Genomic DNA, 111,404 nt, shown 5'->3' on the forward strand with positions numbered 1-111,404 from the left:
AATAGGGCACTGTGTATACTTCTCTCGTCCTCTTTAATGACTTGTTACGTGTACAATGCGCTTGATGACAGATTTGTTGGTATTTTTGCTGTCTTTTTTTTTCCTACCACTCCTGTAATGACCCTTCAAAGGGTTAACAGTATCAATAAACAAACAAACAAACAAACAAACAAACAAACAACGAGTTTTCTGTTCACTTTATTGTATGCACCGCTTATGTCCAGAAAGGTTAAAAACAGAGGTCTGTTTTCCGCCTTAGCTATTTCTATGCATTGGGTAAGCACGAACAGGCTATCATCTAAACGCCTACCCATTCTCAACCCATTCTGAAGTTCTCCGAGTATCCGATTACCTTCTACCCATGCCTGCATTTTTAATTTCACCGCCTGCATGGCCAGCCTGTACATAACAGACGTTATCGTAATCGGACGGTAGGATTTGATGTTCATCTTATCTCCTTTCCCTTTATAAATCAAATTCATTTTACTCTGTCTCCAGCTGTGCGGAATTTGCTGATTTGTTATGACTGTCTCCAATGCTTTTATCAGCGCTTCCTTGCTTCTTGGGCCAAGTTCATTAATCAGCTTAATTGGAATTTCGTCTATCCCTGCGGATGTGGTTTTAGGAATATTCGCTTCCGCCTTTTCCCAGTTAAGACTAGTCAGTTCTAAGCTGTTCTCTATTGTGCTGTCCTGTGTTGCCGCCTCACTTGGGAAGATTACCCCATTTTCGTTGCTAAAAGACGCAGCTATAAATGATGTAATGTAGTTCACAGCATCGTCTCCCTCTAAACATTTTCCCTCAGCATCTATAATCTGTTCCTGCGATCTGGGTCACTATGAGATCACGCCTCCTACCAAGAAACGTAGGCGCTTTATCTCACCACTGCCACGGCACTAGGGTGACCTACATTGACTGGCGAGTCGCTGGTTTGTTAGTCACAATCTGGGTCACTATGAGATCACGCCTCCTACCAAGAAACGTAGGCGCTTTATCTCACCACTACCACGGCACTAGGGTGACCTACTTTGACTGGCGAGTCGCTGGTTTGTTAGTCACAATCTGGGTCACTATTAGAGATGTGAAGGCCTGAAAAAAACACTGCAATTTTGGAAAAAAACCAGTTTTTTTCGTTTTTTTTCAGACCAGGAAAAATGGAAAGAAACATCGAAAATTTCATAATGCGATTTCAAGGTTTTATGATTGCTTGCTTTTAGTTTAGATTTTTGTTTCTGCTTTGAAAATCATTACAGCGTGCATCGTTGAATGATTGGAGAGCAGTCGTCATCGCCGGTGCCGGGTAGTGCTTTTAAAACGTTCGAGCCGCGAGTACGCGGGTTGGAGGCCGGGTCACATATAAGATCCAGGCTTGACTTAAAAAAACACTAATACTTGAACTCACGGCTGAAGTAGAACAAAATGCTGGAAATTCTACAGCGCTACACATATGGCATAAATAACATAGGCTGCTGTGCACGTAAGCGGTTTTAGCCAAATACAAGCCTAGCTTCTCGATTTCCAACGTAGCAGAGTACAGGACATCCGCAGGAATTTGGCCCAGGACAGGCGTCTTCAGCGAAGCACGTGGCCCCATCTACCTGATGGCAATGCATTTGCACTAACCAGCCGCTAACTCGTCTGGCTTGCCGACTGCTACAAATACCACCATCATACGCCAGCTGCGAACGAAACTGGTCACGTTTCGGAAACCTCCATACAAGGATTCGCAACAGGCTTTCAGGGGAACGCATTCGAAAACTTGTGTGTGTGCAGTCCAACATAGCTGTGGACACATCTTCAATCCATGCTGCTGCGCGTAGTGCCGCATCCAGCGGCATTGACTCTTGAGTCCGATATGGAGTGACTTATAGATCAGTTTTCATGTTCTCTTTCTCGGTGCAATAGAACAAAAAGTTCGTTCCACAAATATGATATTTATATCTCAATATTCGCCTCAAGTGCAAATCATTATTTATCTTCTCGGTGCAATAGAACAAGAAGTTCTTCTCACAATATGACATCTATAACTGCATATTCGACTGAACTTCGAAGCATTATTATTGATCATTGTGCTGTTGCAAATAAATCTGTTTTTGTCACGTTTTGCAAAATTTCCAATTTTTCATGAAAAAAACCCTGAAAAAAAACGATTTTTTTCATGCAGTTCAAAATTACTTGAAATTTTACATCTCTAGTCACTATGAGATCACGCCTCCTACCAAGAAACGTAGGCGCTTTATCTCACCACTGCCACGGCACAAGGGTGACCTACTTTGACTGGGGAGTCGCTGGTTTGTTAGTCACAATCTGGGTCACTATGAGCTCACGGCTCCTACCAAGAAACGTAGGCGCTTTATCTCACCACTGCCATGGCACAAGGGTGACCTACTTTGACTGGGAAGTCGCTGGTTTGTTAGTCACAATCTGGGTCACTATGAGATCACGGCTCCTACCAAGAAACATAGGCGCTTTATCTCACCACTGCCACGGCACAAGGGTGACCTACTTTGACTGCGGGGTCGCTGCTTTGTTAGTCACAATCTAGGTCACTATGAGATCACGGCTCCTACTAAGAAACGTAGGCGCTTTATCTGACCACCGCCATGGCACTAGGGTGACCTACTTTGACTGCGGGGTCGCTGCTTTGTTACTCACAATCTAGGTCACGATAAGATCGCGGCCTCCGCCGTATGAGTCACGTGATTTTGGGCGGGGACTGAGTTGCCGCTGATTGGCAGAATGAAGGGGGGCTTGGACGAAGAGAGCCAATGACAAACCATGCAGCAGCCTTGGCCAATGGGGTCATAGCACTCCCGCCCTGGTGGCAGAAGGCGTAGAACGCGTGCTTAAAAGTCGGGCATTTCGCTTGTGCGTGCTATTCGTGTAGCAGCACGTCCAGATTGTGTCACGGTGTTCTCAGCCCGTACGCTTCGATATTTGAAGATGGCACTCTGCCCCGAGACGGCTGACAGGAGCAGTCAAGGTATGCGTACGCTCCAGCGTCCTCGACCTCTCCGTCCGCGCTTCGGTTCAGTCGCTGTGCAATCACCCCTCGGGAATCGATTCGACGGATCCATGCTGCCGGACAGGCATCAAGCTGTGCCTGCGGAGTTCGGCGCCTTCGTCGATGAACCTGGTGCGTACCAAATTGACAACATCTGCAACCTGTTCAAGGAAAGGGGCGCCAGTTTGGAAAATGCCTTCAAACAGCAGGTGGAGAGGTTATTCGGCCTCCTGCGCAACGAGTGCCGCAACGGTGGGCTTAGCGACGCCGCACGAATGAAGATCCTCGAGGTTGTTGAACTGCGGGCCATGGGATGGAAGCTTAACGACGGCGCGGCTGAAGACTTCGGCCAGAATTCTGCAGGAGCGGAGAGTGGCCAGTCGAGGAGCTTCTCTGCCCGCCACCTGTCCAGGCCTCGACCGCTGAGAGCCATCCCTCCGGCAGTGCCACCAGCGCGGGCGCCGCTGCGGCAGCCAAGGCAGCCACCGAGGAGCCGCGGCAGCAGCCGTGATTAACGGAAGCCTCTACCGGTGCCCTATTAGAGTGGGGATTAATCTAACATCATGCTTCACGGCCAGACGCCACGAAGAGCTTGTGGATGGAGACCAGCTTGACTAACGCGGATAGAAGACAACCGGAAGCTGACAAGACTTCTCAAAAAGCTTGGATGAACTCAATCAAGTACCTCCTGCCCCATCGTGTCATGCGAGGCGCGAATTCTTAAAATTATATTGTAAATGGTTGGTTGGTTTATGGGGTTTAACGTCCCAAAGCGACTAAGGCTATGAGAGACGAAGTAGTGGAGGGCTCCGGAAATTTCGACCACCTGGGGTTCTTTAACGTGCACTGACATCACACAGTACACGGGCCTCTAGAATTTCTCCCCCAAAGAAATTCAACCGCCGCGGCCGGGATCGAACCCGCGACTTACGGGTCAGCAGCCGAGCACCATAACCACTGAGCCACCGCGGCGGCTTATATTGTAAATGATCGGTTCGCTTTTGAGGTCCAGTACGCGGCATGAACGTTAGGTGGTGGCCTGTACTCTACATAATGCAAGCGTATTATAAGGCAACCTCAAAAACCCTTTTCAGCGATCCTTTAAAAGAACTGTAGCATGCAGGCATGGTCACTAGCGTATGTGCTGGACGCAGTCAATTGACCGAAGCCAGGAGGGGCACGTCCCTATTGTGTTTCTTTACCCCTCATAAAGACGTCTATCGCATCAGTCACGTATCAGTCACGTCGTATCAGTATCAGTCACGTGATTGTGGTACTGCCACAGTACTAGGGCTAGGGTGACCTACTTTAACTGGTAGTTAAAGTAGGTCTGGTAGTTAACTGGTAGTCGCCGCCCTGTTAGTCACAATCTAGGTCACGAGAAGATCGCGGTTCCCACCCTATCAGTCACGTGATATGGGGCGGAGAATGAGTTGTCGCTGGTTGGCAGAGAGAAGGGGGACGAAGCTTGAACGAAGAGAGCCAATGACAACGCATGCAGCAGTCTTGGCCAATGGGGTCATAGCATTCCCGCCCTGGTGGCAGAAGGCATAGAACACTCGCTTGGAGGTCGCGTCTTTTGCTCCTTCGTACTGTTCGCGCATCAGTACGTGCGGCTCGTGCAGATTGTGTCACGGTGTTCCCGCCCGTACTCTACGATATTCGAAGATGGCGCCCAGCCCCAAGTCGGCTGCAAGGAGCTGTCAAGGTATGCGTATGCCCCAGCGTCCTCGACCTCTCCGTCCGCGCTTCGGTCCAGTCGCTGTGCCGCCACCCCTCGGGAATCGATTCGACGGAGCCATGCTGCCGGACAGGCATCAAGCTGTGCCTGCGGAGTTCGGCGCATTCATCAATGAACGTGGTGCGTACCAAATAGATAATATCTGCAACCTGTTCAAGGAAAGGGGCGCCAAGTTGGAAATTGCATTCGAACAGCAGGTGGACATGTTATTCGGCCTCCTGCGCAACGAGTGCCGCAACGATGGGCTTAGCGACGAAGTACGAATGAAGATCCTCGAGGTTCTCGAACTGCGGGCCATGGGATGGAAGCTTAACGACGGCGCGGCTGAAGACATCGGCCAGAATACTGCAGGAGCGGAGAGCGGCCAGTCGAGGAGCTTTTCTGCCCGCCAGCTGTCCAGGCCTCGACCGCTGAGAGCCATCCCTCCAGCAGTGCAACCGTCGCGGGCGCCGCTGCGGCAGCCAAGGGGGCCACAGAGGAGCCGCGGCATCAGTCGGGGTTAACGGAAGCCTCTACCGGTTCCCTGTTGGAGTGGGGATTACTCCAACATCATGCTTCACGGCCAGACGCCACGAAGAATTTGCGGGTGCAGACCAGCTTCTAGCAGACTAACGCGGATACAGGGCAACCGGAAGCTGACGAGAGTTCTCAAAAAGCCTGGATCAAGACAGTCAAGTACCTCCTTCTCTATCGTGTCATGCAGACAAATGGCAAGTGCTACACTCGTGATTTGCGTGATTCACCACTCGCCGCACAGGTGCCCACCGCTACACAGTGCGGTGGTAAAGGCTTATCACAGCATGTCTGACAGAAAAACTAAAACTGGCTCTGATGCTGAAGTTTCAAGATTCTGTACATTTTCCGGCTGTAATTGCAATATCAATACATGTTCTGTGTGTATACGATGCTGCCCTGTTTTTCTGCTATTGATGGATTTCATAATGCTACCAATAGCTACTCCGAGCTTGGGTTGTTTGCTGAAAAACAAAAGGGAGACCTCCCATATTTTGCTTTCCAGTGGGTGTGCGAGGTTGATGGGGATTAGTGGTGTTAACTCTACGCTGGGGGTTGTGAGGTACTCTTTAGTAGGGGGCTTCGCAACAGTTTCGAGTAGGGAGGTTCTTTAATGTGTGCTGAAAGCTCAGTACAGCAAATGTGTTTCCTTTATAAGGGCTCCCGATAAAGTTGCCGTATGCTTAGGATGTTAGAGGACGCCGCTTCACAAATATCCTCCAGCGAGAATTTTCTTAATGCGTTAGGTGGAGGCTGACATATCTCCCGTCAGAATTTGAATTTGTGTGTCTTCGCGCGTTTCTCTCGGCATTTTTTGAATGCTGAAATGTCGGCGCGTCCGAAGCACGCGGAAGGAGGGGAAAGTGTGCTGATCTTGCGGTCGCGGTAGCTGCGTGACGTCAGAGAGAGGCATCGCGGCGAACCAATGGCAGCCTTTCGCTGAGGACGTAACAAGCCCGGCATGACGCGTTGCGTGCGAGGCGTAGAAGCGCGAATTCTTAAAATTATATTGGAAGTGATCGGTTCGCTTTTTAGGTCCAGTACGGGGCATGAACGCTAGGTGGTGGCCTGTACTCTACATAATGCAAGCGTATTATAAGGCAAGCTCGAAAACCCTTATCAGGGACCCTTTAAAAGAACTATAGCATGCACGCATGGTCACAAGCGTATGTGCTGGACGCAGTCACTTGCCCGCAGCCAGGAAGGGTACATGCAGCTGTTGTGTTTGTTTTCCCCTCATAAAGACGTCTATCGCATTCGGATAGCGTCACTGCATAATCTTAAAAGCCACTCTTTTTGAAAACAGTTAGGCCACTTGTAGCGTGTCATTTTGGAGCGGTTATCACCAGGGGTGTGCGAATATACGAATCGAACATGTTTGATATTCGTATTCGAGAACTTGTGAATACTCGGAAATTTCCGAATAGTCGCCAGCGTTCGTATACCGCTCCGACTTTCATAAACTCGACCGAGGCAAAACCACATTATCTAGGCAAATTATCGGTCGATGGAGCTTTAAGTTCCACGAAAAAAATAAAAAGGTCTTTTCTCTTTCTTCGCGCTTGTTTATATCGCGTGAACATATATTGCATTCCGACGCCATTGGAACTAGTCCTCGTGTGAAATTCCGCTAGTGGGCTTTCCCACATCACAGGTGCGGCGAACAAAAATGCCGACGACCCGCCTCGAACAATCGCAAAGCAAAGACGTGGTTTTTTTCTTTCCTGTAACGTACATGGTAGAGAGAGGGTGTGGTAGATGGTCCTTTGCGATCACAAAATGAACAAGGGAGGGGAAAACCTCAGGTTGCTTGAGCCAACGTTTCGACAAGGGGGCTTGTCTTCGTCTGGGCAAAGCGTTCATCATTGGCAGGGATTAAATAGGGCCTTCGCTCCGAGGAGGAAGGCCCCAGGGGTGGGGAAGGAAAGTGGTGTGAGAGGGGATGTGTTCAGGAAGGGGAGGGAGGTGAATCTTGATTCGTTAAGCTGCAATAGTGGAAAAACTTATATCCACGGGGTGTGTAATGAACAAAGGCTTTGAAGGGGCTGCGACGGGGGGTTGGCGCTGGATGGACCTCAAAAACTCAGATAAGGATTAGTCAGCGTGGTACAGGGAAATGAGAACAAGGCAAACAAAATAGGCTGACCCTGGAAGGAGAAAGAAAAAGGGGGGGGGGGGGGGGGGGGGGATGGCTCGAGTTCAAAGAAAGCCAAAAGGTGGGGGCGGACGGGGTAACAGGAATGTCATGGTTTCCGAGAACTGGTAGTAGGGGATTAGGAAAAAAAAAAAAAAGGTGAGTCAAAGGGAGAGGGTGAGAACGTGTTATATATTTAACGCCTACACCCATGGTATTCGTCTTGTAGCCTTCATAACTGTCTCAGCGTGACCTCCGCCGTCTCATATTAGTGAACTGCGCATTGCGGGAAAGACTACTAGCGGACTTTCGCGTGAGGCTCCCGAAGGCGCGGGTCGAGCTGTCACAACAGGGCAAGCGGTACTGCAAAAATCACGCGTATTGCTTGGTACATTGTAACCTGTGCAGTTCTTAAATGCGCTTGACGTCGGGTGTGGCGACATACGGAGGGCCCTTGTCGCTAGGCCAAAAAAAAAAAATGCCCGAGAACACTTTGGAAATTCTAAATTGTGCTTGGCAATAGCTTTGTGGTCACCCACTGCCGCTTCCCCGAAACGCTTGGGGCGGAATCACTGGGCCGCTTCGGAGCCATGCATCTCACACGACTGCAACGAGAGGTCTGGCGAAGGAGCGGCGGTGCAGCTGCCACCGCCGACGCGCGCGCGCCGATTCCAGCGCTACTGTGTGATGTCACAGTTGCTATGCACAGCTGCGCCCCCCACCGGCGCGCCGGTTGCTAAGGAGGGGAGGAGGTTGCGCCGCTGCGCGGAGGAGAGGCCACAGTTGGCACGATTACAGCGCATGGATGGACACCGCGAGCATGAGCCATTAGAGGCATTCGCCAAAAGATAGATAGATAAAAGGCCAACGACCCACCTCGAACAATCGCAGCGCGAAAACACGTTTTTTTTTCTATCCTTATCTTTCCTGTAATATGTTGCTTCCTTCATAACTACCTCAGCGTGGCCTCCTGCGTCTCATTTTGGTGAACTACGCTTTGCGGGAAAGCCTACAAGCTGAATTTCGTGTGAGGCTCCCGAAGGGCCGAGTCGAGACGTCACAACAGGGCAAGCGGTACTGCAAAAATCCCGCGTATTTCTGGGTGCATCTGTAACCCGTGCACATCTTAAATACGCTTAACGGTGGCCGTGACGACATTCCGAGGTCTTTGTCGTTAGGCCAAAAGGTAGCCTGGTCGCATAGTTTCGGTTTCTGAGCTTCGTCGCTCATTCGCGCCAACTGCACCTGTCTGGCCACGCTTTCGCCGGTAATCCAGTCCGAGCTCTGCGTCGCTTTCGGATGCCGACAGGCGCGTCGCTGGGTATTTCTTTTTCCGTTTTAGAAGCAGTCTCGCCGTTCCAACGCCAATGTCCGTCACCCCCCCCCACCTCCCCCTCAATGAAATTCTTTCTTTTATGCACCGTTTTTTATCTCTCTTTGATCAATTTATCCCTCGATTATGTCCTGCGTTTCTTGCTCTCATTTTTCAGATAGCCTTGATTTCGTCATTTCTCCACCTTTCCTTTCATGCTTTCCCTGAATTCACCTCCAGGTTTTCTTTTTTTCCTCGGTATTTGGATCCGTCATGCTGCCTAATTCCTTTGTCGGTATATTTGAGGCCAATGCAGCCAGTCATGCAAACGGATCTTCGCAGCTGAACGCACAGTTTTTCAAGCCCATGCTCGCTATCTGTCCACACCCCGGGATTCCTTTCTGCTAAGCTGGCCTTCTTCTTTTCACAGTTTTGCATGTCAAGCGGATAACCAGATTCAGCAGCCATCATGCCTATACAAGATCACTTTTCCCAATTTAACCCACTTCCCCGTCATCGGGCCTTCCTGCACGGAGTGAAGACCGTATTTAAACCTCGCCTATTTTGAACGCTTTGCCTCAGCGAAGACAAGTCCTCTTGTCGAAACGTTTGCAGGCATCCTGAGGCTTTTCCCTCCTTGTTAACTTTGTGATTACTGAGAACCATCTTCTCAACCTCTCTGTACCCTGGTTAAGCAGTGGTTATTATTCCCCATTCTCTGCCACCGCCTGAAATGATCGCCCTAACAGGTCCAAGGGGATCGATCGGTCAAGGGGGAGGGTGTGGGGAAGAGCATTCAATTTTCTGAACATGGTGCGGGTATTTGATTTTTCCTACGCCTCTGTGCAACACCGTTGTTTTGACAGCCTAGTTACGTAATCGAATGTGTCGTTTTGCACGTGATTTCCAAGCAGAGTAGCCTGCGCTTAATTTTCCGCATAATTCGCGTGCTTTGCATGCTGACAGGGCTATGCAAGGGTCCTACTAAATTAGCACTGTTATGATTGACGGCCTTCGGAGCCACGTGGAGCGACTGCGCATGACGGGGTTTCTTTTCACACAGAAAACTCATATCGGTGCAAGCTCCTCCGCATGTGAATTAGGGGTGGAGGAAGAAACGTCCCCGGGACATATATCCCTGGAAAAAAGGTCCCTTGAGAAATCACCATCTAGGAAAAAATGTCCCCAAGTGAATAATAAAATTTCTTCCGGAACCAACTTCGCAGAAAATTGCCCTCTTTACTAGGCTCTTCTTTGGATTTGAGAATAGATGTAAGCGCGAAGTATTTTGTAGTACAACACTGCGCCATGGTCGTGCCGTACAGGTCATGCAGGTGACTTCGCAGAAGCGCCGAACGATCCAGAGACGCACTTGCTCTGGATCACTTCCGTTTCGCCGCCATCATGGTTCTTCACGGACGCCCCGTATCTGTGCGTTCTTTAGTCGCTTCCGTGCCGACATCTGTAATCGTTGTAGCTTGCAATGTTACAGCTTGCCAATAAGAAACGCAGTCCGAGCCTTGATATCCCGGTGAGAATGAGGATGTAACATAAAATAAGTGAAATGCCACGACAGTAAAAGGAAATGACTTGATGGGTGAAAACCAATGCAATTTAACTTGTATTTAGTTTGTGCATCAAGATGTCCTTCTCATCATGTGTTTTGTTGCGAACCTTCCAAACGTTGAACGATAAACCACTAAGACACTTGCGTTGCTCTCACCATGGCGTTGCATTTACGGGTCAGTGACTCGTTCCACCTTCAAACAACTTGTATCCGCCTCATGCGAGCCGTACCTGCATGCGAGTTGCATGCATGTACACATGCACGGCGACCGCATGCTCAAATATGGCGGCTTACGATGCGTTTGATGTCACACATTTGGGGACATTTTTTCTTACTTCAAATCGGGACGTGTTTTCCGGGGACGTTTTTTCTGGGGACATTTTTTTCCGGCTCCCATCAAATAGCTGCATTCGTTCAAGAAAATTGACCACTTCCGCCCTTCTGCACTGTTCGGGAGTTGCGTTCGCCTGAACGGATTAAGCCGGAAGGTGACTCAGCGACACCTACATTCCAGAGAATGTCCGAGATGTCACCTTCCAAGATTGCGGAGAGAAAGGACTTCCCCGCAACTGATAGCGGTGGCCGGTTACTGCCACCTATCTTTGTGGAGTGGCACCACCAGTTTCCTTCTCTCGAGGCAAGCAAAAAAAGAATGTTAAGATATCGCAATCTTTTTTTCCACTTAAAAAGCAGTATACATCTCGGCTAATGTGAAATCGAACAAAAAATTGACACCTTCGGTGCAGTTAACGTCGCTGCTGAACTGACCGTTTAACATTACATGAGCAACGCCATTACATGACGTCACCATCTCAGCTATCTACACGGCGCGGAAGCCTACATCCTGTAACTGTCTAGTCGGTGACGGAGAACACGATTTGAATTCATGGTCTGTCATGCCACATCTTCGTGTGCACCGGTACTACTCGCTGCTTTCTGATCAAATTCATTATTAAGCAGGCAGCCAAAACGTCTTGACGCAGCTGTCAAAGGCGTGTTGTTCTGCTGTCGATAAACACAGCCGTCAACTGCATATTGGCAATGAAAGATTTGAAGCATGAATCAATGATCACTTTAACCACAAAGCTCATTTCGGCGCTTTCGTCACTTTCTTAACGCAGGATGCCCCTTTTTTTTTCTTTTGAAATGAGCTCTATATCCAGCTGCGCGGTACCCCGTGTGGATCCGTAATGAGTGGGTTCAAAATGGCGGACGCGTTAGCAGACGACGCGGTTGTCCCCACCCTGCACTGCGGTTGGGTGGAATACGCGCATCGAGGCACCCTATTTAATGGCGAACTGAATTCGCGTGGCGAGTTAGTTTTAGAGTTCTGCCCATATTCTTCGACAAGTTTGGAGAGCGCAATGGTCGCAACTTTTAATTAGCTTTTCGCACGTGCACTAAAGCAGACAAGAGCACTTCATAGCCAGGTGCAAAAGCTCACTTGGTTCTGTCGATATACTATTGGGTACGAATTCTAGGATATTAAGTCCTCGTACTTGTTGTATGTGCAAAATGGCGCAGTTAAGAATATAGGCATCTAGGGGAGCATATTTTTTTCGGTCCCCCTTGCAGCGGTATAACGGCCTCGTTTTCTTGTCTGTTGTTTCCACGCGTCTTGAGCGTTCATATCGAATAATTATCAGCGCAGAAAGGGCGATGCATTAGAACGTGAACACTGGAATGACAGATTAGAACGCGAGAAAGACAGCACTCGACGGAAAGAAGCATATGTTTGTTTAGTTGGTACAAGTGATTCGATTATTCTCGGGCACTATACTCTGGGACAGTTTCCTGTGGCTATGCAGTGGTAGCTCCGAGTTCGCGCCGCCAGCTTAAATGTCTGTCTCTTTCCCTGGCGAGAGCATTATAAGAGCGCGCGTGTGGAAGCCTCGACCTCGTACCTTGCATTGCACAGTCACAGAAAGTTGTCCCCGAGTATAGTTTATCTTGGAATGCAACATTTGGGCATATATCTGCTTGGTCCGGACACAAATCAGAGAGGAAATTCCGATACCATAACTTAATTCTTCATGGTAGATTGCTTGCAGCAAAAGACGTATGCGTTTTTTCCCACCACTGCCACGGTACTAAGGTGACCTACTTTAACTGGGAGTCGGCTCTGTGTTAGTCACAATCTAGGTCACTATAAGATCCAGGCTCTCGCCGTATGAGTCACGTGATTTGGGGCGTATAATGAATTGCCGTTGGTTGGCAGGGGGAAGGGGGCTTGGACGAAGCTTGGACGAAGAGAGCCAATGACAACACAAGGAGCAGCCTTGACCAATGGGGTCATAGCATTCCCGCCCTGGTGGCAGAAGGCGTAGAACAGTCGCTTGGAGGTCGCGTCTTTTGCTCATTCGTGGTGTTCGCACATCAGTACGTGCGCCTCGTCCAGATTGTGTCACGGTGTTCCCGCTTGTACGCTACGATATTCGAAGATGGCACTCTGCCCCAAGTCGGCTGCAAGGAGCTGTCAAGGCATGCGTACGCTCCAGCGTCTGCGAAATCTGCGTCCACGCTTCGGTTCAGTCGCTGTGCCGCCACTCCTCGGGAATCGATTCGACGGAACCATGCTGCCAGACAGGCATCAAACTGTGCCTGCGGAGTTCGGCGTATTCATCGGTGAACGCGGTGCGTACCAAATCGATAACATCTGCAACCTGTTCAAGGAAAGGGGCGCCAGGTTGGAAAATGCCTTCAAACAGCAGGTGGATAGGTTATTCGGCCTCCTGCGCAACGAATTGCGCAGCGATGGGCTTAGCGCCGTCGTACGAATGAAGATCCTCGAGGTTCTCGAACTGCGGGCCATGGGATGGAAGCTTAACGGCGGCGGGGCAGAAGACTTCAGCCAGAATTCTGCAGGAGCGGACAGCGGCCACTCGAGGAACTTCTCTGCCCGCCAGCTGTCCAGGCCTCGACCGCTCAGAGCCATCCCTCCAGCAGTGCCACCATAGAGGGCGCCGCCGCGGCAGCCAAGAGAGCCACCGAGGAGCCACGGCTGCAGTCGTGATTATCGGAAGCCTCTACCGGTGCCCAACTGGAGTGCGGATGACTCCAACATCATGCTTCACCGCCAGACGCCACGAAGGGCTTGCGGGTGCAGACCAGCTTCTAGCCGACTAACGCGGGCACAAGACAACCGGAAGCTGACAAGAGTTCTGAAAGAGCCTTGATCAACTCAGTCAAGTACCTCCTTCTCTATCGTTTCATGCAGTCAAAGGGCAAGTGCTACACTCTTGATTTTCGTGGCAATATTTATCACTCGCCGCACAGGTGCCCACCGACTGGCCGCAACACAGTGCTGTGGTAAAGGCGCATCGCAGCATGTCTGACAGCAAGGCTAGAAACTGGCGCTGAGGCCGAAGTTTTAATATTATGTAAAGAACCGGCCAGTTACGATACCAATAAATGTTGTGCTGTGTTCATACGATGCTGACTTGTTTTTCTGCTATTGATGCATTGTATCATGCTGCCAATAGCTACTCCTATGGTTGTGATAAGCTACGCTGTGGGCTGTGAGGGACGCTGTGGTGGGGGGGCTTTGCAACAGTTTCAAGTACTGAGGTTCTTTAATGTGTGCTGAAATCTTAGTACAGTAAATGTTTTTGCCTTGAAGGGGTTCCCAATAAAGTTGCCGTATGCCTAGGATGTTAAAAACCCTTCAGCAAGAATGCGTTTTGTGGAAGCTATCTCCCGTCCAAATCTCCCTCGGTGGCCTGTACTCAATATAATGCAAACGTATTATCGGCAACCTCGAACGCCCTTTTCAGGGCCCCTTTAAGATATCTATAGCATGCACGCATGGTCGCAAGCCTTTGTGCTCGACGCAGTCACTTGCCCGTAGGGGTGACCCCATCCCTATTGTGTTTGTTTTACAGAATACGTCTATCTTATTCGGATATCGTCACTGCATATTCTTAAAAGCCACTCACTGTTTGCAAGCAGTTAGGCTACTTATTGCACTCAATTTTGGAGCGGTTATCACCACGGATGTGCGAATATTACAATACGAATCGAAGATGTCTGATATTTGTATTCGAGGATTTGGGAATACTCGGAAATTCCCGAATAGTTCGTTGGTATACCGCTCCGACTTTCATAATATCGACCGGGGTTAAACGACATTATCTAGGCAGATTATGCGTCGAATATCCGTTCCAGGAAAAGAACAAAAAGGCCTGTTCTCTTTCTTCGCCATCATTTATATCGCGAGGACATATATTGCATTCCGAGGCCATTAGGGTTGACCTCGTGCGAAATTACGCAAGTGGGCTTTCCCACATCACACGTGCAGGGAATAAAAAGGACGGCGACCTGCCTAGCACAATCGCAAGTCGAAAACGCGTTTTTTTTTTCTATCCTTATGTTTCCTGTAATATGTTATAAATTTAATGCCTACACCCATGGCATTCGTCTTTTAGAATTCATAACAATCTCAGTTGGACCTCCGCTGTCTCGTATTGGTGAACTACACTTTGCGGGAAAGCTTACAAGGAAAATTTCGCGTGAGGCTCCCGAAGGGGCGAGTCGAGCTGTCACAACAGGGCAAGCGGTACTGCAAAAATCCCGCGTGTTGCTTGGTGCATTGTGACCCGTGCACCTCTTAAATGCGCTTAACGGCGGGCGTGACGACATTCGGAGGGCCATTGTCGCTAGGCCTAAAAATGGCCTGGTCGCATAGTTTCAGATTCTGATCTTCGCCGCTCATCCGCGTCAGCTGCACCTGTCTGGCCATGCTGTTGCCCGTAATCCAATCCCAGCTCTGCGTCGCTGTCGGATGCCGACGGGCGCGTCGCTGCTCATTTTTTTTTTTTTTCCGTTTTGGAAGCAGTCTCGCTGTTCCACCCCCCCCCCCCCCCCCCACCACCACCACCACCACCCCCTCAATGAAATTCTTTTTCTGCACCGTTTTTTATCTCTCTTTGATCAATTTATCCTTCGACTATGTCCTGCATATCTCGCTGTTATTTCTCAGGGACCGTTGATTTCGTCATTTCTCCCCTCCCCCCTTTCCTTTTATGATTTTTCTGAACTCACTCTCAGGTTTTCTTTTCTTCCTTCATTTTTTTTTTCTCAGTATTTCGTTCCGTCATGCTACCTAATTCTTTTAACGGTGTATTTCAGGCGAATGCAGCCAGTCATGCAAGCCACCTGTCGCAGCTAAACGCACAGCTTTTCAAGCCCATGCTCGCTATCTGTCCACACCCCGGGATTCCTTCCTGCTGAGCTGGCCTTCTTCTTTTCACAGTTTTGCATGCCAAGCGGATAACCAGCTTCAGCAGCCATCATGTCTAGACAAGATCAGCCTTCCCAATACAACCCTCTTCTTTCCCGTCACTGATCCTTCCTGCTGGGAGTGAAGACCGTATTTTAACCTTGCAAAGGATGAACGCTTTCGCGAGACGAAGCCAAGTCCCCTTGTCGAAACGTTGGCAGGCATCCGGAGGCTTTTCCCTCCCTGTTAACTTTGTGATTATTGAGAACCATCTGCCCGACCTCTCTCTACCCTGGTTAAGCAGTGGTTATTCCCCATTCTCTGCCACCGCCTGATATATCGCGCTTACAGGCCCAAGGGGATCGGTCCAGGGGGAGGGTGGGAGGAAGAGCATTCAATTTTCTGAACGTAGTGCGGGTGTTTGATTTCTGCCACAGTTCTGTGTAACGCCGTTGTTTTGACCGCCTAGTTACGTAATCGAATGTGTCGTTTACACGGGCTTTGCAAGCAGGGTAGCCTGCGCGTAATTTGTCCGCATAATTGGTGCACTTTGCATGCTGACATTGCTATGCAGGGTAGTACGAAATTAGCACTGCTATGATTGACTGCCTTCGGAGCCACGTGGAGCGACTGCGCATGACGGTGTTTCTTCTCAGACAGTTAACTCATATCTCAGCAAGATGATGTCCATATAAAATAGGGGTGCAGGAATAAACGTCCCCGGAACATACATCCCTGGAAAAAATGTCCCCAAGTGAATAAAAAAATTTCTTCCGGAACCCACTTGGCAGATAATTGCCCTCTTTATTAGACTTCTTTGGATTTGAGAATAGATGTAAGCATGAAGTATTTTGTAGTACAAGACTGGCCCACGGTCATACAGTAGAGGTCATGCAAAGGAAAAGAACTTCTCCAGGTGACTTTGCAGAAGCGCCGAACAATCCAAAGACGCACTTGCTCTGGACCTCTTCCCTTTCGCCGCCATCATTGTTCTTCATGGATGCCCCGTATCTGTTCGTTCTTTACTCGCTTCCGTGCCGACATCTGTAATCGTTGTAGCTTGCAATGTTATAGCTTGTGAATAAGAAACGCAGTCCGAGCCTTGATATCCCGGTGAGAATGAGGATGTAACATAAAATCAGTGAAATGCCATGACAGTAAAAGGAAATGACTTGCTGGGTGAAAAAAAAAATGCAATTTAGCTTGTATTTAGTTTGTGCATCGAGATGTCCTTCTCATCATGTGTTTTGTTGCGAACATTCCAAACGTTGAGCGATAAACCACTGCCACACTTGCGTTGCTGTCACCATGCCGTTGCGTTTACGGGTCAGTGACTCGTTCCACCTTCAAACAACTTGTATCCGCCTCATGCGAGCCGTACATGCATGCGAGCTGCATGCATGTACACATGCAAGGCGGCCGCATGCTCAAAGATTGCGGCTTGCGATACGTTTGATGTCACCCATTTGGGGACATTTTTTCTTACTTCGCAAATCGGGACGTGTTTTCCGTGGACGTTTTATGTGGGGACTTTTTTTCCGGCTCCCATCAAATAGCTGCATTCGTTCAAGAAAATTGACCACTTCCGCCCTTCTGCACTGTTCGGGAGTTGCGTTCGCCTGAACGGATTAAGCCGGAAGGTGACTCAGCGACACCTACATTCCAGAGGATGTCAGAAATGCCACCTTCCAAGATTACGGCGAGAAAGGACTTCCCCTCAACTGATAGCGGTGGCCGGTTACAGCCACATATCTTTGTGGAGTGACACCACCAGTTTCCTTCTCTCGAGGCAAGCAAAGAAAGAATGTTAAGCAGTATACATTTCGGGTAATGTGAAATCGAACGAAAAATTGACACCTTCGCTGCAGTTTACGTCACCGCTGAACTGACCGTTTAACATTACATGAGCAACGCCATTACATGACGTCACCATCTCAGCTATCTCCACGGCGCGGAAGCCTACATCCTGTAACTGTCTAGTCGGTGACGGAGAACACGATTTGAATTCAGGGTCTGTCATGCCACATCTTCGTGTGCACCGATACTACTCGCTGCTTTCTGATCAAACTCATTATTAATCCGGCAGCCAAAACGTCCTGACGCAGCTGCCAAAGGCGTGTTGTTCTGCTGTCGATAAACACAGCCGTCAACTGCATATTGGCAATGAAAGATTACGAAGCATAAATCAATGATAACTTTAACCACAAAGCTCATTTCGGCGCTTTCGTCACTTTCTTAACGCAGGATGCCCCCTTTTTTTTTTCTTTTGAAATGAGCTCTATATCCAGCTGCGCGGTACCCCGTGTGGATCCGTAATGAGTGGGTTCAAAATGGCGGACGCCGTAGCAGACGACGCGGTTGTCCCTACCCTGCACTGCGGTTGGGTGGAATGCGCGCATCGAGGCACCCTATTTAATGGCGAACTGAATTCGCGTGGCAAGTTTGTTTTAGAGTTCTACCCATATTCTTCGACAAGTTTGGAGAGCGCGATGGTCGCAACTTATCAATTAGCTTTTCGCACGTGCACTAAAGCAGAAAAGAGCACTTCATAGCCATGTGCGCAAGCTCACTTGGTTCGGTCGATGTTCTTGTGGACGAAGTCTAGGATATTAAGTCTTCGTACTCTTTGCATGTGTAAAATGGCGAAGTTAAGAAGATAGGCATCTAGGGGAGCATTTCTTTTTCGGTCCCCCTTGTAGCGGTATAACGGCCTCGTTTTTTTGTCTGTTGTTTCCACGCGTCTTGAGCGTTAGAATCGAAATATTATCAGCGCAGAAAACGCGGTGCATTAGAACGTGAACACTGGAATGACAGATTAGAACGCGAGAAAGACAGCACTCGACGGAATGAAGCATATGTTTGTATAGTGGGTACAAGCGATTCGATTATTCTCGGGCACTATACTCTGGGGCAGCTTCCTGTGGCTATGCAGTGGAAGCTCAGAGTTCGCGCCACCAGCTTAAATGCCTGACTCTCTCCCTGGCGAGAGCATTATAAGAGCACGCGTGTGGAAGCCTCGCCCTCGTACCTTGCATTGCACAGTCACAGAAAGTTGTCCCCGAGTATAGTTTATCTTGGAATGCAACATTTGGGAAGACATCTGCTAGATCCGGAGACAAATCACAGAGAAAATTCTGATACCATAACTTAATCTTTCATGGTAGATTGCTTGCAGCTAGAGACGTATGCGTTTTTTCCCACCACTGCCACGGTACTGAGGTGACCTACTTTAACTGGGAGTCGGCTCTGTGTTAGTCACAATCTATTTCACTATAAGATCCAGGCTCTCACCGTATGAGTCACGTGATTTGGGGCATAGAATGTATTGCCGCTTGTTTGCAGGGGGAAGGGGGCCAAGAAGAAGCTTGGACGAAGAGAGCCAATGACAACGCATGCAGCAGCCTTGGCCAATGGGGTCATAGCATTCCCGCCCTGGTGGCAGAAGGCATAGAACAGTCGCTTGGAGGTCGCGTCTATTTCTTAGTGCTGTTCGCTCATCAGTGCGTGCGGCCCGTCCAGATTGTGTCATGGGGTTTTCTGCCCGTACGCTCCGATATTCGAAGATGGCACTCTGCCCCAAGTCGGCTGCAAGGAGCTGTCAAGGCATGCATACTCTCCAGCGTCCTCGACCTCACCGTCCACGCTTCGGTCCAGTCGCTGTGCCATCACCCCTCGGGAATCGATTCGACGGAACCATGCTGCCGGACAGGAATCAAGCTGTGCCTGCGGAGTTCGGCGCCTTCGTTCAGGAACCTGGTGCGTACCAAACCGATAACATCTGCAACCTGTTCAAGGAAAGGGGCGCCAGGTTGGAAAATGCCTTCAAACAGCAGCTGGATAGGTTATTCGGCATCCTGCGGGACGAATGCCGCATTGATGGGCTTAGCGACGAAGTACGAATGAAGATCCTCGAGGTTCTTGAACTGCGGGCCATGGGATGGAAGCTTAACGACGGCGCTAAAGGTGACTTCAGCCAGAATTTTGCAGGAGCGGAGAGCGGCCAGTCGAGGAACTTGTCTGCCCGACAACTGTCCAAGCCTCTACCGCTGAAAGCCACGCATCCCTCCAGCACTGCCACCATCGCGGGCGCCGCTGCGGCAGCCAAGAGAGCCACCGAGGAGCCACGGCTGCAGTCGTGATTAACGGAAGCCTCTACCGGTGCCCAACTGGAGTGCGGATGACTCCAACATCATGCTTCACCGCCAGACGCCACGAAGGGCTTGCGGGTGCAGACCAGCTTCTAGCCGACTAACGCGGATACAAGACAACCGGAAGCTGACAAGAGTTCTGAAAAAGCCTTGATCAACTCAGTCAAGCTCCTTATCCATCGTTTCATGCAGTCAAAGGGCAAGTGCTACACTCTTGATTTTCGTGGCAATATTTATCACTCGCCGCACAGGTGCCCACCGACTGGCCGCAACACAGTGCTGTGGTAAAGGCGCATCGCAGCATGTCTGACAGCAAGGCTAGAAACTGGCGCTGAGGCCGAAGTTTTAATATTATGTAAAGAACCGGCCAGTTACGATACCAATAAATGTTGTGCTGTGTTCATACGATGCTGACTTGTTTTTCTGCTATTTATGCATTGTATCATGCTGCCAATAGCTACTCCTATGGTTGTGATAAGCTACGCTGGGGGCTGTGAGGGACGCTGTGGTGGGTGGGGGGGGGGCTTTGCAACAGTTTCAAGTACTGAGGTTTTTTAATGTGTGCTGAAATCTTAGTACAGTAAATGTTTTTGCCTTGAAGGGGTTCCAAATAAAGTTGACGTATGCCTAGGATGTTAAAGCTCCTTCAGCAAGAATGCGTTTTGTCGAAGCTATCTCCCGTCTAAACCTCCCTCGGTGGCCTGTACTCAAAATAATGCAACCGTATTATCGGCAACTTCGAACGCCCTTTTCAGGGCCCCTTTAAGACATCTATAGCATGCACGCTTGGTCGCAAGCCTATGTGCTCGACGCAGTCACTTGCCCCTAGGGGTGACCCCATGCCTATTGTGTTTGTTTTCCCGAATAAATACGTCTATCTTATTCGGATAGCGTCACTGCATAATCTTAAAAGCCACTCACTTTTTGCAAGCAGTTAGGCTACTTATTGAGCGTAATTTTATAGCGGTTACCACCACATGTGTGCGAATATTAGAATATCAATCGAAGATGTTTGATATTTGTATTCGAGGATTTGGGAATATTCGGAAATTCCCGAATATAGTCCGTTGGTATACCGCTGCAACTTTCATTCGACCGCGGTTAAACGACATTATCTAGGCAGATTATCCGTTCCAAGAAAACAATAAAGAGGCCTGTTCTCTTTCTTCACCCTCATTTATATCGCGAGGACATATATTGCATTCCCAGGCCGTTAGGGTTGACCTCGTGCGAAATTCCCCAAGTTGGCTTTCCCACATCACACGTGCTGGGAACAAAAAGGCCGGCGACCTGCGTAGCACACTCGCAACTAGAAAACGCGTTTTTTTTTTCTATCCTTATCTTTGCTGTATCTTGGAAAAAACAGCGCTAAACGAAAGGACAACGAAAAAGAGTACAACAGGACCGGCGCTGACTATCAACTGAATGCTTTATTAGGAACAACACGCAATATATACTCCAATGACAACCAAGAACGCATGGCAACACCAAAAGCTACAAAGATACATCAATCACCTGGATCCAGATACTTCAGTTCACAGTCATGAACTGTTACAGAGGGGATGCTCACGCACGAGTCACTGTTTTTTTGAATATGAAAGGCTTCACTGATTTCCCGTGTTAGTTTATCTTTGTGTTTGTACAGAATCTTAGTTTCGTTAAATATGGGGGTACATGATTTTTCAGAAGAATCAGGTTGGTTATTCTGGGTACAGTTCCTGTAATGCAAGGCCAAGTTTGACGACGGAGCCCTCCTTAATGAAGTGTTGTGGTCTCTTAAGCGGGTGTTCAAGCACCTTCCTGTTTGGCCTATATAGGTTGTCATTGGAGTATATATTGCGTGTTGTTCCTAATAAAGCCTTCAGTTGATAGCGCCGGTCCTGTTGTACTCTTTTTCGTTGTCCTTTCGTTTAGCGCTGTTTTTTCCATGAAACATGTACCAACTAGCTCAACTCTCCGTTTTATTTATCTTTGCTGTAATATGTTATAAATTTAATGCCCACACCCATGACATTCGTCTTTTAGGTTGGTCAAATGTTTAGGGGAATCCCCCAAGGTGGAGTAGATTTGTAATAAGGGAGTAATTACTCATTGGCATCCACCCGAGCGCAGCCATACGGCTACAAAGGAAAGCTATACAGCTTTCTCAGAAACTTCGTAGTTAACGAAAAATTCGTCCTGGTCCGGGGTTCGAACCCGAGACCACCGCTTCACCGGAGCAGTCGCTCTACCAATTCAGCTAACCGGGACGGCAAGCTTATGGTAGGGCGAGAGCGAATTGATCAATAACTCGAAGTGGGAACAGTGTTGGTCAAATGTTTAGGGGAATCCCCCAAGGTGGAGTAGATTTGCAATAAGGGAGTAATTACTCATTCGTCTTTTAGCATTCATAACTATCTCAGTGGGACCTTCGGGGCCGCTGTCTCAAATTTTTGAACTACGCTTTGCGGGAAAGCTTACAAGCGGAATTTCGCGTGAACCTCCCGAAGGGGCGAGTCGAGCTGTTACAACAGGGCAAGCGGTACTGCAAAAATGCCGCGTATTGCTTGGTGCATTGTAACCCGTGCACTTTTTAAATGCGCTTAACGGCGAGCGTGACGACACTCGGAGGCCCTAGTCGCTAGACCAAAAAATAGCATGGTCGCATAGTTTCGGTTTCTGAGCTTCGCCGCTCGTCCGCGTCAGCTGCACCTGTCTGGCCACGCTTTTGCCCGTAATCCAATCCCAGCTCTGTGTTGCTTTCGGATGCCGACTGGCGCGTCGCTGGTCATTTTTTTTCTTTTTTTCAGTTTTAGAAGCAGTCTCCCCGTTCCAACGCCAATGTCCGTCCCCCGCACCACCCTCTCAATGAAATTATTTATTTTCTGCACCGTTTTTATCTCTCTTTGATCAATTTATCCTTCGACTATGTCCTGCATATCTCGCTGTTATTTCTCAGGGACCGTTGATTTCGTCATTTCTCTCCCCCCCCCCCCCCGTTTCCTTTCATGCTTTCTCTGAACTCACTCTCAGGTTTTCTTTACTTCCTTCATTTTTTTTTTCTCGGTATTTGGTTCCGTCATGCGGCCTAATTCCTTTATCGGTGTATTCCAGGCCAATGCAGCCAGTCATGCAAGGCACCTGTGGCAGCTGAACGCGCAGCTTTTCAAGCCCAAGCTTGCTATCTCTCCGCGCTCCACACCCCAAGATTCCTTTGTGCAGAGCTGGACTTTTTCTTTTCACACTTTCGCATGTCAGGCGGATAACCGGCTTTAGAAGCCATGATGCCTAGACACGATCGCCCTTCCCAATTGAACCCTCTTATTCGTCACGGGGCTTTCCTGCTCGGAGTGAAGACCGTATTTAAACCTCGCCAATTATGAACGCTTTGGCTAGACGAAGACAGGTCCTCTTGTCGTAACGTTGGCAGACATCCGGAGGCTTTTTCCTTCCCTGTTAACTTTGTGATTATCAAAAACCATCTGCCCCGGCCACCTCTTTCTACCAGGGTTAAGCAGTGGTTATTCCCCATCCTCTGCCACCGCCTGAGATATCGCGCTAACAGGTCCAGGGGATCGGTCCAGGGGGAGGGTGTGAGGAAGAGCATTCAATTTTCGGAAGGTAGTGTGGGTATTTGATCTCTCAAACGGTTCTGTGTAACGCCGTTGTTTTGGCAGCTTAGTTATACGTAATCGAATGTATCGTTTTACACGGGCTTTGCAATCAGGGTAGCCTGCGTGTAATTCGTCCGCATAATTCGTGCACTTTGCATGCTGACATTGCTATGCAGGGTAGTACTAAATTAACACTGTTATGATCGACTGCCTTCGGAGCCACGTGGATATCGACTGCGCATGACGGTGTTTCTTTTCAGACAGATAACTCATCGCAGCAAGATGCTGCGCATATCAAACAGGGGTGTAGGAAGAAACGTCCCCGGAACATACATCCCTGGAAAAAAGGTCTCCTGAGAAAAAAATGTCCCCAAGTGAATAAAAAAATTTCTTCCGGAACCCACTTGACAGAAAATTGCCCTCTTTATTATTCTCTTCTTTGGATTTGAGAACAGATGTCAGCATGAAGTATTGTGTAGTACAAGGCCGCGCTGTGTTCATGCAGTACAGATCATGTGAGAAAAAGCGCGTACGTCTTTAGGCGCAATTTGCAACCAATCAATCACGAAGAATTAAGATATAATATTCCGATCAACCTTGAGAAATTGAGCAATGGTATCTGAGTTTTCTCTCTAATTTGTCTCCCGAACAGGCGGGTTTTTGTACGAGGGCGAGGCTTCCACACCCGCGCTCGTAGAATGCCCTCACCAGAGAAACGGATAGACATCGCGAACTCGCAGCTTCCACTGCAGAGCCACAGGAAGCTATACCCGAGTTTAGTGCCTGAAATACTCGCCTAAAGGCCTATATTTTTAATTTCGCCATTTTACACACGGAACAAGTATGAAGACTCAATATCTTAGAATTCGTCCGCAAGGGTATCCACAGAACCAACTGAGCTTGCGCACGTGGTCATGATGTGCTCTATTCTGCATTAGTGCACGTGCGAAAAGCTAATTATTATGTTGCGACCATTACACTCTCCAAAGTTGTTAAAGAATAGGGGTTGAACTCTAAAACAAACTTGCCACGCGATTACAGTTCGCCATTAAATAGGGTGCCTCGATGCCCACGTTTCATACCACCGCTGTGCAGGGTAAAGACAACCACGTCGTCTGCTACGGCGTCCGCCATTTTGTACGCACTCATTACGGATCCAAGGGGGCAGTGCGCAGCTGGTATAGAGTTCATTGCAAAAGAAAAAAAGCGCATCGTGCGTTAAGAATGCGAAGAAAGCACTGAAATGAGCATGGTGGTTAAATTGGTCATAGACTGGCGCTCCGTAAACTTATATTGCTAATGTGCAGTTCACGACTGTATTTCACGATTTCACGGAAAACACTACCTTGACAGCTGCGTCAAGACGCTTTGGCTGCCGGCTGAATAACGAATAACGAGCGCCTTGTATTGATGCACAAGATGTGGCATGACAAACAATGAATTCAAATCATGTTCTCTGTCACCTACTAGACAGTTACAAGCTATAGGCTGCCGCGCCGAGTAGAAAGCTGAGATGGTGACGTCATGTAATGGCTCTGCCATGTCTTAATGGCGCTCTGCCAATGGCAAATGGTGAATTCAGCGCTGATGTGAACTGCAGGGAAGGTTGCACTTTTTCGTTTGATTCCACATTACCCGAGATGTACGCTGCTTCTTAAATGGGAAATAGGATTGAAGTAGCTAAACATTTTTTTTTTTGCTTGCCTGGTGAGAAGGTCTTGGTTCCAGGAAACTGGTGGTGCCACTCCACAAAGATAGGTGGCAGTAAGTGGCCACCGCTATCAGTTGCGGGGAAGTCCTTTCTCGCCGCAATCTTGGAAGGTGACCTCTCTGACTTTCACTGGAATGTAGGTGTCCCTGAGTCACCTTCCGGCTTAATCCGTTCCAGCAGACGGAACTCCCGAACAGTGCAGAAGGGAGGAAGTGGCCAATTTTCTTGAATGAATATTTGACAGGAGCCGCAAAAAATGTCCCGAGAAAAAAACGTCCCCGGAAAAAATGTCTCCAAATCGGTGACATCAAACGTATCGTAAACCGCCATGATTTCAGCATCCGGCCGGCTCGCATGTGTATATGCATGCAACTCGCATGAGGCGGATACAGGTTGTTTGAAAGTGGAACGAGTCACTGACCCGTAAACGCCACGTCATGGTCAGAGAAACGCAAGTGTGGCAGTAGTTTATCGGTCAACGTTTGGAAGGTTTGCGACAAAACACATGATGAGAAGGACATCTTGGTACACAAACTAAATACAGGCGAAATTGCATTGGTTTTCACCCAGGAACTCATTTCCTTTTACTGCCGTCGCGTTTCACTGATATTGTGTTACATCATCATTCTCACTGTCGTATCAAGGCTGGGTCTGCGTGTCTTATTGGCAAGCTGGAACATTGCATGACAAATACGGGGCGTCCATGAAGAACAATGATGACGGCGAAAGGGAAGTGGCCCAGAGCAACTGCGTCTCTGGATCGTTCGGCGCTTCTCCGAATTCACCGGCAGAAGTGCTTTTCCTTTGCATGACCATGGCGCAGTCTTGTACTACATAGAACTTCATGCTTACATCTATTCTCAAATCCAAAGTTCAGTCTAATAAAGAAGGCAATTTTCTGTCAAGTGGGTTCCGGAAGAAACTTTTTTATTCACTTGGGGATATTTTTCCCAGACGGTGCTTCCTCAAGGGACCTTTTTTGCAGGGACATATGTTCCGGGGACGTTTCTTCCTACACCCCTATTTGATATGCGCAGCATCTTGCAGCGATATGAGTTTTCTGTCTGAAAAGAAACCCCGTCATGGGCAGTCGCTCTACGTGGCTCCGAATGCAGCCAATCGTAACAGCGGTAATTTTGTACCACGTTGCATAGCCCTGTCAGCATGCAAAGCGCGCGAATTATGCGGACAAATTACGCGCAGGATACCCTGCTTGCAAAGCCCGTGTAAAGCGACACATTCGATTACATAACTAGGCGGTCAAAACAACGGCGTTGCACTGAACCGTGGGAGAAATCAAATACCTGCACTACGTTCAGAAAATTGAATGCTCTTCCTCACACCCTTCCCCTTGACCGATCGATCCCCTTGGACCTGTTAGCGCGATCATTTCAGGCGGTGGCAGAGAACGGAGAAGAGGTCGGGCAGATGGCTCTCAATAATCACAAAGTTAACAGGGAAAGAAAAAGCCTCAGGATGCCTGCCAACGTTTCGACAAGAGGACTTGTCTTCGTCTAGCCAAAGCGTTCATAATTGGCGGGGTTTAAATAAATAGGCAGTAGTTTAGCTCCGGTTAAACGTGGACGATTGCGAAAGCAAGGAGATAGAGCGCCGGCGACCCCGGCACGCTAGCTATGCGCCGCTACTGCGCATGCCCAACTGGCGAGCGTGGCGGCGGCACCTCTGAGTCATCCGCGCGGCGGTGGCGCGCCAGCTGTGCCCCGTGTGACGTCACTGCTCCTCGCGCAGGCGCAGTATGGCCTTTCCTCGGCTCCGTGAAATGGCTCGGCGACTCGCGTAGTGTTGTTTTCGCAACAATGCGGTCTTCACTCTGAGCAGGAAGGCGCGGTGACGGGGAAGAGGGTGGATTGGGAAGGGGGTCTTGTCTAGGCATGATGGCTGCTAAAGCTGGTTATCCGCTCCACATGCAAAAGTGTGAAAAGAAAAAGGCCAGCTCAGCACAAAGGAATCCCGGGGCGGGACAGGTCAGGTGGCTAGGTTGACCTGAAATACACAGATAAAGGAATTAGGCAGGATGGCGGAACGAAATACCGAAAAAAATGGAGTATTAGAAAACATGGGCGAGTTCAGAGAAAGCATGAAAGAAAAGGGGGAAGGAGGAAGAATGGGGAAGGGTTCCTGAGAAATTATAGCAAGAGATGCATGACATAATCTAAGGATAAATTGAACAAAGAGAGAGATTAAAGAAAGGGTACAGAAAAGAAAGAATTTCATTGACAGGGTGGTGGGGTCACGGATCGGGTGAAAGAAATGACAAAAAGGAGTTATGAAGTACTGGGAAAATTCTCTGACCATGTTCGAGACCTGTTTAAAGAATTACGGCAGCGCTTCTATATACCTCTTCCTCGGGATATGTTGATCCCTGCTGGTTGTAAGGTTTTAATTTTGTGGATCGGGAATGCATCTCTGCATTTCTGACCCTTGCAGATTTGAAGCATGACTGAAGAATGAACAGTTGATGTTCGTGGAAGTTGCGACTGCGCTGATTAAAATGCTCGGATGCTGCCTTCTGTACATTCCTTGCTGTGTCAGCTCGGTGACCACTTAGTCTGACGCTCACCGATCCTCCCGTTTCTCCGATACATTGCTTCTAACAAGAGGAGCTTTGGAGCATGTAGATATCATTAGATAACGCGCAGTCAAAGGTATCCTTTATGTCGAAGCTGAAGCCGCTTGCAATTCTTCTAACCGTAGTGTCGATTTGTAAATGCTTGCATGTCTTGCATCTAGATCGAGAGCATGAGCTCACTGTCGGAGTTGGTTTCCTGTTAAGTCTAGCGTGTACTACGATGTCTTTGAGGTTCGCGCTGCATCTGCAAGTTACCTTGCGTCGGGAAATATTTCCTTGAGACGATCGTTTCCAGTAGGGCGTATTTCCGCAAGATATTGGTTATATTCGAAGGACATTCAAGTATTTCGTTACAAGGGCAGCAGGCCGCTCACTGTCAGCTTTTCTTTGTTTTTTAAGCACGTCGGCTCATTTTAGTTGGAAAGCATTATTAATAAAGTTGTGTGGAAGGTTCCTTAAAGTTATGGCGTTTGTTTGTGACTGGAGCTTCTTCAAATATAGTCGTCGTCTTAGGTACATTTTCTGCCGAGGAATGCGTGTTCTACAAATCATCATATCATCCTGACTACGCCCACCGCAGGGCAAAGGCCTCTCCCATGTCTCTCCAAATAACTCTGTCCTTTGCCAGCTGCGGCTACCGTGTAAAGGCAATCTTATTAATCTCATCCACCCACCTAACTTTCTGCCCCCCCCCCCCCCCTGCTACGCTTGCTTTCTCTTGAAATCCACTCATACAAATATGACTTTCTTATGGAATGTCCTGGATGATTATTAGTGAAAGCTAAGTATTGTGTTCGGTCTCTAGCTTTCCTGTAGAGTGTGTTTTTAAGCAGGCCATTTTTTAAACGGACGGTTGTGTCGAGAAAATTGACGTATTTTAGAATAGTGGAAGGTATTTACCTTCCACTAATGCAAGAGTGGATTATATTAAGTTGCGAGACAAATGCTTTTAGTGCCTCAGATCCGTGTTCGCATATCATAAAAATGTCAACTACATAACACAAGTATATGATCGACTTTTCTATAAATTCATTTCGAAGTTTAGACTATAGCCCCATACTTGTTTCAAATACTTCGAGGTAATAAGAAAAATCGAACTCTAAATAGTTGAGCATGAGTACCAATTGAAGCTGTGAGATATACTTCAGTTTCATGCGGGAGTGAACTTGAGTTAGAGTACACCAGATTAACCATGGAAATCGGTCGACGCCATCATCTGGAGGGCCTCCTTTGAGAGGGCTCAGATCTGCATGCAGGCGCCCAGTGAAGTTAGCGCTTATCCCTCTTATCTCGCGCCATCAGCTTTCCAGCTGCAGGGACACCCGTCGTATCAGTCCGGCTTGAGTCCTGCGCCTGATCAATCCAGAGGGAGTGATGCACCCCGCCGTATCAGTCACGTGATTGTGGTAGTGCCACAGTACTAGGGCTAGGGTGACCTACTTTAACTGGCAGTCGCCGCCCTAGTTAGTCACAATATAGGTCACGAGAAGATCGCGGCTCCCACCCTACGAGTCACGTGATATGGGGCGGAGAATGAGTTGTCGCTGGTTGGCAGAGAGAAGGGGGGCTGGACGAAGCTTGGACGAAGAGAGCCAATGACAACGCATGCAGCAGTCTTGGCCAATGGGGTCATAGCACTCCCGCCCTGGTGGGAGAAGGCATAGAACACTCGCTAAAAGGTCGAGTCTTTTGCTCCTTCGTGCTGTTCGCGCATCAGTACGTGCGGCTCGTCCAGATTGTGTCACGGTGTTCCCGCCCGTACGCTCCGATATTCGAAGATGGCACTCTGCCCCAGGTCGGCTGCAAGGAGCTGTCAAGGCATGCGTAACCTCCAGCGTCCTCGACCTCTCCGTCGACGCTTCGGTTCAGTCGCTGTGCCATCACCCCTCGGGAATCGATTCGACGGAACCATGCTGCCGGACAGGAATCAAGCTGTGCCTGCGGAGTTCGGCGCCTTCGTCGATGAACCTGGTGCGTACCAAATAGATAATCTCTGCAACCTGTTCAAGGAAAGGGGCGCCAAGTTGGAAATTGCATTTAAACAGCAGGGGGACAGGTTATTCGTCCTCCTACGAAACGAATTGCGCAGCGATGGGCTTAGCGACGCCGTACGAAGGAAGATCCTCGATGTTGTCGAACTGCGGGCGATGGGTTGGAAGCTTACCGACGGCACGGCAGAAGACTTCGGCCAGAATCCTGGAGCAGCGGAGAACGGCCAGTCGAGGGACTTCTCTTCCCGCCACCTGTCCAGGCCTCGACCGCTGAGAGCCATTCCACCAGCAGTGCCACCATCGCGGGCGCAGCTGCGGCAGCCAAGAGAGCCACCGAGGAGCCGCGGCAGCAGCCGTGATTAACGGAAGCCTGTAGCAGTGCCCAACTGGAGCGGGGATTACTCCAACATCATGCTTCACGGCCCGACGCTACGAAGAGCTTGTGGATACAAGACAACTGGAAGCTGACAAGAGTTCTCAAAAAGCCTGCATCAAGGCAGTAAAGTACCTCTTGTTCCTGATCCATCGTTCATGCAATCAAAGGGCAAGTGCTAGAAACACTCGTGATTTTCGCGAGCAGACTCATGACTCGCCGCACAGGCGCCGGACTTCCCGCAACACCGTATGGAGGTAAAGGCTCATCACAGCATGACCGACAGCAAAGCTGAAACTGGCTCTGAGGCTGATGTTTAAAGTTTATGTACATTTTCCGGCTGCTGTAATTTCCATAGCAATACATGTTCTGTGTGCATAAGATGCTGCCCTGTTTTTCTGCTATTGACGCATTTTATAATGGTACCATTTTATAATGGTACCAATAGCTGCTCCTAGCTTGGGTTGTGTGCTGCAAAAAAAGAAAAAGGACCACCCATATTTTGCTTTCCAGTGGGTGTGCGTTAATGGTGTTAACACTACGCTGGGGTTTGTGAGGGACCCTGTTATCGTGTGCTGAAGTCTCAACTCGAGATCCAACTCGCCCAACTAACTGTACACCTTACTACTGAAAATATTTTCCCTTAAATAGACACCAAATTTTACTTCTGTGTTTTCTGCTTTCAAACGACGCACTAAACTTTGGTATACACAGAGCACCCCAACTATTCGCCAGTGACAGCTAAATAATTTATCACTGAGCTTCTTGTCGCAATTTTCGTTCCATCAATGAAACGGTGGTTGTGACGTATATATCTTCTGGTCACATCAGGCACAAGACAACGGCGCTACACCTGCCGATACCTCGTTTGTTGAAATTCTAGCTGTTCAAGCAGGCTGGTTGAAATGCTGTAGTGAGTTATAACTATCTATAGGCGTTTATACTGACGTTTTCTTGTGCCTCAATGACCGACATGTCGCAGCCATCGTTCGATTGATGAGACGGAAACAGCATGAGAAGTTCAATTATGTATTATTTAGTAGTTGTTGAAAACCATGCGGTGATCCATGTATTATAATGTCTAACACGTCATTTGAAGAAAGGAAACAAGCAATAAAATTAGGTGTCTATAATCCTTTAACATTAAGTCTACAAACTGAATAAAATATGTCTGCCGCAGCTGGCACTGAACCTGCCTGTGAGGAATTCGTTCTCAGCAGCGAAACACCGTAGCCACATGATCACCACGGCAGGTGAATGAAAAATATTTACTGATTACTTTTTACTAGCTGCAAAACAGCACTGCCAGCTGTGGAGTCAATCCAACTGATTAGTTTCCATTTGACCTCTGGCTAGTTCGGCGTAATGACTTGCTATGGCATTTCGCTGCTAAGCGTAAAAGGTCGTTTGATCAAGTCCCGGTTGCGGCCGTTGCATTTCGATGCCGGTGAAATGCAAAAGTGGCTGTGTGTTGTGCAATGTATGTGCTTGTTAAAAGAACTTCAGGCAGCTGAAATTAATCTAGGAGTCAAATAAGTTATTTCAGTACTGCGTTTTTCACTTCTTGAATAGATGAAAAGCAAGTAAAAGTTCGGTGCTAGGCGGGCATGGAAACTTTCATAGCGTTTCTTCGAGGTTTGGCTCGATAAGAATCATATTTTCACGCTTGAACCCACTATAGACACCTTTGTCGTGCGACAGAACCCACGACACGAGGCTGTCACACGGCACAACGCGCAACAAGAACGCTTGCCGCATGACACAGAGTTGTGTCTCATGACAGAAATACGACAGCAAATTCTGTCGTGCGTTTTGATTCAGAATCCATGTTTTGTACCCAAAAATTGCCAAGCCAAGTAATAAACTTCGCCTCCCCGGCATTCCTGCATCTCTCCGGGATGGATAAAGTCTACTGCGGCCAGCTTTGCATTTAGTTAAGGCCTTGAGTTTGTTAATGCCACTTTACGATAACGGTTGCAATGTAGTAGAAAATTTCACCTGAATAGAAAATTGCTAATCAGCGCTGTTCTTGCTTGACAAGTCAAGTATCCGTAACCTCGCCTGTCTGCACACAAAGCCGAGAGTATATCCGTCAGAAGTGCTGGTATAGTGCCTGCAGTGCTGGTAAAAATGCCGCCCTTCGCATTGAAATTGCCTCATCTGACTGAAAGTTAGGAATTGACCACTCACTGGTTGTTGCATGTGTTTCTGCGCGTTGATTGGGGACGAGAGTATGGCAGTAAGGCTAATATGCCATTAAATATATGCGCGAAACCGCGCGAATGTCATTAAAACTTAAGGCAGTAAGCACCTAATGGCTTTAAATTTACACGTGTAGAAACTATTTATGGCCCGCTGTTCCAAGTGTGGCTGACTCGATCGTCCGGGAACCATCGGATCAGTGGGGGCTTCTGATGGGCACCAGTACCACTGTGTGCCAGTACGCGACTCCAACAGTCGGGAAAAGATGGGTACAGCCAACGTTTTCCTGATAGTTCGGAGCTACCTCCGACTTCCCTTTTTAGATTACACAATTATTGCACCAAGGAAGTACAGCAGTAAAATAAGGGACCGTTGGCGACCCGGCGGCGTTCCAGACATAACCCTCCCCACCCCTTCCTCTTAGGAAGAATTGTCAAGCACGGAGCTGACCGACCAGCGCCGGACAAGGAACGACTCAGCAAATTTCAGCACAATATATATAACGACAATGAAATACATGGCAAAGTGTAACAGAAAAATTGCTGAAGGTTTAACGTTAAACCTAGTTTTGCAAAGCGAAAGCGGGCGCGATATCCGCGGAGTGGCCAGATGTCGCTTGCTGACAACGTTGCAAGGTCATCAGCGTAACGTTCCGAGATGGCCCAGCTTAGCTCGGATCCATGGCGAAGCGCGCACTGCCTAGGCGAGCGGTGGGCTCATCTTTAAGCTGTGGTCAAGCGCACTACAAGTCATGCGGTCTGACAGCGTCGGGAGAGCGCCACTGGTGGGGCTTGTGCAACCCAGACTGCCCTTCCCTAGCAACCTCTTGAGACCTAACTCACAGTTGCATGTTGTGATGAGGCTACCAGGTCACGTGACCCAGGTAGCCCACCTGGTTGCTTCTGTGGGGATTTTTTCCATGATCGGTTGCGAGGCTTCAAACGGTTGCCGACGCCGGACAATTTTTTCCGACATGGGATATAACGCTCGGGCATAAAGAGAATAAAGAAGATGGGCACTGGCTGCGGAAACTGCCACATGTTCATCAGACACCTGGCAAGCTTTGGACTGCCTCAAGCAATTTTCCAATGGTGAAAATAATAAGAACACTCAAAAGTAAGAACACTCAAAAACACTGGTACCATTCTTCCATTGCCCTAGGCAAGACTGCTTGAATTGCCTAAATTTGGCTCTGTATGGCACTCTAACACTCACAAATTTAGATTTGTTAGTAGGAGGCTGCCAGAACTACCATACATGGAATTACTGAACGTTGCCACAGAAGCAAATATAGTACACTTTATTTAAAAACATACATGGTTGATTTTAAAGGTATATGTACACACATAAACACTGCAAGTTACAAACAAGCAGAAGGTAACAAATGCCATTCACATGCAACACAGTAAAATGATGAAAGGGTCCCATCCTAATTTGAACCCTCATCAGTACAATATTGCTAGTAAAAAGGCACAAAATGCACGCTTGCATTCTGCGCACAATTTTGATCAATCTTAGTACATTACATACCTACGCACTATGGCCTTCTGCATGGCATCACGTAAGAGCAAACCAGCATAGATGCGAAAAAACCTTAAATAAAATGCACAAAAAATGGCCACCCGTTTCATTGTGTTACATTGCTAGTGTTGAAAAACATGTTAGGTAATATAACATTTACATTATTCTTCATTCACCACATGCAACTATATGCACACATATAGGTATATTACGTATACATTCTAATAGCGTAGCTGACACATACTGTACACGTGGCATTTTGCACAGTGAGAGCGCATCGATTGTTGGTGCAAATAATGCCAACAGCTGTAGGTTAATGGGACTAACCGACAGTGTTATGGCAAGCTGTATGTTCCCTCATGTCGTTTCTGAACCACCATGCAACTGTCCTAAAAAAAAAACATGGTATACATGCATTGTCCGAGGCAAAAGGATATGAACCGTTCTGCACACAATCTAGGGTCTCAATTGAGGCTTGATATAATCCCTGGCGCAGTGGCTCATAAACTTTCGACACGGACTGCACATAAATTTGAACACACACAACACCTTCATGTGCAGGTGATAAACGTAGCATCTGCAGGGCAGAGACGCTACTGGCAGGCTCAAATCTTCCAAGAAGTAGGAAGAGAAAAAAAAAAAGAACAATCACAACCACGCAACGCACTAATTGGAATAACTGTCACTTCGTGCTCAATATCTAGTGCAGTTAAAAACCCCTGTCAATACCCAAACTTCAGTTATTGGGAAAGGAAAGAAATGGTCCCTGTGTTATGCCTTAACGAAAGTAAGACGTTAAAAACAGTCAAGGATGAGACAGTCTGATTATGAGATTCAATAACATGAACAAAAACATGCAGCGAAAAAAAAAAGATATCCCCGTGCAGCGCCCTGCATGCAGATTATATTTGGTATTGCTTTGAGTGAAACACACTCATGTGGTTACTATTTAGCACTGAGATTACTGAGCCCATAATTCACAGTTCCCGACCTCCCCCCACGATTTTGCTGAATGGAAACAAAATGAACTGTTAATGAAAATTGAAGGAATATTTAAAAAGTCACTAGCTGCAAAGGTCTATTTTTAGATAAGAAGCAATCGTCAATATGCCAGATGAAAGCGAGAGGAAATAGTACACCGACATTCTTTTCTGCCATGTCAGCGAAGAATTTCTTTTTTGAAAACTGAAACAGACTTTGATACCTACACAGTCACTCTGTCTTCATCCACCTAGCATTTAAGCGTGGCGAGAATGTGATAACTCACTTAGAGAGCATTGTAGCATGTTCATTCAGTGGCAAAAAAAAAAAAGGGAGAATCTTTGAATGTGCAAAGGCCTAAAATACATGGATAGAATAAAAACTTTGCTCCGAAGCCAACCAGCAGTTCACAGAATTTTGACTGCTAGCAGATGTGACAAAAATTCTGTAGGGGAGAGAGGGAAATGCTGAAAGGGCAAACTATGCAGTCATGAAAGGGAGCGGTTTTGTTTTAAAGAAAGTTTGGGGGGTGGCCTAAAGCATCAAGCGAGACAAGCACTGAGTGAATAGACCCCTAAACAGCCCTCAAAAACAAATGTGAACAAGATATCTCTCCACTGATCAAGTGTGCCGAGGGGGCCTTTTCTATCCTTGTTGTGGAAACACTATGCACTATGTGTGCAGGGCATGGTTTGATCAGATATGCACAGACCACCCTGTACTCAAACCCTGCACTAAAACAAACTACCTTATGGGGGAAAAGGAACTTGGTTAGCTTGGTTATCATTTTACTGCATCACATTGCATTTTGTTAAGACAGCACAAGCCTGAACAAGGACCATGAGGAAAGACACACCCAGTAATGTTTTATTCGAGGAACTTTTGCCCTCTCTTCAGGAAATTTTAGCCCCAAAATTGGGCTAACCAGGATTCTTCCAGGGTTTAAGAAAAACGTTGAAAACCAAAATTTTCTTGCATTATCTTTACCACAAATATCTATCTGTATTTTCCCATACTGGTGCAGAGGAAAACAGGCCATAAATAGGGATCGTCATGTCTAGTTGGGGGATTTTTTTTATTGCGGCATGGATCATCCCTGACTGACATTTGACGAGGGTGGGAGAAGATGACACACACCCACACTTAAGAAACAGGTCTTGTTCAGACGAGAAGCAGGGTAATAGCCATATTAACTAGAAAAATAGAGTGCGATGATAAGGAAAAAGAAGCAGCAGAATCCAACATAGAAAAAGAAGCGACAATGTGATAAAGGACAAAGGGGAAAAAAAAAAGGAAAGGAAACACATTCCATCTGAGAATTCCAGAAAAAAGAAAAGACAATCCGAAAACAGAAACAGACCACATAAAATAAGAGTAAAGGAGGAAGGTTAAATGAAAATGGCAACAAAAGCAGGTAACCAGAATCTTTAAAAACGGAGAAAATTCCAGTCCGAGCAGCTGCAAGACCCTACGAGAGGGGCGCATCTGTGTCAGAATACACCCCATGCATTCTCAAGCTTCCTCTGGAAATGTTGATACATGCTCTTCTCTTTACTTTCACTTTCTGCTCTGCAGATGTCATTGTTGTGGTCCCTCTTGTTACCCCCCCCCCCCCCCCCCCATTATCTTTTTGTGCTTCTTTTTCCTACTTTTCCCGCTTTTGGTCCTGGTGCTTTTTTTTCCCCCCTAGCACATTACCCACTCAGCCTAACCACATTACATTTGGTCCTCACTACCTCCACGCCGGTCCTTGGAATGCAGGGCCTATGCCAGTGATGAAGCCAGCTCAAGCCCTGAGGAAAAGTTCTCATGTCGAAATGTTTCTCTGGCCTGAAGCTTATCATGTGACCCTTGTTTAAGCCTGTGCTGTCCACAGTTCCATCTACCGTGATGTTTCCTTGTTTGGGCTGTCCCAATTCTGTCTGGTGTGAAGCAGCATCGACAAAATCACAGCTCCGATGAGCTTTTCAAATGTGCAACAAATGTGTAGGTGTTCCGACTCAAAACATGACAGCCATAAAAAAACTGCATCACGAATTTTGACAAACGCAAGAGACGACAAAGGCGCCACTACAACCTGAATAGGATGCATCTATAAAGCAGAATCCTAGCCCCGCATTCAAAGCAACACCCCGGAAGTGGCAGTGACAAGCAGGCACAGCATCTGACTAGGCAGCCCCAATTACTTGAGAAGCACTTCCTCAACTTCGCATGTACAAGACTTCGCTCTTGTCTTTCTGCACATGGCAAAAGGTAAAAGTAGGATTCTTTAATTGCCTAACCACCCATATTGCCACTATAAGAGCAGAACAAAAATGCTTTAGCAGAACATTCTTGCAGGCCAATTGGTTCATTTCAAGGAAAGTTAAGAGCTGGGCCTATGGTGTTGCGTTCATTTCCTTGCCCCTTGTCCTTGTCATATATTATATTAAGAATATTAAGAAGACTTCAGTCCTGTCTCTAACTAGGAAACGCGACACAGTTACCGTATTTTCCGGTGTACAAGACGCATCCTTGTATAAGACGCACCCGCCATATATGCAGGCTGTCATTGAAAAAATTGGTATATAAGACACACCCGTGTATAAGACGCACACCAATTTACCCAGTTAGGCTAATGAGGCTTAATTAAGCATGCTTATGCGACCATCGCAAAATGCACCGTACGTGTGAGAAGTTCTTAAGCAACGCTAAGTGATCGAAGAAGGCAACACTCACGCCATATCCGCCCACGTTTTAGCACAAAAAAAAAAAAAGCGAAAGAACTGTCTTTATGTCCACAACAATTTATTTTTATATAAAACCTTCAAAGTCTTCTCTTTCGGATGCGCCATCGAAAAGGCAACGCGGCTGAAGCATTCTCTTTGCACTACGTACTTGCAAAGGGTGACTAAAAAAAAAACGTCAGCTTCTCTTGGTTTGTCTTGTCAATGGCGAGAAGCGCGACTGTCGCCATCTTCTGGCATTTCACATTACCTTTGCTTGGGCTCTCCGAAACGGCCGCGTGTTTAAGATCCCGGAAGTGGTCGACCCCGCCGTTTCATGATAAAGTTCACCTAAAAAAGTTGCGCACGGCGGTCCCCGTATTGAAGTATTAACCATGTTACAACCGCGTTATTGGTAGTAATATTTTTTCGGTGAAAAAAGCTTGAACATGAACCTGAGTAATTTCCGAACTCGCAAAAAAAAAAAAACGGAAAATTCGCATATAAGACGCACCCTTGTATAGGACGCACCAGCAAGATTTTTGAAAAAAACCCGCGTCTTATACACCAGAAAATACGGTACGTTTGATTACACACTTTTGGAAGGTCAAATTTCTCGTGTGGCCCATGTACGAGACCTTGGTGGTGTTGTTGATTCAATGCTTGATTTTAGACTGCATGTACATTCAATTGTGTTACGCGCATTGAGGCATATTGGTCTTATCTCTAGACTAACAAAAAAATTTCGACGGCACGAATGTCTACGCACTCTATACTGTGCCCTTGTGAGACCACGTCTTGAGTTTGCGTCAGTAGCCTGGAATAGCGTATCTGTCGCCTATTGCACGAAAATTGAAAACGTCCAGCGTAAGTTCATACGCATTTATTATGATCGATATATTGGTCACCGTCGTTTCTACGACTATGATTCTCTCTTGGCAGACCTCAATATGTGTACCCTTGGCCACAGGCGATGCATATGTGACATGCAGTTTCTGCAAAAAGTCGTGCGCAGTTTCATTAACTGTGGGACCTTACTGATGTCGCTGATTTTGTGCGCCGCATCCAAAAGCCGCAAAATGTTTCAACACATTTTATCCCGATTTGCACGCCATCTGTCCAATGACCCGTTTACAAATCCTGTATAACAAAACGTTTATTGACATGGACATATTTGCCTAATCATTGTTTTCATGCCTGGTTTTAAATGTTTTTAAGTGGTCATATTGATGTATCTGACCTAGTGTGAGCTCGTTTAGGCCACTTGGCTGTTGAGGCACACTCAAATAAACATATCTATCTATCTATATTCATATTTGCGCAGTCTTCACCTTCCTCAGAACAAAAATTACTTCACAAACTGCCAGTTGCAGCCGAAAGTGAACTTTCAAGTGAATAAAATGCTGTTTTAACTTTCTTTGAGGTTAATTACCAGCAGTAAAACCAAAAGATATACAATAACAGTGTATACAGCAAAAAAAGAATCTTTCTGAGCAGTGTTACGACAGCTGCACCTTGAGCGATATTGCAATGTAGAACCCTTCAATTAAGATTAACCGGTACTCAAAACAGTACAAAGTGTACAGAATGACTACTCATGGTTAGGAAATGCGCATCATCTTTTCAATTTGAGGAGCTGCCAAGAAAGGCGGATGCACTTTGTCCGTGAAAGCCTAAATCCATCCTATATCCTATAAAACAAAGGACCCTGAACGACAACCACCACCTCTTAAAATAAAGCTGTTCACACTGAGAGCATGTAGACAAAGTACAACTACTTCAGTGTTGTTAATACTGCAAAAATGGCATAGCGCTGTGCGAGATCTGCCACGCACCGCTTTGTATTATCCAAGACTTCGGGAGTTTCTAAAGTCATTAAACAGCGGCAGGAGCAGGTCATGAATGATACCGCTGACAAGCAAATCTGTAGAACTCACCAAACGCCTAAGAATTAAAGCTGACAACATTCTTGCCACGTGCACAGCCACGGAAACAAGCCGTGCACACATACGATGAGAAACAACACAAGCCAATGATGAAATATAAAATTATACCCGTGCCACACGCTCACAAGAAATGGTAGTAAATACTTAAGGCCTTAAGTTTGCTAATGCCATTATTTTCGGAGTTGGTGCTACACGTCCACATTTAATGCCATTATCGAAAGTGACGATGACGATAACGCTTGCAAGGTAGTCAAAAGTTTCATCTGAATATAAACATTGCTGATGAGCACAATATATGGGGAATGTTGTTGAAATGTAATATAAAAACGATTTTCCAGAAAATACGGCTGTTCCTGCTTTACAAGTCGAAAAAGTAGCCCTAAACTCGCATGTCAGCACCCAAGTCGAGAGTAACTGTCAATAAGGCTGGTTAAAATGGCGCTCTTCGCATCGAAAATGCGGTATAGATGCCTCATCTGACTGAAAGTTAAGAATTAACCATTTACTACTGGTTAAGACGTTGTTACTAACAAAGCTGTGTGCTCTTCTGCGTGTGGAATGGGAACGAGAGTACGCATTGCACGGGCGAATGAGTTGAGGTGAACTCAGTAGGTCGCGAATGGCAGTAAGGCTAATGCCATTAAATTTATGCGTGTGGCACCGCACGAATGCCATTAAAACTTAAGGCAGTAAGCACTTAATGGCATTAAATGTGTCCGTGTGGCACGGGTATTAATGTGGAAAGCTTTGCTGAATGCTTAGAACTACCAATGCAGGCTTATTTTCAACTGCCTCCACAGCACAGGCATTGCTACCAGATGCAGAAAGCACTCCAGTGTCCGTTCAATCTCAAACCTGTTCGCAGCATCAGCTGTTTTTATGAAAAAATGGCCCCCCAAGTCACATAGCGCAGTACTCTTCCAATTTAAAAAGAAGTAACAAAAGCACGACATATTCAAAGCCAAAAATTTGTGTTGGACTACACTGCCTTACCTGTACAGAATACCAAGCCACACGTGCTGGTGGAACGGCATAGTCTGCCAACTAGTCGTTTTTGTACTTGTGTTGTTCAATGCTTCCAAAATTACACTGTCTGCGTGCAACACGCATCAGCAGCTCAGCACTACAAATGGTTAAACTCACACGTGGTGCAACTATCAACCTGACTCGAAATTACGCAAAGGACACATTTCTTCGCACTGGTTACGCCTATTTTTAAGGGACCTTCTCACAAGCAGCGGCTATACACACACGTGTACTGGCCTTGTAAACTTCTGCGTAGTAGAACATGCAAGACGTCTAGTGCCTGAAGGGCAACTCCGGAGGTTTTTCAACTGTAGGTTCCTCCCTTGTTCCTGATCACCTCCACCAAGTTTTGGCAACCCCAACGCCGCACTTCGTTCTTGCGCAAATTGATCCTAAAGTATATTTATGTAGCCTCGATTCGGGCGATTTCAACGGGCAGCACTGCATCTGCGATGTCCCACATTTCGATGCCCACTCCTCGCATGCTGAACAAGTTTTGAAGCCTGTACTAGGTAGTCTCAAGCATTTTATAAATGGAGTCATCAATTTCAGTTGTTATTTCAGTCATTCAGCACACGTGTAAAAGTTCTTGCCAATGACATCACTGCTGAGTCAAGCAAAGTATTGTCCCTGATCACCAACCGAGTTTCGGATTGCAGTTTTAAAATAACTCCATTTGGTACAGGGAATGTGACCCGATCAATGTCACATTCCCACACATTCAAGGCTCACCCATGTCCATACTGCTGGCAACACATCGCAGGCACCAGACACAGTCCATCCGGCACAGTTGGCAGTACTGCCAGGATTTTGTATGTGCGGTGGCAGCCACAGCTCTTCTGCACGGTCTCGATGATGCTGGCACCTGGAAACATGGCAACTGCACCACACTCCAGGGATGTCGCCACTGCTTCTTCCAGAGCCAACGAACGGGGTGTAGTAGGGATCAGGAGGAAATCCTTCTTAAAGCAATAGACAGAATGGGGCATTGTCCCTGGTCATGGTTTGCTGTGGACCGATGAGGGGCCCACACCTGGGGCCCAGATTCAAGTGTTTCTGATGTGCTTCCACGGCTCATCCACAAACGCAGACTGCCCTCGCCAAGAGGTACAACCACTTCATCGCCACCTCCCAACGGCAGCTTACGTAAAGGTGAATAAGTTTTCGCAGACCCGTTTTGGTGCATGTCAAAACACCGAGGTCTGCTTGTAATGCACGAGACACAAACGACTTTGGAACTGCCAATGCTGCTTGCGGTGGCCTGTATTTCCGGGGGTGTGCTGTGCTTGGTAGTAGCTGCCGGTTCAATGCAGAGGCGTCTGGTACTGCCTCTCTCGTGGACAGTGATTGCAGTGATTGGTGTTCAGTCCCCGAACTACCAATGCAAGGAAAGAGATTTGTGAAATCCAACAGCCCACACACAAACTCTATTAATTGAGCCGTAGTGGCATGAGGCAACTTGGCTGTGAAGATGAATCGAGTGAGAAACGGCAGCGGGGGAATCAGCAGGCATAAGTTCAGGTGCCTGCATGTCTCTAATCCACACTGTCCACGTAACAAAGCACCCTGTCTAACAAGGCTGGGAACTTCTGAAAAATGACTATGGCTTTCACGCGCGTCCTGCAAACCACCTTGCACTGTTGAGGACGTCGAGACACACCCAGTGCCCTCCACGAAAACGCCCAGCCCTCTCTTCCCGATGCAGCGGCCAGAGCCCGAAAGAAGTTGGCCCCCTTTTCCTCATTCACACGCAGGTGCTGTACGCTTGTCCGCCGTGGGTGTATGTGGCTCTCTGGCCCTGAGGCTCGAGGCTCACGTCCTCAGCTGACGGCGTCACCTGGAGGCTCACCGAAGGCGTACTGCTGCTGGCCCCACTGCTCCCAACGGGCTCCGCGTTGCTGCTCCCGCTGCACACGGCCTGCACAATCAAGGGAGAGCACTGTCAATGAATTCTCTACTCGATTAGCACAATGCTGGGCTCAAAGGAAAAAAATTCACACAACGGTTACCTCTGTGCAATGCGAGACTCAGTGAAAACTGTTAGCGGATGTGGGGACGCCTTCGTTCCTTGCGTTCGCTTTCCCTCAGCGCACTAGTTTCCTGTAGTTAGCTCCTCCGCAACGCACCCTTCTCAGTTTGGTTACTCTAGCTAACAGGGGAGGGCGCTCGCATCGCAGCGACAGCAGCGCCACGGATGGCGTGTTTTGCCGCTCGCGCGCGAGGGAAGGCTCGCTCTCTTCTCCCTGGGCCCGGGAAGCGTGTTGGACGTTCACGCGCAAAGCTCCGCTCTTCGCCGCGGGCGTCCTCGTGTGGAAACGTGTTCCCCTCAGCTCGTCCCGTCCGGCCTCGGAGATATTCCCTTTGCCCTAGCATGGGCAAACGTTCGCTCGTAGCCGTGCCGGTGAGTCGGACATCCTCGATTCCTGAGTGTATTTTGTTGCTAGCTGGCGTTATTGTTGTTATAGCAATAAATGCCTTGTTTGTGTCAGCCAGTGTGTCGTTCCTTTGTTCCCGCAGAGCACGGCCCGCCGTGGTCGGCGTGCGCTCGGTAGCGCTCGCGACCACGGGGTGGGGTCTGCGCGGTTTTGAACTGAGTCAGCCGTGCTTAAGCGGGGAGAACGGATTTATCTCCCCTATTTAAACCCCACACGGTGAGTATAGTATAAGTACTGCTGTTTATTCACTGTCATTTGTATTCTCCTCTGGCAGGGTATGCGTGATGTCACTATGGTCATACTTAAAACAGCACAAACAAGACACGGACAGGGGAACAGATGTGCACACAAGCGCTGACTTTCAGCCCGTAGTTGTAAGTCAGTGCACGTGTGTGTGTCTCATTATGCAAACATGTCTTGTCTGCAATGTTCTGAAAACAGCCACCAACTTGCTCAAACTTTTACACTTGAGAAAGCGCAATCACTTGTAACGTCACTATGCTCGGACCACTGAGCGTGGCTTGTTGCAAAGGTGTCACGCATGAAATCACTGCACACCGAACAGCTGACATGGTGCAGTGCTACACCAACACCGAAAAACCAGCAAACGTGCCTTCAATAGCTCTCGCTGCAATATTTGTTATGGACAAACTTAATGACTCTATAAACAGTGACGGTCAGGTACATATTTTTAGAATGCTCTCAATTCTGTATCATACAGCCTCTCATTACAACAAGTAAGTGCCCCTTCAGACGCCACATGAGTTGCTTTTTTTGGCCAGCAACGGCTACGAGTTGGGGGTCAATTAGGGGTCGACTTCTATCTGAAATCAACCTATACACAGCAATAAACAATAGTCCTGAAATAAAGTTGGTAAAAGGAAAGGTGGAGGTTTGAGGCATGTTGGGGAAACCCAAAAAAGGAATTCTGGGGTTCCGCGAAACCCAGCCTGAGAAACCCTGTGCTAGAATGAAAATGAATGGAGCGCAGCTATTTTCTTCTGTCCAAGAATTCCAAGTAGAGTTTTCAGTGTGCTAATTTTATTCAATGTTCGAGTTCTTATAGAGCTATTTAGCACTTTCCATCTGTGCTGAAATTTAATTACTTGGTTACCTGCAGTTGGAAATTTGAAATCGCAACATGTACTTAAAAAAATGCGTTAAAGTTATGGGAAGGAAGCTCGTGCATTAAGGTCAGACCGCCCCACGATGCTAAGAACGGGCCAGCTATGGTTAAAATAACTAGAGAGGGCACCTAAGCTCCGCCCTAAGGGTATGACGCGATAGCGTAATGGGTTAACTCCCATATATATGCAAAACTGGTCATTCTCTACATAACATTCAAATGTCCATGGGAATCCTCACGCCGCTCTTGGTGAAGTGGTGCAGAGGTTAAGCGATGTGCCACTCTGCTGCAATAGCAGGCGCTGCAGCCGGTAGGGCTTGTGCGCCCCAGGTTGCTCTTCCCGAGCAACCATTCGCGACCAATCATTAGCTGCCACCTGCCGCGGTCGGCAGTTTGCTCGCAATACGGAGGGTAGGTTGATGATGATGATGATGATGTCACAAGGTCATGTGACCTAGGTGGCCCACTTGCCCCCTAGGTTGCTTCTCCGGGGATGTTTCGTCGGTTGAGCGAGTTGAGCTGAAATGCTCTAAGCTACATGTGGGGTTAGCAGTGCGGTTTCTGCCCGCAATTGCTCCACCATAGCGACACCTACAATATCTAAACCACATAATCCAGCATCGAAGTCACAAGCGCAAATAATAGCCACTCCTGCTGTCACCATGCGGAGACCAGGTCCGTGTCCAGTAAGTTAATTAAAAGACTAGCGCATAAAACTAGGACAAAGACAGAGAAGGAGACAGGACGAGCGCTAAACGAGCGCTAAAGACACACCAACTAGCCCAGTTTTCCGCCTTGAGTCCAGTAAGTACTTCAAAAGAATACGTGAAGCCTCCTTTCTACAGAATTGGCGGGAAAATAATGTCCTGAAGGACAATGACGCCGGCTCTTCTGCGACACGAGCTAAGGCTATCTCGTTAAAATGCGTGAATTGGGTTCTCCATCTGGCGACATGCCCCTGACCTTGAGGACTTGCTGGCAGGCATCCGAGTCCAAGGGTATGGGATCCTCGTTCTCACGGTTGAAGATGATCAGCGCAATCTTCGCCGGGTGGGGTACGGCTGGGGGAAGGCTGGGCCTCTCGCTGTCACTCTCCTTCCGCCTCTTCCATGGCGGCCTGTTCCAAGAGGGAGGAGGACACAGTGGCTCAGATTTATGGCAAACTTAAAAGGACAACAATGGCGACAGTCAGTTCAGAACATCCTTAGCAAAAACACGCAGTGCAAAGAGCCGGTACACTGATGCAGAAAGTGACGCATATCTTCAGCAATGCATGCTCGATAAAGCGTGCCCTTCTCTGAAATCAGTGATCCAGAGAAATCCTAATGCAGAAAAAATTCAGGGGGCACTTTGGCTCTCTAAAGTGCTGCAAGGTGAAAGCCTTTCCTGGCGCACTGTTTGGCACTGACTATGAGACTGTTTGTGCCATACTAGTTCTTTATTTGACATCACACTTTGACTACGCATTACATCTATACACTTTGACTGCCGACTTTGACTGCTTCTTTAGCACGACTCTCTCTCTCTGCTTCGATGAGTTCAATTGCATCCATGGCTCTGTTCGCAGTAATCAGGTATGTAATGTGGTGAACCACGGACGCCTTACGCCCCCTGTCAGAGCGGACGACAACTATTTTATTAGTTGTCGTCTGCTCCAAAAGGGGGTGTCAGGCATCCGTGGGTGACCTCATCGAATCCGCGCACTCTGTCGTCATTACCATTTCGACCAACCGAAAAGCGTGACACCTCTGCTGACAACCTTCTGTCGACAGCGATGAGGCATTAAAGGCTTTCGCCTTAAAATTTTACACCCTTCATAAAAGCTAACCATAACCCCCCACCCCCCATCTCCTGTGTGCCAGCAGTCACCTTTTCGTTCTGGATGCTGTTGTGCGGGCAGTGGTTGACGACTGGGGATTGAAAGCAGACAGGTCCAAGTAAGGGGTGTGGATGTGGATTTTTCCTGCACGAAAAACAACAATTTTTCAGTAAGACTGCAAAACAGTGTGACGCAGAGTTGCAACAGTGAGTCAAAAAGACAGCTGGGATCTAGAAAAAAACACCCTAGAACACCCTTTGATGACCTCTCTGCGCGGAAAGCCATTCAGATAGTAGTGAAATACCGGTGACGAGGTGAGCTCGTTGTTAGCCAAAAAGTAACGATTACTCATGACAAGACGACCTGTTCAGAGCAAAAACACAGTGTTGCCCGGACTGACCTTTGGGAAGGTGAATGACTCTAGAGACGTCCAGGTCGACGGCCGAGTGCATCTGGGCAAGCTCCTTGTACCTGCTCAGATCGACATCCACCGCCTGTTTGGGTGGAAGAAGAACAGGCAGCCACTTTGAGGTGTGTATGGTGGGCATCAGAGGACAATGTGTACCCCAAAGCCCCAAATATGAGCCTATTCTGGGCCTTGAGGTGTAAAAGAGATGCCCACGGACAACATGGGGCTGCAAGCCCAACAATAGGCAAAAAGACTATTGCATACCAAAGGCACGAAAACAAAATCATGCCGCAAGGTGCAACACACAGGTTACGCTGTGCTAGAAGTTGCGCGAGCTGGCTCTAGGGCTCTCTCTCTCTCGTCCGCTTTTTTTCTTGTATTTCAAGCAACAAACAGAGGAAAAGTGTGTGGTATGAAAATGGTCGCTACAAACCAACCACAGCGTCGAACGGCACTTCATTTCCTGACCCTCGAGCACGTAGCAGCTGCACCAGATGCACTGGTTCTCGAACTCTGCCAATTCACTGGTTTCATGCAAGGCCTGATATCATTACCACACATGCACTTTTGCTGCACGCTTACAGTCGACTCTAAGAGACAGGTGGAAGTCAAGCGGCATAACTAGTGCGAGATGCTGTAACTATTGGGCGCCATTCGGAAACTCTGCCACCGTTAGCAGCGAGTTCGGAAAATCAGAGAAGTCCGCAATTTCCCAAATATTCTGAAAGGTTGAATACTTGGAACAACAAAAGTACGGTGCGAATTGAATCACACAGCGAGCATGCACTGCTCGCAAACTGTTTGAAATTTTGGATTTTTTGCTCACCTCTCCGAGAACCTAAAAATCTGTGTTGGGCACATGGCCTTTAGCGCTGCTTGACACAATTTCGGCCAATTAAAGGGACACTGAGGAGAAATTGAAGTTGGCTTGTATCGACAGAATACCAGCTCCTGATTACAAAAATGCCACTCATACTGACAACAAAGCTCTTGTAACGTAGAAAAGAGCAAGAACCAAAATACAGGTATCGCCGCCACAGGCCAAACTCGCAAGTACAAGCGTGACAACGTCATAGGACAAAACAGTGTTGCTAGAACCAATGCTTCTAGTAACACTGGGACACGAGAAATCACGAATCACTGAGGCGCAGCAAATGCATGCGCAAATCTCCTTGACGACGCCAGATGGCGCCACGTACCCGACAGCTACGCGCGCTCCTGCAGCGCCGGGACCAATCAGTGCCGGCTCACAGCGGTATGCGGGCTCCCGGTATTCCGCTAACGGTAAACAAGGTACACGGTATGCTAAAGGTGTCTATTTGCGAGAACTTCGTTGACGACTTCGAGAACGGCATCCATCGTAACGCTGGCAAAACGCCGGTGCAAACGTCAACGAAGCGATGGTAGCAACGGCCGCAATAGCCGATAGATGCCTTCAACGTGCAGCCGGTGGTAGCTTTCTTTTTGGCTGCTGCTAGGCCGCACTGCTGGCCGCCAGAAATCACGGCGTCTGCGTTACGTGATGTGCACGTCATGTTTCACGTCACTTAGTCCTGTGTCATCATAGGAGAATCCCAAGTTTGAATCAGAGTGGCGGGAAAAACTTTTTCAACTTCGAATCCAAATTTCTTAGTAATAAATGCATCTTTCGCTGCCGGCCAAGTGGCAACAAAGCCATGACATGCCGAACTATCGGATTTTGCTTCAAAAAAAATATTAACACAGCTCTCCTCACCGTCCCTTTAAATGCTTCTGGTGCAGAAAATAGCGTGTGTATCAAAATGGCGCAGTGTCCGACGCCTAAACTACAAGAATATGCCAGGTAAAAAATGCAGTGAGCTGTTGGAATATTCTTGCACAAGGGCTGGCTGCTTAACACAAGCACAGCTGGCCTTTGCACACTGCGGAAGCAGGTCAGGCAAGGTATCGTGCAATGATAAAATACTCTGACAACAGCAGCACATATCAGCATTTTCCAGCCATCTGTCTTCCATAACCTCACAATGCAACCTTGGGAAAGTTGGCGGCATCAGTAGGCGTGCCAGTGAACCCACCTGGAGTGGAAAGGCCACATCATCCTCCAGCAGGGGCACGAGAAACTCGGGCGAGAATATCTCGGAGTAAAGCTGGGCAGCCAAGCCTGCAGGGAGAGAATGGGACAGCAGCACTAGAACCACAACACTACCACCAGCAGTGCCTAGCCCTTGGCCACAGCACTTCAATGGAAGATGGTAGTTTCAAAGGCATATTGCAGAGAAGGAAGCGGTACTAGCATCTCCAACTGCGAGTATGATATTTCATAGAGATAATCAGCAACAACATCTTCAGCCTAAGTATATCACCTGCAGGAATAAAGGTCTTTCCCATATCTCTCCGATCAGCCCAGGCCACCTTGTACAAACTTCATAACCTCCCACTTAACTCACAGCCCCCTACCCCTGCTATGCATGCCTTTTCTACGTATGCACGCAGTTACCCTGAGGAACCATTGCTTATCCTCCCTTTGCATTGAATGCCCTACCCATATTTGGTGTCCATAGGTCTTTAAACGAACTTCTGAGAAGAAGATGAACAGCTTTTTACGGTTCCTTCAAGTTAGTCTTAAACGGAGTATATTGTATTTACTACAAGAATTGTCATAACCTCAGTTGCCAGATGCCTGCTGAAAGATAAATTCATGCAAAAGCTAACCCTAAACAGCCTAATATTTATGTGGTCATGTTGGAGCAGTTTTGAATCATGCTCTTGCTTTACTCTATTGTCTGTGCATTTGTGAACTGTTTAATCTTCCTTGGCACTCAGAAATCATCAAAATTAGCTTCAATTAATCATGCTGTAGTCCTCACGTGTCGACCATTGCAACAAGGTTGCTCTTCCTAATTGCCGCACTAACACCTTTTATTATTCATTCTTGCCAAACACATCTAAAGACTGGAACCACCTTCCCGCTGAGATCGCATCCATATCAGACCGCACTCTTTTCAGGCAAGCATTGCTGAATCATTTTTGTGATGTCACCTAAGAGTTTATTAATGCCTTTTTTTCCTTTCTGCCTTTTTTTTTGTTATTGTTATTCATGTCTTGTGTTGCTTTTCGATTTACTTTTCTAGTGCAATTATGTTCGTTTTCTCGCTTTTTTAGCCTTTCACGCTGTATGATTTATTTTGTATTTTGTACTATATATACCTGCCGCTTTCATGTTCTGTTGTTGCTTTTTGTAACCCACTCCCCTCTACAATGCTTCAGCGATTGAGGGTATGCAAAATAAATAAATAAATAAATATACTTCTGAATACATCTTCCAGCTTTTAACATTTATGCTACGAAGTGATGATTAGTGACGAAATCCCGGAAGCTGATGCCTTTTCTCTCTATTGTGTTTTCAGTGACTGCCCCCTCACCGAGCCAGTCTTTCTCCTCGAGTGTCCGCTCATGCCAGTAGGCCGAGGGCAGCCGTGGGAGCAGCTGTTGGGCCAGGCCGGCCCCTGCAGCCAGGGCCGACTGCAGGCCACCGGCCGTCATGCGGGTGCGCTGCCGAGCACCCACCCCGAGGCCCAGCTGCAGTTCGCGCCGGCGTTTGTCCACCTCGGCCTTGAGCGCTGACACCATGTTGCTCAGCTCAGCCTCCAGGTCTCGATACGGACCCCGGTCCCGGGCCAGGGTGGCCGCAAACGGACCAAAGCACTGCTCCACAAAGCGGCTGTGAGGGGAAGTGTTCGCTCAGCAATGAACTTCCAGATTTCTTAATTTTATTGCGAAAGCAATACTAGTTGCACTTTCAGCCCGTCGCGTAGCGAGGCCAGTAGCTACCATATTAGCATATTGGATCGGATTGGATTGGAATGAAATGAATTGGATTGTATAACCGACGCATCACCACAAGTCTAACCACAAGCACCACCACCAGCTACACTACCAGCTGAACCATGGCGTAGCAACGGATATTGCTTTCGCAATTACCGGGCTTAACCAAGCTAAGCCACAGCCATTTTTTGCTTACTGCAGCTTTGCATAAGGCCATGGCACTATCATCATCAGCAGCGTGACCACACCCACTGCAGGGCAAATGCCTCTCCCATGTCTCTCCCATTAACCCTGTCCTTTGTCAGCTGGGGCCACCGTATCCCCGCAAACTTCTTAATCTCATCCGCCCACCTAACTTTCTGCCGCCCCCTGCTATGTCTGCCTTCTGTTAGAATCCACTCCGTTGCCCTTAAGGACCAGCGGTAATCTTGCCTCCTCATTACATGCCTTACTCAAGCCCATTTCTTCCTCTTGATTTCGACTAGGATGTTATTAATACGTATTTGTTCCGTCACCCCCTCTGCCCGCTTCCGGTCTCTTAACGTTACACCTATCATTTTTCTTTCCATGGCAAAAGGAGATAAAAAAATGCTAACAATCAACAGCATATACAATACTATGAAAGCACAAAAAAACGTGCAGTAAAAACACGTCAGCTAATTACTCATTAGCATTCATCTATGCGCAGCCACACAGCTGCAGAGGAAACCTATACAGCTTTCTCAGGAGCTTTGCAGAGGAAGAAAAATTTATCTCTGTATCGGGTCCCCAGACCAGGCGAATTTTTCAAGTGCAAAGCTGCTGTGACAGCTGTACATCTTTCTTTTGTAGCCCTGGCTGCATTCAGGTGAATGTTAACGAGTAAACACTCCGTAAGTGGAATCTACTTCACGTTGAGGGCTTTCCTTAGATACATTGGACTAAAAACAGGAGTTTATCACAAGGGACTGCCCCGAAGGCGCCAAATGACATGACTTAAAAAACACTACACCTTAACTAAAGGTGACCACAATAGAGAAACCCAGGAGACACATGAGTGCTAACCTTCAACAATTTATCATAAACCATGGTGCAAAACACGTCGCGGCCATCTAGTGCAATATTTCTCTGAATGTTTCAGTACAACACTAGCTATGGCAATGAAATTCGCATGCAGCATCTGCATGATGTATGGCCACGACAAGCTTATATATTCCGCTACATGGTTCACAATAAATTGTTGAAAGGTAGTGCTTGCGCGTCTCGTGCCTCTCTCTGCTGTCTTCATCTTGAGTTGTGCTCTATTTTTGAAATCGTTTCACCCAAACTGCCAGATAAATGAGCTGAGAAGCACTGCCCCAGACATAAGAGGGATATCTCTTGAGGAAAGAATGGGCCGCATGTTAATTCCACTTCCGCCAGCTACGCCATCTTTCATGTCTGCCCCACCATGTATAGTGACTGTTCAGCTGTTATGCAATAAAAGCCCCCCCCCCCGCCCTTTTTTGTATATGAACAAGAGGTGAGCAGGTGTTGCCTGATGCAACAGAACTATTATGCGAGAGGATATAAGGCCCCTAGTTTTCCGCGATTCTGTGAATTGCGGATTAAGCATTTTTCATGGAATTGTACATTTGCAAGCCATTCTCACTTTTTCCCTGAACCACTGACCTCTTTCAGTGCCTTCTTTTTTTCAAGAACGCATATCACATTCTCTCTGCATTCATGGTTACCTTCTTCTCTGCATTTGATTGCCGCGTGCTTTGCTCCAATATCAATAAAAAGCTGGCTTCTCATACAGGCTTGCAAGCCTAGTGGGAAAGGTGACTTTAGCTACGTTGAAAAGCTCGAAGAAAACAAAAAAAGTTCACACTACATGCGTACCACAAAACTGAACATGACGCAAGATGCATTCTGAGGCATTCTCCAATGTCTCCCATGGAATACTGCACATTCCTTATTCTCAGCTCATGGAATGTTAGGGTTAGGGGCCTTACGTATAAAGGCTGGACAAGCGAAACAAGGCTCACTCGTAGGCCTTCAGTGGCTCCAAGATCTGCTGTTCGGTCTGCTGCCCATAGATCAGGAGCTGCTCCGATTCCACCTTTGCCAAGAATGCCGCCAAGGCTTGCTCTGGGTTGACCTGCACGCACAGAGTTCGCAAAGCTGACAACAATTCCAGAAGGTCACCAATATCCTTCAAAAAGGAAGCACCAAACAGTTGCACTTTGAGGGCAGCAGCCAGCAACTTCTGTTCTGAAGCCCAAACATATCTGAAGGCCTCCTCATCGCTTTCAGAACTGAAGTAGAGGTGGGCGGTGTTCAGCGCATCCCAACCAGAGCAGTGGAGAATCACACCGCAGTCACGAAGGGCGTGCGACCACCTAGAGCCATGGTCTCAAAGCTGGGGAAATTGAACTATGTATAAGCGACCTTCCCGCAACTGCCACTTTTCGACCAAAACCTCTGGGGCTTGCAAATTCACACCTGTGAGTCATGGAGGTTGCGTCAGTTTAGGATGAACAGTGAAAGCCAGAAGAGATGGTCGCGCGCGCTTCATTTTTCAGCCTTCAGAATCCTAGTTGCAAACCACTCAGACAATGAGCGTGCTTTTTGGCACGCTCACAAATGGCATTTTTGGCAGCTCCACAAATGGTTTCAGTATTCTCTCGAAATGTTTTGGTGCAGTAATTACCGCGGACAGACGTTTCTCAATCACTTCACTGCAGCCCACTGTGTGCTTGGGGTGACCACTGCAACCAACAGCACGAAACATCAGTGAAACCTGCCCAATTTATTTGTTGCGCACAAAGCAGGATTGCGTGCACGACCGCAGTTTTGAAGCGCCGGTGACACTGCAAAACGCCCGATTCACTGGATCTCGGCACCGGTCGCATCATTCATCGTTCAACAACGAAAGCTAAACAAGCCTTCTAGATTAGCGGCAACAAGCAACAGTCAGGTACAAATCTTGGAGGCCATAACGCAGCTAGCTGCCACCGCCGTGCCACTTTCTAAGTTATCTAAAAAACACTGCACAAAACGTTTCCCTTTCCTTGTTCTAAGTTTGTCTACCTCCTTTTACTTTTGTCTCCTCTCCTTTTCCAAGTGCATGCCAGCCTGTTCCCTTCCTTATCTCGTGCCGGCCTTTCTTCCCGAGTCTACATCACAAGCAAGCCAGCAAGGAAACAAGATGCCTAGCCAGAGTGTGCGTGTGCAGAGGGGGGATAATACCTGGAAGAGGTGGTCCTGTGAGAGGCCTGGTCCGGCCACCCTGGTCACCATCCAGCTGTCACCCAGAGGCACCCGGGCACGGCGTTTCACCACACCGTGGAACAGCAGCGCATCCCAGCAACGGACTCCTACCCACCGGAGCAGTGCCACTGCACAAGGAAGAAAAGGAAAACTTTGTTTCAAGCTCACTCCCTTGAAAAGCAAGACAACTGCTGGGCTGCCTCAGGTTGTCGTGCATTTGGTTGGCCGAGATGGTGCCAAACAGGTTTTCGAGGCTTTCCCAACGTCACTGTCCAAGCCTCTACCCACCCACCAAAGCACAAAGCACAAAGACTCCACCCACTTCTACCCTCCAACCACTTCCAGAAGCCTCAACCCATCACAAAGTGAGATTGGTGGGACGCACTGAGAAGGCACACAGTGTTAGCAGTACAACGACTATTGTCAAGGTCACGGAAGTCCAGCGTGTAACAACCTTGAGTGAAGCCAATGCGATCAGCAATCCTGGCAGGAGGAAAAGGAACTAGCATTCTTGACATGATGAAAAACTCCCGGTTGATGGACGTGCTTTGGCGTGTAGCGCATGTCAGCACAATGCACTCCACGCTTGTGGGACAAAGCCAACTTGTGGGGCAATGCAAGGGAATAACAACGCCAAGACATTACACATGAGGCACAACTGGTGAGAGAGCTGCTTCATGTGCATTATTCACAACAGCGCTGGAAACATGGACAAAAGGGGAGAATAGACAAAACAAGTGCTGAGTCGTGCTTGTCATAGCCCTCGGAGATGCTGTTTTTCCGGATCATCACAAGTCCTTAAAAAAAAAAAAAAAAAAACAGCGCTTGTTTTGCCTATTCTCCCCTGTTGTCTGTGTTTCCAGCGCTGTTGTGAATAATGAATATGCATCAACTCGCCAAACTTTTTTTCACTGCTTCATGTGCCCTGTCCTTGTTAACCCTTTGTTTTTTTTTTTTGTTTTTTCGCAGTTTTGAGACTTCTGGAGCAAAAATGACCAGCCAAGTAGTCTACCAAAAAGCTCTGCTTAAACTTATTTCTCACATTTTTCTTCTTTTTAACGACCCCTCGCGTCTTGGCGCTGCAAATCTTGTTGCACCTTCAGCCATGCTTCACACATCAGCTGCTGACAAACAAGCAGTGGGCAGCAACTGTGAGCTGCGAACGAGTTCCATATCCTCGCCCGTCAACGAAAGCACCAAGGGAAGAGCAACTGACCCAGGAAGATGCAGCTGGCTGCTATGGGGCACAGGACCAGGGCCACCAGGGCAGCGACGACCGGCTGCAGCAGCCCCAGGACCAGCCCCTGCCACAGGATCGCTTCGCCCAGCACACAGATGCGGTTGCGCTCGGGAGCTGCGCACAGCAGTAATAGAGACCAAACAATGAATGTAAGAACGGGGTGGAGGAGTGCATTCAAAAGGTACTCTCACATCATGAATGCCACGCTACCCATATCCCGTGAGAAGAAAGCATACAACGGCTGTACAATACAAGAACTCACCTATGGGGCAGAACTGTAGCAATTGGTTATGGTACTCGGCTGCTGACCCGAAAGATGCGGGTTCAATCCCGGCTGCGGCAATACAATTTCAATGGAGGCGAAATTCTAGAGGCCCGTGTACTGTGCGGTGTCAGTGCACGTTAAAGAACCCCAGGTGGTCGAAATTTCCGGAGCCCTCCACTACGGCGTCCCTCATAGCCAGAGTCGCTTTGGGACGTTAAACCCCAATAAACGAAGCAATCAATTGTAATGAAAGGTTTGAACTTAAGGCAAGCTATGAAAGGAAAAGTGATAGGAGTAACATTAGGAGAAAGGGTGAGAGAGCACAGTGGGTTGGGAAACAAACAAGAGCTGATGAAAACCCAGTCGAAAACAAGAACAAAAATGAGCATGGGGCAGGGCATAGAGGAGAAAACCGATGTTTTCTCCAGGATAATGGAGTGAGTTCCGAGCAAAGGCAAGCATACAGCAGGGGATGGCAGAGGCTAGGAAGTCTGCAGGATAGGGTCAACCGGAGGGATACGGCAGAGCCCTTTGTCCTGTAGCAGATGACGGTATGGAGAAAGGCAACACAACGAAAAGCAGAGTTCATCCCATGTTACAGCAACCTCAGGCATTTCACTGCTCCATAGACAGGCAATCTGGAGTTGCTCTGCTGGCAAGCTGACACCCAACACTACCATCAACAGCCATATTCCCCCACCAAAGCTTGCATCCTGCGTACACGAACAAGTAGACAAGAACAGAAATAGACTGCCCCTACGCACAAAAAGAGGGTCCAACAATTCACCCTCACCACTAGAGCTGCAAATCCACACTTTTTCGGAAGACATTCCAACTCAGGCCAACGCCAATCCAAAGCCACTCTCCAAAAGGGCCGCGTGCAAAGACACACGCCACAAGAGTGGCAGCTCTTATGTGCACAACTATATTTTACAAACACACACTGCACACTCGCTTTTCTTTCACAGCTACACGACAAAAGGCATATCCGAAGGAGCAGTGACAACACACCTGGCGAGTCGAAGTCGTAGGCCAGCACCATGACCAGATGAAAGACAAGCATCACACATGGCATCCTGCACAGGCAGAAAAGGGAAGACCACTCACTTACCAATGGCCTGTGCGTAATATGCCTGCTGCATCTGCGGCGTTAAATATCAGCCCACTAGTCCTAAGGGGCAATGTCTCGCCTATACTTAATCTATAAATTACACTACAACGTTCCTGATCAGCATGAGCGACCCCTAGTTCCACCTGAGTATATGTAGAGTTATTCGTTTTCGGGTTTTATATTTTTTCAAATACGGGGGGTAAAAATCGGGCGTTATTTTTCGGCTTGATAATAGGGGAGAAATCGGGTTTTTCGTAGAAAATCTCCGAAATTCAGGTTTTATCGGGTTAAATTTGCAAACTAATAACTTATTCGATTTGCTGTAACCGGTGTGTAACAATTAGGGCTATATTTTGGGCTGCTTCCAAGAAAGTATTGCAAAATTTTGCGTTTCTTTCGTAATTAATTATTACTCGCAGTGAGAGGCAACGGTCAGTTTTGAGAAAAGAAACATTTTATTCACGACGGCTGGTCATCGATGTTCTACACGTCCTTATTAACATACATAATCATCTGCATGCGCAACATCTCGGTTTCCATCCGAGACCTGTCTGGTCTCTGCAGGTACACCTTAGCTGAGAGAATGTTCGCTCAACGTCACAGCTGCCATTAGCTAGGCACAACAATGACAACGCTACATTTGCTAGCCTTGGGTAACGCACAGTTGCGTCGTTCCAATAGTCCACCACTTCACCACCTTCATTTGTGGGGCTAGCTTGCAGCAAGTACTGGTTAAACTCTCGCGAAGCGAGCCTACATCGTCCATCACGGAAATAAAGAGGGGTTGGTAGTCATCAAACGACTGACTCAGCAGCCGCTTCTGGAACGGATCGAGTGCGGCTCCCAGTTTCCACAATGTCAACTGGTTGTCTTCTTTGTCTGAGACTGGAGGCACAGCAATTCCGTGGGCACAGTAGTTTCAGAAATCGGGAAAAATCGGGTTTTACCCGATATTTTAGGAACACGTTCGGGGTGCAAAAATCGGGTAAAATCGGGTTTTACCCGAAAACGAACAACCCTAAGTATATGCCATCCTGTTTATTCAACTCTACAAGCATCCAACGCCGAAAGTGTTTCTGACGCTCTCATAAATTTCCTGCCCATTGTGAGAACGACAAGAGGATGCAGTCTGTCCAGAACAACAAGTAAAGTGTTTCCAAGCTTGAAGCTGAAGCAATATGTACACATAAATGAGATCTAATTATAGTAAGATACAACTCAAGAATGAAGCGGCAATGTCCTTCAAAGGAGCCCCTCAATCCAATGGGTCGACCGATTCTCCTTTTTGACTGGTCCCCTCGAACCTGCTAAATCGCAGGGGGTGGCACATGAAGGGGGAATAACGACTGCTTAATCGGATTAACCCCAGCGTCATGAAAATTGGTTGACGCCGTTGGCTGGAGCTGGCTTCCTTTGAGGGGCATCTGCACTTTGTTTTTGAGTTGTATCTGAATAAAGTAAGTGAACACATGAACTGGTCATCCCCTTGAGCACCTCAGGTTTCCATTGGTCAGCCCTTGAGATTTCACTGCCTCGAGCCCCGGCAATGAAGCCCTTAACACATCCATACTTAACAACTTGTCCCTGTGCTCCCACCCTCAAATTTCCCTTTGGCCGCCTACCCAAAAAGAATGCCGAGAAAGTCAACTGATAGCAAAGTGGGGAGACCCACCACAGTGGAGCCAGGAGAGCAGCCACCAGTGATGTTGAGCAGACCACGAGCGACACGATGGGAAAGAGCAGCACCAACAGCACGGTGCCCACCAGGCCCTTGACGAGATAGTTCCAGATGCGGTTCAGGTGCCGGCTCAGACCCTTGCCCACAAAGCCTGGCAGCAGAGCAGGGGGACAGGAAGCAGTTATAGTACCAACACTCTGTCAGCTCACGGAGACACCCAGCATTATCTCAAGTTGGTCCGTATCGATAGATTACAAATACGCTTATTCCACTGAAAACAGAGCTTTCATAAGTTTGAAAGGGTAATAAAAAAAAAACTCACTACACCTATTGCCGCCGCTGGCTGCTTTCGGAAGAAAACTGCACAGCGTCAAGGCGGTTTTTTTGCGTGCACATCCTCGACGCAATGATACACCATCATCCACTTCAAAACTGTGATGGTAGAGCCCTGTTCAGTCTTGACGTTACGAGTTTGAGTCGAGTGATAATGCAATTTTGCTAAGCAACAAATGCGCACACCTAAAAATTGTGATGGTAGAGCCCTGTTCAGTCTTGACATTTAGTTTGAGTTGAGTGATAGGAAAATCTTTAAATGCAATTTTGCTGAGCAACGAATGCGCATTTTTCTGCCGGACAAACACCAGCATAGCCAGAAAGAGCCGGAAAATCGATTTTTCCTAAGAAGTTGGATGGAGCTGATCCAGCTTTAATTCGAACCAATTTTGACGCATAGCTAGAAGGGCAAGGGTGCAGTCCGTTGCATGAACTGGTCAGCATTCAGATAGAGGCAGATCTATAGCAACAGGACAAGAAAAGGTGGTTGCTGCTGCTGGCAAACCTCCTCACCGGAGTCCGGCTGAGCCTCAAAGTCCGTTCTCGATTTGGAGATGTGCCTCCACAGCCGATTCAGCCGGGAGCAGAGGGTTTGCGTGGACGACGACTTACGGGGCTGCAGCCTCCCCTGCAGGGCGACACCAGGACAACACCAGTGGAGTCAATAAAAATACGCTGGATAGGACACGCCATCTCTTATGGAAGTTACCCGAGGGCTGTGCCTTCTGTGAGCAACTGATGGCCAAGCACCTCTCTACAGCGATGCACAAATGTTTTACGGCAAAAACCATTAATGGGAGCCCACCGTGGATCACAACGAAACTGAAGCACACTGTAGTTCCAGTTCTTTTGGCTTGGCTTGGCTAGCACCAAAGCGGATTAGCACCAAGCCAAGGCAAGCCAAACCAAGAGCACAGCCAAGAGAGAGAGAGAGAGAGAAGGAAAGAAGAAGTATCACAGAAAGTAGAAAAGAAGAGGAGGACGAAGAAAGAAATGAGAGATGAAAATCAGGAGAAAATTTAGGGACACCATCACAGAGAGAGAAATGGAAAGAGGAGGAAAAAATTTACTGGCCAGACAAGGCTACAGCTTAGTGACAACGCGAGACGGTTCTAGCCAAATGCTTCAACTAAGCTGCAGCTTAGTCTAGCTAATTCGCAACAGGCACAGTCAGCAAATGTTCACATAGCGGAGGCAGGATATGCGACAGTCACCACACAAACCACAGATGGTACGTGATGAGCGCGCAGTTTTGGGCACATTGGAAGAATGAAAGAACCATGCACTGGCTCCCGGAAGAATGAAAAAAAGGAAGAAGTTTCATTCTCTGGATGTGCAGCTCAGAAAACAGAACAATGCTACCGGGAATTTTTCGGCTTAGCGACAGGGGCCCATCGACCGACAAGTAACATCTGCCATTGCATGCATGTCACAGGAGTGCATGAAAATATGCACCATGCAATTGAGGCCTCTAAAAAGATGACTGTTCGCTATGCTGGTCACACCTTGACATGACCTCCATTCAGCAGCCTGTACGAAATAACCAGTGCATGAACCACAGTGTCTGAATCAGCGGACGCTTCCAATGCCGTAGACTGCCATGGGCATTGGCTGTGGCCCTGCCAGCAGTGAAAATTATCTGGATTTCTAAATTAACAGGGGTCTAATTAATAAGGTTGGTATTGAAAGTGTAGGTGATGAACGGTAGGACGCTGTCCCAGTTTTTATGATTTGAATCAACATACACTGACAGCATGATGGCGATCATTCAGTTCATGCATTCAGTTGTACTGGTTGTTTGGGGATGGGAAGACGACGAATTGCCAACGTGTGCAACTCAGGAACAGAGAAGCTGCTCCACGACGTTGGGAGTGAACTGGCGACCACAGTCGCTAATGATAACTCGCGGAGGTCCATGGCAGAGAAGTGTGGATCCGAGCAAGATACGACAGATGGTAAGCAGTACTGTGGCCATCCACTGACAAACACTAATGAAAGGCCAGTTTGATTGGTGGCTCAAGTGGTTACATTTTCATGCTTCCCTTTATTAGCCGGGGGTCTGGAGATTACATGCCATATAACCGACGTAACAAACCCCACCCTTTGACAGGCCACAGTGGGAGAGGAAATTTTGAACACGATTTCTCAGCAATGCAGTCACCCAGTCACACACAAAAAAAAGTGCTGGTACAGTGCATAAAGGGTAAGCTGTCGTAAGGACCTGCACTTGTTGCGCCAACACCCTCCCTCTGTCGCCGCCTTCTCAGGTAGCACCCTAATTATAGGCCCCAGCGATGCTCCGTACAAGTCAGGCCCGAGTCTGGCACCATTCTCATCAATAAATGGAATAGCTTGAGCCCCCTCGCATTCGTCACGCAAGCCATTGTCGCACAAGCTATCGTCTGCATCAATATAGGCTGCAGTTGCATGAGATTCTGCCACTAACAGCTGAGAAGGTGCACAGTTGTCCTGCATGATGTCTGCCCTTTCTTTAAACGAACCGAGTCTTGCAGAGGGCACCAGGTGGCATGGGCGTCCGGAAGGGGGGGCAAGGGGGGGCGGTTGCCCCCCCTTGGAATTACGGATATTATTTATGCACTAGTAGAAAACAACTACATAGCTGCCGCCTCCCCCATAACCGGCCATCGGGTGCACCCCCCTGGAAAAAGTTCTTCGGACGCCCTTGCCAGGTGGCACTGCTGAAGTGAATGGCGAAGTGCGGCGCCATAAGAACCAGTTCTTGTAGAGCACGCAAACTGAACGTACCTATAGTTTAGTGGGAATTTTTGTTTCTGTTCACACTACTACCTCCCTTCGGTGTCCCTTTTAGGCTATACACTTGAGCAGAGTGAAGTTCCTTTCTGCCTTAGCCACCAGCCAGCACAGATATATAGTCTTCGGGAAGGTGCTTGCCATACAGGCACGTGAGACTCACATCTTCCTGGTTGACCTCAAAGTCTGGCATGAACGGTCGGGGAAGGACCAGGCTACGCAAGCTCAGTGGACTGCACCACGGGATCAGAATCTGCAAAATGGCACAATATGTATATATTAGACACATGCGAATAGTGTGTTTCTTGGTTCGAAGAGAATTTGAAGCGAATAGTAATTTCCTTCGAATAATTTTGAGGCGAATATTTTGAATACTTCTGGCCCACAAAAAGGTTTAATGGTGCAACAAGCCCCATTCAACCCTTTTCAAGGCTGCAAAACCTTGCCCTCCCCTCCCAGCTTCCCCTGTGCCTTAATTCTCTCATCCTCTCCCTTCTGGATTGAGGGCGGAATTCGTCAACACCACAATTTCCCCTCTCAGCTCCACCATCACCCGTGGCCGGCCGAACGTGCATATCAGGAGGCGTCGCAGATACAGCTCTCTGAAAAGTCTGCCCACTACTCTCATCATCATCAGCCTGATTACTCCCACTGCAGGGCAAAGGCCTCTCCCATGTCTCTCCAATTAACCCTGTCCTTCGCCAGTTGCGGCCCCTGTATCCCCGCAAACTTCGTAATCTCATCTGCCCACCTAACTTTCTGCCGCCCCCTGCTACGTTTGCCTTCTCTTGGAATCCACTCTGTACAGCTGTATATCATGCCATTAAAATCATAAAGCCAAGCTAGTTGGTGGCTTTTAACACAATGAAAGAGAGAGACAATGGACAAAGGAAGACTTAACACCGTGAAAGCTGTTCTTTCCTTTTTTATGCAGACACTAGCACAGACACCAGTGTTTGTGGTGTCTACTCTTTTTTTGCCAATAGTCACTTTGTGGTGGTACCATTTTTCATAGTACGCAAAGCCCCGACCCACAGTACTTAAGTTCTGAAACAATGTGTGATGCACACAAAACCAGTGCCGAGCCTAGTTCAGTCCTCACGGCTGGACTTTCTTCGGAGGGGCGAAGTGGCCAATAAGAAGAGGTGTAGGAGAAGGCTGCCAGGGGGCCTTCATCCGCACTCTTACCCCGAGCAGGAACATGGCGTTGCAGGTGTGCGCCCAGGTGCGGTGGCAGAAGTTCCCCCATCGCCACAGGGGCAGGCGGGTGGAGGTCAGCCGCGTGCTCTGCTTCTCGGCCACATACGTGGGGCGCTCACTCAGCAGCAGGGTGTCACCCCCACCCCCGGGGAGGCCCCCCTCCGAAGAGGGACCCCCTACCCGCCGAACCTGCACACATTCACAGGTATGTCTCCCGCACCACTCTATGCAGGGGCCAAGCTCGGAGGCAAACCAACACAAATGTTCATCATGTTCCTGTCCATCGCTCTGCCAATGCAAAAATGGTTTGCAATGCACCAGTGCGGGCATTTGTTTTCTTTACGGTGACCGCTATTTAATAGGGGTGTGCGAATATCAAATTTTTCGAATACGAATCGAATACGAATACTTAGTTCCGAATATCGAATCGAATATCGAATAATCAAGGAAAGACGCACTTAACCACTGCAAAACATTTATTTGAGCATCCAAGAACATCACAGTTCAACTATCAATAAGTAAATGAACACAAAAGGTGTGTGTGGCTGTACAGAAAGTATCGAAGTCTAGAACATTATTCTTAGAAGAGTGGAATTTTCACAGAAAATGGCTAGTACACAGCACTGATTGAATCTAGCATGCCATCAGTGCAAAAGCGCTTTGCTGGGATGAACATTAAAGGTTCTTGTGAAGGAAAAAGAGCTGCTCCACATGGTCAGGCAGTAGTAGTTCCCTTCTAGCTGAAACGACTTCTCCAGCCACAGATAATTCCCTCTCACTTGGCACTGAAGTGGCAGGTATTGCGAGGTACTTCGTGCACAGCTTTGACTCTACCAGCTTCGCAGGTATAGCCACAAAGAAGCTCACAAGCACAGTCAGCTACGGTATGGCCCAACATTGCGCATGGCTCTGGACGCCGCCATGTTGTTATGTCTATGTCGATTGGACTTGAGCACCGAAATGAACGCCGGTGCTCGCAATAAACTATTCGGCTAAATACAAATACTCGCATGAGATCGAATAATCGAAACAACACGAATACTTAAATTTCGAATCGAATACGAATAGCAAAAATCTAATATTCGAATTATATTCGAAAATTTCGAATATTCGCACACCCCTCCTATTTAACCCTTTCACTGCCAGGTTTTTTTACTCACATCTGCACACACCCTGCCGGGTTTTTTTTGCATGTTAGTTTCATGGAAATTTTTTGCTAGTAACGCACTAAAATGCTCTGCAGGACATGTAGACATGTTTATTCAGGATAATCTTATAGATATTAGTTGTAATGAATCAAATCTTCCAGCACCAATCTGGCCTGTCGGATTTCCTCCTCTTACGCGGATTTTTCGGTGGCAGGGGGACTTCATCGCTGTCATCACTCGACAAGGCACTTAGGTGGGCGCCTTCCTCGTTCTCATTATCATTGAACTCAGAATTCACAAGCAATTTTGAATTTCTTCGTCTGTCAAAGCGCGGACGAGTGTGGCACAGAGCCTCATGGCTGCTGTGCATAGACCAAAACGAAGTCACTCCCATGTGGAAACATGCGCGCCATCTGTTGTTTAAAATTTACCCTACAAGATCTATGAATTTTTTGAGTCTTCCATAGATGGCGCTACATGTTTGCATAGTTTTTTTTTACACGAGTATTATCGGGAGCGGCAGGGGGTGAGTTAAAAAGCCAAAACGAGTTAACTCGGGATAGGCAGGGGGTGTGCATATGTGGTAGCCCGAGTTATCTCGGGAGTGGCAGATTAAGGGTTAAGGACATGCTTCCCCGCTCTAAGGCGTTGGCTGCCCATGAATATGTGCTGCCCTCTATGTCCGCTAGTTCGAACTAGCACTTGCACTGTTCGTGCTTCTGTGCATAGAGGGCACTACTCTGTGGTGCGGTGTAGCATCACTGGAAGCTTTCTTCCAAGCTTTTACTCTAGTGAAGCAGTCACAAGAAATGCTTTCAGCGGCTCTAGCCTTGATGGGCCAGCACTGCATGTGCGGGAAACAGCACGTTCAGCACTGCAAATTGCTGTTGCTGAGTCTCGTGTTACACAGGCATAGTAAACATAAGTCAGTTCTTAAGATGGGGGACGAGCGCTTGTTCTGTTTATTTCTGTCCTGTGTCCTGTTCTTCACACAGTTTTACGTTTCGTTATATCAGTAAGTTTTTAGAGCGCAGCTCTTAGGCGTTTATTATGACTTGAGTGTTTGCATCGGCGTAACCAAAAGAGCGAATGAGGAGCACAGCGGCGAATGAAAGCACAGTGGCAGCGGTGAAAGTGCGAGGAGCAAAGCGAAGGAGGAGGGTACGGAGAAAGCTTGAGCAGGGTATGACAAGACGGGAGGAGGAGGGTATGGCAAAAGGGTGAGGAGGTCAGCACGGCCAGAGCAGAGGTGGTGGGTACAGCCGAAGTGTGAGGAGGACAACAGAGGAAAAAAGGTATGCAGCGAGTAAGCGGGGGCGCTAGGAGGAAAGTGGAGAAGGGTATGGCGAAAGTGATAGAACCAGTTGTGTTCCATCTGCAAAATGCTCCAGCTTATTTTGAACACATGCTTTTTAGTTATCCCCCTGCAACAACGCCCTTGCACCCTTGTAGAACTTGTATAAATAAGAAATAGGAGAAGGAAACATTTTCCTCACCAGACATAGCTGTAAAAACAAAGACATACATTGCACATGAATTTTATTCTACTTGGAATGAGCAAACTCTTTTGACAGCTACACAGCCTGGAACTACCCCAAGCCAGCGCAAGGACAGTACTGCTCTGTCTTGCTCAAATTCCGCTGGATGTCTTCATCATCTACTACATCATCTACTTCATCATCTACTACTCATCATCTACTACTTCATCATCATCTACTACTTCATCATCTCCGGGTAGAAATGGCTGCATAGTACCTTCTTTGTCAAAAGTAACCAGGCTGCATGATTTGCTTCTAGCTCATACAGTGGAGCCTTTACAGCTTCCCTGAATCTGAAATGGTTGTTAAAGGTAAGGACTGGGGTCTTCTTGCCTTCCAACACCTTTCGATCTTTAGCAAAGCCACAAGGGCTCCACAATACAAGCTAGAAGCAAACCATGCAGCCTGGTTACTTTTGACAAAGACGGTACTATGCAGCCATTTCTACCCGGAGATGGTGTAGTAGCAGTGGTAGGAGTGGCAAGAAGCCCACCTGCCACCGGGAGGGCCTCCACACGTGTGTCTGCCAGGTGAAGGTGCGGGTGGGGGCCCTGAGGCGGGCCAGCTCGGCGGCCAGGGCGGGCGCCTGCTCCCTCAGGAAGGACAGGTCCCGGGCCACGAAGTAGGCCGCCTGGCAGAGTCCCCGCTCCCGGCACAGGGCCAGGGCCGTCTCGTGGGCCTCCAGGCAGTGCTCCCGCTCCAGCTGGCCCTGCACGCCCCGCAGGTGGCTGCGCAGCCACGGACCAATCAGGGAGAGCACAGGGGACTCCTCCTGCAGCCGGTCACGCTCCTGCAGGGGGGGGGGGGGGGGGGAGAGGGTGGTCCAAAAGAGAAGGACGCAAGAGGCACTTCAATGCATGCCCTGGGGCTAAGCGAGTGGCAAGTTCGCAGCACATGGTGCAAATTTTGCCTCGGCCATGTGTATGCTCCACAGAGGCAGTCCTGCTGAGAACTTCTCATCTTACCAATGCTTGCACTGACCTCAACGCTTTGGAGGTGATGCAACGCACAGCTCCAACACATGTGGCTCCTGCCCCCAAACACTTACTCTATTCTACAGCCCTTCCATCCTGTTCTTCCTTCCTCAGGCCATCATGCACTTAAAATCCTTTTGTGTTTCTTCTCACAGCTACTGCAAGGTACACTAGCACACTCCTGTAGCAATGCTCACAACTAGAACTGTTGTAGCAGGTCCCTTTGCTGCCACGCACTCCTAACAGCACTATAAATGCTTGTATGCATAGTTCATACGACGGGAAACTGTTCAGACACTCATATACCATACAATCTCATGTAAACGCTGTACCCATGTATGGGCCGCATCCCAATCTGGACTAGACAGCTGAGAAAAAAAAACGCGTTATACGTTTTTCGTTCATTTGTCTATGGGCTTCACCTTTAATTCACACCCGAATTTAAAACAAAACAGTGCAGCCCTTACGTGAATTTATACAGCAAAATGCCCTACCAGTGGGGCAGGCTGGCATGACACATCAAGGCAACCGGTGTTACCAAGAGCAACTTCTGACATGTGCACATATATAAAACACACAGCACCATACAAGTAGTACGCTCTGTACGGCTGCACATACCTGACCTCCGCAACAAAGTTTTTCACATGGGTCTCATCTTTTCACTGTGCTTCGTTAATTTGAAATCCCCCAGCTAATTCAAATATTTCTCGCAGTCTGAACGGCTTCAATCCACAAGTCTTCCATCCTGTCAGAATGGGCCCTCAGCAGCCCGAGAAGGCTTCAACGTGGCCGTGCTTCTACCCTTACCTGTGCTACATAGTGCTCCGTCCGGTCCCGAACGACGTCCAGGGCCCTCTGGATCAGCACTGCAGCCTGAGCCTGTTCAGACAGCAGCCGGCCTAAGCTCGGTGCCAGGTTCTCGAGTCCGGGGTCACGACCCACCGCGTCAGAGACACGCCTCAAATACTCGTCCTGCACGGCCACTTTGGCTTGCTGCAGTACACAGAGAGAAGTGTAAACAGACCCTCGGCAGGTGCTCCGGGGCAGATGGGAAGAAGAAAAGACTTAAATTCCGAGGGGATGCCAGAAAGAAATGCACCAGGTTAAGAATGGCCACTTCTCAGTTATAAGACACTTGCACCCAAACTTCAGCACTACCTGCGGTGCGCACCATCTCCTTTCATCCTTGAGAAAGGCATATATAACCAGGAAACGCATACAAGCTACCTCTGTATTGGCTTGCCACATGTGCTGGACCTTTCAATCTGTGAAAGTCAGCAGCGCATGCCATCTTCGACAGCTGTTAGTTCCTCACAATAGTCAATCTCACTGAAAAACATACCAGACCATGTTATTCGCTCAATTTTTGAACTCTACTCCCCATGTTGGACATGTCTACCATGAACACAGTGAAAGCTTGTTTTAAGTTCCTCAGAAACGTGCACCACCGCGAATAGAATATGGACACTCGATCCTGCTTCATTTATTCCCTGCAATACCCATGTCTAGTGGGTGCAAAGGTGCAAATTCCATGCGAGTGCATTGAGCATGGGCAATAAATGTGACACCACAAGTCAATATATCTACAGGTTGTCCCCGACAGCAACTGCTGCAAAATGGAAAGGCGGACAGCAGCACTACCATCTCAGCATGTAAAGTTAGGCAGATGTGCAGCTCATACCATTTTGTACTGGCTTCTACTATTAGGTGCTAGAAATGGCATAGTTGAATGCGAAAAGCTTTTGCTAGGCTCTAACAACACAGAACAAGCTCACCTTTTCTATGTCACTGTCCGTCAGTTTCTTTGCTGAGGAAGAGAAAAAGTGGGGGACACTCCATTAGGTCAATGGGATTTCACGTGACCACAGAAGAGCATGCTGGTCTCGGACATACACTGTTGCTGCACACCCAGACGTAAAGGCCAAGCACTGCTTGGCACACTCACACAAATACAAGTTTGTGTTTCTAACCTGCCAAAGTGTGCTTACAGGAAAAAGCTGCTTGCAACACTGGTCACCACACAGATCAGATCAAAAAGAAAGCTTCCCGACAGGGTCATCCCAACGGGGTGCCGGACAATAAAGCTCATGTTATCTGTGGCAAAATATGCATCCAGCCCAGACCATGGGCAGCCTAAGCCCACAAAAGCCACTCCTCACACCTTTTCTTATTCAGTCAGGAGGCCACAGCACACACATGCATGCACAAACAATGAATGCCCGTAATGCCAAAGAGTGCTTCTGACAAAAAGGCGACCGGACCAAAACTACATTCCCTCTACTACTACTACATCATCATCATCATCATCAGCTGACTACGCCCACTGCAGGGCAAAGGCCTCTCCCATGTCTCTTCAATTAACACCTACTACACCCTGTCTATACTACTGCCACCACCCCAGCTGTTGCTGGGGTGGTGGCAAATGACAGTGCCAGTCCGAGCGTATAGTAACACTGTGTGCAGAATGTCTGCTCTCGTGAAGCATAAAGGAGGGAAAGAGCGTTGATGTAGTCAGGTGCAGTAAGTAAAGGTGTGGAGGGTAGCGGTGTGAGGGTGCCACATGCGCAAATACAGTCGAAGCTCCTTTACAACGGTTTACAACGAAACCGGTTTACAACAAAATAATGAATATAACGAAGGGATGACTATTCCCCTTGGAAGCTTGGTCAGCACGGGCTATAATGAAGCTATGGCTATAACGAACAAATCACCGGGCCCCTTCAAATTCGTTATAATGAGATTCAACTGCAGAGTCAGCAACAATGACATTTTTCTGAGGAATGTCACAGATACTGCTGTCACTGTAAATCAGCAACTACACCTGTAGAATGATAAGCGTGTTCAAGCACTGACATGGCCCAGCAGGGAGAAAAGCCCCCACCTCTGAGCTTGGCAACCAGGGCTTCCCGGAAGGCAGGGAACCAGCCACGCAGTTCCCGCTCCAGGATGTGTGCCAGGAAAGGCATGGCACTGCGCAGCAGCTCTGGAACAAAACGGACCAATGAGAACGCACTTGGAACAGCTCGGCTGGAATGGGCAACCCACCGGTGTTGTAGAGGCGCAGGTCAATCAGCTGGCCCTTGGGCGTCCGGTACACATACGGCACCGTCGGTAGCCTCTCTTCCCCCTGGCAGTCAAAAAACAGCAATGAGGCACCACTGAATGCCCGCAGCGGTGGCTCAGTGGCTAAGGCGCTCGTCTACCGAGCCGGAGTACCCGGGTTCGAACCGGACCGCGGCAGCCGCGTTTCAATGGAGGCGAAACGCAAAAAAATTCAGGGGGCACTTTGGCTCTCTAAAATGCTGCAAGACGAAAGCGTTTCCTGGCGCACTGTTTGTTTTTATTTACTTTTTATTTTTCGCATTTTGTCATTTTTTATTTTTATTTTTGTTCCTTTTCTTATTTTTATTGTTTTTTATTTTTATTTTCATATCTTATTTTTATTTTTTTTTATTTTCGTATTTTTATTTTTATTTTTCCTTTCCTTGACTTTATTCCTTTTATTTTATTTATGAAACCCATGCATTCACTAGATGCACCTTAATTCATGCTCGAACCTTGAGCCTTCGTGGCGGAGTGGTAGTGTCTCCGCTTCAAATGCCAAAGGCCCTGGTTTGATTCCCACCCTTAGTGCAGTTTCTTTTTAAGCTGTCAGCCGAGAGGCGGACAAATCTGCCGACACAGACAGTATGAGGCATTAAAGGGTTTTTCCTTAAAAAGAGTCCGTGTTCTGTGCGATGTCCCACTGCACATTAAACATCCCCAGGTGGTCGAAAGTATACTGGAGACCTCCACTTCCTTCCTTTCTTCTTTTACTCCCACCTTTATCCCTTCCCTTACAGCATGGTTCTGGTGTCCACCAAGATAAGTGCGACAGCTTCCGTGTCATTTCCCTTCCTCAAAACCAATTTTCATTTTTTTACCAGTGAATACACTCCTTGAATTGTGTGTGAGCTTGCATAGACAGACCCACTGAACTTCATAACAATGAAATGTGCAACGACAGCAAAATTTTTAGTTACTGTGAAAATTTTGCCGCAGTAAAGAAAGGCTTTTGGATTTCACACTGATACAGTAAAAACTTGTTGTTTGAAACAAAAAAAAAATGCAGGAGAAAATGTATTATCCGGAAAAAAGTATGATCCAAGCCAATTAATTCTGAAAAACATAACTGTTGAATAGGGTACAAAACCATAATGAGAGCCATGAGAAAAGAGCCATGAGCCATGAGAATAATGACAGCCATGATGATAAGAAATCCTTCTAGCATTGTGCGTGAACCTTGAGTGAAATAAATATGTGTCAGGGCACTTTAGTCTTCAATCAGGCCAGGGTGCCATGAAAACATGAAGACTGCTACTAGGGAGACCTTCACAATCACGATTTACTACTTTCAAGAGGATCAAATGCTCCAACTGTTACGAGTGTCCATGGAGGCCACATATATATATAAATATCACTGTCTCATGAATAGATTTGGTTTGGTTTATGGGGTCCAACGTCCCAAAGCGACTCAGGCTATGAGGGACGCCGTAGTGGAGGGCTCCGGAAATTTCGACCACCTGGGGTTCTTTAACGTGCACTGACATCGTACAGCACACGGGCCTCTAGAATTTCTCCTCCAAAGAAATTCAACCGCCGCGGCCGGGATCGAACCCGCGTCTTTCGGGTCAGCAGCCGAGCACCATAACCACTGAGCCACCGCTGCGGCTGTCTCAAGAGTACCATTCTCGAAGGATTTTGTAACTATGCATGTCAGCTGCGGACTCTTTTTTTCCCAACAACCTGCCAACGAAGTCCAAAACTGTGAAATCTCTCTGCACAATGAGAAAAACTGAACAAAAAGCACAGACTTTTGAGAGGCTCCAACTCCCTGCCTCAGCTCTGAATGCTGCGACAGAAAGCCTTGGTTCAATCAGCACAAGCGCGCTTTTTTCTTCTTTTAGTGCGGTACCGCTACTGGCCGCATTTTCTAATTTCGGGCACACGTACGTATGTATGTCCCTGAACCCTGCTCTGTGTTAAGACTGCCTACCAGGTTGTACACACCTGGGAGACCTTGAAGATAAATGCCTTCATGGCAAAGGAAGCCTTTAGGGTAAAAACCTTATGGTAAATGTCTTCCGGGTAAAGGCCTTTAGGGCACAGGCCTTCATGACATAGGCTTTTAGGTCAAATGCCTTTAGCACATACGGACCCTAAGGCCTATCATAAAAGCCTTTAGATCAAATGCCTTTAGCACGTAAAGGCCCCGAGTGCCGACTGTAGCTAGAACTACTGCATGACATTCCGTGCTTAGCCATGCTAAACAGTCTGCTAAGTTTATTTTCTTTGGTGGTCATAGCAGCTCGATGAGGAGTGCCGGTAGCAGTACGTGGAAATGGGATCTGTTCAGCTCTGCCCACACTTTGCAAACACTCATCAGGCAGTTGTGGCCACCCCAGCAGCACAGCTGATTGGCCCAATATTGGAAATGTATTGGCAAACACTGGTCCTAGAAAGGAATAGAGTAAAGCCAGCCACTCCAATATTGGAAATGTATTGGCAAACACTGGTCCTAGAAAGGAATAGAGTAAAGCCAGCCACTCCCAATATTGGAAATGTATTGGCAAACACTGGTCCTAGAAAGGAATAGAGTAAAGCCAGCCACTCCCAATATTGGAAATGTATTGGCAAACACCGGTCCTAGAAAGGAATAGAGTAAAGCCAGCCACTCCCAATATTGGAAATGTATTGGCAAACACTGGTCCTAGAAAGGAATAGAGTAAAGCCAGCCACTCCAATATTGGAAATGTATGGCAAACACTGGTCCTAGAAAGGAATAGAGTAAAGCCAGCCACTCCAATATTGGAAATGTATTGGCAAACACTGGTCCTAGAAAGGAATAGAGTAAAGCCAGCCACTCCAATATTGGAAATGTATTGGCAAACACTGGTCCTAGAAAGGAATAGAGTAAAGCCAGCCACTCCAATATTGGAAGTGTATTAGCAAAGACAAGTCCTACAAAGAAACAGAGTGAAACCAGCCATTTCGAATCTTGGGCCAATTACCTGAGCTGCTTGGGCATAAGGACAGTGTCGGCAAAACCCCGCCTGCACCCCTGCCAAGAAAAAGGCTGGCCGCTCACCAGGTGGCACTTCTCGAATGTCTGCTTCTTGATCTGGTAGCGCACAAAGAGGCAGAGGTGCTCCAGCTGGTTCTCTGTGTCTGCCTGCAAGCGGAGGGGGAGAAGGAGTCAGCACACAGAGGGCCTCCTCCTGCTCACAGATAATTGATCAACCTAATGTCAATACACAGACAGAATAGCGACCTAGGCAGTATACCCAATCGATATGATTCATTTTTTTGTGGATTTTGCATCCACTTTGAGAGCCCCTCATGCCGCTGTTCCGCCTCACGAGTCCCTTAACCCTCCCGCATCAAAAGTTATGGCTCGGAAGAACAAAACCTACTGAACATCCCTTGCACATATTCTCTGTGCGCACGTCCTCCAAAATCAGAAGCACTCTGTGGCCACCAAGTAAGCCCTGGGCATGAACACATGCAATCTGTCCACAGGAGGCAGAGGGTCCCCTGGCGAAAATCTTTACAGCCCGCCGAGACAAAGAAAAGCCAAACTCTTCTAACTGTTTTATGGAGCGCACAAGCTGGCCAAAGAAAATGCACTCATCATCGTAGGAGATTTCAACGCCATGGACAGGAGTTGGGGATACCAGAAACAAGACATCAAGGGAAGGACATTAGTGGAAGTAGCGGAATACTTTGGCTGCAGTCTAATCACAGATCCTGCGACCCCCACGAGAATCGGGAATAGCGTGAGCACGGACACATGCCCGGACCTCACCTTCGTAAGGAACAGCAGGGAGTCACAGTGGGAAAACGTGATGGAAAATCTAGGCAGCGATCACTTTATCCTCCGGACACGAATAGCATCCGACACCATAAGACGCCAGATTGGACAGGCGAAAATCACTGACTGGAACGCGTTTCGCGGGGCTTGCAACAAATCTGAAGGAGGTATCCAATCACTGGAGGAATGGAGCGGCATGCTGAGAGAAACGCGACAACGATGCACAAAAAGTCTAAGGAGAACGACAGCAACGCCTGAAGTAGACGCCCACCTCAGACTATGGGAAGCGAGACGCAGTCTCACCAAAAGATGGCGGAAGCAAAAACACAACAGGAAACTAAAACTAAAGATAGCAGAAATTACGGCAAAGGCGGAAGAATACGCGATGCAACTCGCGAAACAAAATTGGGAACAACTCAGCGACTCACTTAGGAGAACTCTAGGCACGGCCAGAACCTGGAATCTCTTAAGAGCACTAATCGATCCGACCAAAATAAAATCAGAGAACAATAAAGCCATCCAGCGGTTCATCCACTCCTTCGAGGGATCAGACATCGCCCTACTGGAGAAGGCACGAGAAAAATGTTTCGGCGATCACAACCCCCTGCGATACCAAGGAACGTATCGAGGAGCCGAAAACGAGAAACTCGACCGCCCCATAACTGTGGAAGAGGTTTACGCGGCAATAAGAAACACCACCAGAAACACAGCAGCCGGAGCGGACAGAATCGACAACGCCTTAATCCGCAACCTGAGCGACGACCTCATACAAGAGCTCGTCACCTTTCTTAACAAACATTGGGAGGCGGAGACGGTTCCCGAAGATTGGAAACACGCCGAAGTAATAATGATACCTAAACCTGGTAAAAAGCTACAAATTGAAAACCTCAGGCCTATATCACTCACGTCGTGCCTTGGCAAGCTTTACGAACGGGTTGTAACTTTCAGACTGCAAAATTACATGGAAGACAACGACTGTGTACCACATACCATGTTCGGCTTCAGAGCGAAGCTCTCGACGCAGGACGTTCTCCTCCAAATACAAGAAGATGTCCTGCGAAACGTACCTCGGACGGGAGAAAATGTCATAATGGCCCTGGACATCAAGGGGGCATTCCATAACGTCAGCCACGAAGCGATCCTTACGGGCCTAGACAACCTGGATTGCGGACGCAGAATCCACGGCTTCGCCAAAGCCTTCCTGTCCGATAGAACTGCCACCATCGGCATAGGAGACCTTCGATCGGAAAAAATTCGCACTCCAAACAAAGGAACACCCCAAGGGTCAGTTATCTCACCCCTACTCTTCAACATAGCTATGATAGGCCTAGCTCGAAAACTACAGAACATCGAAGGCATCAGGCATGCAATGTATGCTGACGATATAACAGTCTGGACAAACACGGGCTGTCTCGGAGAGAAGGAAGAAAGGCTACAGCAAGCGGCCTCTTGTGTAGAGCAATACCTCGCAGAAAGAGGACTCGCATGCTCGACCGAGAAATCGGAACTGCTGAGAGTCTGGAGAGGCAAGCAAAACCGGACCGTCCCAACCAACGAGGACCTAAAACTCAACGTCTACCTAGATGGGACGCCCATACCCGAAAAGACAACAATAAGAATTTTGGGCATGTGGGTTCAATCCAACCAGTGCAGTACTCACACTTTTACCCTACTGAAAGCAACAACGCTACAAGTCGCACGCATGATCACCCGCATCACCAACAGGCGACATGGCATGCGTGAAGAAGACACACTAAAACTAGTCAGAAGCCTAGTAGTTAGTCGAATCACGTACAGCCTACCCTACCAGTGCCTCAACAAAAATGAAATACAACAAGCGGATGCCCTGCTACGCAAAGCATATAAGACAGCGCTCCGACTACCACGCAACACGTCTACAGAAAAACTCATGGCCCTGGGATTACACAACACCTTTGAGGAGCTACGAGAGGCGCAGCTTGAGTCGCAAAAACTCAGGCTGTTGCAAACAACGACAGGAAGAGCGCTCCTGCAGAGGCTCGGATACCGCGAGCAGATGCGAGAAATGTCGAGGACGGCAACGATCCCCGACGAGCTTCGCAAGACCCTCAAGGTAGCGCCAATACCAAAAAACATGGATCCCAACCTGCATCGAGGCAGAAGAGAAGCAAGGGCCGAATTCATCGAGAAAACATACGCTCCTCAAGCCACGACCGTGTATACAGACGCGTCTTGGAGAGGAGGAGATACCAAAATCGCTGTAGCGGCGGTGGTCGATTCGTCTTTACGCGAAATGACCAGCGCGTCTCTCCGAGGCTGCACAGCTGCAGAGTCCGAGGAAGTAGCCGTTGCTCTAGCGGTGGCAGAGGGCTATAGAACCGGGCGGTCACTAACAATACTTACGGGCTCTCAAACAGCCTGCCGAAATTACATGAATGGCAGGATAGGTCGTCACGCACTCCGTATACTCCTCGCAGCGAGTGACAGAATTAAAAACCGGGAAGAACAAAACGACAAGATCCTACACAAAATTGTGTGGGTACCGGGGCACACGGGGGTTGCAGGGAACCGAGAGGCCAACAGGATAGCTCGAGGATACATTACTTTCCGAGCTTCCGACGAGACCGCGGAACTCGCGCCAGCACCCAGGGAATACTCGGCCATACTACAAAACTATAGAGGCAGCAGAATGCGATATCCCCCACCGCACAAATCTCTCAGCAGAGAGGAAGCTGTCACTTGGAGACAATTACAAACAGGCTCTTTCCAAACCTACATATACTAAACAAAATGCACCCTACGATATACACGAACAAATGTCCCTGGTGCGACGAAAAACCTACACTATACCACATCACATGGGCCTGCCAAAACATAGACGTGGTCCCCAAAATACAAAACCCGAGTGCGGAGCAGTGGGAGACTCTGCTGTCCAGCGACCGCTGCGAAGACCAACAAGGTCTGGTACAGCGAGCTCAACGGGCGGCAGTGGCCAGCGGAGCCCTGGACTGAGGGCAACCGACCACTGATTAGAGGCGGACGACTTCGACAGAGAAGGCTCCTGGGGGTAGAACCAAGACGTCTCTGAAGAAGCCCCCAAACCGCAGGAAAAACCATTACTGTAAATAAAGTTTTCCCTTCCCTTCCCAGCCCAAATGGTTTATGGAACAATTTCCAGTTGGTTCCATCTGGAACCAGCTGGGTACCTGTTGCTTCCAACTGGAACCAGCTGCAAATTGTTCCATAAACCAGTTGAGCTGGGAAAGATTTTCAAGAAGCCAAGGTACTAGTACCCTGTTTCTTTAGCTGTCCGGGAGATCAGTGCAAATGGAAAATCACTTCTACCATGCTTCTCTCTCTTATTCTCAAGTGTTGGTCTAGCAACACAGGCAACGGAAAGACCAAGACAGATGCACGATTCTTTCTTCTCGCCTCAACCAACAGTACCAGTTATGCAGTGCAGTGCCCCACAAGGAGCATACACAGAGAAGCCACGAAGCAGAATAGTGGGTTGACAAGCGCGCAGTTGGATCATGCGAGGTGAGATGACGTGACTGACCTCAATGGTGAGCTCAGCGACAAGATGCTTGACCCGCTCCTCCTGCAGCCTGGACGTCAGCAGGCTGGCCGACACCGAGGGCAGTCCCACCAGGGCATCTGCACACATGCCACTGCTGTGACTACTCCGACACATCCTCCTTCAGTAGCGAAATCCATGTCACTTGGACAGGTAAACCGAGTAGGTAAACTGAGTAGGTAAATCGGTTAGGTAAACAGAGTAGGTAAATCGGTTAGGTAAACCGAGTAGGTAAACCGGTTAGGTAAATTGAGTAGGTAAATCAGTTAGGTAAACCGAGTAAGTAAATCGGTTAGGTAAACCGAGTAGGTAAACCGAGTAGGTAAACCGGTTAGGTAAACCGAGTAGGTAAACCGAGTAGGTAAACCGGTTAGGTAAACAGAGTAGGTAAACCGGTTAGGTGAACCGAGTAGATAAACTGGTTAGGTAAACCGGTTAGGCAAACCGGTTAGGTAAGCTGAGTAGGTAAACCGGTTAGGTAAACTGAGTAGGTAAACCGGTTCGGTAAACCGAGTAGGTAAACTGGTTAGGTAAACCGGTTAGGCAAACTTAACCAGATTAGGACCAGATTTACACTTAACCATTACCAAATGGGCTGAATGAGCGCCAAACACTCACCCAGCAGCAAGAAGCAGGCGCGTGACAGGGCAGCCCAGGCGGCCCTCAGGCTGAGGAAGTGTGAGTCAAGGCGGTTGCGGGCAGTGACCACCAGCAGCCGCAGGGCCAGGGCCACGTCCCGCAGCAGAGTGTGGTGGGCGCCCACCCGCCCACTCTGCACCACCCGGCTCAGCCGCCAGCGGTGGGTGCGCCCCGGGAAGGCCCGGCTCCCCACCTCAAACTCCCTGGACACAACCACCACAGGTGACGGGTCAACACCAGCCACGGCGAATAAAGCCACCAAAATGTGGAACAAACAATGCTACCCGGGTTAAACCATTGAGGAAAACCCCTCAAGGTGGATTCCCCCAAGGCACTCCGGGATTTGGGGGATTCGCCAAAACACTGGACTAGAGTTGTTGACCAATTCAACCTGATCTCTGCCATCTGCTAGCCATCCTGGTTAGTTCAAGTAGCAGAGCTACTACCCCAGACATCTGGTGGTCCCAGTATTATACCCGGACCAGAAAAAATGTTTCTTCAGCAGCAAAGTTTCCGTGAAAGCTATACAGTTTTCCTTTGTAGCCGTACGGCTGCAGCTGGGTGGATGCCAATAAGCAGTTGCTCACTTGGGTGGATGCCGATGAGTCATTGCTCCCTTATTTCAATTCTATCTCAGATTCTACCTTAGCCACATAAAAAAATAATGAAACCTTTGCCTAGTTTAGCTCTGAAATTCACAACAGCTTGTAAGCCACAGCTTTTCCTGTGAAAGATGCTTTGCCACATGCCATGTGTGTCAGCAAGTTTCAATGCCATTTCTGTGCTAATATCTAAACTACTCCTTTAAAATTGACTTTGTTCACCAAAACTCTGTGATAACACTGTCCATTTAACAAGGATGGTTTGCTGATTCATCTTTGATAACGTTGAGGAACCGTAGCTTAATTTCCCAAGCGTAGAACAAAAAGGAAATGATCAGCATAAGCCGTTTAGCCCCCCCCCCCCACAGTAACTGACAGAATGCTTCCAGTATCATCAGAAAGGGCATAACGAAACAGGTATTTAAGGACGGATCTTCTTCAAACCTAATAAAGTGAATTACAAGAATGCTAACAATGCTGTACAAACCAGGAACGGGCGCCTAAGAGCTGTGCTCTCAAACTTACCCGACGTCCCCACAGTTTGTTTATGAAAATGGCTGAAGGTGGCGACACATGTATTTTATTTTTTCACTTTTTGCAGCTTATGAAAGTTCTGTTTTCAGTGAAAGCAGCCATTAGAACGAGGTAACCTGTCAATACAGATTTGAAAGTTTGGCAAAAAGGACCGGCACCAAAAACACTTAACACAGGACTTGTGCCAACCAGTGTTCTTTGTTAAGTGTTTCATGTTCCCAGCCCCTGTGTCAAAGTTTTAAACCTGGAACACGTAGCAAGCAGCCCAAATCAAAGTAGAATCGATACAGGACAACTGTAATTTGTACCGCAGGTCCCTTTAAGCTGAACTTGTGACAGCTTCAGCCAATTTTAAGGCGAAAGCCTTTAATGCCTCACTGTTGTCGACAGAAGGTTGTCGACAGAGGTGTCACGCTTTTCGGTTGGTCGAAATGATTATGACGTCAGAGTGTGCGGATTCGCAGTAATGAGGTCACCCACGGATGCCTGACGCCCCCTTTTGGAGCAGACGACAACTAATAATATAGTTGTCGTCCTCTCCGACAGGGGGAGTAAGGCGTCCGTGAGTGACCACATTACATACCTCATTACTGCGAACAGAGCCATGGATACAACCGAACTCATCGAAGCAGAGAGGGAGTCGTGCTCAAGAAGCAGTCAAAGTCGGCAGTCAAAGTGTGTAGTTGTAATGTGTAGTCAGAGTGTGTAGTCAAATACAGCACTAGTACAGCACAAACAGTCTCGCAGTCAATGCCAAACAGTGCGCCAGGAAAGGCTTTCACCTTACAGCACTTTAGAGAGCCAAAGTGCATCCTGAATTTTTTTTTCACATGGTGATACTGAAGGGAGTCCAATGAAGTGGTCTCTCCTCACCCATGTTCCCGGATGGAGCGCAGCTGGGCCTGGTCTAGCCGGGGTGGCCGGCCCTTGGCATCCCGGGCTACCGCATCCACCTCCTCAAAGTTGGGAGCCGTGAACACATCCCGAAGGCTGGTTGTGTGTGTCTGAGGGGGCAGGAAGGTACATAAATGACACACATGGACAGAACGACTGCATATGACACACACACATACAACAGCACAACTTGACAAGATATGCAAATATCGCCACAGAAGAAAATTGGTTCACACATATAGGTTTGGTTTACAGGAGTTTAACGTCCCAAAGCGATTCAGGCAATGAGGGACACTGCAGTGGAGGGCTCCGGAAATTTCTACCACCCGGGGTTCTTCAACGTGCGCTGACATCGCACAGTACACGGGGTTTCTAGCATTTCGCCTCCATCGAAATTCGACCGCCGCAGCCGGGATCCATAACCACTGAGCCACCGCGGCGGCCTGGCTCATACATATAGACCAATACAACCCTGTCATGTAAGTTAGATGCGGTGACACTGCTGGCACTGCTTAGGGGTCACAACTGGGGGTATGGCCCATAGGGACAATGCAAGCAAAGGTGTTGAAGGTAGTCTTCTGCTTTCACAGTCAGGTCGCCCTACAATCGATAACATCCTAGTAACATCGTGAGACAGAGCACGTAAGTCTAAGTATGAAGCATCATTGCAAGGCCATTGTAGTTTGAAAACACCAAAACAACTGCACGCCGGAGTTACCGCAGGGTGGGGGTGCGCAAGAGCTGCCCATAAAAACACAAATGAACAAAACTTTCCAAAATAACTTTCCCTTTTCACGTTGCAACTCTAAAGTCAACAATTCGTTAACAGCTAGCTAGTAATTTTAAGAACAGCATGAAAGAGTGTGTGATGTCATTTCGAAGCTATCTTGATAAAAAAAAAAACCTCACGATAATTGTGTGCTGTGATGCTGGAGGTGCTCAGTTAGCTGGGCGTTTCTCAGAAGTGGGCCAGTCACTTGTGCAGGCTGACATGCTGCCACATATGCTACATTTGCTCACATACAGTTGTTCAAACTACTAGACAGCCCAGACAGCTCTACACGGAAGGCAGTTTCTCAAGCGGCATGATAAGCGAACCGCGCATGATAGCAGACAACGGCACCACCAATACTATTGGCACCCTTCAACATCTGGGAGCACCCCTTAACCCTTTCACTGCCAGGTTTTATTACTCACATCTGCACACACCCTGCCGGGTTTTTTTGCATGTTAGTTTCCTGGAAATTTTTTGCTAGTAACGCACTAAAATGCTCTGCAGGACATGTAGACATGTTTATTCAGGATAATCTTATAGATATTAGTTGTAATGAATCAAATCTTCCAGCACCAATCTGGCCTGTCGGATTTCCTCCTCTTACGCGGATTTTTCGGTGGCAGGGGGACTTCATCGCTGTCATCACTCGACAAGGCACTTGGGTGGGCGCCTTCCTCGTCCTCATTATCATTGAACTCCGAATTCACAAGCAATTTTGAATTTCTTCGTCCGTCAAAGCGCGGACAAGTGTGGCACAGAGCCTCATGGCTGCTGTGCGTAGACCAAAACGAAGTCACTCGCATGTGGAAACATGCGCGCCATCTGTTGTTTAAAATTTACCCTACAAGATCTATGAATTTCGAGTCTCTCCATAGATGGCGCTACATGTTTGCATAGTTTTTTTTACATGAGTATTATCGGGAGCGGCAGGGGGTGAGTTAAAAAGCCAAAACGAGTTAACTCGGGATAGGCAGGGGGTGTGCATATGTGGTAGCCCGAGTTACCTCGGGAGTGGCAGATTAAGGGTTAAGGGGGAACACTGGTCTTGAAAAAAAAATTTTTATTAATGAAGTCACAATTACGAAATCTTCAGGGCATATGTATTTTTGTGTGCTGATTCTAAATATGTCATTTAATTTCATGTAAAACAATTCCTTGAGCACTTATGCAATCTTTATGCTAGTATTTTGCGGAGAGTTTTGAAGAAAATTTGCTGCGGGAAACTCGCTGAAATGTATGCCATTGGGTTCTCTTGACACCAAGGAATACAATAAGGGTGAAATTGTCTTCCTGCCTATCATAGAACTTAAGTTATAGAGTTTTGAAGTTGTCGCTTGAGAAATGGGAAGGAAAGTGTGTATTCCTGTTTCTGAAGTGGCAGCTTCAGTACCCTATTACTCAAGTTCTATGAGAGCCAGGATGATAATTTTACCCTTATTGTATTCCTTGGTGTCAAGAGAACCCAATGGCATACATTTCAGCGAGTTTCCTGCAGCAAATTTTCTTCAGAACTCTCCGCAAAATACTTGCATAAAAAGTGCATAAGTGCTCAAGGAATTGTTTTACATGAAATTAAATGACATACCTAGAATCAGCGCACAAAAATACATGTGCCCTGAAAATTTCATAACTATGACTAAATTAATAAAATTTTCTTTTCAAGACCAGCACGATTCCGGTCTATCAGGAGCTCGAAATGTTTCAAACTGAAATGGCCAAAGACTACAGCGACTGCAGCCAGGACTGAAGCCACAACACTCCGCAGAGCTCCAGCAACATGAAGATGCGAAGTGGAACATGAGGACCAAAAGCCACACCAAACACCGAGTCCCAGCACACAGCACATACACACCTTGCGGCCATCTGCGTCAGTGCCTAGCAGGGCAGGTGGAAGCTCAAAGACAGGGGCCGGCAGGCGTAGGGGGAACTTCTTCCAACGGAAAAGCACCCTTTCCGCGGTCTGCACAAAAGAGAGATCCCAGCAGTGGCTGCTTGTGAGTGCCTCTCATCACAAACAGGACAATGCAGTTTTGGCCACAGAGCCTTCAATGCTCTTGGCAGATAATGTGTGAGTGCTGGCTACAAGTAGAGCCACACAACAGGCACAGTTGCCACGAATACACCATAAATGATAAATTCTGTGAACGCCCTACAAGTGCACATGCATGAATTAGCATCCCTTTCCGCCGGGAAGGGCAATCGCTACCACAAGTACCTCAGAATGCGTCAGTGATGAAATAGTCGCACCACCTTTAAATAAATCGCAGACACCTTTCAAATGCTTTAATATAAATCGTAGGCACATGAGGATCATATTAGCAATACATATATCTGCTTTCGTTTACGATCATTGATGCAATGGCAGGTGCAGCTTCAGCCAAGGTGACATAACAGGAACGACAGGTCATCGTTTGCCATGCAGCCATTATCTCCACATTTAGCGCTACAGCCAATCGGCACGGACCAAAGTGGACATGTCGCCAATTCCTGGGGTGGTATTCTGCCGGTGCTGCCTTTTGCGACATGTCACATATGGGCGGGGCCTAAAAAAGTGCTTACAGATGCTCGAAGAAACGGAAAAAGCCGCCGGCACTTTCGTCTGCGGTGCATTCATTCACTCCGAGAAGCGACAATTTACCACTGCTGATTCACTAGCAGCAGTAGTTTCGTATCTTTTATAGCAAGAATATTTGCCATCACATGACGTCTAATGTTCAAAAAAACATTTGCAAATTTAATATAAACTCGCTTTACTTCATTTAAGTCTATAAAACACCGCGAAAAAGCTCCAAATCTATTTTTCTTTCGTTCCGGACGGTTGTGCTAGGTTTCGGCTGTGTTTCGGGCAGTTGCAGACGGTAGCAGTGCAGCTGGAGGTCCCATTAGGCTTGTGCGCTCCAGAATCGAGAGCGTATCTAAAAAACTAGGCTGAATTGGAGCTTAAACTTTATCGTCGAAGCAAGGTAAATCATAGCGAAAAGTAACAACACCAGTAGTTGCCGGTAAACATGCCGACCGGAATCGCAAGGACTGCTGAATTGGCTGAAGCGGGCGGCTCTCGCTTGAAAGGACGTCGCCATGTTTTCACGCTAAGGGCGCAAAAGCCGCAACTGCCGATTGCGTTCGTAAGCTAACGGTAGCCCGTCGCCCGCCCGAATCGCTTCAGCGCATTCCGTTGTTCGACTAAGTGTAGTAAATTGGGGCGACGTCACGATGACGTAGCAGGAAGGCGGGTCCATGTCGTCACGCCGCCGTCACCGCGGCTCGAGCCAATCAGTGAAGAGCGAATGCGACATGTCGCAAAAGGCGACACCGGGAGAATACCACCCCAGACTACAGCCCCCGTTCTTGACTGGGCCAAGAATATTTGCCTGGGCACAGGGCACTCAATGAACACTACGGCTACATGCAGGAACTTTGCACGCGGTGAGTGAATGACACTGAACAGGGACAAAGATAGCAGAACCAACAAAGGCCAGCACACATCCCACTAAGCCACGTAGTAGTACAGGCAGTGGAAACACCGCGTCAACATTTCACTAATGACTACTCCACAGTATATTCATTGGTCAATTGATTACTCCACCGCATTATACTACATGAGTGGGAAGCATTTTCTGTCTTCCTTTAAGGGGGGACACTGGTATAGAAAAAAAAAATTTTATTAATGAAGTCGCAGTTACAAAATCTTCAGGGAATATGTATTTTTGTGTGCCGATTCTAAATATGTCATTTAATTTCATGTAAAACAATTCCCTGAGCACTTATGCACTTTTTATGCTAGTATATTGCGGAGAGTTTTGGAGAAAATTTGCTGCGGGAAACTGGCTGAAATGCATGCCATTGGGTTCTCTTGACACCAAGGAATACAATAAGGGTGAAATTGTCTTCCTGCCTATCATAGAACTTAAGTTATAGAGTTTTGAAGTTGTCGCTTCAGAAATGAGAAGGAAAGTGTGTATTCCTGTTTCTGAAGTGGCAGCTTCAGTACCCTATTACTCAAGTTCTATGAGAGCCAGGATGATAATTTTACCCTTATTGTATTCCTTGGTGTCAAGAGAACCCAATGGCATACATTTCAGCAAGTTTCCTACAGCAAATTTTCTTCAAAACTCGCTGCAAAATACTTTCATAAAAAGTGCATAAGTGCGCAAGGAATTGTTTTACATGAAATTAAATATCTAGAATCTAGAATCTCTACATATCTAGAATCAGCGCACGAAAATACATGTGCCCTGAAAATTTCATAACTATGACTAAATTAATAAAATTTTCTTTTCAAGACCAGTGTCCCCCCTTAACTCGACAAACAAACACACAAACACAGGATGAACTTCAATGCAGAGTGAAGCGTGTCCATACTGCTTCTACCTGTCACTTCAAAATGGGCCAACTTCTCTACAGTGGAAGAAGCAAGGCAGGATACCTCCTTTATTGCCTGGACGGTGCTGGCCAGCTCGGCCGGTAGCTCACCGGGATCCACATGAAACTGCAAGCACTCCCTCTGCACAAAGGGGGGGGGCATAATCCACTATCAGAACCCCAACATCATCTTAAAGGGACACTGAGGAGAGCTCTATTAATATTTTTTTTTATAGCAAAATCCGATAGTTCGGCATTTCATGGCTTTGTTGCCACTTGGCCGGCAGCGAAAGATGCATTTATTTCTAAGAAATTTGGATTCGAAGTTCAAAAAGTTTTTCCCGCCGCTCTGATTCAAACTTGGGATTCTCCTATGATGACACAGGACTAAGTGACGTGAAACATGACGTGCACATGACGTAACGCAGACTCCGTGATTTCTGGAGGCCAGCAGTGCGGCCATGAGTGCAGCCCAGCAGTAGCCAAAAAGAAAGCTACCGCCGGCCGCACGTTGAAGGCATCTATCGGCTATTGCGGCCGTCGCTTCATTTACGTTTGCACCGGCGTTTTGCCTGCGTTACAATGGATCCCGTTCTCGAAGTCGTCAACGAAGTTCTCGCAAATAGACACCTTTAGCATACCGTGCACCTTGTTTACCGTTAGCGGAATACCGGGAGCCCGCATACCGCTGTGACCCGGCGCTGATTGGTCCCGGCGCTGCAGGAGCGCGCGTAGCTGTCGGGTACGTGGCGCCATCTGGCGTCGTCAAGGAGATTTGCGCATGCATTTGCTGCGCCTCAGTGATTCGTGATTTCTCGTGTCCTAGTGTTGCTAGAACCAATAGTTCTAGCAACACTGTTTTGTCCTATGACGTCATGAAGCTTGTACTTGCGAGTTTGGCCTGTGGCGGCGATACCTGTATTTTGGTTCTTGCTCTTTTCTACGTTACAAGAGCTTTGTTGTCAGTATGAATGGCATTTTTGTAATCAGGAGCTGGTATTCTGTCGATGCAAGTCAACTTCAATTTCTCCTCAGTGTCCCTTTAAAGTCACTGAGGAAGAAAAGACAAATCAACAAGCTAAGGCTTTCACTAACCTCTAGAAGAAAACTATCCGATCTTTCTCCTGTTCGCAAACTTTTTTACCACGACAGCACTGAGTCATCCTCAGCAAATCAGCATAGCGCACTGTAACGTAGACCTATACTCGCATTCATTTCTACCTAAAGCATGAAAAGATTAGAATAACTCATCATTACCATCAGTGCCCATAACAAATCCCATCCTGTTCAAAAATACGACGCGAAACATGATTCAGTGATCCCCCAGGTCAGCTTCATCACAGTACTATACATGTGTTATCTTTTGTTTGCCTTCAGTCTTTTTTTTTGTGTTGTGTTGGCATCAACGTTACGTGCTACAACTATTAACTACTTTTAGCCCTCCGCTCTGTACTGTACAGAGTACCCCGACGGTATCAGAAGAAAATAAGTAAATATTACTCGCGGCCATCTAGAATGCAGACAAACTCACGACCAAACAAACTCACGAGTTCATGCAAATTAAAAAAACAGGTCACACCTGTCCAGTTTTAAAAGCGATGCACTAGTGAACTGTGACTCCCAAGAACCGCAAAGACGGGGCAGCAAATGCTCTCACTGACTACCACATAAAAAAAAAAAAGAGACACAGCTTTACTCACTTCGGGTTCCACGAGGTCCATAGCTGTGTCTCAGAGCAGACTGGAACACAGTGCATGGCAACCTGGATAGCAATGAGAAGGGAGTTGTTGAACTGTGCAGTGAACATAAAAAACTTTTTTTTTTCACAGCAGTTCAACACAAAGAAGCCACACAGATGCTAGCAGAGAAATAAGGCAGGGAGACCAGCAACAACTCTTTCCCTGGTGTGAAAAGCGTCGCACCATGAACTGAAACTCCCCAGAATTTCAAAGGCTTAGGCAGTGAATTCTCCTCCCCACACATGAGTAGCAACTAATTTCTCTTAAGCAGCGTTTATATGAACACAACAGAGCGTGCTTGAGTTGAGTTGGTGAGTCGGAAACCGTTACTGGGTTCATGTAAACATCGGTGAGTCAGGTCAGGAAGTCGATTCGACTAAACTCCACAACTCGAGTTGGGTTGACCTTGCTCAACTCGATTCCCTGACTCAGCCCGCTGCTGTTGGGTTCATGTAAACAAGACTATAGCTATTTAAGGTGTTGAGGACAGTCTGTGGCTAAATATTCGTCACACACTTCTGTTTCATTACTCTCTGACAGTTGGTCTCTGACAATGGTCCTTCAACAAGCGTTCAGCATTATGCAAGGCCAAACAGTACAGCGTTTTTGCTCATTATGTGATGGACAATAAAACGTTTAAGATTACTTGTGAACGCATACTAGAAACACATTTGCAAAGAATATTGGGAAGTTGTGCACAATGCACACATTAGCTACAGTGTCTCAAATGCTGAAAACTTAGCACAGACAGCAGTAGGCAGAACCCGTTCAGTCCACATTTTCTAACGCTTGATACCAGTTTAGCGACATTTGAGTCGGTAAGTGCCCTTTCAAAGGAGGCTCGATGTGCCTGGGAGACAAGCTGTGATGTCAGAACTCACATGCTACTCCATTCATGTGGGCAGCATGCGTTTTAACAACCACTCCAGAAACCACAGTAAGAAAGCAATAACGTTCAGAAATACTTTATGGGTTAGCTTGATATGTCCGAAATACGCTTCTTAGCAAGAAATGTCTATGTGAATGTTTCAGCAATGCTGGAAAGTCAACTCTCCTGACTGCAAAGTGACCATTTCATTTTAGACACACAAGTGCCAATTTTTTCCCAATGTCTGTAGGTTTGCCGTCAAGGCTTTGCCGAGTTCAAAACACTCGGTTTCCACTCTAAATTAATTTCTTTTTTCATCTCCAGGTAGTTTTGCACACCTAATGGCCCAAATACTTTTAGTGAATGACATCTAATAGCGGATGGTGGGCTCACGGCCGGCGCCTCCAAGAACTGCAACAAATGCTAGGCTCAGTTTTGAGTTGACGGTCTGCATACCACAAGCAGAGGCAAACTGCAGAGCAGAGTTCGGAAGTCGTTTGGCGCTTGCCCACACAAACAAACTCTCCTCTTCCCGACTTTCTAACGAGCTTCGGATCTCGATTCGCCTCTCGGAGCGTGTTTACACGTAGGGAAAGAATGTCTGGCCACGGGCCCACAAAAGCACGGCAGGAGATATATGCGTCGTCTTGAAAGCTCCTCGCCGTAACAGGGTTTTCGGAAGAGCTGGCTACACGGTTGGAATAGACAAGTAGAGCGTATTATGAGAACAGTGCTTCGAACTCGAGTACATCTACTTCGCCAGCGGACTTTAGCACAGAACGCGTAGACGATGGTTGACAGAGGCGCCTTGACGGCTCGGTGAACATAATTTCTCCTGTAAAGTGCAGTTGTGAGACGCCCTTGCAACACGCAAAACGAAGGCGCCCGATCGGCAGCAATGTGAAAACGCGGCGACCGGCCCAACCCACCCGAAACATGTTCTCGTTTTGATGATTTTTTTACTTGGCTCCTTTGCCCGTTGACAAACCAACCTCGTCCGCGTTTCGCCCGCACGCGTTGCAAAAAAACGGGACTTACCGCGGTTCCTGTCAGGAAGCACCGCAAGCATCATTTTCGGGGAGCGTCAGCAGACCGCGGCGACGCACTCCACAGCATGCGGGCTCATTTCGTCGCCGCGAAACCTCGGGAAGCTCAAAACATTCCCAGCGCGAAGTGGCCGAGGAAAAGCGAACCTGCAGGTGCTGAACACAGTTGCTGGGCAGCTACGCGCGACTTCCGTCAACTCCTCATCACTCGGCCACCGTTTAGCTCGTGCGCATGCTCTTGCGCACTCCTGTGCGAAGGTTTATGCCTGCTCCTGGCTTGTCAGTGCCTATTTGCGTGCGCTGTCCTTTCCATCTGACTATTTGTTAATATTGATGATGATGATAATAAATTAAAGAAGGCAGCGCCATACCGCGGCCTTGCCGAGCGATTTTTAGCAGACGACGCATGACTGAAACCAAACCATCCAAAACAATACCTAACTATACCAAAACGAAGCGGCAGACGCCTCTCAAAAGAGGTCCTCCAACAACTAGCGTTATCTTGAAAAATTTAGCGCGACACACAAGGACAGAAAGAGTAGACGACACGAGCGCTCGTGTCGTCTACTCTTTCTGTCCTTGTGTGTCGCGCTAAATTTTTCAAGATGTATGTTAACCAACTCGCCCAATCTGCAGTATTGTTAAACTAGCGTTAATAAAGTCGTCAACCGTCTTGCGCCTGCTAGCGCGCACCTGTCACGGCCGCTATTACGTATATGCTAGCTGTTTGACAGTCACTTTAGTTTGACAGCAAGGCCTATTTTGAAAGCGATTGCCGCTTCGTTTCGGAGTTGTATCACATAAAAGTTGATTAACGGAGGATTTAGGTTTCGTGTTCAATTTTATTCGTCATGAATATGTGCTGGCTAGAGTTTGACCGTATTCTGTCCGCGACTGTACAGATAAGAATATATTTTAATCCATTAAGTATTGTGCGTATGCATGCCTGCTCGTGTATGTTCTGCTTCACACAGGATTTGTCTCCCGGAGGTGACGTTAGATCGTGCTTGGTGCTTGATGTCAGCTTTGAGAGTATAGTACACTCTGAGGAATGTTGACGTACACAAGTAATGTATTCCAGCGCGCTTAGTTTAGTTAACATTTTTTTGACGCAAGGATATCGTAACGTTGATTAAAAGTATAGTCAAAAGTCTGCTGCCATCCCACGCGCAGCCCTAATCTGTTCTCTACCGTTCTCTCGGAATTTTTAGCTATTTACTTGTAAATTATAATTACCGCATGGAAATGTGCACCAAATAAATACGACGTAAGGCAGAAAACCGGAAGCATATAAACACCAGAAAACATATGCGCTACTGGTCACTGATTCACTTATTTCGCTGCCAGGGGGCTGTGCGTTTATCAGCAATCTCGAAGTTTGTAACATTATTGGCCACGGACATCGCTGCTATCCGTAAACACCCGAGTTTCGGCTAACTCCGACCACCGTTTTTTGATACAAGAACTCTATTGGAAGTTTCGGAACTCTTCATACAAGTAGATCGAACCTCAAAGTAGAAGCTTCCGCGCTTGCGCTCCTGAGCACGCAGCTCTCTGTTCGATCTCTCGACAGTTACCATTTCGGTACCTGAAAGCTTATCGTGTCGCTATGGTGGCTATGGTGCTGCGGACGTCAGTTTTCAAAACCAGCAGTAGCAGACGAACTGGTGATGTGAGCGCCCCAGCGGCTAAACAATAAACAATAGTTCGCGCACGCAAAAATGAAAAAAATAAATTAAAACTTAAAAAACGTTGTGTTTATTTCTTTCTCATTTTTTTCTAATTGAAATAAATCAGGTTCTTCACAACTCTTACTTTTCCGTGTGCGCATGCGCATTTGTGCAAGCTTCTCGCAGATTCCCGCGAGATCGCGATCGACTTCCTCTTTCTGCAAAAGTCACGTAAGTGGATGGAGTGCCTGTGGCGCTCTTGTTACAATCTGTTTTAATCGTGATTATTGTTGGGCTTTTTGAATTGGCGATAGCAGGATATGTTTCTAACGTCTCCAACCATTGTTTGACTGCTGTAGGATTTTTATAAGCTTGGATGATTATTTAAAATTTTAGAGATCCCACTCCATGGTCGCCGGCATGCTGCAGCTGGTCCGCGTTCATGGGTGGCGTTGCAAAGAAAAAGTTGCGATAAAGTAGTCATTGTTGGGTCGTGTGTTGCGGAGTCGCATCTTGCATTGATCTTTAATGTTCATTAAAAATTGCCGACTTGTGAATCTGTTATTGATCTCGGCGTGAGCGATTACGGGCTTATGGTTCAGTAGTCGACGCTGTCGAGAACTGAACAGCGTGCTGTCTACAGTGAGAGGCTGAGTGCGCATTTTTAGTTATTTACCTAAGTGGTTTATCGACTAACAGCAATAACCAGCTCGAAAGTAGCTGTGCTGGTGTGGAACCATGATCTGACAGCACGTTGGGAACGATCCTAGCAGAGAAAGCAAACACTGCGAGCTTCATTTGCAGTGTATACAGTGGTGAGCAGCCTTGTCTACAGCGCTTGAGCAGTGCGCACTTGGTAACAAAAACCGAAATTAGAGAGCAGCCCCTCATTACAGGGGCAAAGTTTTCGTGCCTGATTTGTTTACGAGGCTATCTGGTGCTACTTCCGTGCAAGCGTTGCAGCTGGACCCTAGTGGCTGCCACAAAATCTGGATTTGTTTGCAAGGAAGTGCACCGCCCGAGCGCTCTAGACAAGGCTGCTCACCACTGTACCTAGCACGTTGCTCACGTAGAAGTGCCGAACTAGAGTGGGTTGTAAATGCATTAGCTAGGAACGCTGGCTAAAATGTTCCAGAGCGCGTTCAGACGGCCCCCTTAGAGTTTGTCAGAAACGCGGCGAGCACAGGAGGCGTAGTTGCAAGCAGCCGCGTCTGTTCTGTATAAAGTCTTTTGGGGGCTGATTTGTGACACATTAGAAGTTCATTTAATGTAGTACTATCTTCAGCGCTCCCGTCTGTACTAAGTGTGAAGAGGACGAAACGCCGAGCTTGACACCCAGCATGTGAACATGTGATGAAGTTAATGTTATGGTTACTGAATGTTGTGCTGATGAATCTCAGCTGAACATACATTTGAAGGCCCCTAAATTAAAGCCGTAAACTTTGTTTCCTATCCTCCACATCTTTTTCACTGCTATGACATTTCCGCTTCTTTCACCATGAAATTGAGGCGGCAACAGTCTTGCTTCGTGGATTCATTGTCACAAATGAGCGGTGCTGAAAAGGCAGGCCAAAAAAGCCCCGTTGTGCACTTTAGCCAGCAGTCACCGGGTGACATGCATGCCAAAGTGCCAGAATATATCAAATGCACACACTAGGCAGAGCGTTGCTGTGCTGTACAGCTTCTCGCGTTGCGCATAGTTTGCATATTAGTGCCCCTTTAAGCTTTTGTTGAAAATAAGTGGTGGCTAGTTCAAAGCAGTCAAATTATGATATGCATAGAATGTGCAGGAGGTGTTGGTATTAGGAATGTGCATGCAAAAGTGAAATAGGAACATGTACAGGGTGGGTCAAAAGTTCCCAGGCCACATGGTCCGCTTTTCATCGGTATATCCTGGCACTTGAGATTCTGATAAAGCTATAAAGGTTCTCAGATAGTGGAACGATCCTTCTTCTATTCTCTACAGATATATTGAGCTTCGAGGGTATCTCAACTGCCCGACTATGCTGGTCAAAAGCAAACTCTGTGGCCTTGTAACTTTTGACACCCTGTACTATCGGGGACAAAAGTGATACTGTATACTCAACGCGGTGAGAGCTGGAGCGACGGAAAACTACGGTATTTTGGCGAGCTAAAGCACGAAACATTGAAACGAGCCAAGTGACATGCCTGCTGATAATAAAGGTCATGCATTGGCTGTCTCGATCCCAGATGCTGCCTGTAGGTGGCTTTGCAACGCAGTTTTCCGTTGCTCCGGCTCCCGCCGTGTGGAGTATGCCAATTTTGTCCCCGATAATACATTCGAAGCAAGGCCTTAGATGCGCTTGCAGTGACGTTGCACTGACTGCCATGTTAGTGGACCGGAAGCGCAGATGAAATGATGGTTGTCTTAATCCACTTATCGCTACCTACCACGGGCAAGCCAGGCCATTTCAAGGGTTGAGTACCCGGTTCTATTGAAACTGTGCTGTGGTGTTTGTGCAGTATGGCGGACGCTGCTCCAGCCGGAGGACGAGGTGGTTTCCGTGGCGGCTTCGGTCGGGGTCGCGGCCGTGGTCGCGGGCGTGGACGTGGCCGCGGTCGGGGACGTGGCAAGGAGGGTGAGAAGGAGTGGGTGCCAGTCACCAAGCTGGGCCGCCTGGTCAAGGACGGGAAGATCAAGTCGCTCGAAGACATCTACCCTTTTTCGTACCCCATCAAGGAGTACGAGATCATTGACCACTTTTTGGGGAGCTCGCTCAAGGACGAGGTGCTGAAGATCATGCCCGTCCAAAAGCAGACGCGTGCTGGTCAGCGCACCCGTTTCAAGGCTTTCGTGGCCATTGGGGACTTCAACGGCCACGTCGGCTTGGGTGTCAAGTGCTCTAAGGAAGTGGCCACTGCCATCCGTGGTGCCATCATTCTCGCCAAGCTGTCTGTCATCCCCGTGCGCCGGGGCTACTGGGGCAACAAGATCGGCAAGCCCCATACAGTACCCTGCAAGGTCAGATTGCCAGTGTGGCACCTATTCTAGTTTCATTGTGTCGGTAGATGTGTACCATACTTCAGACACGGCATGTTAACTTTCCATGACTGGGAACAATCACTTAGAGATTACTGCTGGGCAGGTGTTGATATGTACTATACTTCGGACATGGCATGTTAACTGGCCATGACTGGGGACAATCACAAATTATTGCTTGGCAGGTATTGAAAATCTGCACCACAAGTTGACACTTGCAGGCTGCACCGTCAGGAATAGAGGACCAGTGGTTGCATTAATTTCGGACTGATAGGTACAGTAGAATCTCAGTGATACGCATTCGTAAAGTTCCCTGGCTGGAGTGTACAGTGTGCAGAATTTCGGGTGCTCCGAACACACTCCCACACCACTACAGGTAGTAGGAACTGTCAAGCCACGATTGCCATTTGCAGTGTATGCACCAGGAGCGGCGGCACGCGATACGTACATTGCTGACACTGCAATCTCCAGTCACACTGTACACACCACGGGTAGTGGGCTATGGCCACGCTGTCAGCGGTGGATTCTGTCAGCCTAACATATCTGTGTTAATGCATTTCGCATGCTTCTGTTCTGCATATTGATTTTGTTCATTTTGGGCTTCCTCGAGCCCTATTTGGCTCAACCTGATGCTTTACTCCTCTCTTCTAACGCATTATGTACTGCAGGGTTGTGTATTACAAATGTACACACAGTCAGTTTCACCCTTTCCTTAGCACCAGAAAAATTAATCTTTGGCAGGTTTTACATCTCACTTATTAAAAATTATGCCTTAGTTGCATTGTTACTCCACATAAAAAATGAAACTGAATGAATGTGCTTCCTGGTAATGTGCACTTAATACAGATATTGGATTGTGTGGAGTTTTATTTGAGAAATACTAAATTGCATTCAAAGATGCGTCCGAAGTTCTAGTTAACTTGCATGACATGTTGAGAACAGCACTGTTTGCCTAGCTGACAGCAGTGAGATTTAATTATAGGGGGATATATTTTCATACTTGTTGAACCGGCAACAGGCAAAATACAGCTTCCCGATGGACTTGGTCGTTATTCTAGGTTTTTTTTTCTCACTGCATGGAAGATGTATGCCATTTACCACTTAGTGTACTGCTCCCTCTAGTATGAACGGGGGCAAGTAGTTTGCACTAGAAAATTTTTTGGTTATTTCTCTACTAAAGTTGAAAATTACTTTTGGATATTAGGTGCCAAGAGGAAAAATAGTTCGAAAACACAAAGTATGCTCGTCGCACATAATTAGGGAGTTAGCATTAACGGAATGCTCAAAATTGTTCGCATTCACAATGGAGGGACCTCTAAACTTGGGCAAAATAAGAAATGCGTAGTACCACATGACAGGTAATTAATATAATGACCGGTAATTAGAAAAAGTTGTGGTGGCATGACCTCTGGTGTTGATGCCAACCTGTGCACAGTGGCACCTCCTTTTGTGCCTCTAGACTTTTCCAATTTATTGCAGATAAAGCTGGTGAGGAACAAAGTGTGTGCCCAATCACTTTGCTGTATCGTGTCTGGTGCCGAAAGTTGTCCATAACTCGCTTGCGTGAGTGAAATGTTGACTTGCAGAGCAGATCATTGTGCTAAATATTAGGATTTTTTTTTATTTGTGAGTGTCACCATGACCCACACTATGCAGAAAATAATTATTGCACGCTTAATGTGTGTCACCGGACACTTTTGAAAGGGTCGTGCGCAGATTCACATCTTATGAACCTGTGGCAATGAGCAGTCTGCAGCACTTTCAAGTTTGTGAAACTGGGGGCATTCTGTGGGTTACTGACGGCAGGCTGTCTAGGCAACGACTGCTGTATTATATTGGTGGGAGCGGTTCCCGAGACTGCTCACCTGCAGCTGCTTTCACCAGAATTGCTCTATGCTGCACCAATTGATGATGGCTTGCTTTGTGGCACAGGTGACTGGCAAGTGTGGCAGTGTGCTGGTGCGTCTCATCCCGGCCCCCCGTGGAACGGGCATCGTGTCTGCGCCAGTGCCCAAGAAGCTGCTGCACATGGCTGGTATTGAGGACTGCTACACATCGGCCCGTGGCTCCACCGCCACCCTTGGAAACTTCGGTGAGCTTCCTCCCTCCATCGAATTGTGTTGTTGCTCAGTGTGGCATTTTTGGGTGATGTTTTTTCATTCCATCCTTCGTTCCTGTCCTCAAAACTTATTTTTTCTTTGTGCAGCCAAGGCAACATACTTGGCCATCCAGCAGACGTACAGCTACCTCACCCCCGACTTGTGGAAGGAGCGTGAGCTGCAAAAGTCGCCCTACCAGGAGTTCACCGACTACCTGATGCACGCCCACCGACCTGTCGGCACTGCCCGCTCAGTTGAACCGACCCACTGAAGTGGTCAAATAAAGATGCCATCCTCGGCCCATGCAGTTTGAAAGTAGTCCGTGTTTGCTTTAATCGCTCAGAATCTGCAAGAGCCATGGAGTTTGTGCAAGAGGACACAGTGAACCAGAAAAGGGCAGTGCAGAGCACGCCAACATTCTGTTAAAACCCCAGTTCTGTGTTCTTTTCTTGTACTGTGTCCCCCTTGTGCCAGCATGATGGATTTTAGTGAAAATCAACTTGCCCAGACTCTCAGTCAAGTGTGTACGTGAAATTAATGTGCTCTAATGCAATGAGAGAGCGAATCTTTCATCAGCTGCTGTACGCCAGTACTGTTAAGACTGGCTTGAAATGTTGACGCGCCAAATTTTAGTTCACAGGATACTGTGACCACGTTTGCGCTGTTTCTTCACCGCAGGGTGCATTCTCATTACATTGTGCCACGCAGTCTCCCGTAGTCAAGAGTATCCAGTTTCTAAATATTAAACTCTGTAGTCTAGAGCTAGAGCAGTGCAACAGTGGTGCACTACAGCACCCCGTTCCAGAGTGGTTCCAGAGCACGTCAAACGGCACGCGTTCGCGCGCACGCCGTGTGTGGGAGCGGTTGCCGAGGGGGCGCACTATGAGCGCACGCTTCCGACGCGAAACCAGAACCACGTAAGCAATTGTTTTCTGTGTAATGTAAAAGCCAGTTTGTTTAAATTGTTAGTTATTGAGAAAAAATCAAATTAGGGTGATTAACCCGTGGGTAACCCTTTCAGTACTTCACCTAGGTGTCAGCAGCGTCGCCTTCGGCCGAGTGGAGTTTGGAATGCTCCCAAGCTTCAATAATTGTTTTCGGATGTCCGCATTAATCGAGCGATATCAGCCAGCCCGCGCAGGCTGCAGTGCCTTATGATCCGAGAGCACCCGGACCACTTCCACTGCACTCGTGAGTAGCGCGTACTTACAACCGCCGCCTCTAACAGCGCGCAACGCCGAACCGCTAGTTCCCGACCGATCCACCGCGTATTTCATGCCCGATTGCGTAATGCATGCCCATCTGCAACTTTTCAGCTCTCTGGCGGATCAGCTGTGATTTCAGAGTCTGTGCAGCACTGGTGGTACTCTCCCCGAGCTATACCTGAGCTGCTGGTTCCGCCGATTCGCTCGCCAAGTGCGGGCGATTGCAATATGCGTGATCGATTCAGCTTTCGGAACTCTTCTCGGCAACATTAAACCGCAGAACTCGATGCGGAAAGTGTTGAAATAATTGCGTATTCCCTTGAGAAATAAGTGATCGCAGTGTTGATGAACGCAGCAACAGACTTGCACTACCTTCGTGAACGAGCTGCGCATTGCCGTCTAGCTGCGTAACTCGTTTGTTTACACCGCGTGTATAACCCATGCTGGTGGCCTGGCGACAAGTGAAAGCGCGTTTCGTGGTCGCAACAGCTTAATCGCGAGGACCTCTTGTGCTGATTCAGTTTTGATCGTGCATTTCGTTTTTTTTTTATTTCGCATCGATACGGGAAGATTGAACTGGCGTTCGCTGTTGACAGCAACTTAGCGATGGGCGTTTTGGTGAGCGCTATCTCGTTATCATGTTCACAAATTTAGTCTGCTCTGTTTCTAGCCTTGCGGCTGTTTTTCGCACATTGTAATACATACACTGGAAAAAATAAATGCAGCCCTTATCTGACGTCAGGACCCGACGAGGATCGACATACCCCATCGCCATCGGATTAAGGAGTTCTTGGTTATTGTGTGCGTAAACAAGGCAGCATGCATAACATCAAGGCAGAGTGCACATGGAATGATCTAAAATAAATAAAAAAAATCTAGGTTTTCAAGCACGAGAATACCATAAGCTCGGCAATTCAACTGCTGCAAACTTGTGCGCTTTACCTTTTGAAAGAATACCTTTGACAAATGTGTGCATGCTTTGCGTCTTGTCAATAAATGGGTGAACTTTGTGTGGTTATTGCTTGAGCATTGCTGTGTACTGCCATACATGTCGTGTATGTAAGCCCATGCATCTTTATGGCATTCACACAATGCGAAGTGCTTCTGAGCCCTTTTCGTGGCCACCCACTTGGCAGTGATGCAAATCTTGATTGCAATGGCCATGCTTGCTCTTTTTTGCACAAGTGTATTCAGTCGGTTTCTTATCAGTCTGCATGTACGTTGTGCAAACAGCACAGCATAGTGAGTTTTACTGTGGATGCTCGCTTTACGTGGCTATGCAGCAGTTAACAAAATTATGCTTGCGACTATGCAAAGAAATGCCGCCACCAACCAAGTGCACTTCCAAGTTGCTCACAACATGTTATCATGAGCCAGGCACTCAGACTGTGCATGCATGTTGGTGCAGGGTGAGAGGTGTTGGGGGTGGGCGGCGGCGTTGCCTGCATGCTGGGAGCCGGTCCTGTGCCCCTGGCGAGTGACAGCAGCGTGCAGCTCCGCTTCCTGGCACCCGATGATGCCCCCGAGGTGCGCAGGCTCTGCACCGACTGGTTCCCCATCGAGTACCCGGACTCCTGGTACCACGACATCACCTCCAACCCCAGGTGATGCCCCGTCACACACACACACCTGTCCGGTGCTGTCGGTGCACAGACTACGTGCAGTCGTGCACAGTGCGATGGATGGTGAATGCTGTACGTGCAACATGCCAAGCACTGCGGCAGTGTGTCTAATACGGGGAAGAGATTAATGAGATGCCTGAGTGGTACTGGTGAGTGCTACACACGTTACAATAGAGGGCCCAAATTCTTTATCATTCAGTGTGACCTAATAGGCTTTATGGTGTTTAGGACGGGATAGTAGATGCAGGTTGAAGGCACCAAGCAGTAGTGTGATTAGTAGACAATTTCTGTGTACCAGTGCAGTCTGGCCACCACAGGCAAGCCATCATCATCATCATCAGCCTGACTACACCCACTGCAGGACAAAGGCCTCTCCCATGTCTCTCCAATTAACCCTGTCCTTTGTCAGTTGCCGCCACTGTATCCCCGCAAACTTCTTAATCTCATCCGCCCACCTAACTTTCTGCCGTCCCCTGCTACGTTTGCTTTCTCTTGGAATCCACTCCGTTACCCTTAAGGACCAGGCAAGTACAAGGTGGGAATGTATGAGTAATATAAACTACAGCAAAATTATTGCGAAGAAAAAAATGTGTTGCAAATTGGAGTACACAGCACTCATTCAGGTGTGCGCTAGTAAACCAGGTGGAAACGGGCACATAAGGGACAGAAAGATTCACACCAGAACAGCCATCGAGTTAGGTTAGTGTGTAACTGGACAGTAGTTTGTCAGTACAAAAACTATTCAAGTGTGATCCCCCAAGTTCCACAGGATGGTCTGCTTGCATTTTCCATAATAAATTTGACTGCACACAATGAAAAACTGTATGCCATGTTGTTGATGTTTTTCGGAAGCTCACATATTGTAGTTTTTTTGTCTTTTTTTACAGGTCACAAGTGGTGACAATTGTAGAAGCTGTGCATTGTAGTTAATTTGGAACCACCTGTACTTATGGGAAATGGCTAGTTGATGTTGCATTTGCTAGCTTTTCAGAAGTTTTTATTGGCTGTCTTTTGTCCACAGAGTGAAGGAACAATAAGCAAGGAATGGGCATTTACATGAATGTGATGCTAGCGAGTCTGGTCGGTCAAGAAGGGCTGTGCTAGCACTATATCACAGTGCTCTGTCAATTGTCTCAGAGGTGCAACAGTGTCAGTGCAAAACTGGTTCCGTTTACTGCTCTGCCAAATAGCACTGCTGAGAAAATGAGGCCGAGTTAACTCACTCCGTGCAAGCAGGCTGATCCAGCCCGGCAAAGGTGACCCATATGCAAAAGCAGGGCACCAGGAGCTAAAACAGCTGTGCTCTCTTTGGCACAGTTTGCCTGTCTGTTGTCGGGTGTCTTGCTATGCATCGTGTATCACTTCTTTCAATCATGCTCAGGTGTCCAGAGCAGCATTTCAAATTATCTTTTGCACAGCTGCACAGTGGCTTGACCTGGAAACAACTGCCGACTGTTGTCTCACAATGCTTGCACTGTGTGGGGGAGAACATTTGTCGCAAACGTGAGGAAATAACTGAATTAGAGGATATCCAGAGTAGGCCAGCAGTGTCTGCCCCACCATGAAATGACAGTCACCAGGAGGAAACCAGGTCACTCAAGTGAAGAAGTGGAAGTCATTTATAGGCCCAACTGTCTGTGCAATAGGAGTGAAAAATGTACCACAACATGGTGGTCAGCCACACTTCTCATGTAAATCACAGCTGCGAGTAGTCCTTCTATTCTGTGCAGTATGCTTTTTTTTAAACTCTTTTTCACTGTGTATGTAATACTGTTTTCTAAAATAAACATTTGTGCTCAAAAGAGTGAAGGCTAGTGTCTATCTTTGTATCATTTGATGCTTAAGGTGAATGGCACATTGGCTCAGGCAGGACGTGTGCATGGGCCTTTGGTGTTTCATCGTCTTGCTGTATTAATGTGGATGAAACTGTCAACTAAGTGAAGCTTCCGTAATGACGAATACCGATGGAGGGAAGAAAACATTTGTTCAGAGCTCTGTGGTGTGGTTCCACGAAAAAAAAAAAAGATCTCCGTACAACTGCTGGTGCAAGCTGTTGTGACGAAAGGCAGCTTTTCCATGCTGAGGAGTTCCATGCTGAGGAGTTTAAATTCAACAACATTTGCGATTTCAAGTGACTCTTCCGGTTGCCACCATATTCGGTAATTGCTGTGCAGTCTGAGGTATCCCACAAGCCATGGGTGGTGTGACAGCAGACATGCGACTGCTTTTCCCCATTGAAAAATCACTTGTTTGCTAAGCTCTTGCCCTGGCTAAGCTTTTTGATTTTTGATTACCATTTAGCAATAGTTCACCAGCTGTTTCTGCATTTACCTTGCCTGCATCCTTGATAGAGAGATGTGTGTGTGCACTTCTGGGTATTGCATTAAGCTCACGTGTGCCGATGCATGGTCAGGTGGGGTAAAGATGTCACAGTCTTTGCCTTCTCATTTTCTGCCAGTGAGTGATCACACCGCATTCTACACAAGTCACTGCAATATGGCGCATAGTCGGTCGCAGTGTGTAGTATCTCTCACAGTACTACGACGTGACCCCCCCCCCACACACACACACGCACGCACGCACGCGCACACGAAGACCATCAAATAAACGCCTGCATTCAAGGCACATCTGTGCCGGTGATCCGACAGCACAAGTGCACTCAAGCCAGATCAAGATGGCTGACGAGACCCAAACTTACCTGTCAGAGGACTAGGAATTAGAGAACTGAACCTCCACTACTGCTTGTCATGCACTGCTGGAAGTCATTTTGTGCAATACATTATGGCAAAGATACAGTAGAACTTCGTTAGTTTGAAATAAGCAGGCTTTCGAATTACCGTGTTAATGTTCACGTTAACATAATGCATTTGGAAAAGACTCTTGCATATTATTGAAGCGTTTCAAGCTACACAAGGTAACACTGTGGTGCAGGTTCTTTGCCCTGGCCGCCATGTATGGGGGTCGCATCATTGGCCTCATTGTTGCTGAGAGCAAGGCACAGTCGCAGTGCAACCGGGAAGACGCGGGGCTGCTGGCCGCACACTTCTCGCCGGCCGCCCAGGTCGCCTACATCCTCACCCTGGGGGTGGTGAGTGTCCGTTTCCCTCGCATGCTGTGACTCCAGGTTAAATCGAGGAAAAGCAGTGTTGTGCCACACTTGGCCCATGTGGCGTGCAACAGACAAGTAAGTCGTTCACAAAACCCCCGTTGTCTTAGGGCAGATATGAAAGCAGGCCGCCCTCTAGCCACATTCTGAAATGGCAGGAGCACAGGAAAGCTTTGCAAGCATTCACAATGCACTATGAAGACAACAAATGCTAAATTGTGGGCCCTTTATGTTACTGCTTAAAAGTGAGGTGGCATATGCTCGGAACAACTCTGACACGTAGATGCTCCTGTTCCTTCTGTTTTATGCAATGTCTGTGTGTGTATATGCTCGTATGCAGATCAGCGTTTGACAGTTGGTGCTCAGGACTTGGGTGTAAAACAACAGAGGATTCAGGAAAAGAGGGGCAATGTGCAAGCGAACCATTAATTGCACTTGCCAGGCAAGGAAAAGAATTTCTCGGTAAAGTATTAGTGAAGCAAAAAAGTTTCATTTGATGAGTGTTCGGGAGACTGTTGTGTTGAAAAGCGAGATCTTTACTTAGCTGTGCATTTTTTGTTTTCACCATGAAATTACTTGTCAGGGTTCCATGTTGTTTTACCCTTAAGTCCAGTCTACGTTCCTTGAACAGCACAATGGTGGTCAGCGTGCTTCCTCTGAACGTCAACTGCCAGGATCTGTTGTGAATGCGCTCAATGGCAACTGGCGGCATGTCTTGCTTTGGTCCCCCCCTCGCTGCACAGGTGCGTGAGTGTCGGCGCAATGGCATAGCGACCCTTCTACTGGACAGCCTGCTGTCGCATCTGTCCCAGCAGACGCAGCCAGCGGTCGGGGGCGGTGGTGCGTGTAAAGCTGTCTACCTGCACGTGCTGGCATCCAACACGTGTGCCATCCAGTTCTATGAGCGGCGCCGCTTCCGCCCGCATGCCTTCCTTCCCCTGTACTACTCCGTCAGGGGAACGCCCCGCGACGGCTACTCATATGTGCTGTACATCAATGGAGGACACCCACCCTGGACACTCCTATATCCTTTTACAGAGGCCTCCACCAGAGGGCACTGGGTGCCCCACATGAAAACATTCTCTCTTGAGCTGTCCCAGTTTGTTATTCAACAGTGTGTCATTGCCATTCTTACAGCGACAGCTCTTGAGGCCATGTTAATCCTCGTGGGATTTGGGGAGGCCCTTGCCTCGCTTGAGCGTAGTTAGGCTGATGTGGTGATAAATTCCTTTGATGTTAGAACCAAGCTTGGTTTATGATACTCCGTACATATGTTGAGGCATCATGCAAAAGCTAAGTCCTAGCATGAGCACTGGGCAGTAGAACCTGACGGATCGAAACTGTGCTTCTCAGAACAGTACAACAGTTTATTGAACTAACTTCAGCTATCAGAGTAATGTCATGGTTTATGGTGCCACAGTCATGTTGAAGAACGCCCTCTATACTAAGATTTGGTACAGCAGGAAGCGGTGTGCTAGGAAGCAATCTCATGCGACGAACACTGCTTCAAACATCAGTTGTGTTGACGACAGTAAACGATGCTCCTCTCCAGTTCAGCAGTGTGCCACTACCATGTGCAATTTAGTACAGATAGCGAAAATCATTGTTGATTTTCTTCCAGCATGTTTGCCAAAAGCCTGCCTTTGAAGCACTTTTCACACGTGCTTTTGTTGCTGTCTGTATGGTCGGGCATGTGAGGCAGGGGACTGTGTGCACTCTTGGAGAACAAACTGGATTGATTGGATTTTTCTTTGAAGGCAGTGCATGGATGAAGGCACTAATTTCAGACAACAAAAAGGCAATATACTCACGATCAGCTCCGTGCTATAGCCATGCTTTGTGACATTAGCCGGCAGTAAGCCTATCACGCATATTTCAAATAGATCAGCCCATATACTGCAACATCTGACATGTGCCCACAGCTGAAGAGGTAAATTCCTTTTCGGCTGCTGTCACCGCAGAGATAGTCGTGCACTCATGCGATCGGCAATTTAGATGCGCAGTGATGTTGCCCACCATTGGCATACGGGGCAGCCCATTTCATTCACTGGGAGTTGTGTGTAGCATATACCCTTTAAATGCTGCATACCGATATATGGCTACAATGAATTGGCTCTGAACTTTTTTATATGCAAGACAGCAGTTTTAAACCCATTGCTCCACATAAATTTTTTAACCCCCTTTTTTAAAATGTGTATGAAAAGTGCACAAATAATTTAACTTTTCCCCTGGGTGTGTAATCTTCTAGGTTACATTCCGAGATGCTTTTGAGCCAACGTTGCTGTATAATAAGCTGTAAGACGAGTTGGGAGATGAAACCGAAAGTTTGGTACTGTATCAAGAGAATAAAATTACGCCCCCTGCTTGCCTCTCTACAAGCCGTCACCTGGGATGCCTAGTACGAAAGATGGTTTGGTTGGTTTTGGTTTATGGGGTTTAACGTCCCAAAGCGACTAAGGCTATGAGAGACGCCGTAGTGGAGGGCTCCGGAAATTTCGACCACCTGGGGTTCTTTAACGTGCACTGACATCGCACAGTACACGGGCCTCTAAAATTTCTCCTCCAAAGAAATTCTAGCCGCCGCGGCCGGGATCGAACCCGCGTCTTTTGGGTCAGCAGCCGAGCACCATAACCGCTGAGCCACCGCGGCGGCGCCTAGTACGAAAGAGTGTTGCTGGTTTGTGCCTTGACTTGTTCTTTTGCCAGCACGGATTACGTCAAGCACTGGAGCCAGAATGTGTCTCGCTGGGAGGTGTGCGCGTTGCCCAAGCAGCTGCTGCGTATGGTGGGGAAGCTCTTCTCCAGGTTCTTCTCCAGGGTGTTTGCATCCCACAGGTAGCACCCGAACAAAGACTGTTCCTCCCCCTGCCCAGCATTTACAGCAAGGAGTGCAGGCAGAGAACTCGGGTGGTCGCTGCTGCCCACGGACCAAGTCTGCCTCCGAAAGTGTTGTTGAATTTTATAGGTTTTCTTTTTTGCCCAGTGGCGCAAGTATGCCATGTACCTGCTTCACCCAAATGTTTAGCCAGTTTTCCTTGCACTCGAACGAAGAGAAGAAGAATGCTCAGTCCTTCGCGCTGTTCACTTGTAAATGAGTGTCTGAGCAGGCTTTGTTTCATGTGCATGTGTGGAAGTGTGTGGCTGCTTGGTGCTTGTGGCGAGTGTGTGTGTGTGGTGTGAGCAGCACACAAGTGGTGTAAACCATTTTGCTGAAGCGGATGCTGCTGGTTCTGCGTGGTGCCTCGGGTCCTGTTCCAATCATGCACACCACTGCCTTGTACAAACTGTTCTCCACGCCCATCTTGGAAAGCCCCGTATATTGACTCCAAATCTCGCACCTTAAAACAGGGACTACATTACAGCACATAGTTCTAGGATCCTAGCTTTTTAACCTCTCGTGATGCACAAGATGGCAGCACCAGAGTGATCCAGATTTACGAGAGTAGCAACTTGAAATTCACTATTACACATCTTAATTTTTTGGTTGCTAACGAGAAAAACTGCATTATCTTGAGCAACTTGGACACCTTGTGAAATGCATTCAACTTGCGCCTGTGGTATTTTGCTAAAAGCAGAGCCCAGAGGCAAAAGCATTTTCTGCTGCAAGCCAGCCAGAGCTGGTGAGCAACTTGTAAATATGTTATGGGAGGTGTAAACAGTGGCATTCAAGCTTCTCTTACAGCAAGAGCTGTTAGCGCCACGTTTCCCATCGGTGTTGTCGGTGTAACACACAAGGTGCAAAGCATCGCGCTGATTGGTCAGAATGCCAATCACTCATTGGTTCGAACACAGTGGCGACACTTGAGACATCACGAGACATTCATTAGAGCTTACCCGCGGCGCTAATACAAGTGGAAAACATGCAGCAGATGTCACATGCCCGTAGCCAGGGGTAGTAAAAGCTGGCATCAGCATATCATACCACCCCAGCGTTGCTGAAATCTGCATTGCCACAGGGGTAAATGTCGAATCACTTCTTTTTTTTCGCTCCTGCAGCAGTAACCAGAATTGGCAGATCAACAGTGTGACAGCCTAACAGTTTGTCGGAGGTGTGCAGGTAGGCAAATCATGAACACTGCTTTTTTTCGCTTGCTTATTTTGTAAATAGTTATCACTGATTGAACTTTTTGCTCGTTGTTTTAAACATATTGACGGACATGCCTTTGTGATAAATGCACCAAATGGGAAGTAATTTGCCTTATGTAATGACTGAAAGCACTTTCAAAGATTGCATTTCCATTCGCCCAGACAGCAAGCTATGTGAATGTAGGCTATGTGAAGGTAGGCACCTTCTGCAGACGTGTTGGCAGAAGCTGCCAGCCAAGAATATATCTGTTCCTACTTGACTGTCTCTTTCTGCATGTGAGGGGAAGGAAGATAGTACCTTTGTGGCAATCGTCCTGGGGAGAGTTCACTCTGCTACTTCCCACGCTGCTGTCTGCATGCATAGCCTCAAAGACGCTGCAAAACCTGCAAATGATGAGCGTCCCTGAACAGTGAAAATTCCTGTACAATGCTGGCATGGCCTTAAAGGTGCACTGAAGAGGAATCTGAACTCAGTCTTTTTGCCGCGGGGTCTCCATCTACACGTTCTGAGCATTCTTAGAAACTTCGATTTATTGCCCTGTGTGGCTGATTTTCCTAATTAAATCGAATTAACGTCCGGCTCCCGCCTTTTTTTTTTTTCAATTCTCCCTCGTACAATGGGTGGAGTCGACCAACGCGTGGAGTGCCTTGCAGCCAGCTCCGTGGAGGCTTTGCTTTCGCTTTATTTTGTTTTTTAGGTTTCCATGAATAAATAGTTTCATTCGCAGATAATATAGCCGCAAAATAAGCCCACAGAAATAAAAATACGTGCGAACTATTTGCTTCTACGGACTACTACGTATTACTCCGCCGATGGCAGACCGGCAAGCCTCTGCGGGACTGGCTGAAAGGCACTCCACGCGTTGGTTGACTCCGCCCACTGTAATAGGGAGAATTAAAAAAAAGAAAGGCGGGAGCCGGACATTAATTCGATTTAATTATTAAAATCAGCAACACAGGGCAATAAATCGAAGTTTCTAAGAATGCTCGGAACGTGCAGGTTGAGTTCCGGCGGCAAAAAGACGAGTTCAGATTCCTCTTCACTGCACCTTTAACTTGGAGAAATGCTTGGAAGCAGTGCTGGCATCATCGGTCTAGCCCCAGCAGATGTGTGCTGGCAGTCTGCGGACGCACCTGCCAAATCGTAGAGTGCTGTCTCTCTCAGCTCAAGTCCAGAATCAAGGACGCAAGCTACTGTTTTCTTGTGTAAGGCAAGTGTGCTAGCGTCTGCACGTGCATCTGCATGGGCCCAGAAGATGCCAGCAGTGCATCCAAGTCATCATCAGCCTTACTACATCCAGTGTTGGACTTCTGACCTTCAATCAGCCCTGTTCTGTGCCAGCTGTACGACCGCCTTGTCCCCACAACCTTCCTAAGTTGCTATGTGTGCCTTCTCTTGGAATCCACTCCGTTATCTTAAGGGACCATCGGTTATTTTAACTTCACATTGCATGCCCTCTCCATGACCATTTTTTTCGCGATTATAGCTAGGATATCAACAACTTGTGTTTGTTCCCTGACCCACCCTGTTCTCATAATATTTCACCTATCACTTTCCTTTCGGTAGCTCACTGTGCTACCGTCAGTCTAACTTTGAGCGTTTTTTTTCTTTGGTTTTTCACTACCCTCCACATTTCTGCCCCATAGGAAAGTACTGGCAAGATTCAGCTATCATATACTTCCTCTAGAGGGATACTAGGTTAAGCTGCTCTTCACGACCTTGAAGTATCTGTGCTAAATGCACTCCACTCTATTACGCCCTAGAACTCTCCTGCAGTTGGGCCAGGCTGCCATTGTCGAGGAATTTTCGCCACACCACACAGGGAAGAAGACGTGCCCAAAACTGTGGTTTCCGATGCGTCGTAAAACATGCAAAATTTGGCTGCTGAAAAGCAGTTGCAACTTGACAACAGGCGTGCCAAGCGCTAACATATTCTGTGTTTTGCTTGACAGGCATGCTTCAAAGCCTTTCAAGACTCCTTTAGTAATCGAAAATTATTATCTAGGTGGAAAAGTAGTGCATGGTTTTGAAAGTTTTGGACATGTATTAGGTTCACAGGTTGCTGCTGAAATAGATTCCAAATGGCATTTTTCTTCCCTGTGTAGCATCAAGCCACCTCAGTGATTGACAATTTTCTCGTCAAATGCCCGTATGAAACTGTATCATTTTTGGCCAATGCCTTTCCAAGAGCACTGGCAAGTTACATATGCCGGTGTGGCGTAGAGCAATGGCGCAGGGCCGAGCACCTTGCCCGCTTCTTCCTTTATTATTATTATTATTATTGTTATTACCGTTATAGTTGAAAGGTGTGGTTGTGTAAGGTGTGACAAGTGTCCACCCGCAATGCAACAAGCCCTGTCGATGCATTGCCTGCCCAGTGAAAACAGGTGCAGTGTTGTGTTCTGTTTCAGTCACTTCTTGTGCGTCGTTGATGATTTGAACATTAACAAGTCATGCCATTTGATGATACCGAAGGCTGTTTTTGTTAAATGCTGTTATATGTTAATTGACTTTTCTGCCCCGATTCAAGCTCATAGTCAAATCAGGGTAGCAGCGTGTTAACATGACTGTGTGCGTCAGATTTCAGCACATCATCATTTTGCACACTGACAAGATGCCTATGCAAGTCAAAGAAAGAAGGCAAGGGTGTATGAGCATTCACTCAATGCGTTGCTAACCTTTCAACATTCTCTGCCACGTTACTGTAAACAAAAGTCGCGGTTAAACATTCAGCTTCTAGACCTCACAAAGGCAGGTGTATTATAACGAATCTATTGTATTTCGTTTTTTTTTTCTGCCTTATCAACTCAGGCGAAGCCATGCTTGGTAATTGAGTTCATGTACGTTAAAAGAGTAGAAAACTGAGCTAGTTGGTTCATACTTCTTGGTGGGAACAGCCAAAATAACAAAACGCAGACACAGAAAGGAACACATAGAACGTAGACGAAGCTGACTGTCAACAAGCGCGGGTTTTCCAATAAAATTTTAGTTGACAGTCAGCTTCGTCTTCGTTCTGTGTGTTCCTTTCTGTGTCTGCGTTTTGTTATTTCGGCTGTTCCCACCAAGAACGAGTTCATGTAGCCAGGGGCAAAGGATGAAAGAACAGAAATGCACTAGAATTTGGAAAAAAACTGTCATGTAATTCCAGTGCAAATCAGGCTCAAAAATGATAGGATGCCTTTCTTTTTGTTTATTGTATGGATAAAGCTAAAGAAATTGCTGTGTGGCATAAGCATGCAGTATACATGTAGTGTACCAAGAACTCCGGACTTTGCATTCTGAATACTACACTGAGCAGTGATCTTTGGCCACGCAGTTGCATCAAACGTCGTGCACTTGGAAGCGTGAGAAAACGAAAGCTCTTCAGCTTGGAAAGTGGGACACATTCTTGAATGCAACTTCTCTGCCAGCCTCGTATTGCAAATACTTGAAAATTTTGTGCAGCTCACATAGAAAGCGCATTTAAGCAGTGCACTTGGGTAGTAGTAGGTCACTCTAGAAATGTGCCTTGCAAGCTTGCTTTGAATGTTCTGCACCCAATTAGTGCGGGTATTGGAATCGCAGCAGATGCTTTGTGGTGGTGCTGCTACATCAGAAACCAAGTAAATACAAAAAAAGAGGCAAGGAACTCTCAGCGATAGTGGATCTGACTGGGCTGCTGCATCTGGAATAACGCAGAACAGGAAGCACACTACACCACATCTATTGGCCCAATTATGTCGGACAGTTGGAAGATAATAAGATAATTGGAGAGACATGGGAGAGGCCTTTGCCCTGCAGTGGGTGTAGTCAGGCTGATGATGATGATGATGAAGAAAAGCTCTTCAGCCTTTTGCTTCCAACGCGTATCCGACAGGTTTTTTTGACAGGTCAGACATAGAGGTGCTTCGGGTGCCCTCTCGCCTTGGTCTGCACATTCCCGTCTCACCTACATTTGTCATGGATGAAAGTGCAATATATGTTACACCATTATTTATTTTATCAGTGTGTTGTGATAATGAAGATGTGCGACTCAAGATGCCGTGAGGCAGATGCACAGTGCATATTGTCAGCACAAGTTGTGAAAAAAATGGAATGCCTAGTTTCTGGTGCAGAGCACACCCTCCAGTTGTGTTCAGGGTGTCTCACTTATACCCGTGCCACACGGACAGATTTAATGCCATTAAGTGCTTACTGCCTTAAGTTTTAATGGCATTCGTGTGGTGCCACACGCATAAATTTAATGGCATTAGCCTTACTGCCATTCGCGACCTACTGAGTTCGCCACAACTCATTCGCCCGTGCAATGCGTACTCTCGTTCCTATTCCACACACAGAAAAGCATGCAGCTTTGTTAGTAACAACTTCCTAACCAGTAGGATATAGTTAATTCCTAACTTTCAGTCAGATGAGACATCTATGCCGCATTTTCGGTGCGAGGAGCGCCATTTTAACCAGCCTTATTGACAGGCACTCTCGACTCGGGTGCTGACATGCGAGTTTATGGATACTTTTTCGATTTGTGAAGCAGGAGCAGCCGTATTTTCTGGAAAATCGTTTTTATATTACATTTGAACAACATTCCCGATATATTGTGCTCATTATGAATGTTTGTAGTCAGATGAAACTTTTGACTGCCTTGCAATTGTTATCGTCATCGTCACTTTCGATAATGGCATTAAATGTGGACGTGTAGCACCAACTCCCCAAAATAATGGCATTAACAAACTTAAGGCCTTAAGCATTTACTGCCATTTCTTGTGAGCGTGTGGCACGGGTATTACACTCGCACAGGGCAGCTGCGGATATGTGTAGTTGCCTGTACTCACGCTCGCACCTCTTCAGAGCCCAGTGCTGGGAGACGTGGTCTGTACCGGGAGCTATGCATTGCATCTCATGTTTTAATCTATGCTGATGGTACGTGCTCTATGCCACACGTGCATCCTCTGCATTTCTCTGTCGGATAGGTTGTGTGATACCAGCTCTGTTTACGGTGTGCGTGACGTTGTGTTGTACACTGGTTTCAAGCTGGCACAGTGCAGTACGAACTTCGACGACATGGTGCAGAGATAGAGGTTGTTTAAGCAAATAAAGCTTGTGAACGTTTTCAAACTAGTGTCAGTGCTTCAGCATCATTGCAGCAGCATTTTCACACGGCAAGAAGTGGAAGTAATAGCAACAACAAAAACAGTCAGTGTAGCTGTGGCTAAACGTTTCCCTCCATCACACTACAGTCAAGCCCACTTATTACAATACTGGTTATAACAATATATTGGATATAACAATGGTCAGTCATGACACCATCAGCTTTGCCATGTGTTCTATAGTAAAATAAACTGCTTATAGCAATGCTGTCAAGGCACATTATTGGTCATAACAATTAAATCTGGTAATTGAGTGTCAACCATTATAGAAAAAAAAAGGAAATGCTACAACCACACCAGCAAAACCATGCTTACAACACAAAAGCGTGCATGTGGGGGGCCGACCAATGGACTAAGCTGGCGCAGCAACGCCATGAAAGCAAAAGAGGCAGGCGTCATCGCGTCAGGAGAGCTGCTGCATTGCTGCATTGGCTACGCGCATTGTGCGTACCCCCAATCAGTCGGTGCAGTGCGCACGCATGCAGCCAGCGAGATTTTTCTCTTGTCAGCTGTCACCGCACCCTTAGTTCTGCATGCTTCTTGAATTTCCCATAAGAATATCTTCCGGAAAGACGGCTTGATTCCTGTGACGTGGAGGTGTGCGAAGCTCCCAGTGGCGCAGTGATGGCGGTGCTTTGGTCATCGGTGAACGGTGAACATTGTTCCGATTCCCTGAAGTTCAAATTAACGAGCTTTTACAGGCATTAGAACAATCAAACCCCTCCGGGTATTTACTGCCAAGAAATGCGGTGAAGTTTGTCATCTTTTCTTTTTTTCAGCACAACCCTGTTATAACAATTATTGGATATAACAGTGGTATTTCCATGGCACTTGATTATTGTTATAAGTGGGCTTGACTGTATTGCATGAATGAGCAAGATGTCAGGAGCGGGTATAAAATGTCACATAAAGGTCACCTGCAATGACCTTGGCAGCAACTACAAGCACACCGATGACAAGTCATCAGCTACAGCTCGTGCTAGCCACTCAAGCTTGTGACGAGTCACAATACTGCCACAAACCTATGCAATGCTTTTGACCAGTACTCTTTATTACTACTGTTTCACGACCTTAATGCTTCCAGCCCATCACTCTAGCAGTTGGCTTGAGCATGCACACTAGGGAACTGCTCGAATGATCGTAGATCATGGATGCAGCTGATCATGGATAATTTTGCAATGTCCTGGACTGTTTGTGGCGATGGAAGCGCAATATCCAGAAAGTTCCCAATCGCGTACAAATGTAGCATGTAGCTGTTCTGATCTTGCCGATTGCCAAGTGTGCATGTTGCCAATGCTGAAGTGCCTGCTGCCCGGCACTGTAACATGGCAACATGGTGTAGTATTCACACCATGGCAAGCGTGGCTCTACACATAACGCTTTTTCAGCACACGGGGCAGTAAAAAAGGAAAAATTATGGGACACCTAATCAATCACAAGAAGTGTTGGGAATGCGACACCATTAAAGTCTGAAGTCTACTCAGTCTACTTCTCCTCCTGTGAGCTTGTGCTGCCGCCGATACCCCATCTTCAACGAAATACTTCCATGGTCGCCCTCTACGCTTGCAAGGAATTTTCCCCTGTGGCAGAAACATGGTGTTGATTTTGGCTCCATTCCAACCTTAAACGCAGAACTGTCTAGACATGTCTGCACACCACTATGTGCAGCTGCTACTAAGCCCACCGCAGTGGTTAGCTATGTCAAGTGACCAGCCCACCTGCCAACTGCTAATGCACCTGCCAACTCAGCCGCGTCATGTGGTCTCATGACGTCGCACACCCCATCAACAAACCAGCGAATTTTATGACAGACACCGCTGGACACCACCGGGTTTATCCTCCAATAAGGCTTTTAATGCTCTCGCATAAAAACAGCACATCATATTCCATATGGGTAAGTGCCCATCTGCCCCCATTTGGCTCTGGAAGAGTATAAATGCAGGCAGGAAATGCCAGATCAGATTTTCCCGTTGCAAATGCAGTTCTTCAGAGGTGTTCAACGCAACTCTGATGGCCTTAAACTGAGCGTGCCACTAGCTTCCATCTTCAAGTGAGAGTGGCTAAGCTGCACCCTACACGGAATGGAATGCCAAGGGAGGGCACTGTCCCCAACTAGGACGAGCTGACAAGATGCTCATCCAATTCGGTGGTTCCGCAGATTGCAGTGTTCACTGGAGGCGTGTTCCTACTGCATAGATTTCTCAGAGGAGCCTTCCTGGCCGTGTATGCAAGTCTGGCACGCCATGAACTGCCGATATTCACTG

The 111,404-nt window shown here is 47.6% G+C and overlaps 3 protein-coding genes across 6 annotated transcripts; 2 read left to right on the forward strand and 1 right to left on the reverse strand.

The window, feature by feature from the left end:
* Positions 1-33,381: 33,381 nt before the first annotated feature.
* On the reverse strand, positions 33,382-87,472 carry LOC149349035 (uncharacterized). Its single transcript, XM_089541116.1, has 27 exons — positions 87,220-87,472; positions 85,275-85,336; positions 83,639-83,716; positions 81,065-81,172; positions 78,417-78,547; positions 76,387-76,610; positions 75,751-75,848; positions 71,490-71,573; positions 68,408-68,489; positions 68,244-68,345; positions 67,138-67,169; positions 66,170-66,355; positions 64,882-65,178; positions 61,691-61,891; positions 60,666-60,755; positions 58,244-58,358; positions 57,392-57,548; positions 55,620-55,684; positions 54,320-54,457; positions 53,083-53,231; positions 51,879-51,991; positions 49,467-49,765; positions 48,120-48,205; positions 46,057-46,150; positions 45,707-45,800; positions 44,801-44,954; positions 33,382-42,194 (listed from the first exon to the last, which is right to left on the reverse strand). Exons 2-27 carry the CDS (start codon positions 85,293-85,295, stop codon positions 42,021-42,023), a joined length of 3,372 nt encoding a protein of 1,123 aa, XP_089397242.1. The 5' UTR covers positions 85,296-85,336; positions 87,220-87,472; the 3' UTR covers positions 33,382-42,020.
* A 3,888-nt stretch (positions 87,473-91,360) lies between these two features.
* RpS2 (ribosomal protein S2) lies at positions 91,361-94,312 on the forward strand. The gene is made up of 3 exons (XM_089541121.1): positions 91,361-91,880; positions 93,831-93,990; positions 94,105-94,312. The coding sequence occupies exons 1-3, from the start codon at positions 91,383-91,385 to the stop codon at positions 94,266-94,268; spliced, it is 822 nt and encodes a 273-aa protein (XP_089397247.1). The 5' UTR covers positions 91,361-91,382; the 3' UTR covers positions 94,269-94,312.
* A 712-nt stretch (positions 94,313-95,024) lies between these two features.
* On the forward strand, positions 95,025-106,929 carry Naa60 (N-alpha-acetyltransferase 60). Of its 4 annotated transcripts, XM_089541119.1 has the most exons (7): positions 95,025-95,188; positions 96,611-96,806; positions 99,756-99,912; positions 100,674-100,954; positions 102,640-102,765; positions 103,927-103,987; positions 106,598-106,929. In XM_089541119.1, the coding sequence occupies exons 2-6, from the start codon at positions 96,649-96,651 to the stop codon at positions 103,964-103,966; spliced, it is 762 nt and encodes a 253-aa protein (XP_089397245.1). In that variant the 5' UTR covers positions 95,025-95,188; positions 96,611-96,648; the 3' UTR covers positions 103,967-103,987; positions 106,598-106,929. The 4 variants fall into 4 exon arrangements, 3 of the variants coding, with proteins under 3 accessions (XP_089397245.1, XP_089397244.1, XP_089397246.1); XR_016282540.1 differs by having other exon boundaries at positions 102,640-103,987; XM_089541118.1 differs by lacking the exon at positions 106,598-106,929 and having other exon boundaries at positions 103,927-104,567.
* Positions 106,930-111,404: the final 4,475 nt, after the last annotated feature.

This window comes from Amblyomma mixtum, chromosome 4, assembly GCF_055824585.1.
Source record: "Amblyomma mixtum isolate Tamu chromosome 4, ASM5582458v1, whole genome shotgun sequence".
In the NCBI taxonomy this organism is placed as follows: domain Eukaryota; kingdom Metazoa; phylum Arthropoda; class Arachnida; order Ixodida; family Ixodidae; genus Amblyomma; species Amblyomma mixtum.

Bases quoted from the DNA above. Each gene is read 5' to 3' on its own strand.
- Naa60 (XM_089541119.1), top strand. From the start codon at position 96,649: ATGCTGGGAGCCGGTCCTGTGCCCCTGGCGAGTGACAGCAGCGTGCAG. The intron at 99,913-100,673 runs GTGAGTGTCCGT...CTCGCTGCACAG, and splicing joins ACATCCTCACCCTGGGGGTG to GTGCGTGAGTGTCGGCGCAA. The intron at 100,955-102,639 runs ATATCCTTTTAC...TTTTGCCAGCAC, and splicing joins CACCCACCCTGGACACTCCT to GGATTACGTCAAGCACTGGA.
- RpS2 (XM_089541121.1), top strand. From the start codon at position 91,383: ATGGCGGACGCTGCTCCAGCCGGAGGACGAGGTGGTTTCCGTGGCGGC. The intron at 91,881-93,830 runs GTCAGATTGCCA...TTTGTGGCACAG, and splicing joins CCCATACAGTACCCTGCAAG to GTGACTGGCAAGTGTGGCAG. The intron at 93,991-94,104 runs GTGAGCTTCCTC...TTCTTTGTGCAG, and splicing joins CGCCACCCTTGGAAACTTCG to CCAAGGCAACATACTTGGCC.
- LOC149349035 (XM_089541116.1), bottom strand. From the start codon at position 85,295: ATGGACCTCGTGGAACCCGAA. The intron at 46,151-48,119 runs GTGGGTTCACTG...CCACCCAAACAG, and splicing joins ATGTGGCCTTTCCACTCCAG to GCGGTGGATGTCGATCTGAG. The intron at 44,955-45,706 runs GTGACTGCTGGC...CTCTTGGAACAG, and splicing joins ACAGCATCCAGAACGAAAAG to GCCGCCATGGAAGAGGCGGA.